Source organism: Carya illinoinensis, chromosome 4 (assembly GCF_018687715.1).
Source record: "Carya illinoinensis cultivar Pawnee chromosome 4, C.illinoinensisPawnee_v1, whole genome shotgun sequence".
In the NCBI taxonomy this organism is placed as follows: domain Eukaryota; kingdom Viridiplantae; phylum Streptophyta; class Magnoliopsida; order Fagales; family Juglandaceae; genus Carya; species Carya illinoinensis.
Window position 1 is genome coordinate 26,965,047 of NC_056755.1, and position 144,179 is coordinate 27,109,225.

At 38.9% G+C, this 144,179-nt stretch overlaps 1 protein-coding gene and 1 non-coding gene across 10 annotated transcripts; one reads left to right on the plus strand and one right to left on the minus strand.

Moving 5' to 3' along the window:
* The first annotated feature begins 2,197 nt into the window (after positions 1-2,197).
* Positions 2,198-2,301, plus strand: LOC122308621. Its single transcript, XR_006242140.1, has one exon. It is a non-coding gene; the product is annotated as a small nucleolar RNA R71 (small nucleolar RNA).
* Positions 2,302-26,470: 24,169 nt separating this feature from the next.
* Positions 26,471-68,918, minus strand: LOC122307656 (WD repeat-containing protein 26 homolog). 9 transcript variants are annotated; one of them, XM_043120685.1, is made up of 6 exons: positions 68,467-68,906; positions 64,576-65,468; positions 53,617-53,718; positions 42,453-43,082; positions 35,497-35,614; positions 26,717-26,843 (listed from the first exon to the last, which is right to left on the minus strand). In XM_043120685.1, the coding sequence occupies exons 2-5, from the start codon at positions 65,371-65,373 to the stop codon at positions 35,507-35,509; spliced, it is 1,638 nt and encodes a 545-aa protein (XP_042976619.1). In that variant the 5' UTR covers positions 65,374-65,468; positions 68,467-68,906; the 3' UTR covers positions 26,717-26,843; positions 35,497-35,506. The 9 variants fall into 9 exon arrangements, with proteins under 9 accessions (XP_042976612.1, XP_042976615.1, XP_042976617.1 ...); XM_043120678.1 differs by lacking the exon at positions 35,497-35,614 and having other exon boundaries at positions 26,471-26,843; positions 64,576-65,400; positions 68,765-68,918; XM_043120681.1 differs by lacking the exon at positions 35,497-35,614 and having other exon boundaries at positions 26,471-26,843; positions 68,765-68,918.
* Positions 68,919-144,179: the final 75,261 nt, after the last annotated feature.

Sequence of the window (144,179 nt, forward strand, 5' to 3'; positions counted from 1 at the left end):
TTCTCTCTTTTTCTTGAGGTTTCACTATTTCTTTCTTCCTCAATCTCACTCTCACTCTTTCTTTTTCGATCACTTTCACTTTTCTGCTTCATTTGATCGTCATGGACCTGTGTTAGAGTTAAATGAGCAAATTTGATTGTTTTTCAATCCTTTTCAAAACTGCACATGTTCCTTAACCCTTCATGGATCACTTTCCTATCATACTGCCATGTTTTCCCCAACAAAATATGGCAAGCATGCATACGCACTATATCACAAAGCACCACATCCTGGTATTTCTCAATTGCAAAAGAAACTAGCACTTGCTTATTTACCCTAACCTCCTCACAATCACTCAACCACAGCAACTTGTATCATCTAGGGGGTTTTAAGGTAGGTAAATTCAATTTCTCAATTAAAGTAGTGCCAGCCAAATTAATACAACTCTTCCCATCAATAATCATACTACATACCTTGTTGTTGATGTGGCATCTAGTATGAAAAATATTCTCTCTCTGTTACTCCATATCATCTATTTTAAATTGTATATTGAGGGTACGCCTAACAACAAGAGACTCACCATACTCTTCATTCTTATCATACCTTTTCTCAATAGTAGCCTTACGTCTCCTCCTATTTCTCACACCTTGTAGATTTCTAATCACTGCACCTCGTTGATCCATCCTATCCCCCACTTCGCCCAACACCAAATTTAACACTTCAAACTTTTGTTGCATGGATTGCAACACAAAGAATGAATTGTCTGCCACCCGCTTCGGTATTGAGTCACTACTATTTTTTTTTTTCACATTTTGATGTTGTTTATGGCTTTAATCCACTTATTTCTTTTGATTTAATGTCTTTACTTGTTGATGACACAAGTAGCTTGGATGGACTTTTCCAAATTCTTGAAAAAATTAGAGATAATTCATATCAAGTGGATCTTCAAGGTAAGTTTCATATTTCTGCTATTTTCAATGTTACTGATCTTTTTCGCTTTGATGCAGCTGAAAATTTGAGGTCGAATCCTTTTGAGGAGAGGGAGAAGATAGGCCCCAAGGTGGACCAAGCCTTAGAGATCTTTTGCAAGTTCCAGATGGGGTAATCACAAGATCGAGAGCTAAGAAGAGCAACGAAGCAATGCTAAAATTGGTGCAATCCACTTGGGATGTGTCTAGCAAGAGCCCATCATTCAAGATGGGCTTGAAGGATGAAGATTCAGTTTTGATTCTTTTGATACAAGCTATGGAAGAGGGCAACAACATGACTTAAAGGCTTTAGGCACTTGAAGGCTTTCAACTTTTTTAATTCTTTTAAATGACTTATTTTATTAGTTTAGAATAATTGAGTTTATTATGAGAAGGACTTAAGGGCTTGTTGGGAAAGTCATTATTTTGTTGGAACTAGGGTTTTCAAGAAGGTTACTGTAGCTCAGCAATGTAGCCACGACAGTATTCACCAAGGGTAGTTTTGAAAAGGGCTGGTTTTATTTTAGCATAGGGTTTTGTAAGGGTTTAGTTTAAATACTCTTTATTTCCTTATTTTGAAATATATGAAAGTTCATGAAATTGATGAATTTTATTCTTTGTTAGCTTGCCCCTGCACAAAATTTTGTAATGTCTCCTCAAGGGTTTCTTATGTGGAGGCACATAAGGAGTAGAAGAAGAAGGCTCTTGACGATTTTGATTTGAATTGGACTCATTCCTCCAACTAAAGTTGGGTTGATTTATCCATTCAGGATTTTATGTTTCTGAATAAGGGGAAAAATGGTCTTCTATAAGAATTCATGGTATTTGCTTGTTCGTGCAACATTTCTTTAAAAGCGGGGATTGTTGGACAATCCTAAGTTAGCTATCCACTAATCTCACATATGTCATAATTCTCTTCTTCTTTTTCAATGGCCTTAGCCGAATTTACCTTCCTAAGTTCCATGGCCTTGACTTTTTTTGTCAAACTTGTTATCCTAGCACTTATATCATCATTTCCTTTAAGGACATACATATCCTCTTGAGACATGGCATTGAGCTTGAACTTATTTGACCGATTAGAACAATCTGTGTTGTCCCAAGATTGGGCATTTTTCGCCAATTGGTAATAATAGTCACAACCATCATTAGGATCTTTATTTAAAAATTCACCATTACACATCATTTTTACAAACTGGCGCATTTGAGATATTAAACCTTAATAGAAAAAACTAATGGTACGCCAAGTTTCATAGCCATGATGTGGGCAAGTTAGCAATAATTCCTTAAAACGCTTCCAACACTGAAAAAATGTCTCATTTTCTTTTTGAAAAAAATTCATAATATTTCTGCGAAGAGTGTTGGTCTTGTGAGTAGGAAAAAACTTTTTCAAAAATTCTCATTGCATTTCTTGTCATGTGCCAATAGATTTTGGTCTCAAGGAATTCAGCCAATTTTTAGATTTTTCTTTTAAAGAGAATGAGAACAACTTTAATCTAACAACATCATCATTGACAGTTTGGTTTTGTAAAGTTGCACAAACCTCTTCAAATTATTTCAAATGCAAATAAGGACTTTCTGAGTCTAAGCCATGAAACTTGGGAAGTAATTGAATTACTCTCGATTTTAAATCAAAATTTTCCATATTCGTAGGAAAAATCATGCAAGATGGAGTATTTGTCCTTGTTGGCTACAAATACTCATTGGTGGATTATTTTAAGCTTGCTCATTTTCGAGTTCGTTATGAACACTATGATTGTCAGCCATGGTATCAGAATGATTTTTGGAATGACCAAACAACTCATCCAGCAATTCTTTTAAAATAATTTCTTTTTATCTCAATCTACCAGTTTGATCACGTTGCCACGAGATCATTCATCATAGAGGTTCAAGCACATAAAAAAACAAAAAGGTATGGACAAGTCTCAAAATTAATTAATGCATGCACTACCTAAAGTCTTCTATTCTAAAAACTAAATGCAAAACAAGCAAGAAAGTAAAATAAAAAAAAATGGAACGAGATTACCAAATGATATAAATATGAAGGCAATGCTACTCGATTCCTTTCTCGTCAAAATAACAAAAATTGTACTTACAAAAAAATACGAGAAAGTTAGAAAAAGATTACTATTAATTTTTTTCTTTTCTTGAAAAAAATATCTTATCACCCGTTGCAATTTTCGACAATGATGCCAAAAACTTATTGCGCCTAAACTTTGACTCAAACTAGTGAACCAAAAATTTGATGCAATTTTACCTGCAAGTATAGGTGTTGTAGTACCTAACAGGCTCAAATCCACAGGAATTGACTTCTGTGATGAAGAAAATAAAGTTAAACAAAGAAAATAAATTACTAAAATGAACATGCAATCAAATAGACAACAAAATTACTGAGATGAAGATTTTTAAACTAATAGAATAAAACTAAAATGATAAAATAAATTTATGTGGAGAACGACTAAGGTTTCGAGGATCCGTCTAATAAGTTAGAATATTGTTTCCGATCTATTTATTTCAATTGAACTAGAATAATGATTCCGTTTAATTGGAGGATTTAGCATTTAAGGTCAAGAAAAATAGTCATTAATGATTAAGTATGAACGATTGATGGTTAAAAAATTCACAAACTCATTCGAATATCCCAGGGATTTTTTCAAGCATTCACTATATTAAAAAATCACAATGAATCAAGATAAATATATAGATAATCAAAATATCCAATAATAAAATCATTCAATCGATCAAACTCACAATATAAATTCTAATGATGATTTGAAACAATGTCTAAATCATTAAACTTCACCTTTAATCTTAGTACAAAAATTTAGCCAACCATGTTCATCACAAGAGCCATGGATATTAAAGAAACATTCTCCATAGGAAACTAAAAATAAAATATACAATCTAGCACACGAAAATAATCTAGAGAAGAGAATAAAAATGGAGAAAGATAGAACCAAAAAATAAAAACTCCCTCAAAATGGAATCCACTACGTTGCATTCATTTCTCCGTCTAACATTCAAAGCTCCAGGCCTTCCAAAAGGGAGATCACGTCTCTGTCTAAGAACCTGAAAAATCCAAAGCCAAATGAAAATAAATCCCTCTAGTCCATCCCTCTCCTGTATTTTTCAGCTCAATGAAAAAGAATCCCAACGTCAAAACGAGAAAAGAAAATAGATCCTCTTTGTCTAGTCCGTCTGGTTCATCCCCCGCAAGCAGGGCAGAGAGCTAGAGAGAGAGTGAGTTCCCCTTATTTTCTTTTCCTTTTTTCATTTACGTTACTCCTGCCCAATACCGGAGCCTCCCTTCCATTAGTCCAACCCAGATGAAAATGAAAACCCCTGGAAACCAGTGACCCCAGAATATCTTTTTCATCCAGCGCTCTCCCAGAGCTCTCTATTTTTTTCTCTAAAAACAAAGCTCCGTACATCCAAAATGAAAAATGAAAGAAAAGAAACTATCCTTCCAGTCCGTGTTGCATCTCCCTCTCAAAACAGAGTAAGTTCTTTCTTTCCTCTCTCACTTCGTCCCGTTCACATAGAGAGGCACCCCAGCATGAGTTCCTTCTCTCCCTTTTTCTCTTTCTTTATCTTTGTTTTTTTTTTCTTTGTAAACCTGCTCTCCTTCGTTCCTATGAAGCTTTCCCATGCAGCCCAAAAACCAGAGCAGGCTCAAAACCCCTCGAAAGCATCCATTTCCGCTAAAGTCCAAAAAGGCTCCAAAACCAAAACTTCCCTCTAAGTCCTTAGCTCTCCTACTAGAGCCAAAAAAAGAAAAAACCGCTTCCGTCTTTCTCCACCAGACCAGAAAAGTCCCAACTTCGTGGTCGGTCCTTCAGTCCGTAAGACTCCCCCTTGCATAGGCTCCAACGGAAAGCCTTTTTTTATTTTTTATTTTTTCCGTATGTCCTTTCTTTTTCATCTCCAACTCAAGTCAAAGCTCTCTCCATAAAGTGCCAAAAAAATCCCCATCATTTCTACCTCTCAGTTCCCAAGCAAAGAATAGCCCCCTTTTCGTTTTCTCTCAAAAAACCAGCCAACCAAACTCCAAAAATGCAGCGTAGAGACACCCCTTTCATCAAAACGCAACTCTGCTGCTTCCCCCATGGAAAACCTACTACCTTCTTGCCAAAAAGCCATGTTGCGTGTGGTCCCGTTGTCTCTAAAAGCAAGGTGTTGCGTCCAAACGAGCATCTTATTTATTTAGAATCCTAAAATAACACGGTAGAAAAACCAAAATAAATTGGAAGGAAAGAAATATCATAAATGCATTGTGCATGTGAGGAAATGTTGTCCAATTAAATCATAGGTTATAAATTAAGCATAAATCATAATATTAATCAGTTTAAATCGCAACTTGGATTTATGCTTATTAACCATTTTTCCATCTAAAACTAATAATAATGTCATGCACTAATTAAAATGTATTGGTTCTAAACATATGAAATATGCAATATTTCAACTTAATCACATGACACAGGTTAGGTGTGATCGACATAGTTGGTCAAGTTGTGTCTTGCACAAAAGCCGATTGATTTTGGCTCTACTTGGGTGGCTTCTCAAGGTTCACCATGACGACTGGAGGGGCTCTTGGGGATTGGAGGAGGAGGCAGGTGGCATGTGGTGGTGGTTCAACTAAGTGTAGAAATACAACCAAACACCAACGATTCGGTTAGGCACTCAACTAGGCTTCAAATGGAATCCGTTGGATCAATTTGGTTTGGTTTTCTTGGAGCCAACCTAGTAAGCCTTTGAGTCCATGGATAGGCCATACAAATCTGGACATAAGGTCCATATATAATAACCAACTCCAAAGCCCACATCCAAGGCGTGTAGTTTTGGCCCAACCCTTAAAGCTAGGCGCGTTGTCTTTTATTTCATTCTTCCAATTGAAGCCCACATAAACCATATCATTGGTTTTTCTCAAGCCCAAGAAGTTCCACACACCCCTAAGGTTCCCATCTAACCATGATTAAGCTTCTAACTTGCGTTAAGGGTATTTATGAACTTACACATGATTAGTAATCTCTAAACTATGTTTTAAGCTTAATTTCCTTTTATTTATTATTATTATTATTATTATTATTATTATTCCTGACCATTCTTTTCTAGAGCTTATTATTTTTATTGTTGTTTTTCTTCATCCTTAAATTGAATTAGAAGATTAGCCTTGATCAAATACATGTCAATGGAAGCAAAGCTAGGTCAATGCCAAAGTCACCACCAATTGACACCTATGTGCACCTTCATGTGCATTGCACCAAATTTGCCCCTAGCCCATGCCTTTTAAACCATTTTCTCATTAGAAACCTCATCATTTACACCCCCACCTTAACCCTCCTTGTTTAGTTCTAACATTGGATGAATTGGCTCCAAAAGACCCAATCAAAGAAACCCAACCAATTCCATTACAAGCCTAGTTGAAACCAAACTGAGTGGCCTTGAGTTTTCAATTCCTCATTTCTTCACACCTCTCCACCAAGCGTTCTCTTGAGTCTTGAGAGCATTTCTCCCCCTTAGTGGGAAATGGAGTGAAAACAAGTGAAGTTCTTGAGAGTTCTTGAGTGAAGCTGTTTTAGGACTTCAAGGGCTGCAGTAATCTTGGCCTATCTTTTATTAAGTGTTATAATGACCTAATAGGCTTCCATTTAAGGCATGGGAATGAGGTTTTGATTGATTTTAATTAAGGTTTGGCATGCTAATGTCAAACCGGGTTAGATTTGATGTTTTGATGAAATAAATTACTTTGGGTCAAATTTTTAGCCACCGCATGACTTGATATGATTTTATATGATTCATAAATGGCTCTGAATCAATTTTTAAGGTTTAATTTCAAAGTTTGATGCATGCCATAATAAGCTTTAATTTTATTTTGTGTTGATCATCTAGCATGTATCTGCTTTAATTAGTTTATGCTTAACTTATGGTAGTTTTGATTATTTTACCTAAACTTGAATAATGTGAATTTAGAAAAGCCTTGTGATTGGAATTAAGAATGAAAATGCATGATTTGATTATGTTTCGAAACATCTCTTGATGAATAAAACTCGAAACATGATGCATGCTTAATGTATGGATTAGTGAAGATTAATAAGGTCTTAAAGCCATGTTGATGGGCACCAAGATAGACCCAGTCTTAAAGATCCATTGCAAGTTCTAGATGGGCCAACTACAAGATCAAGAGCCAAGAAGATCAAGGAGGCAATGCAAGGATTTGTGCAATCTACTTGGGACGAAGCTAGCAAGAGTCCAACACTCAAGATGGGCTTGAAGGAAAGAGAACTAGTTTTGATCCATTTGATACAAGTTATGGAGGAGAGCTACATGACTTAAAGGCCTTGGGCACTTGAAGGCTTTCAACTTATTTTAATTCATTTAAATGACTTATTTTATTAGTTTAGATTAGTTGAGTTTATTATGAGAAGGACTTAAGGGCATGTTGGGAAAGTGACGCCAAACAGAATAGCGATTATCCTGCAGGCTAGTTCCAACAGATGATTCACAGGAAAAAAATTGCCCAAAACCAAAGAGAAAAGTCTCTAGGGTTTAACTGAATATTATCAAATCAAGCAATCCCCAAAATCAGTCCACAAGCCGGACTGTTATAGCCAAAAATCGTGTTTATCCAAATTTTGCCTAAAATAGCAAAATCTCAGAAATCACTTCAAATTGAAATTCGAAATAAAATAAGCAATCTGCAAAAAATACCGCCCAAATCGGGTTTAAAATGACTTCCTAACTGAAAGCGAAATATTACCATAAATAGAAAAAAATAACTAAAACTAGTGATTTGGAGGGGAAAACAGCAGAATTTGAGGTCGAACAAAAGGCACATGGAGCGATGCTTGATGTGGACAGCATGCGCGCCGAAAGATCTTTCCAAATTGGGGTCTTATGTGCGATTCTGACACTAATAGCCAAAGTTATGGCCAAAAAACTGAAACGCACTCAAAACGGCCCCAATGAGAAACATATCACAATCAATTCCCGCCTTTGTGCTGATCTGCCAACTCATGGTATCTCAGCGCCATCAAGGTGCAATCTGACAGCTCAGTATCATCTATCTCGGATCTCCCTACATCAGAAAGTTATTATTTTGTTGAACTAGGGTTTCAAAGAGTTATTGTAGCGCAGTACTATTCATGGTACTGTAGTGAGCATTGTTCACTTGAGGGTATTTTTGAGAAGGGGGCCCTATTTTGGCCTAGGGTTATTTTTGTTGGGGAGTATTTAAACATCTTTGGCTACCCACTTCATGGTTAGACAATATTGTATTTTCATTGTGAGTTGAGTTTACTCCTCTTGTTCTTGATTGAATGTTGAACTTATCATTTTAGACAACATATGAAAGTTTATGAAATTGATAAATTTTATTCATTGTAAGTTGAGTTTATCTCCTCTTTTTCTTCATTGAACGTATGAACTTATCAAAGGTAAATCACAACCTTTGTGGCATTCATCCTTGTAATCTAAGTTGTTGAGATGAGTTAATCAACAGGTCTAGATTTTAATATAATCTAGGTTCATAAAAGGAGTTCTCATCGAGTCTAGATTCTCCACCCATAGACTTGATTTTGGCTTTCTTGGGTGAGTTTTTGAATTGATTGTGGGTTCAAGGGATTCCAATTCTGTAGGTTCACATCACATGTGTAAGTGTTGGTATGAATTAACATGATCTGATGCCTAAATCCTATTGTCCCTACGGTCATAATTAATATTGGCACTTGATTAATTTGAGTACACATGCATCCAGGAGAGGTTGTGATGGGCACCAAGATGGACCTAGTCTTAAAGATTCGTTGCAAGTTCTAGATAAGCCAATTACAAGATCAAGAACCAAGAAGATCAAGGAGGCAATGCAAAGATTGGTAATCCACTTGGGATGAAACTAGCAAGAGCCCAACACTCAAGGTGGGCTTGAAGGAAGGAGAACCAGTTTTGATCAATTTGATACAAGTTATGGAAGAGAGAAACAGAGCAACATGATTTGAAGGCATTCCATTTAGTTAATTCATTTAAAGGACTTATTTTATTAGTTTAGAATAATTGGGTTTATAATGAGAAGGACTTAAGGGCATGTTGAGAAAGTAATTATTTTGTTGAACTAGGGTTTCAAGTGTTACTGTAGCACGGTGAGTGAGCTATAATATTGTGGTTATTTTGCACTTAAATTCGAGTCAATCACACTTTTCTTACTAGTAATTGAATGGGTTTCTCCTCAATAAATAAATTCTAACTCAATTGATAACAACCTAATTTTATGATCTTAATCTCTAATTTATTATATGAAATTGAGGAAGTTAATCGTTGTGCACATGTGCAGGTGAGCCGTGCAGAAATTTCTACATGGAAGACACACTTTTGACGGACTCATGTGATTGAAAATGCAACATAGCAAAGGAACTCACACCATTTAGCATTACATGTAACCAATCACATGGAAAAGCAACTTGGACTCGCACAGAAAAGTGGACGCTGGTTTGTCTTCAAGTGCACATGCACATTGGACTTATCTTCAAACTGGACCCCATGGAAAAGCACTTTGGACTTACTCTACAAGCTAATCCTTCAACCTGCGTCAAAAGCAAACAAGTTTACACCACCACAAGTTTCTTGGCTTATCTTCAAACCGGACCCCACTTTGACTCTTCCTTTCAATGGATTTAATTCCAATCACACGGAAAAGTAACTTGACGTATGCCGGAGTCTACAAGCAAGCTGGTTTGTCTCAATTGCCGCATTCACATTTTGGCTTTTCATTACCACACCCAAGCACTAAACATGCAGTCAAGCAGCCCTCTAATGTGGTCAGTTATTGGCACGCAGCTGTGCTTTTTTTTTTTTTTTTTGTGTGAAAAGGGATGGACCCGCTTGACTCTTCTTCTCCTAAAAGCATAGCATGTAAATCACGGAATCCAAGTGGATTGCACAGCCTCTCTCAACCCAAATGGAAGCTACATCACTTTCAATTCAAGTCAAATAGAGTTGCTTTTCTCTTCACGCTGCTGCTCACCCCCTTACTTTATATTTCCAGTTCACATGAAATGTGAGGAAAGTCTTTAACCTCACATAAGTCTGTAAAAGCCATCTAATCACACTCTTGGCGTCAAACCAATGGACAGAAGCACAAGTCCTGCACCTCTGTACCTCTTTCCCTTCTTGGTCATACAGCCCTTGCTCCATGTGAAAATTAACTACCATACAACCCCGGCATCAAACGGAAATCACGCCAGCTCCAGCCTAGAACATAGATGAAATTTTAGACTTCTATTGGGAATCTTTGGGTCTTGAAAAAAATGAAAGGCAAAGAGCAGTTTTGCTCCATTGGGAAGACGCAGCAGGAGAGTCACGAATTTGAGCTCTGTTGGTCCACATCACAGAAAGGCAATGTTGTGGTTACCAGAAAAGTGAGAGAAAATGGAAGGGGGAGCATGCACTCGGTGGTTTTTACTGGAGAATTCATTATGGGCCCCAAGATGGACCAAGTCTTAAGGATCAACTACAAGATTAAGAGCCAAGAAAATCAAGGAAGCAATGCAAGGATTGGTGCAATCTAGTTGGGATGAAACTAACAAGAGCCCAACACTCAAGATGGGCTTAACGGAAGGAGAATCAATTTTGATTAATTTGATACAAGCTAAGAAAGAGAGCAACATAGCAACTTGACTTGAAGGCTTTCAACTTAGTTAATTCATTCAGAAGACTTATTTTATTAGTTTAGAATAATTGGGTTTATTATGAGAATGACTTAAGGGCATGTTGGAAAATCTTGAACCAGGGTTTGAAGGAGTTATTGTGCGCGGCACTATTCACAGTCTTGTAGCACCGAACTATTCACTTGAGGGTATTTTTGGAAAGGTGCCTTATTTTTGGCCTATGGTTACTTTTGTTGGGGAGTATTTAAACATCTTGTGGTTGCCCACTTCAGGTTAGACATTATTGAAATTGATGAATTTTATTTATTGTGAGTTGAGTTTATCTCCTCTTGTTCTTGATTGAACGTTTGAACTTATCAAAGGCAATTCACAACCTTTGTGGCATTCCTCCTTTGTAATTTGGGTTCTTGAGACGAGTTCTTTAACGAGTCTAGATTTTAATATAATCTAGGTTCTTGAAACGAGTTCTCAACGGGTCTAGATTCTCCATCCATTGAATTGAGTTTGGCCTTCTTGGGTTTGTTTTCCAATATTGTTGTTGGGTCTCAAAGCAAGTTGATTGGGGTTCACATCATTCGGTATTCAGAGCTCAGTTTCCAATCAGGTCTGATTCTATCTTTTTTTTATTGCATCTTTAATTCTACGGCTTCATTGTTCTAGGGTTGCAAAAAAAAAAAAGTGCAGAAATTCATTTTTCCTAGGGCTGCCAAATTACTCTATCATTTTGGTTTCATATTCATCATCGTAGGGTGGCTAAATTCCTTGTTTGAGGGCTGCCAAAATTTGCACCATCTAGGGTTTCTTGCACCTCTAAGTTTGTCAATTGCTTAGAGTGTCGTTTAATTGATTCTCTTCTATTCCTGTCAATTTCGTGTGTTTGAATTCAATTGTTTGATTTTTACAACTGAATATTGTTGTTTGTAATTGAATTGGTGAGAAAAGAAAAGAAAAGAAGAGAAAAGAAAAGAAAGGAAAAGAAAAAAAATTCTAAAAAAAAATCAAAAAAAAGAAGAGAGAGAGTAAAGGATTTTGGGTATAGTTGTTTGAAATACTTTGCCATATGAAATTGAGAGATTTGGCATTTTTTGAGCTTTGTTGTCAAAGGGGGCTGAATACATCTTTCTAGTTGGTATCTTGTTTTGTAATTACTCTTTCTCTTGTATCATTTCCTTGAGTCTTGTGTCATTTTATTCTTTCCGTGTTTTCTCTTGTTCTTGTTTCTTGGGCCTAATTACTAGTTGGGATAAAACAAGGTTGTATTGTCCTTGATTGAGTTCAATTTAGTTCTTAAAGAACTTGAGCGGGAAAACTCTTGACATAAAAGGCAAGGGAGTGTGAGATCATTATTGAGAAAAAGCCAATTAAGAGTGAAACACGAGTGGAGTGCCATTATTCGAGTGTAAACATGTAAGGGAGCGTGTGAGGTCTTTTTCCACTAACATTCTTTTTGTGCAGCGCATACGATGTCTCATAAAAGTGACTAATCGCCAAAGGAGAAGGTAGATAACTCCTTTGTGTTGCAGGCCATGCAGCAATAGCTTGATCGATTGAACATGGTGATAGGGGAAGTGAGGGATAGGATAGATTATCGTGATATACTGAGTAGAAATCTGCAAGGTGAGAGAGATAGGAGGGGACGTGAGCCTAGTATTAAGAATGGGTATGAGTATGAAGAGTATGGGGAGTCTCTTATTACCAGACATGCTCTCAATACACAAATCAAGGTAGATGAAGTAGAGTAGCAAAGAAAGAATATTTTTCATACTAGATGCCACATCAACAATAATGTATGTAATATGATCATTGACAGAGGGAGTTGTACTAATGTGGCTAGCACTACTCTAGTTGATAAATTGAATTTACCTACCTTGAAACACCCTAGACCATACAAGTTGCAGTGGTTGAATGATTGTGGGGAGGTTAGGGTAAATAAGCAAGTGTTAGTATCTTTTTTAATTGGAAAGTATCAGGATGAGGTGCTCTGTGATGTTGTGCCTATGCATGCTGGCCATATTTTGTTGGGGAGGCCGTGGCAGTGTGATAGGAGAGTGATCTATGATGGGTTCAAGAACATGTACAGTTTTGAAAAGGATGGAAAAATAATCAAACTTGCCCCTTTAACTCCAACACAAGTCCACGAGGACCAACTGAAAGTGAAAAGTGAGATTGATAAAAAAAGAGAGAGTAAAAGTGAGTTTGAGCGAAAAAGAAAGAGTGGGAGTGAGATTGAGGAGGAAAGCAATTGTGAAACCTCAAGAAAATGAGAGAATGAGTTGAAAAACAATTGTGAGACCGAGAGTTCAAAAAAAGATGTGGAAAAAGAGAGTGAAAGAAAAGAGACTGGAAAGGAAAAAGGGAGTGAAAGAAATGAGGGTGAGGTTGAAACCTCAAGAAAAAAAGAGAGTGAAAAGAAAGAGGAGAGTGAAGAAAGTGAGAGAAAAACAAAGAGAGAAGTGAGTTTTTATGCTAAGGTGAATTTTAATACTAACGAGCTTAACGAATCTTTGCCTAGTATTGTTATCTCTTTGTTGCAAGGATATGAGGTCGTGTTGCCTAGCGATGTTTTTAGGGGATTGTCACCTATCAAAGAGATATAGCATTACATTGATTTTGTGATAAGTGCGACAATCCCTACCCAACCTTTCTTTGAAGAACATGAGTTCTTGATACACTTGAAGGGACAAGGTAAGTTGGATAGAATGCATGCCAAGTGGGTTCAATTCATTGAAACCTTTCCTCATGTAATTCAGTACACACATGGTAAGAAAAATTTTGTGTTTGATGCTTTAGCAAGAAGGTATGTCCTTGTCATCATTTTAGATACAAAATTATTGAGACTCGAATATGATAAGAAATTGTATATTAATGATGATGGCTTGGCTAGTGTGTATAGAATATGTGAGAAAGCATCATTTGGTAAGTTCTATAGATTAGATTGGTACTTGTTTAAATATAATAGACTTTTTGTGCCTAATAGTTCTATGCGTGAGTTGCTTGTGCTTGGAGCACATGAAGGTGCTTTGATGGGCCATGTTGGTGTAAAAGGGACCTCAGAAGTGTTGCATGACCATTGGTGGGAGTATTGTTTCCCATTTATTGAGTTTGCATATAGTTGGAATGATCCCTTTGGTGTAAAGAAGAGTTTAGGCGTCTTGCATGAATACTTTTGGGATTATGATTTGCCATTCATTGAGATCATGTATAATTGGAGTGGTCATTTTGGTGTAAGCAAGACTTTAGATGTGTTTCATGAACGTTTATGGGAGTACTATGTTCCATTCATTGAATTGTTGCATAAACGTTTGCGAGAGTATCATTTGTCATTATTAGAGTTTGCATATAATAAGACCATGCATACTACTATTTCTCATTCATCTTTTGAAGTTTTTTTTGGCTTTAATCCACTTATTCCTTTTGATTTAATGCCTTTAGTTGTTGATGACAGAAGTAGCTTGGATGGACATTTCCAAATTCTTAATAAAATTAACAATACTTCATATCTAGTGGATCTTCCAGGTAGGTATCATGTGTTTGCTATTTTCAATGTTACTGATCTTTTTCCCTTTGATACAGGTGGAGATTCGAGGTTGAATCCTTTTGAGGAGAGGGGAAATGATGGGCCCCAAGGTGGACCAAGTCTTAAAGATCAACTACAAGATTAAGAGCCAAGAAAATCAAGAAAGCAATGTGACGCCGGACAAAATAGAGATTATCCTGCAGGCTAGTTCCAACAGATGATTCACAAGAGAAAAACCGCCCAAAACCAAAAAGAAAATTCTCTAGGGTTTAACTGAATATTATCAAATCAAGCAATTATGAAAATCAGTCCACAAGCCGGACTGTTATAGCCAAAAATCGTGTTTATCCGAATTTTGCCAAAAATAGCAAAATCTCAAAAATCACTCCAAATTGAAATTTAAAATAAAATAAAAAATCTGCAAAACATTCGGCCCAAATCGGGTTTAAAATCACTTCCTAACTGACAAGCGAAATATTACCATAAATAGTAAAAAATAACTAAAACTAGTGATTTGGATGGGAAAACAGCAGAATTTGAGATCGAAGAAAAGGCACATGGAGCGATGCCGACACCCGTAGCCAAAGTTATGACCAAAAGACTGAAATGCAATCAAAACGGCCCCAATTAGGAACATATCACAATCAATTCCCTCCTTTGCTCTGATCTGCCAACTCATGGTATCTCAGCGCCATCAAGGTGCAATCTGACAGCTCAGTATCATCTATCTCAGATCCCCCTGCATCAGTCGCCCTGGGTTGGAAAGAACTCGTCCTCGAGTTCAAAGTAGTGTCATCAGAATCCATAAAACAAGGACTTAGGTGCTTCACATTAATGACATCAGAAGTCTTCAAGTGACTGGGAAGGCGCAACCTGTAAGCATTTTCATTGATCTTCTGCACGACCTCACAAGGTCCAATCTTCAAATCCTTAAGCTTATTATACTCACCAAGAGGAAAACGATCACGAGTTAGTACAGCCCAAACAAAATCACCAACATCAAAAAGTACCTGACGACGATGACTGTCAACCCGAGTCTTGTACTTGGTATTGCTCTCATGAATGGTCTGTTTAACCTGCTCATGGATACCCCGAAGATGCTCTGCCATCTCATCTGCTTTAGGACTAAAACGTCCTATACGTGGAATAAGGGCTAAGTCCAGCACCCCGGATGGGTTTTGACCATAGACAATCTCAAATGGGCTTAAGCTTGTGGTTCTGTTTTTCGATCTGTTGTAGGCAAATTCTGCTTGAGGCAATGCCAAATCCCACTGCTTTGGCTTCTGCCAAACACCTCAAAAGGTTGCCCAAACTCCGGTTCACCACCTCGGTCTGGCCATCCTTCTGGGGTGGTAGGCGCTACTAAAATTCAACTGTGTTCCCAATTTCCCCCACAAGCTCTTCCAGAAATGACTGATGAACTTGGTATCATGATCTGAAGTGATGGACTAAGGAACACCATGTAAACGCACGATCTCCCTGAAATAAAGATGGGCAATCCGAACAGCATCCATAGTCTTCATGCAAGCTACAAAATGGGCCATCTTGGAAAACCTATCAACCACAACAAAGATAGAATCTAAGGCCCTTTGGGTGCGGGGTAAGCCCAATACAAAATCCATGCTGACATCGAACCAAGGAACTTTAGGAATAGGTAAGGGAGTGTACAAGCCCGCATTGGTGAGAACTCCCTTAGACCGCTGGCACACATAACAATGGTCCACATAATGGGCCACGTCACTAGTCAACTTGGGCCAATAAAAGTCAGAAGAGATAAGGGCCAAGGTCTTATCTCAGCCAAAGTGTCCCTCATTATGAAGCTCACTTATAATTTGCTACCTCAATGAACAATCTGGAATGCACAACTGTAATCCATGAAATAGATACCCATTATGCGAAACAAAATCATGACGGTGACCATCAGTTACCTCCTGAAATATCCTTCCAAAGGAAGGATCAGCTGCATACATATCTATGAACGTCTTAAAGCCTGCAATTTTGGTACTCATGGTGGTGAGGAGTAAGGTACGACAGCTTAGGGCATCTGCGACACGGTTCAAACTCCCTGCTTGGTGCCTCAACATAAAGGTGAACTCTTGCAAGTATGCCACCCACTTGGAATGCCATCTACTCAGCTTGTGTTGGCCATTGATGTACTTCAGGGCCTCATGATCGGTAAACAGAATAAACTCCTTCTGTACTAGGTAGTGACGCCAATGCTTCAGGGACTGAACTATGGCATAGAACTCTAGGTCATAAGTGGAACAATTTTTCTTGGATCCCAATAGCTTCTCACCGAAAAAAGCAACCGGATGACCTGCCTGACTCAGAACACCACCAATGCCAATGCCAATGCTAGATGCATCACAATTTACCTCGAACACTTTGTCAAAATCAGGGAGTGCCAAAACTGGTGCCTCGGTCATCTTCTACTTGACCAGTTGAAAACTGGCCTCTACCTCCTCAGACCACTGGAAATCATGCCCCTTGAGGCACTCTGTGATAGGGGCAATCACTGAAATTTCTAATGAACCGGCGGTAGAAAGATGCCAATCCATGGAAACTTTGAATGTCATGTAAGGTCCTTGGTCTGGGCCACTCTAAGACTGCATCTATCTTTGACTGATCTGCATGAATACCATCAGTAGAGACAACAAAACCAAGAAAAGTCACAGAAGTAGTGAAGAAAGAACACTTCTTCTGATTGACAAACAGGCACTCCGTTTTCAGCATCTCAAAAATAGCGCGGAGGTGATCGGAGTGTGAAGCCCACGTCGGACTATAAATGAGGATATCATCGAAGTAAATTACAACAAATTTCTCCATAAATCTCATGAACGTGCTGGGCGCTTTGGATAGCCCAAAAGGCATGACCATCCACTCATACAACCCTTGTGGCATCTTAAACGCCGTCTTCCACTCATCTCCAAGCCTTATTCCGATCTGGTGGTATTCGCTTTTAAGGTCAATTTTTGAGAAGACCTTAGAACCGGATACCTGATCCAACATATCATCCAGATGGGGAATTGGAAATTGGTACTTCACTGTAATTCTGTTGATCGCTCGGCTGTCAACATACATACGCCAAGAACCATCTTTCTTTGGCACTAGCAAGGCAAGGACTGCACATGGGCTCATACTCTCTCGGATATAGCCCCTCTCCAACAGCTCTACCACCTGTCGCTGTAACTCTTCAGCCTCCTTGGGACTGAGGCGATATGCTGGTCGATTTGGCAAACTTGACCCAGGAACAAGGTCAATTTGATGCTGAATATCCCTCATAGGTGGTAGCCCAGGAGGAAGATCCTCTGGCATCAAGTCAGAGAATTTTGCTAGCAGCCGCTGCACCTCTGCTGGTAAATCTGTATCCACGTCTACTGCACTATTCTCTCAAGGTAGTAAAGCATAGACCACACCTCCATGCTCAATCTCATCTAAAGCCTGGACATGGAAAGCAGGTTAGTATTATTGGCTACCGGGGTAGGAGTGAGTCCTTCCCGCCGGGGCGCCAACACAATCTTTTTTCCCTTGATGTTAAGGGAATACGTATTCTTCCATCCATCATGAATGACACTATGATCATACTGCCAAGATCGACCCAACAATACATGACATGCATCCATAGACACAACATCACACCAGGCATTATCGAAATATTTTCTACCAATTGAAAAAGACACGAGGCATCGCCTATCAACTGTTACCTCACTACCTTTATTTAGCCATGACAACTTGTATGGCTTAGGATGATGGTCCGTCTTCAACTACAATTTTTGGACAACCTCCTCAGACACTACATTCTCACAACTGCCACTGTCAATGATCATTTTGCAAACTTCATCTGCAACTATGCAGGTCATGTGAAAAATATTGGTTCTCAACCAATCATCCCTTGAATCACCCTTGGGAGTCAGTAGACTCTTGCGAATGACCAGAGTCTCATGACTATCTCCGTATAGCACATCATCAGTCTCATCATCGCCATACACGGGCTCGCCAATCTCCTTAGTCTTGTCTACCACGTTTTCCTCAATCAACAAATTTTTACCCTTTTGAATAGCCAGCTTCCTGCAATCAGTCGCCCAATGCCCCTATTCACCATAACAAAACATCTAATAGTAGGGTTAGAATTACCCTACGGTGGCTGCTGGACAGGACGGGAATCCTGAGGGCGAACTAGCCGACTGTTTTGATAGCTCCTGATCACTGGTCTCCTGTTTTGCTATTTTTCAACAGCAAGTGCATGCTGGTAGGCCTCTGAAACATTCCACAGTGAATGAAGGCTGAGGACATCTTGCAAGGGCTAGCGCAAACCCCCCAAATACCTTGCCACCCTCTGCTCCTTCGTCTCAGATAAATCGTTCCGGGCGACCAATTGGTAAAACTCCTCTATGTAATCATCGACTGATCGTGCGCCCTACCTCAACGCATGAAGTCGCTGAAACAAGGTTTGCGTGTAGCCGAAGGGAAGGAAGCGACCCTTCATCTTCTTCTTCATCTTCTCCCAATTAGTGATCTTGGCCTTGCCCTGTCTGTCTCGTGAACATCGCAACTGCTCCCACCACGCAGATGCTCTGCCCTTGAGTTTGATGGCGATCAGTTTCACTTTCACACGATCGAGCACTTCCTTATAATCGAAAATACGTTCCACTTCGTTAATCCAATCAATGAATCCCTCGACCTGGAACGTACCAGAAAACTTGGGCAAATCGACCCAAAACCGAGGTCTCCATGACGCTCCTCCTGACAACGGTGCACTCGGAATAGAGCACGATTGTGATATGGGTTTTCAAAAGTGGAATTAGAATCGTGATCAGAGGCCTCACGATCCTCGAAATCCTGTGCCACTAGGCGCTGGGTTAATTCTGCAACTTGCCTCCGCAAATCCTCAATCATCGCATCCTGAACTCTGCGATCACGGCGTTGGGCTTCCTCATTCAGAACCTGCCCACGACGACCACGACCACCAGCCATTAAAACTGATGAAATTTCCCAGGAAGATGTTGAAGCTCTGATGCCAACTGACGTCGGACAGAATAGCGATTATCCTGTAGGCTAGTTCCAACAGATGATTCACAGGAAACAAATTGCCCAAAACCAGAGAGAAAATTCTCTAGGGTTTAACTGAATATTATCAAATCAAGCAATTATGAAAATCAGTTCACAAGCCGAACTGTTATAGCCAAAAATCGTGTTTATCCGAATTTTACCAAAAATAGCAAAATCTCAAAAATACTCCAAATTGAAATTCAAAATAAAATCAGCATTGCAAAAAATTTGGCCCAAATCGAGTTTAAAATGACTTCCTAACTGACAAGAGAAATATTACCATAAATAGTAAAAAATAATTAAAACTAGTGATTCGGATGGAAAAACAGTAGAATTTGAGGTCGAAAAGAAGGCACATGGAGCGATGCTTGATGTGGATAGCGTGCGTGCCGAAAAGAGCTTTCCAAATTGGGGTCTTATAAGCGATTCCAACACCCGTAGTCAAAGTTATGGCCAAAAGACTGAAACGCTCTCAAAACGGCCCCAATTAGGAACGTATCACAATCAATTTCCACCTTTGCGCTGATCTACCAACTCATGGTATCTCAGTGCCATCAAGATGCAATCTGATAGCTCAGCATCATCTGTCTCGGATACCCCTGCATTAGTCGCCCTGGGTTGGAAAGAACTTGTCCTCGAGTTCAGAGTAGTGTCATCAGAATCCAAAAAACAAGGACTTAGGTGCTTCACATTAAAGACATCAGAAGTCTTCAAGTGACTGGGAAGGTGCAACCTATAAGCATTATCATTGATCTTCTGCATGACCTCACAAGGTCCAATCTTCCAATCCTTAAGCTTCTTATACTCACCAATAGGAAAACGATCACGAGTTAATACAGCCCAAACAAAATCACCAACATCAAAAAGTACCTGACGACGATGACTGTCAACCTGAGTCTTGTACTTGGTATTGCTCTCATGAATGGTCTGTTTCACCTGCTCATGGATACCCCGAAGATGCTCTGCCATCTCATCTGCTTTAGGACTAAAACATCCTATACGTGGAATAGGGGCTAAGTCCAGCACCCCGGATGGGTTTTAACCATAGACAATCTCAAATGGGCTTAAGCCTGTGGTTCTGTTTTTCGATCTCTTGTAGGCAAATTCTGCTTGAGGCAATGCCAAATCCCACTGCTTCAGCTTAGTTCCTGCCAAACACCTCAAAAGGTTGCCCAAACTCCGGTTCACCACCTCGGTCTGGCCATCCTCTGGGGGTGGTAGGCGCTACTAAAATTCAACTTTGTTCCTAGTTTCCCCCATAGGCTCTTCCAGAAATGACTGATGAACTTGGTATCACGATCTGAAGTGATGGACCGAGGAACACCATATAAACGCACAATCTCCCTGAAATAAAGATGGGCAATCCGGACAGCATCCATAGTCTTCCTGCAAGCTACAAAATGGGCCATCTTGGAAAACATGTCAACCACAACAAAGATAGAATTCGAGGCCCTTTGGGTGCGGGGTAAGCTCAATACAAAATCCATGCTGACATCAAACCAAGGAGCTTCTGGAACAAGTAAGGGAGTGTACAAGTATTTAAACATCTTGTGGTTGCCCACTTCAGGTTAGACATTATTGAGATTGATGAATTTTATTTATTGTGAGTTGAGTTTATCTCCTCTTGTTCTTGATTGAACGTTTGAACTTATCAAAGGTAAATCACAATTTTTGTGGCGTTCCTCCTTTGTAATCTGGGTTCTTGATACGAGCTCTTTAATGGGTCTAGATTTTTGTATAATCTAGGTTCTTGAAATGATTTCTCATCACGTCTAGATTCTCCATTCATTGACTTGTGTTTGACTTTCTTGGGTTTGTTTTCCAATATTGTTGTTGGGTCTCAAAGCAGGTCGATTGGGGTTCACATCAATTCATCAGACTCCAAAACCCACTTTCTTTTCTCCTTTCCATGTTTTTAGTTTTTACATTTCCCTTGCTTTGTGTTTGATTCAAACTTTTATTTACCTTTCATCTACATTAAATTGTTCTCATTCAGTTTAATTTTAGTTCAGTCGAATACTTTCAATAGCAATTGCGTTGAATTCATTTTCATTCGTATGTGATTTTTTTCTATAATTGCGAGTCATCTTCACGCCACTCTTACTTGATTTATGATGGTTGCTCGGGATCATTCGGACCTTTACGTTAGATTATCTTCATTGGAGTTGATTAGTCTAAGTAGTGTAATTTTTTCTGGTTTAGATTGAACTCTATTGGATGGAAAATAGTGGCTTTTAGGTTTGCACACATTATGTTTGATAAAATGTCCCTTAGAACATAAACTTTGTGAACTTCCTTTTATTGCTTGGAAACATTGGATTTGATGACATTGATGAATGTGGTTTAGCTTCTTAAGCGAGGATAATCATAATTTGATCAATGCATGTTCACTAATCCATTTAATATATGGAAGCGATTGAAGTAGCATCAAGGTGCATTAGAGCAAAAATTATTACATGCTAGCTAAATATTTCTTATTCTCCACTCGTGTTAACACTTTATTTTACTCACTTTTCTTGCATATTTTTAGCACTCATTCACCATCTCATGCAAAAAGGAAATGAGGGCATTTTTTATAATGTCCACAAAAAATCAATTCTCATTGTGAATATCATTATAGATAACCTTAGTTAATAATTTTATTTTAATTTCGATAGTGAATGAATTTGCATTTTAAACTAATCATTTCTTGAGGAAATGACTTAGGGACTTCCCTATTACTACTTGACAACTCTTATACTTGGAGTAATTCTTAAAACAATTTTTAAATTGAGTCATGTGGCACAGTAGCCGTGGATACTATTCACTCAGGAGCATTTTTTGAAGATGGGACTTTATTTTACCTAGGGTTTTGTGAGGTTTTAATTTAAATAGTCTTTGTTGCCTCATTTTAGACAACATATGAAAGTTTATGAAATTGATGAATTTTATTCAATAGTCTTCATTGAAGGTTTGAACTTATCAAAGGTAAATCATAACCTTTGTGGCGTTCCTCCTTGTAATAAAGATTTGATCTTCAAACCAAACCATCACATGATTTAGAAAGATGTCCTAAAACATATAAAAGCTTCTAATTCAAGATCACATGGTTAAACATTAACCAAAACATAAATTGAGCCAAGAACATCCACACTTTGGCCTATCTGAATATCTCTTTGCATAATATTTCATATATTTGAAACTAACATCAAATATCTTCAAAATAATATTCTAACATGTATATAAGAGGCTTAGGATCCTCCATTAAAATTATCAAAGCCATTGGAATAGGTTTAAACTACCAAAGATTTAAACTTTCTCAAAACAGAAACTGTTTTTCCTCTTCCAGTTTCTAAGTTTCTAGATCTAAGAAAATCTTTCATCAAAACCTTTAATCATGCAAAAAATCCTCAAAAAATAATCATATACACAGGTTAACAATAGTTCATAAAAATTTCGGACCAAGATCTATCCATTAGCTTGGTCAAAAATTTCAAAATACAACATATTCTCCAGTTTATCTCCCAGAATGATCTTTCTAGAGTTTAAACAATATTTGACTGACCAATGATCTTCAAATGGAACAAATGAGCTATCCACGTAAACTAGACTAAAAAAGAAACAACTTATATGAAGGAGACTTTATGATAAAATACTTATAAAAACTTCGAAATGGACGTGCAAAAGAACACCTAAAAGCTGTCCGAGAGAGTGTTTGGTGGTGTTCTTTCAATGAAAAGTGTAAAAGAAGATGATTTCGTGTGGAGTGAGCTGGAGATATTTATGTACAAGATATGGAAGAGGATGAGGCTAAAGTGAGGGTTGAGTGTTGCCCTCTCTTACCCAATAATATCCCCAAAAAATCAGTTCAAGATATTTTCTAAAGGTGGAGTGTAGACTTGGAAGAGTGAGGTGGCTCTTTGACTTTTCCCTTCTAGAACCTTCTAAGCCCTCTTGAAGACATCTGATCAGCCATGTGGGGGATGAAATTACTTGGCCAAAATCAATGCTAAGGTGCCCAATTTCGTGGGCCTTAATGGGCCTAAACCGAATGGGCCTCAATTTGGGATTTTAAGAGGGTTTAGATTGCTATCAAGTCCAAATTCAATTTCTCTTGATCCAAGTGTCTAATACTATACATCATGTGTGACTAAGATCTTTCCAAGTGTCTAATTAAAACTTTTCTAACTTAATTTGGACATTCCACACTGTGATTTTAAAACTATTGCACTTGGTGCGCTTATCAATGTTACTAATCACTCCGAAAAAGTGCATAATAAACTTGGTATCGAAAAATCCTAAATATTCATATGAAGCTATAGTGAAAATCGTTTATCAAAATCAGCCCCGAAGTGTCCCTAAAAATAAATTCACTGTTTCGAACAGGCATTTCGTCCGAAAATATAAAAATGAGTTATTGTACCATAAAATCTTAAATAATCCACCAAGTCTAATGGTACAAACCATAACGCATTCTGACACTTCTAACTATCTCCAATAATTAAAACACACTTCTGATACCATAGTGAGTGATAACACTAACTATGTAATTAGACTAAAACCTATACGATTAATAGATTCGTGAAAACTTATGGGGTCTTCACGAGGTTCCTAAAACCAATAGCTGTGACAACTTAGACTAATTAAGTCACGCATCATGATCCTAGACAACATACCCATTACTACCTTCATGCATCCTAGACCATACTCAATCCTCATTCCCATCCATACATATCACATGAATTCAAACCAACTCTGAGGCTTAAATATCGTGTAACCATGCTTAAGACAGATTACCCATTATATATGCTAAATCTGTCTAGTACACGTGTCTCACCAGATGAACATGTACCTTACCCTTTATCACCTAAGATCAACTTATAGTTTGTTGAATGCTCACTTATATAAACAAGCTCCATACTCCGATACCAACTTCTACTCAAACCCGGTCAGCAGGACCTTCCTACTTCCCGACCCCTTTACAAGTTCATCCCAACACTTACACGACAAGACCTATTCATTCTATGCCTCGGTCTCGTCGCGTAGCTCGAGACTAACCTCAAGCTACATCATGACACCCATCATTATAATAGGGTCACATCACAACTACTTCAGGATACTGTTCCATAGTTTTTGACGCCACACAATACACTCCGCTTCTCAACTATGTCATCCCAACCTTAGTGACACGCCACCTGGTGCCTCACGACATTGCACAAAGTACATTTCACGTGAACTCTCTTACATCCACACTACGCTATGCATCACTACAACGCAGCCCACATGGTGCATCACCGCATTACATGGAGTTCACTCCATGTGTACTCCCTTTACACTACACCACATCACAATCCACAACACTACACAACACACTACACAATTAAGCCCAATACTTCACTAAACAGCAAACCTCACAATACTAACAACACAGTCCACAATCTATTAACTAACATTTAATATAAATAACGAGGAATAAATGGTTATACCATTGACGAGATAGCCCGTATGTTGGTCACTATCAGTCACGGTCAAAGGCGTCGGAAGAGTCGTACGTGGCGGTTAAACTGCGTACGGTGGTTGTTTGGGCTATTAAAGGTGGCTACAAGTGTGGATCTGAGTGGGAAAATGTTTGGTTGTGGTCCTAGAGTGGTGGCACACGGTGGATGCATAGTGGTTCATGGAGGGGGTTTGGGCCTTGGGTCTCATGACATGGAAATTGAGAGGGAGGCTTGGTTGGTTGATGGCTAGCCATGGAGGGCTTGAGGGAGGTGCGGTGGAGCTGTGGTGGCGAATTGAAATGATATTCCTTGAAGTCTTACTAATTACTTGAAGAGAATAAAACCATTTAAATTAATTTAGAGTTTTCAACATAATTTAAATCTCATAATATTTTTAAATGACTAAAATCATTTAAATTAAATAATTTTTCACAATTATAATATTTTTTGAACTCTTCAAAAATATTATAATTGTGTTATTTAAAATCAGTCTAGTCCAATAACGTTGAAAATATCCTATATAAATATTTACAGGACATTTAAAATATTCGTAAGTTTTAAAATACTGGCCTTACTTTTAAAAATCACTTGATATCTTTAAAAACACGCCCTCAAGGCTCGACACGTAGAACGAGACTCGTAACTATAAAAGAAAGAACCAGTTTGTTACAGTTTGCCACCACTACTACCGACGACTAGTTTTGGGCCCTCTGTAGTGGCAAGGTTGGCAACCGTAGGGTGGCAAGTTTTCTATTTTTAATTACTGTTCAGGAAGATATTCTCTTTTTAATATTTTAGTGTTCAGAAAAAATCTGGGAGAGCTTTTACACAGTACAGTTCTTTTATGTTTGGGAAGAAGGCTCTTAAGAAATTAAAAAACCCCTCTGAATTAGAACTTTAATAAGGATTTGGGTTTTGGTTGCCAAACATGACCATCTCATATGAATTCTGAAATAACTGAACGTCAAATATTGGAACTTTCATCGCAAGGATGTGGTGGAAAAATGGTGGAAAAATAACAAAGTAAAGCGAAACATGAATAAGCAAGCATTGAGTGATAAATAACAGAAGTAGTGGGCATCATTTCTTTATTCAAGGCAAAGAGATAATAGGGGATTAGAAGGTTTAATGACCATTCCATTTAACAAATGGGGGGCATAATCAGCAATTTAATTACAAAAAGGTCATCTTAATCCATTAAAATTAGCAGGTTTAATGAACATCCCTTCTAATATTGGCGTATTGCAGCGACTTTCAAACGAGTTAAACAACCAACAGCATATGGACGACAGCAAAAACAAAAGGTCTTCTGTGATGCTAGAAAAACAGTCCAAGGGCTCGTTTAGACACTTAAAATATTTCAAAATACTGTAAATAATAGTAAAATAATTTTATTGAATTTTGAGAAAGAAGATTGAAAAGATTGAATATAAATATTATAAAATTAAAAAAATATTTGAATATAATTTGTGTTTTGAAATTTGAAAATAGCTATATTGAATTTTGTGTTTGGATAATGATTAGATGAATTTGAAATTAAAAAGTTTTGTGTTTGAGTAATGTTTGAAAAAGAAATTATAACAGGGTTTGAGAATATCTGAAAATATCTAACTGTCCATACAAGCCCTTAAAGCAACTTATGTGGTAACCTACATTCCATATAAATATCAACCAGCTAAAAAGCATAACAAGAATTTGAACTAAACAGAACTAAAAATCCAACAGCCCAGCAACAAAAGGGTCGTTACTGTTAATAAAATTGAAGCCTCACCCAACTGCTTAGCAATTAGATCAAAGTCACTTTCATCCATAATCAAGTACTCCATATATAAAAATGGTAGATTTATTTTCATAAACTTGTTGCAGAATTCACATGCTTGTTTGATAAAAATGTCTGCTTGCAGCGATAAGCAAGTATTTACACAAAAAAACAATGATCAGAGAAAATAACAAATTACAACCAATGACTTCCTTTCAGACTCCTTTCAGGTACCCCATTGCAATAGTGGACGCCATTACTATGTGTATCCTTGCGCTTCATTCTTAGCTCATTTAGGCCCCATATCCGTATTGTGTGGTCATCACTGGCTGATGCCAACATGTGGGGGTTCACGGGATTCCAGCTCACACAATTCACAGCTCCAGAATGGCCAGGCAATGCCTCTATCAGCTCACCTGACCCTCTGTGCCATATATAAACCTGCAAGCCCAATAAAATCAAATGATGAATGCTCCAAAAGAAATGGAAAACTGTACTCATGCAATTTATGGTGGCATCACATTAAAGAAATTAGAAAAAAAAAATAGAATGCCTAAAATCAAGAGTCAAGTATATACTATGAAGTGAAATGTTAGGAAAAAATACTATTAAAGAGTCAAGTATATACTATGAACTGTACTCATTCACGTCACACCAGAAATTTTAGGGCTTCTATTTGAGGAAAAATGGGTAACTTTAAAGTTTAAACCAGTGCTTATGATTTTAGAAAGCGCTTTCCACGGGCTGCCTAAAGGAAGTTTAAAGATGTTATAGGATTCCCTCTTTTGGACAAAACCAGATATGAGCCCCACAAGTTTTATAACTTTTTAAAGAAGCTAGCAGTCCAAATTACAGCCTACCAGCTGGTCCTAAAGCCAGTAGAAATAAAAGACCAACTTCTTTTTTTGATGACGTAAAAGACCAATTTCTTTAAGGAATAAGAATTCCAGTTCTGCCACCCACTTCAATTATATAAAGGATTTTACTTTCCTACTTAACATAAAATCTCCTACTAATTTCCTAGTTAAAAGTTAAAACCCCTCACTGCAACACCTCCAGAAGCTCCCAAACCCTAGATTTCTTAAATGAAAACATATAATTATTTAAAGCTTTGCCACCACTCATTTCAATAGCTGATGTCCTCTCGATTTCACATCAAGAACCAAGTAGAAATCATAATAGAAATTCGTTTTTTTATAGTCCAATTACAAAGGATGTATATAAGAAAAAGCACTTGATTAATAACTAGAAACAGAAAAAGAAATAAATGGAAATGGAGTCCATGAAAATTTATATGCTTCCCCGAGACACAAAGTAATGAAGAAGAGGCTTTTAAGTTTATTAATTGACCGTTTATGATGTTTCAAAATGATAGAAATTCGTTTTTTTATACTCCAATTACAAAGGATGTATATAAGAAAAAGCACTTGATTAATAACTAGAAACAGAAAAAGAAATAAAAGGAAATGGAGTCCATGAAAAATTTATATGCTTCCCCGAGACACAAAGTAATGAAGAAGAGGCTTTTAAGTTTATTAATTGACCGTTTATGATGTTTCAAAATGTTGGTTGTTCGTTCCTTACAACTACACCACACTAAGCTTAGGGGATTCACCTTCCACACTGTGAGTTATGAGATACCAAAGCCTCTCTAATTTGCAAGAAAATCAACCAACCTCTGGGCATTACCCACGCTAGCCCAACTCTACCAGGAGAAGTTGTTTCCTAGAGATCTGGCAAGCTCACAGTGAAGTAGAAAGTGATCTACCATTTCTCCACTTTTTGTACACATGCAACACTAATCCATCAAGATACTTCAGTGCTTTCTTAGGTTGTTCATAGTTAGGATCTACCCAAAGGAAGCTGTCCAAATAAAGAAAACTGTCTTTAGTGGCACCTTACTCCACCAAATACTTTCCCCAGGAAAGAAATTAGTGAGACCTTGTAGAATGAGATATAATGGATTGCCATTTCTTAGCGGGGCGCATCTTGTCGACACCTTCAACACTTCCTCCAGTACAGTACAATTAGTTGAAGAATTCTGTGAAGGCACTAACCTCCCAGTTATGAGCCACTATGAGGAAACTGACATTCCACTGTTGAGAAGCTACCGAAGACTTCTAATAAATAAACCATTGAAGCATCCTGCCCAAGGGCAATTGTATAGGCTATAACTAGGTGAAATTTACACCACCTATCCCGTTCCATAAAAAAGCACGTTGGAGATTCTAAATATGATTAGCCACACTAGAGGATAAGGGGAACAGGGATAAGAAATATATGGATGAATTGGATAGAGTGCCCTTAATTAAGGTAGTCTGGCCATATTAAACAAATACATCCTCCTCTACACCTATGCTCGGTCTTTTCAATCACACTTTTGAATAGACTTAGCCTTAAGGCAGTATCCCAAATGAAGGCCAAGGTATTCCATAGGTCAAGAAAACAAATGCATGATTGAATAATTTTATTGATACCACAAGGATTGCTAACCCTAACAAATAGGGTCAATGGTGTGTCAATAAGAAAATGGAACTCAATGCATATGTTGATATTTATGTATTTATGCATGTATGTGTGACACTTTTATCAAGAAGACTATTTTCAAAAAGGAAATCCTATGTTATTATGTTCTTTTCTATGTGATGTGGTTACTTATTGAGTAGTATGCATTTGTTTTTATGGTTTAACCATCCAAAGTGAAAAGAATATAGCAACATAATCAGGCTTAGCTTGTGGGTTCAGACCGAGTATTAGAGTTTTTCGGAAATTTTCAATTCATGTTTTTTGTAATGACAAATTTGAGGGAAAGCACAAGACTTGGGCTTTTCATTTTGACATTTAAGATTCTTTTATTATGTGAGGCCCCCAACCTCTGCTTGGGATTTGGAGGTGATTGAAACATCGGGACATGCAATACTAGGTTACATACCCCTTGTTTATGACAGTAATCATGCAATGCCCTAGCATGTTTATAGCAATATGAATAAGTCGCAGTGGAAAAAGTCTAAGTAAATCATGGTACCAAAAAACTATTTATCCCAAATAATCACGTCTTCTAAAATACCATACATTTGTTCAGTTCAAGCTTAACCCATCATTCAAAATCACGAAGACAATTTCATTCATTTTCATCAACCATTTCCCTAATATTTGCCATCAGGTGCAGAAAGAGTTCTATGTGGAAAATGATCAGTTCTAGTCTGTAATAAAAAATGAGATCGTCTTCAACAATCTTTGACCAAAAGGGCTTGCGCTTCCCCATCCTGCTCGACCACTTCCTAACCTGTTACACAAATTCTACTATTTCGGGATGGGAATGATAGTGAGACTACCATGGTGAGATTCCTTAAAATCTCAGTAAATTATATCCCGAACATACACAAAGATAACATGAACATGATTAGAGTAAACACGAACATGTATGCATGAATATGAACTTGCATTTCATGAATTTGTATGGATACCTCAAGGTTTCTTTCCAAAATTTAGCAACTTGTAACATCATAACATTCATGAAACATTCCTTTCCAAACGTATGGATACCTCAAGATTCCCCGTAAACTGTGCGCACCTACTAATTATCTTCACCACACAACACCACACAACCAGTGACACCATCTATGGCTTCATCTCAAGAATACTTAGGCAGCGCAAAACGACCTTCACCATGAGTACTATAGCACATCCACCAGCTATAATGCTCTTAGCTTTGCTCCGGGACCGTTACTATCCCATTTGAAGTCGTTGATTGTTCTTCATTAACCCAGGGCATACCACTCCATCTTTAATTACTTCAGAGTGGACATGAGGGTTCTACTAGGATAACCCTCCATCCTAGAATTGGGGTCATGACAAAAATTTATTTCCAATGCGTAACACAATGATTGTAACATGTGACATGTGAACAACTAACTAGAACACGTATCATACACATGTCATTTGAATGTATTAAAATAAGTAGAATATATGAATCATTTACACACAAGCATACCCATATTATCCAAAAGTAAAGTTAGAGCCTAACTTACAAACTTTTCACCTAAAAAGAAAGTTGCCGTGCTGCAAAAAGTGATACTTAATGCTAGGACTACTTCGAATGTCACATAAAGGAATATCAAATTCCTAAAATCCTTTAACAAGACACCTAAACTTTCAATATTTACAAAACCAATCCCAAAACTTATGAACTTAACAACATCATGGGACTTCTATGCTAATCTCATTTTTAACCTTAAAACATTGATATTCACGCTTCTTGTCAAAAACATAGACCAAACCCGAAACCTTGAATCACTAACATGCATATAGACCTATTCGGGCATCAAGAAATCATCATGGCTGAAACATCACACAATTTTATTTCCTAAAACAGGTCTTAGAAGCACATTCATTCTCTTGATTCAAACTCTTCATATTCAGACTGCAAGAGAACATTATACTAGTGCATGCATAGAAACAAAACCCACTTTAAACCCAAAACTCAACCATATCAATCTCACTTTTTTTTGGTGCCCTTAACACAAAGATCATTCATATTATTATTAGTACAAATCATAAGCACAATCAATACCCCTTTCTTTAAGATGCTAACCCTTCACAAGCACTTAATCCAAAACACACTGAGGAGAACCATATACATATGCAACCATGAAACTTGAAACCAAAACATGCTTTTAACCACTCTACTCCTTTGGCTTACAACCTCATGCTTCTTGATAGTTTTTCTTAGACATTCGAGACCATACTTTCCATTTACAAACAGGATCTAAGTCTTCAAACATCTTATAATGCATGAGAACTCTCGTTCCATGAAGATTAACTCAAGAGATCCACGTACAACAACAAGGCTCCAAATCAGAACATTCATGGACTTAGGTGACATTCTAACTTCTATTCTTCAAGTCTTTCATATGAATCGTGCACATTAAATAATAACTCCATACACGTCCAAACAAGTATCCAAACACATTACAAATCACAAAACCCAACTCCTTACTAGCTCAAACCAAAACCAATAAATCCATCATTAGTGACAACCACCAACTTAACCCAACCATGATTACCATTAAGCCATCCTTCCTTAGAGACACAAGATTCTCACACAAGCACTAACATAACCTTCTAATGCTTATAGAAAAAAAAGGTAAGAGATTACTCACAAGGTTGGAGAACTCAACTTCACGAAGAAGCCTTATCACGCAACTCACAAACTACTCACTCTTTGTTTGGGACAAGTGGGAATGTTTGGCTTGGTGTCCTACTACAAGTGTGGTTATTTTAGAAGAAAAGAAAGAAGATGGCAATCCGCACTTAGGCCTCTCGGTTTCCAGGTGGTGAAGTGAGAAAAATAACTCAAGTCTTCAAGCTATAAAACCGCCCATCACCTCTCTTGCTTCACCTCTTTGTTGCCCAATCATAAACCTCCAAAATCCCTCATGTAACGCCCCAATGGAAGGCTCAATCCACATGACCTATACTTCGAAAGGACTAATCAATGATAACAATTGGAGCCCATTTGGAACATTATAAAGAGCAAGAATTTCTGCTTCCCAAGCAATGTGGGATCTCATATACCACCTACCCTTATTAGAATGGGATATCACACCTCAAGATTAAACTAATATCCAAGAGTTATAGAGGTGCAGTCCAGCCCTGTCTGCAAAAGACAGCAAGAAATGATGGTGAAAGGCTGAGTGGGGGTGCTCGGGTTCCCCAAGTGTTTCTTCCTCCAAGTTACTCTCTTAACTTGCCAATAATTTGTGTGGGTGCCTAATAATTATGTGCTCAGAAATCTACCAAGTAATAACCAGATATTGCATGAATTCCATTGGTGGAAGTGCACGGCATCAGCAGAAAATAAAAGACATGGGTGTGGTTGCTTGTAAGGGGCTCAGCATAGGCCTCCATTGCCTCAATTCCTTTGTGTGATTTCCAACCAATGCAGCCAATAAAAGATGCTGAAATCCCATTAATTAAACTGACTAGAAATGATTAAAAGGTCATACCAAAAGAACAAATGTGAGTCACCTGGAGAGTGGCGGCAACACAGCTGAAAAGGTGAGGAAGGTTGCTTGCACTTTTCGGCCAAGCTTCTAGCCGTTTGCCTCTCAATTTTCCAGATTTCTTACAAGCATCAAAAAGATCTGAAACCTCATCATTATACTGACTAAAAAAGATTAAAAAGTTGGCCAAAGTCAGTGAATTTTATTGGTGAAGAGGGGTGGCACACTAGGCTATGGCATGGGGAACAAAATCTGAAAAGTGTTCTTGTAAAGAATCTTTTCACCAAGTGTAAAGTGAAATGATGCAAGGAAGCAAGAGGTAACTTAGCCATGGATTTAGGACAGCCAATGACCTTTGTCCAGGTGGCCATGGAAGGTAGGGACCCAAAAATGAGGTAGCAAAATGCATTTGCAATTGGAGGGAAAATTCCAGACTCAGGAGTGCAAACAAATGCTTGGACAGCAGGTTGAGATCTGGCCAGCCATGGGTCATTTGTAAGTTGGATATTGAAAAGGCTCACGATCTTTTCAATTGAGACATCATCTTCTAAAAGATTGTATCTCCTCAGTTCATTTTCAGTATTGGCGAACGCACCCCATAGGTTTCATTAGTAATTCCAGAGGCATTCAGCAAGTAGATCCTTTGTGCACTTTACTTTTGTTATTGTCATGGAGGCTCTTGGTAGAATGACATCGGATATGGAGCATAGGGGATTATTGTTGGGTTTTCCTGTGGGTTTGAGTGATGGATCCAGCCCCAACATAACTCGCCATTTGCTGACGACGCACTTCTATCCTAAAAAGAAAGTTTTAGGATGTGTGAAAAATGTTTTATTGGCGTTTTTCAAAGATAGAATGTTTATAGCTCTTTTCATTGTATGATGTGCTACTTAGTATTTGATTCAATTTGCTTTTATATTTTAAAATGTCTTTGTGTTGATTACATAGGCCATTAGGCATTTATTTAGAATAATTATATGACATATGGTTTTCCTTAAGTTTGGATATGTTGAATTTATTATATTTATTATTTTGAGGTAAATGAAGTGATAGATAGTATGATTTATAGAACTTTTATTACTTGGTGCGAAGGAAAGTATAGAAGTAACATTCTTAACCTTATCAGGAATAGATGTTACACTGCAACAAAATTTCCAGCTCATTACCAACCTCTGCATACTCCATTAGTGAGAGGGCAGAATATTAAAGAGGTGTATTAAAACATAATTTATGTGTAATAACCCAACCCAAATATTATTAAGGATAGAATGTGAATAATTTTATGTTTTATTATCATTATAAACATTCTATTATTGTTATTATTACTATTATATTTTTATCAAATTTTAAATCATTAATAAGTTGTTCATTTTAATTTGGATTGTTTTTATTATTATTATTAAAAATTAGGTGAAACGGGACTGAAATCTCTGTTTTTACAAAATCTCATATCTCAGAAGGTTTTGTCATTAGAGACCTTATAGAAATTAAGATACTGTCTGTCACAAAGAAATTTGTGTGTGGGGAAGCCCCAAACAAATGAGTAGTTTGGCTTGTAATTTGGGTTTTCTTTGTATTTATCGGTCACAGCTATAACTTTGGATTCATTGAATGAAATGAAGTCTATTTTCCATAAAAAAAAAAAATCAAGTTAAACGGTTTAGACGTCCGTTACTCTTCCCCTTCTCTCGGATGATTCTTTGGTGAGTGATCCGTTACATCGGCTGTGACTGAAGGAATTGGAACATGTTGGGCACATGGAACAAAAGAAATGGCCACTGTTTCGTCAATAGGGAATGCTCTCCGGATGGTTTTAGGGTTTTTTTTTCTTTCATGCATTGTTGCTTTGGCCTTCTATTGTATTGAATGGAATGAGTTTTAATGACTTTTATGCTACTTTCCGTAGTGCGTAGTTTTTGTAATTAGGCTCTTTCTTGTATACTTCCTGTGTACTCAAGATTTGCCTATTTACGTGGATTAATAAATTCTCTTTTACCTATAAAAAAAAAAAAAACCTCCCTCTCCTTCATAAATCTTCCCAAAAACTGAGGCAGCTTATCGTTATCCTCACAGCAAGCACTCCTCGGCACCACAAGGCAGTCCACCATGAAAACCCACTACCAGCAGAGAACCCAACATAAGCACGGCCCCTATACCTCCGCAAACCACCGTAAACAAATCAGAGCACCGAGAGATCACCACGCATGGCAGTGCAGTTGCCTTTCAGCCTATGCACGGCAACCCAACGGCCTGTCACTCTCTGTTTGGCGATACCAAGAACAGAGCATTCCACCATCACTCAACCACCACGAGAGGAAGCTAGCTCGGCCCTGCACCGCCTTACACCATTGCGACTCCTTCCCTTTCCACAGCAAGCTGCTGCTAGAGCCTCCCACATCCTGCTGCTACTCCAAGCCAAAGTACTATTAAACCACAACAGCCACCTTGAGCCATCGAACACCAAAAGAAACATGCGCGTGAAGCCAAGGTAACCACCCCCATATCATTGGAAACCACCTAGAAAGCCCTCAGATCCACCGGACACAACTTTCCCTCGGCGAGTCTCCGTTGCAAACCATCATCTCCTTTTCCCATCACTTTTCTTCCCTATCGGCATAGAAACCATCATCTCCTACTAAATTATAACTTAAAATATGTTTTAGTTTTAAATTATATTAGTATTCAATAATTTTGAATGAAATAAAGTATTTATTAAATATTCTCCATGGTATGTATTAACTAAGTAGAATATTTTTTTGATAAGTAGAAGGAGGATAACTAAGTAGAATATTACGATACATTTTTCTATAAATGTTAGTAACAATTTGTATTTTGTATAGGTAAAGAACTATGAAGATTCAGGAAACAATGCAATGAGGTACCACGCATGTCATGATTTATGCAAGCCATTCATCATACCACACGATTATGTTAATTTTCCACATCAAGTTCAGATTGAGCATTTTACAATTATTTATATTAGTATATATGTCATGCATCCGTTGAATAAGATACGTAAGCTTTCTTAACTTCAAGTGCGAGATAAGATCAGATCAATTTAATCAAACGGCCATTCAAATGTATGGTACCAATATAGTTTCAGGATGAATGTGCAAGCCACGGATTCAAGCATGGTCCACTATGGTATGCTATAATACTACTCAATGGCTCCTTTTGCAACCGCATGATCTGGGGCTGGTGCACAACCTTGCACACAAGGTTAAGTATGTTGGCCAGTCAGATTAGTCAAATAAGTCAGATCAGTCAACGAATTCCAATAAATCAAGACAAGTCATGCATAGCATAAATATGAGTATGAATAGTCATGATTTTTAATTATCAGCAAATGAAGAAATTTATGAAAACCCTTACGTTTATTATGTTTACGTTATGATGAGTTTCTTATTGAGTCTTGTACTTATTTTAATTTTATTTCATGTTTTTTACCACTCAGGTGAGGATGATGATGATTACGAGCAGGTAAGGCTGGCTTAGATGAAGCTGATTTAGTTTCAGGCCTCTTATATTTATTTAATTAAGTTTTGTAATCTCTTGCCTGGCTATTTTTACATAAGCACGTGACATTTCTAACCTTAGGGAACGGGTGTTACATTATGTTTTAATACATAAATGCTAAGCCAACATAAATTATGTTTGACTTTTTGATGCAGACAATGAATGAGACCTTCCAAAATATAGATGGAAGGTATATATTTCCAAACAGAAGTAAATGAATCATGGGTAATTTTTCCCAATAGTTGATGGTTCTAACTTCAAGAGCTGCTAAAGTTACCATACATATAGCAGTGCCTTGAATTGCTTGTCGATAACAATTATAACCTAGCAATCTAGGCAATTTGCCTAGTAACATAAAATCATTAAAATCATGTTTTCTCCTACTTAGACAGAGGCATTATTTTATTTTTATAAGTAAAAATATTTTATAAATCAAAATGAGTAACCAAGTACACTGAACGTATACAAGAAAACACCTAGCTCATAATAAAGCGCCCCTAATGATCCAAAAAAGACCGAAAAAAACAACCCAAAATACACTTATCCCAAAACTACCCAAAATACCCAAAAAAACACACTAAACCTCAACCCCTTGTTTCCCGTATAACTAATACCCAAGCCAAACCCCAACCCCAATCCCTTTTGTTTCCCGTCTTCACATTGCCCCCCCTATAGACTTCCCTCTAACTGAGCTACCTCCCTTAGTGTCATAGTTAATTGCCCCTAGAAACATGTTGTAACTCCCTGTTTTTCTTGAAACTTTTGGTTTCAAGCGCATGGCTTGCCTCGATCACGGTGATTAGTTCATTGAACTGGTCTTCGCATCCTCCATGTGAAATCCCCACCAAAGGCAGAATCTCGTTAACTTTAAGCAGAATCCAATCCACTATCGAAGGAAAAGAGACCAGGGGAGAAACATTATCCTCAGACATATTAACCAACTGCATTCCCAATTCTAGACTTTCTTCCACACAAGGCACCAACGACAAGTCCCATACCTCCTCATCACCTCCATTGTTTCTTTCCATCCCCATTAGAGCTTCTAGGGTGACAGCAAGTCCCTTCACCTCAGGCGACCCTATACATGCAACTTCAGCGGATCCTATCTCCTTCACCATTTTCGGGCAAGGGTGTAACACCGCCTAACGGTTTATCCTGTGTTACCTGAGGCGAATGACATTCCATTACTGCATTCTCTACACCAACACCCGACGTAGACCCCACTTCAAAATAACCTAGATTTCCTTTTGACCTACCACGCTCTCCTGGATCAAGTTATAGGGACAGGATCGAATCCGATCTTCCGTTCTCCTTTATCTGAATTTAAAGGAATCGGGCCTATCTTAGTCTTAACAAGCCTATTGCCTTCAATTGAAAACGTGTCTATTTTTTTAGACAAGAAAGCTATCGCTGTCTTCAACTCGACAAGTTGGGTTTCCATATCCTTTAGAGAATTTTGCATCGCTTCAAGCTGGTTTTGACCCATCTTTAGAGCTGCCTCATACAATCGCTTTGCCACAATGGATATGCTTGGGTCTTTGGTGTTCTCATTCTTCTTTTCCTTTCTTGACCCCTCATCATAGAGCAAATTCGTGACTGTGTAATTCCGCTACAAACTTCTCCCAACCTTGTCCTTCATGCCCTTCAGAAATTACAACACTACTCCGCCAACCTCCTCCACCATATTCGGTGACAATTAGATACCAACCATGCTTGTTGGAGCATCGTTGGGCCATGAATTCTCTATTACCTTCGCTCAAGTGTTTTGTATAATCTGAATTTCTCCCCGCCTTAAATGCTGCTCCCACCATAGCAATCAACCATTTTATACCATTCCGACCCATTACTACAGATCTCCAAACCCTTCTGCCCCTCTCCGCTATTTTTAATGAAGACCTCCAAGTTTCTGACAAAAACTCAAAAGCCTTTGATTCTACCCAAAAACACACCATTGACCCATACTGATTCAACTTCACAAGCAGGGGCTTTCCAAGTTGTAAGGGGGCTTCATTCTATTGAAAAAGGCTACGGGATACAAACCAATCACTAGAAGAAAACAGTGACTGCGAAATGCCCTTCGAGAGGTTGCTGGAAGCCAACAAGGATGCCGCTCCTGACAGATCTTGAAAAATAGAAATCCAACAAAAAAAAAAAAAAACAGTCACTGGAGTAAATCCAACGTTGGTGGCCAGTGAAGAGGTTGCCGGGACCAATCGCACTTTTCTGTGAGAAGAGATGCCGGTGGCTCCACTGAGAAAGCTAGTACAAGGCAGGCAGAGGCGAGGCAGAAAAAAAACCCAGGTCATCGGAAGGATATCCAGCGCCGGGTACCCTTTAGTAACATCACCATTGTCCGCCGGTCCTATTTGTGCCGGATGTGTGTTGTCACTCACAGGACAGGCGGCGGCGGCTCCTCTCTCTCTCTCTCTCTCTCTCTCTCTCTCTCTCTCTATCGCGGACGTCAAACTGGCTTACTATATAGATGCATCTGTCAACGGACAACAGTCCACACTTCTTTCCTTATTTCAGCCCACAATTATTTCCTTATTTCTCCATTCATCATTCTGAACAGTTAGTATACATTATTTGACAGATTATAGTTTACATGTATAGGCCTAGAATCATGCAGGAACTTATTTGCTTTCCATATATAGCATTCTTGTAAAGTCTATATAGAATATACAGAACTCAAGGCCAAACTATTCAGCAGTTTTCATACACTTTGACATGGTATCAAGAGCCTAAGGTTCTTGTCTCTCTCGAATTTTTTTTTGGGTCTCGGTTTCTCTCTTGTGGTGCCCCGACGTCACAGCCTCTCGGTGTTCTGCTTTCTGGTTTGGTGTTTTTCGGCTGGGTCTGTTTCAATCTTGGGGATTTCGGCTGTGTTTGTCGCTGTTTTTTGGTTCTATGCTTGCTTTCGGCGCCTTCTGTTGCATCTCTTGGGTTCAGTTCTTGTTTCCGTGCACTCTCTTGTTACTTTCTGGCTTTCGGCACAAGTTTCTGGTTTGGCTTCACTTTCGCTGTTGGCAGTTCTGTTCTGGTCTGGGCATTCTCGGTCTCTTCTCAGACTTTTGGTACAATTTTCTTCTGGTTTAGGTGATTTTCAGCACCTTTGTTTTGGTTTGGATATTTTTGGCAGTCTATATCTTCATGGCACTCACAGCCACACTCTTGTGGATTTTTTTTTTTTTTTTGGCTTTTGTGATATTGTCATTACCAGTCCCTCAACTCATTTTATTTCGATTTATTTTCTGCTACTTTGCCTTGTCTTAGGTTCCATTTATTTAGCATGGACTCCACACCTGTGTATGCCAAGTTTACGAGCAACAATTATTCTACGTGGACATTTCAGTTTGAGCTTTTCCTTAAGGGAAAAGAACGGCACAGATTGTGCACCCAATCCTGATAAATCCAAGGATTCAGCGTCTTCTCCTTTATGGGTTGTGCTTGATGCTCGGATTATGTCTTGGCTTATTGGCTCGGTTGAGCCACATATTGTCACCCACTTACAGCCTCATCGCACTGCTCAATCCATGTGAACTTACTTAAAGAAAGTATATCATCAAGAACGGTGCCCGTGGTTTTCAGTTAGAGCATGCGATTGCCATGTTTCAACATGACAATTGTTCCATCCAAGACTATTATTCGACATTCTTGACTCTATGGAACGAATATTAAGATCTAGTTATCATGGTTGTTCCTGTTGCCTCTCTTTCCATTATTCAATGTCTTCACAAGACTAGTCGTCATGATTTGTTTTTTATGAAACTCCACCTCGAGTATGAATCTGTTCGCTCCTCTGCTAAATCGCTCTCTTGTTCCTTCTCTTGATGTTTGCTTTGGTGAGTTACTTCGTGAAGAACAACGGCTTAGTATACTCAGGCTACTCTGGAGCAATCTCATGGTAGTTCAGGGTCCGCTCCTGTGGCTTATGCTGCTCAACGACGAGGACCGTCTGCGCATTCTAGCACCTTGCAGTGTTTTTGCTGCAAGGATTTTGGGCATATTACTGCTAATTATTCCAAAAAGCACTGCTCTTATTACAAGAAAAAGGGTCACATTATCAAAAAATGTCGTATCCGCCCCCAGAATCGTCAGGCCCAAGCATTTCAGACTTCTGTTATTGTACCCTCCACAATCATTTCTACAACTCCTGGCTCTTCTTCAGGTGACTCCTCAGTTCCTACACCTCTTGCAATGAATTACTGCACTCCCGACATGGTGCAACAGATGCTAATTTCAGCATTATCAGCAATGGGGTTCCAAGGTAATAATTTTACTAAACTCTGGTACGTGGATTCGGGTGCCTCTAATCACATGACGAATACTCCCATTGCCTTATGTCATGTTTGGCCCTACATTGCTCAATCTGCTATTCAGACTACCAATGGCAGTTCTTTGCCAATAGCTGCTATTGAAGATGCCTCTTATAAGTTCACTGATGTGTTTCTTGCTCCTCAACTTTCTACGAATCTTATTTCTGTTGGTCAATTAGTTGATAATAATTGTGCTGTTAATTTTTCTGGTAATGGTTGTATTGGGCAAGACTAGGTAACGAGGGTGCCGATCATGAAGGGACCTAAAGTGGGGCGCTTGTTTCCACTACTTTTGCCTGTTCCAGCTTTTTCTCATGTTTCTTCTATTAAGTATTTTACTTGTTATGTTTCTGATCTTAATATGGTGTAGTATCGTCGTTTAGCCCATCCCAATACTCAGATTTTATCTCATGTATTGAACTCTGGTTTACTTGGTAATGAAGAACGTTCTTCTTTATCTCTTGAGTGTGCTTCTTGCAAACTTGGTAAAGGCAAAATTCTTCACTTCCCTTTGCATGCCAGTAGAGCATCTCACTGCTTTGATCTTATCCATAGTGATGTTTGGGGACCTTCCCCGATTAGTTCCCATGAAAAATTTAAATACTATGTGACTTTCATTGATGATCATAGCAAATTTACTTGGGTCTACTTTCTTCGCTCAAAATCTGAAGTTTTCTTTCACTGAGTTTTTCGCGTATGTTGACAATCAATTTTCTACTTCTATTAAGACATTACACACAGATTCCGGCAATGAATATTTGTCTACTGAGTTTCAAGCATTCTTGGCTTCTAATGTATTATTCATCAACGTTCATGTCCCACTACTCCTAAACAGAATGGAGTAGCCGAACGCAAAAATCGTCATCTCCTAGATGTGGTACGTACTTTTTTGTTAGAATCCTCAGTTCCATCCATGTTTTGGGTAGAGGCTCTGAAAACTGCTAGTCACTTGATTAATTGTTTACCTTCTCAAGTCCTACACATGGAGTCTCCCAATTTCCGCTTATTTGCTAAGCAACCTAGTTATCCTGTGCCCTTTGTGCCCTCCGCTTCTACTGTGATTCTCCCCTCCTTTGAGCAGCAGTTCTCTGATCTTCATCCAGTCACTTTTAGTTTTAAACTAGGTGTTGTGTATACAAGATGCTCCCGCCCACAATCTCTTCAGGTGGTTCACCCATTATCTGAACCTACCATGCTCTAGATTCAGTCAGTTACAACACCTCCAAAGCCTCTATACCCCCGGATGGGTATGGATTTCCCTCTTACAGTTCTAGCAATTTTATTTCAGCTCTTACTGCTGCATTGTCCCATTTTGATATTCCCACATGCTACTCACATGCTGCCAAGCATGATTGTTGGCGCCAAGCTATGTAGGAAGAAATTGCCACTCTAGAGGCCAATCACACTTGGGACATTGAACCATGTCCTCCCACCATTGTCCCAGGTCCACACTTCTTTCCTTATTTCAGCCCACAATTATTTCCTTATTTCTCCATTCATTATTCTGTATAGTTAGCATACATTATTTGACAGATTATAGTTTACATGTATCGGCCTAGAATCATGCGGGAATTTATTAGCTTTCCATGTATAGCATTCTTGTAAAGTCTATATATAATATACAAAACTCAAGGCCAAACTATTCGGCTATTTTCATACACTTCGACAGCATCTCCCAAGGAATTGGATACAATGAGTTTTCATCATATGGGTTGAGCACGAATCAATACCATGTATAATGATCAAATTGAGATCACCATGCATCCAAAGAGATAATCCACTTGAAAATAGATTGATATTTTAGAAAAAGTCATTAATATGAATTCTACCATACTATCTAGAATTCACATTTTGAATTTTTTCCTAAGCTGTACATCTGAAGCAGACAGATAATTGCATCTAGCAATTTAGTTATTATTTAGTAGTAGTAAATACTCACAAGAGGTGACATAGAAAAGCAACTACAAGCTACATTTTTAATTTCTTCTCACCAATAATGATTTTGGACATCACAAATTATTATACGAACGTGCAAAATAGCAGGCTCAATTTGGATATAATATCCGCAAAAACATACATAATACATACAAAGCATTCTCTCGGTTGGAATAGGAGCAGTTAAACGCAATGAATTTTCTACAGAATAGAACTTTTCCATAAAAACCAAGAAGCATAGTCCAAAAAAACTTGAAAGAAAAAATAAAAACCCGTACCTGAGAATCCTCACTGCCGCTGGCAATAAAAGCTTGGGCAAGTCCACCAAAGCAAGATCTGATCACAAACCGGGTGCGTTTGTGACCTTTGTACTTGGCAACAAGCTTGAGGTCACCATCAATGTTCCAGAGATGGATTTCTTGGTCCAGAAGATTAACCAGCAAAAACCTATTATCCCTTGATAGTGAAAACGTGGTTACTGTTTGATCCTCTTCAATTAATCTTTCGGTGTTTGCTTCCCTGTTAAGTAGGAGTATTGCATTTTCTCTACAAATACTTATAATTTGTTTTCCATCATTCGTTATTTCCAAATCAGATATCCTAAGAGTTCGTTGCCCTTTCCAACACTGCAGCTCTCTCCCATCTAATTGCCACATGCAAATACTCTTGTCATTGACACCAGAGAATATCCATTTGCCATCTGGAAACCATCCACAGGACACAAGGCCAATGCCAGCTTTCTCATAAACATGTAGGCACTCACCAGAAGAAACATCCCAGCGCCTGATAACCTCCTCCAGTCCACAGGTAAGGAGTTCGTGATCATCAGGACTCCATGAAGCAGCGCAGACAGGTTTCTGGTGGCCAAATAATCTATGCTTTAAAGACACTCCACCATTGACATCAACCTGTACAAACCAGGAAAAAAACAAAACTGTACTAAAAAGAAAAGTGAAAGAATAATGTGTTGATATGAAATATATGCATTGATTTAAGATCACAAAGGCATGTTCAAAAAGCCGCAGGAACCCAATTATAAGACAGCCTAACCAGATATCTTGATAATAAGAACTTGACCGACAATAAATGTATTACGATAAGGTTGTTAATTATGAGATCAGACTTCTTTATTATTTTTATGACAAGGAATCCTGGAGACTGTAAAACGCAACATGCCTTTTACCTAGTTAAACCTAGGACCTGTGAATTATGAGATCAGACTTAAAACAGACCCAGAATTATATCTAACCCTATATCCGTGAAGGTGAGGGCACTAGGCACAGTCAAGGCAGACTCTGTCTAGCACCTAGGCCCAAAGCACTGAATGAAATAATGCGCACATTTTTTTTTATAAGTAAAAAGAATTTATTAAACCACATAATTAGGCAAGGCCCAAGTATATAGAAAGTATACAGGAGATGAACCAAATTATAAGCTAAGTGCTGTAAAAAACAGCATAAAAGTCATTAAAACTCGTCCCATTCAATACAATAGCTGAAGCCCAAAACAACAATATATGAAAGAAAAAGTCCCTAAACCCTTCCGATAAGCGTTCCCTATTGTCGAAACAGCAACCGTTCCTCTCGTTCCTCCATACAGGGCCAACCTGTCTCATATATTTAATAAAGTGATGCTAGATGCACTGAAGCTTCTACTGATTTTTTTTCAAACATTTTTTAAACCCCTTTAAAAAAATTTTCAAAAAAATAAATCAGTCATTACAAAACACTATAAATAAAAAATAAATAAATAAATAAATAATATTTAAAAAAAAAAAAATCGGTACGAAATGTGTGTACAAAATTTTGTTGGCACTATCATTTCTCTATTTAATATGGCCCGAGTCTTGCTTTGCCTTCCCTCAAATTTGGTTCACATCTTGAAGTACACTGGAGTGGCCCACAGCCCAAGCCCACCACCTAATTCTCCCCAACGCACCATATAAGGCACTCCATTCTCTCCTACAATGCATCTAACTTTTTTTAATGTCTGTAAGAGTACAATACACGCCTTCCTCTGCCAAGGCGACAACACACCTGCCACCACCATCTTGCCCCTGTAAGCCTACTGTACCAGCGGCACAACCAGCCCTCCCAAAACCAGCAGCTCCACTTAGGCTTTATGACATGTCAGACCATCCTCTGACCTGTTATGTGCATGGGACGGCACCCATGCCTGCGACTTTTGGAGAACCTCCCTGTACGAACGTGTGAGGTTGGTTCATAGCCACCATCGCCACCACCGGTAGCATATGAACATGTCCACCCTCTCTTTCAGCCTCCCTCAGTGCATCCCCCAACTTCCTCCAACCTTTTCTGTCCTTCTCCTCTGGAATGAAGATGAAATTCTATCGACACCCTCCTCCATACTCCACTAATGCCATGTAATAGCCGCAGGAGTTAGAACATCTCTGCGTGATGAAACCTCTATCTCCCTCCTGATGAACAGCATAAAACTCCCTTCTTTCATCCTTAAAACAATCCACCAAAGCACTATGGCCAACCCTAGGCTCATTCCTTTCACAACTCTCCAGCTCCTCTCAGTAATGTCCAAATATCCCTCATCCCTTGTTACCTCTAATACTTTTGATTCGATTACTACCAGTTTCGGGAAACCAATATTCCACTCCAAACCACCAGTAAATTCTCACCATCAAACACCCTCAGCCACCATTGAACATTCAGTGTACCAACAGAAGCCTCTTATCACGAAATTCTTTCATAGAATGGCTAATTCACATCGCAGAAATAATGCCATAGAAGTCCTCCAGGTTGACGATAATGTGATTTGTGATAAGGAAGAGATAAAAGAGCATATTGCGAATTTTTATGAGAAACTTTTTCGGGAAGATTACTCTTGGAGGCCCAAGTTAGAGGGGCTGGTTTTTGATTCCATAGATAATCAAACTGCTACTTGGCTGGAGAGGCCCTTTGAGGAAGACGAAGTGCTAGATGTGGTTAGGGGCATGTCAAAGGATAAAGCTCCGGGTCCTGATGGTTTCTCCATGGCTTTTTTCCAAGCTTGTTGGGATATTTTGAAGGATGATGTTATGAAAGTCTTTGAAGAATTTTACTCCTTCAGCAAATTCGAAAAGAGCTTTAATACTACTTTTTTAGCCCTTATCCCTAAGAAGGCAGGTGCTGTTGAAATAAGGGATTTTCGACCAATCAGCTTGGTCAACGGGGTTTATAAGATCCTCTCTAAGGTGTTAGCCAATCGCCTCAGCATGGTTATGGATAAAATTATCACAAAGCCTCAAAATGCGTTCGTGAAGGGAAGACAAATTCTTGATTCGGTTCTTATTGCTCATGAGTGTTTGGAAAACAGAATAAGGACAGGTCAATCTGGAATCTTAGTCAAATTAGACATGGAAAAAGCTTTTGACCATGTAAATTGGGATTTTCTTCTTTATTTGCTTAAAAAATTTGGTTTTGGGGAGAAATGGTGTTCTTGGATAACTCATTGTATTTCGACGACCAAGTTTTCTATTTTGGTGAATGGCTGTCCGGCTGGTTTTTTCAGTAGTTCTCGCGGCTTAAGGCAAGGAGATCCCTTGTCTCCTTTTCTCTTTGTCTTAGTCATTGACGCTTTGAGTCGTATGATTGAGTCGGCAATTGATGGAGGTCATATGGCGGGTTTTAAGGTGGGTGATGCTGCTAGGGGCTGCATTACTGTTTCTCATCTTCTCTTCGCAGATGACACTTTACTTTTCTGTGAAGCTAACCAGGATCATCTTCGGGCCTTGAGAGCTTTATTGCTATGTTTTGAAGCTGTTTCTGGACTTAGAGTAAACCTAAATAAATCTGAAATCGTTCCAGTGGGTTCAGTCAGCAATATATATGATTTGGCTAATATTATGGGCTGCAAAGTTACTTCTCTACCTATGAAATACCTTGGTTTACCTTTGGGGGCTCCCCATAATTCTGTCTCCATTTGGGATGGGGTGATAGAAAAGATTGAAAGGAGATTAGCTGGCTGGAAAAAGATCTATTTATCCAAAGGGGGCAGAGTTACATTAATTAAAAGCACCTTGTCTAATTTACCTACTTATTTCCTCTCTCTTTTTCCTATTCCAATGAGAGTGGTAAATCTTATTGAGAGGATCTTTAGAAATTTCTTATGGGATGGAAAAGGGGGGGAAAGAAAACTTCACTTGGTGAATTGGAAGACGGTTACTACTCCGGTGTCTTGTGGAGGTTTGGGTGTGCGGAATCTGAAAATTTTTAATAAAGCTCTTCTTGGGAAGTGGCTTTGGAGGTATAACAATGAGGATACTGCTTTGTGGAAACAGATTGTTGATGCTAAATATGGAAGGATTTGGGGGAACTGGTGTACTAATGAAATAAAAGGGGTTTTTGGGGTGGGTCTATGGAAGTCTATTCGTATGGGATGGGGGGACTTTGTCAGAAACACTAAACTCAAAGTGGGGACGGGATCCAACATCTCTTTTTGGCATGATGTATGGTGTGGTAATCTAGCTCTTAAATTAGCATTCCCTCGCCTATTCAGGATTGCTACATGTAAAGGGGCTGCTGTGGCGGATTCTTACTTGTTCACTAATAACATGCTAAACTGGAATGTGGATTTTTCTAGAGCCTTACAGGACTGGGAAGTGAGTGAAGCTGCCGATTTCTATGCTATCCTTTATGCTTCTAAAATTGATCAGACCAGGGATGATATGCTGCAGTGGACTCATGATTCTAAAAGCAGTTTTTCTGTGAAATCCTATTACAAGATCTTAACTAGCCTTGGCAATATAACTTTTCCCTGGAAATGTATTTGGAAAGCTAAAGTGCCCAGTAAAGTTGCGTTTTTTGGCTGGTTGGTGTCGCTTGAGAAAGTTTTAACTACCGACAATTTGAGGAAAAGGGGCTTTTATGTGTTGGACTGGTGCACCATGTGTAAAAATGATGGTGAATCTGTCAACCACTTGTTTCTTCATTGTGAAATGGCTACGGCTTTGTGGAATGAGTTATTCGTCAAACTAGGCATCGTTTGGGTCATGCCCTTTCAAGTGGTGGATTTTTTGGTTTGCTGGCAAGGAGCAGCTGGAAGTAGGCGAAGTGTAGAGGAGTGGAGAATGATCCCGCTGTGCTTATTCTGGTGTCTATGGCTTGAGAGAAATGGGAGGTGTTTTGAAGATCGAGAACGCACAAGGATGGAACTTAGGGACTTTTTCTTCAACACTTTAAACTTTTGGGCGAATAATCTTTTAAGGGATATCAACTTCTGTAATGTTTTTCTTTAGTTCTGTTTCTGCTTTAGATTGTACTTAGGTTTATTCTCTTGTATACTACCCGTGTACTTGGGCAATGCCTATTTACTATGAATAAAATCCATATTACCTATCAAAAAAAAAGAAGCCTCTTATCTCTCTCTATTTAAGTATAAATGTGATCATTGTGGTGGTATTAATCATGTTATGCCACATTTTTGGGTGAAGTACGGCTACTCAGATTATGTGCATCAAGTCATTGAAGAAACTACTAAGTCACAACCTACTTCTACTTCCTATAGGCATATACCTTTCGATTCTGATTCCCATCTTGCACTCACCACTCAATTTGATGAGCTTAATGTCTGAGCATTACATTTCCTTCCTCCACTACTACATTAAATGATTCAGTAATGTTACATGTGTAGCCAATTCATCCATGTCTTGGATCGTTTACTATGGTGCTAGCATACATACGATTGGTATATCATTTCTCCTCATTTCATTCCTATTGAATACCAAATTGTTGTGGTTGATGGTCATTCTCAGCCTATTGGTGAAAAAGGTTTCCTTCATCCTACCAATTTTTTATCCTTACCATCTTGTCTTTGCTTTTTTGATGAATAAGAAATTATCATCTTCTCTTTTTGTTCTAGATTCTCCCTTTAATTGTTTTGGTAGTCAATTAACTACAAGTCTGTGAAATTCGTTTTCCTCCCACTTCTTTCAAGATCTCAGGACCAAGAAGAAGATTCATTTGGTAAATGAAGATGACTTACATTATCTAGATCTAGATCTTGATGGCTCTCTTTCTCTCATTCATTGATTTTGAGTATTGCCCTATCTCCCTTCTAGTAGCACCTTCATTTGGGCCACCCGTCCTTGACCAAACTCAAGTTAGTATTACATTGAGCCATGCGTCCGGTCTACAGTGCGGAGCATGTCAATTAGGGGAACATCTTTGCAGTTCCTTTGTGAGTAATAGTTATAGTTATCAGTCAGTCTTTTAATGTAGTCCACACAGACATATGGGGTTGTTCCCACATTTCAGTTTTAAATTGATTTATTTATTTTGCCATTTTGTTGACAAATCCTTCTCGAATGATAAGGTCATTTTAAATGAAAGAAAAAAATCTGAGTTACGCAAAGTTTTCTAAATTATAACATGAAACTCTTGTTCCATCTAGTATGAAGTATTTTTGTGATGATTGTGATATTATTCATCAGACCTAGTGCTCACACTTCTCAACAAAATGGTGTCGTTGAGCCCAAACATGTCATTTGTTAAATGTTGCTTGTGATGTTTTAATATGCGAATACTTAAAACATTTTTGGGGGTAACACTGTTCATAATGAATGGAAAAATTGTCTTGATGGTCAACAGATTCACAGCATAATAATGTGCCCTGCTTTCTCAGATTGTCCAGAGTCAAATTTTTTCCATAGAAAGCCATCCAACCAAAAAAGAGCAACTTTGAATGGCACCTTACTCCTCCAAATGCACTTCCATGTGAAAGGATTATGGATTTGACTAGGGTTGAAATCAGTCCCCTGGACCAAAATTTTCGGTCCATCATTTTTCCCGGACCAAACATCCAGTCGGTCCATTTGGTCCAGTCGGGTCGGTCCAGACCAATTCCTTTCTTTTTTCCCAAATAAATTGATCAAAAAATTTATTTAAATTACTAAATTAAAATTAAGTGAATTATTAATTTATATTATGTAACTAACTCATTAAAAAAATATTTTATATGGTTAATGTTAATAAATTAAATGAAAATTACATCATTAACTTTTATAATTACTATATAACAATAATATATTAAATTATTAAATATATTTTTAAAATATATATAGGAGTTCGGTCTGGTCCCGTCCAAATTTATAAACCCCGGGACTAGACCGAATGGTTTAATTCCATATTTTTTAGGACTGAGATCAACTGGACTAGAGTTCGGTCTGGTCGGTTGTTATAATATCATTTTTTATTATTATTTTTGTTTTGAAATTTGAAAAAGTTGAATTGATTGTTATATTTTGTGTGGGAGTTAGGGAAAATTGTAATGATTAGATGAGATGGTTTGTATAACCAAATGTGGCCTAAAATGACTAAGGGAATGTTCAGGTAATGAGATGAGATGAGAGTTATGTGAATAGTAGTGAAATAGTTTGAATTAAAATGTTTTATTGGGTTTTAGGAAATCAGAGAGAAAAGGTTGAATACAAATACTATAAAATTAAATATTGCTAGAATATAATTTTTTAACATAATTTTTATTAGAAATTTGAAAAAGTTATATTGTTTTTTGTTTGGAAATTTGGAAAGGTTGCAATAATTAGATAATGATTAGATGAAAAAATTGAAGATTTGAAATTGAAAAGTGTTTGTGGTTGAGTGATGTCTAGGAAGAAAATTATGAAAAGTTTTGAGATGAGATGATAAGATGGGATCATCTCACTTCCTAAGCAAGCCCAAAAATAATTCCCCTAGCCCTTCCTAAAAGTTTTCCACAATCCACACAATGTGCACATCTCACTACGTTGCAGCACCAAGCCCCACAACCACTCTTGTATTTGGAGTTAATAATAGCCCTCCATAATGACTCTCCTTCCTCATGGTACCACCAAAGCCATTTCCTAAGAAGTGTCTTATTAAAAATCCTCAAACTTTCGAACCCCCAATCCTCCACTTGGAATCTGGGAGTAGACCTTTTCCCAATTCACTAGATGGAACTTGGCTTGCTCCACAATTCCTCCCATCAAGAAAGCAGAAAAAAAAACTTCTTAATCCGGTTAGCCACACTCCAGGCAAAGAAAATAATGATAGAAAATATGTAGGAAGGTTAGAAAGTGTTCTTGATCAGAATGATTCTTTCCCCTTTTGACAATTTTATTATTTTCCGTCCTATCAACCTTTTCTCAATCTTGTAAATGGCACCACTCTAAATCGTCTTCGACTTATAAGCAGACCCCTGGGAAAGATAAAAGTATTTCATTAAAAGGGAACATATCTTGCATCCCAGGAAATTGGCCAAGCCTTTTAGATTATGCACAAGACCCACTAGGACCATTTCGGATTTTGAAAGATACCCCTTTAGGTCAGAGATAGCTTCAAAGCAAAGCAGAGAAGCCCTTGATGAACAAATGTGGCCTTGTTCCGATTCACAATAACTCAATGTATCATCTACAAAAAGGAGGGAGGCTTGGGAGAAAATCCTTACCTGCAGCGTCCTCCAACATCGACTAAGAGCATCCATGACAATAAAAAAGAGGAAAAGACAGCGGATCCCCTTGACTCAATCCACTAGAGCTATTAAAAATACTAACAACCATTCACCAAATACGAGAATCATGTAATGGATACACAATGAATGATCTGGATGCACCACCTTTCCCCAAAAGCACACCTCCCATGTGATAGAAAAGAAAAAAATCCTAGTTCACATGGTCTTAATCCTTCTCCATATCCAACTTGCATGGAATGCCCGCCACTCTAGCTTTGATTCTATTCTCCAAACATTCATTAGCAACAAGCACCAAATCCAAAATTTATCTCCCCTTGACGAAGGCATTTCTAGGCTTTGAGATAATCTTCTCTCCGTGCTCACGGGGTTGGCAAGAATTTGGATATGATATTGTACACCCCATTCACAAGGCTAATGGGGCGATGATCCTTCACATACGAGGCCCCAAACCTCTTTGGGATGAGAACAATGAAGGCTTTTCTCAAACTTCTTGAAAGAATAAAATTCATGAAAAATCTTCCTAACATCCTCCATAAGAACGTCCCAACAAGCCAAAAAGAATGCCACGGAGAAGCCATCTATTTCCATGAGCTTTATCTTTAGTCATCCCTCGTATCACCTAACAAACCTCATCCTCTTCGAATGGCCTTTCTATCCAATTTTCACTTGTAAGATGAGTGGACGTGAAAGTTAAACCATCAGGTTTAGGCCTCCAAGCGAATTGCTCCGTAAGGAGTCTTTCATAATAGTGAACAATATGATCATTGATCTCAAAGTGGTCCAGAAGAATAGATTCATTAGTGTGGACCATCTCAATGGCATTGTTCCTCTTTTGTGAATTACCACACAATGAAAACATTAGTAGAAATATCCCCCTTCCTTAAGCCAAAGAGCCCGAGATTTTTGCCTCCACAACATCTCCTCCATCAAGACCACTTCTCAAGTTTGGCAGCCACACAACTCTTCCTCAACATCTCATCCAAAAGAATCCCAAACTCCTCCCTACCATCTAAAGCCTACAACTCCTCAAGTAGGGACTCTTTCTAACAATTAACATTCCCAAAAACTTCCACATTCCAATTCTTCAAGTCATTCTTCAAAGCTTTAAGCTTTCTAGCCAATATGAACTTTGGGGAACTGAAAATTTGATAAGATGACCACCGCTATCTCACCATGTCCACTAGTCCATCAACTTCTAACCATGTAAAATATCTAACATGTCCACAAACAGATTTCCAACAAGAAGCTCTGCAAGAGCCATCGGGTAGAGAGGAATTGTCATTCAGGAGAAAATTGTTTAGTGCACCCTACCAGATTAGAACAAATTGTTGAAAGGGGTTCTTTTGGGGCTTCCCCAGCTATGAGAGGCTCTTGAAGCTAACTGCCAAAATTCAAAAGCCAAATTCTGAAAGTCAATTATTTCATAGATAGCGGCTTAAACTTAACCATAACCTTTAACCTTTAATAGACAAAAGCAAGAAACTAAAAGCTTTGCTTAATACATTGATTTTCAAAGTTCAAGTGGAACCATTAAATCTGAATTGCGAAAGTAAATGCATCAGTGTCTTGATTTCAAACTGCAAGGATACGGCAGTGAAGTTTTCAGCGCCGTCCAACAGAATTAGTAGTGTTTCTTCTCAATAAATGAACACCAGGGCATCTTTGCAACAAATCAAGCTACAGTAGTCTCAATCTCGGGCAAAAAAAAAAAATTGCAGTAAGTATGATTTGGAACTATTAGAAGGGCTGCGTTTGGATGTTAAGCTGAGTTGAGCTGAGCTCAGTTCTTTATGAATAGTAGTGAGTTGAGATGGTGAAGTAAGCTTTTTGGGGCCCATCTAATATGAATATAGATGAGTTTGGATGTTAAGATGAGTTTAATACTATTTATGGGAAGTTGAAAAAGGTTGTAGATCTCACGTGTAAAGAGGTGTTGAGTTGAAAAAGGTTATTGGTCCCACATGTAAGGAAGTTTTGAGTTGAGATGAATTTAATAATTTGAGAGTTGTGTGTTTGGATGTTAGATTCAGCTTAAAATTAGACTGAACTAAATTGATCTTAGTGCATTCCAACAACCGAACTAGCCCTAAATTTGAATTAGTAGTTGTGATCACATCTAGGAAACATTTTCTTACTCTTGTTTAGGATTTGCTAAAGTTGTAACTCCACTTTTTGGAGTTAATAAATCAAATTTCAGACAATGCTAGTGCCTTTTTTCTCTGTAGTTTCCGCTATTAAATACTTTTATTCTAAAAATCATATGATCATATCAAGAAAGTCTATGCCTTTTTTCTCCTAACTTGTAATTAGGTGTTTTCTGTTGTATACTTCATGTGTACTTAGCTATGCCTATATACTTGTTTTAATAAAAGTTCACCATACTTTATCGAAAAGGGAGTCCAAGTGGGAGGTGGTTTCTTGAAGGAATTAGGTTGCAGGAAGACTCTTGCGGCAGGTGAAATGGGTATTTCAAGGTTTGTTTCTATGACCAGAAAATAACATTCAGTCCACAAAGTGCTAGGAACAACCACCCAAACCCTAGCCCTAACTATATGAAATGCCAATTTCACTAAAATTTAACGTCCAAAACCGTAGCACTATCTGAAAATCTATCAAGTTACTTTCCAGCAATTTTTTCTAAGTGTGTTACTTTCCAGAAATTCTGCAATATTTTTTAATGGGCAGAAATTCTGCAATATTTTTCATAGCCCTGGAACTTCCGGAGGATAGATACACAACAAAATGATTGCTGACTGATCACTTCAAGAAAAATAGTAGAATTCTGACATTTTGCTGCAGGTAGATATACAAACAATCATAGAAGCACAAAGAAAGCTATTAACTTTAACAAATTTAGACTCACAAAAAGAGTTCATCATACAGTCAAATCTAAATCAATTGAATGAATGAAAGGAGGAGAGAACAACATAGAAGGGGCATTAGAAACAGTATGGAGCATTTGCAGGTCAATATCAAGCTTACCTCCCATATGATTGCTGAACGATCATTTGATGATGAAGCCAAATATTTCCCATTATGTGAAAACTGCAAGAACCAGACTTCATCCTTGTGTTCTTGTAATATCTATTCAAATATGAATAAAAAGAATGATTTAAGTGAAAGAACGAATGAAGTGGAAACTAAATTCACAATAGCAACTATAAAAGAAGCAAAGACATAATAAGCCTAAGTTTAGTAAGACTGTTCACAATAGAAACAAAGCAACTAAGCTAGGAAAGAAAACTCAATAACTAAAATTTATAGAAACTAACCAAAAAATGGGTCACTGAAGATGTAGGCTTAACTGGAATCAACACCCTTATTACATTCCTGAAAGGACATTACTTATACAGAAGACATTCATGGTCTTTTCGCACGCACAAAGGAACTTCTCTTGTTTCACTTTTGTTCTCAAGGGCATACAAAGAGAAAGATACAGATAGATAAAAGTAGACGTACTTATGAATTTTTCTAAACATCAAGTGCAATTCCCACCATCAAATGATGTAAAATGTATCCAAAGACTATAAACGTTTTAGAATAAATGAACCAGGATGTTATTGTTAATTGGGATGCAGGACAACTTAAGGAAGGATAAGCTTATGGTACACCTTGAAAAGTATTAGTGAAGGGAGGTGCTCGATGGAGTCTATGGCAGAGTCTGGGGCTGAAAGTCACTTCGATTCCTGAAACCACAAGGCTGATACCTATGTTCTGGTTTGAGGTTTCAGTGCTGGCCTTATAGTAAATAAGTATACTATGATCATCAAATTAGAGCTGTACTTTAAGTAATTAAGAACGAGGGCTGCTTGTTGATGGATTAAGAAAACACAGTGGTACTGTGATTTAAAGAGAAAAGTATGAGAGGAAATAAATGTCAAGAATCCAGAAGAAAACCACACCCAGAACTAAACATAAACCCCTCATTTATTTCTTCTCACAAATGTCATCCAAATGTGAGAGAGAGAGAGAGAAAGAGAGAGAGAGAGAGAGAGAGAACCCAATAGTATTTAGGCAGGGCGAATGCCTCCAGATTTGATATAAAAGGGCAAAAGAAGCACACATTCAACATGCCTTAGATTGGCAAGTCTATACAAGTGTATAACCAGAGCTTCTACATATCTCTTTAAGCTTTCAGGAATTTTAGGATTATCTCCACTTAATTAAAATAAACAGTAAATCTCAATTCAGAATATCCAACTAGAAAGCACAACCATCACATGTAGTCAGTACTGTAGTCTTGTTTAATTTGCATTTCCAACCGGTTAACAAGAAAATGGATCCAACACATAGAGGTAACCACTTGCATAAGCTACTATCATAGTTTATGTTAAAGACGATAGGACTCTATAAGTTAAAACCAATAATATAGACGGTTTAATGGAAAGATTAAAACAAAAAAAAAAAAAAAAGCAGGAAAAGCTACTTTGAAGTGATATTTTGTCTGCTTCAGGCATGGGGTAAATAAATTTTGTTCAGTGCAGTGGAGTGTGGGTTTGTCCACTCTAAACTAAGGGAGCATGTTGAGCTAAACTGTGTTCATTAACTATATCTACTTTCAACCAAACCTATAACTGACGCCCACACCAAAGTCCGAGAACTATCCCTGTCAGAAGTGAAAAATCCGATTATCATCTCTTGAAATAAGAAACAATTTCAATGACTTCATCAATACTAGGTTCCAAAATGATGATAAAATAACCAGCACCATCTTCCAAAATAGTATTCCCTTAATTACGGCCTTGACATTTTATTCTACCATGTCCATAAATGCAACCTAATGAATGAAATTTTCAAGTTTTTGACACATCCCTTAGTCATGAAATTCTTGAAGTTTGTGCCAAATTAACTGTGACCAAGAGTTTGATTTCCTCTGGGTTGGTCATGAGCCTCGCCTAAAAGTATTGTATCTCAAATTCTTATTTTAAATTTAGGAGAAGATTTCAAAATCGGGTCAAATATTTTAAAATCGTCCACGTAATTTTTTTAAAGTCCAAATTTATTTTAAATGAGGTATTTTAAGTGTTATTGAACCAAACTAAATTTTTGAATCTTCAATTTTGGAGCCCCAAAAATAAAATATTTTTTAATAATTAATTTTATTTAAATTATTTTATATCATCTTGGACATTATTTTGAAAAGCTCTAAATATATTCCTATGTTTAAATGAGACCTTGTGAATGGGAGGATTTTTCTTCTCTGTCGCTCCAAACATTTCAATTGCTGGTATGGTTTTAGTCCTCTCTTTTCCTCTCTTTCAATCCCTTTTTATTTCGGCTCAACTCTCCATTTTTGTGTGCCAAACCCTTAGAATTCACTTTGTGATTGTCAGCCACCTCCTCAAGCTTACAACAACGCAAGCAGCCATAGATTACACGATCCCAGTAAATTTTCCTTCCACATTTCTGGTTTTCTCTTTGGTCCATTTATTTCAGTTTGCTTCTAACCTCCTTACCATTCTTTGTACAGATTAGAACTATGTTTTCCTTTTCTTTGGCTTGCTTCTTGATCATGGTAGTAGCATAAATTAGATAATAGTTACCGCAATTCATTCATTTCCACCATTGAGATGCTTAGGCACGTAAAACACAACCAGCTAGCCTTGGATGTGCTCCTTTTTATTTTCAGTTCATGTCATCTTCTAGTTGTGTTACGTAGTATTACAAGCTTTTGAAGAAAAAAGTTTCTTTCCCAAAAGTTTCTCTACAACCAAACACTCCAATGTGGTCTGATGGGATTCAGCAGTGAGATCACAACGGAGCAATAAGTTGTAGGGGTGGTAAAGTAGGATGGGGTGCAGAAAAAACTAGTTATAGAATCAAAAGCCTTTGTTTGGGTAAAGGATCGAAGCTCCTTGCTCATAATAGAGAGAAGTTGGAAGATAGTGAAGGAAGTGAGACTTGGGATGGTATCAGTGCAATGGTTTGCAAAAGCTTTGTAGGAGTGTTTGAAGGGGGGAACAAAGGATTTTTATACTATATCAAGGGAGGGTGCCAGAAGTTCCATTGCACAGAGGTGCTCAAATGCTAATGGTCGATTCATGGCATTAGTAGAGTACGGTGGGGGTGGAAGGTGAAATTTTATACTCATACCGGAAGATATGGAGGGGAAGGGACGGAAGAGAATGGTAGGTGCATTGTTGAGGGAGGTCATATCCACTTTTTTTTTTGTTGGGGGGGGGGGGGGGGGGGGGGATATCTTGTTTCATAACACCAATGGACCATCACAGAGACCGTCAGGGGTGGGGACCCAAACACAGAGTCTGTCATACAGGGAGGCCCTAGTGCAGATGACGGAGTAGGTTTCCAAGAGCAATATATTCGTGCCGGCGGTAGTACAAAATAGCAAGCCACCATGCGACACATCAAGGTCAAGGGACCGAAATGGTCCTTCACACCACTGGTACAGTATGTGCACACTTGAAGGGTGGCGGTGCCAGGCCTATTGTCACTTTGGCATGTACAAAACCTTGAAAGACATGCAATCTCAACTGGAAAGTGGCTGCTCTATACACTGCATTGATTAGGATACGGTTTTGGGCCTGGGCTATGCAACTAAAAGTTGTTTTGGGCCTAATAAGTGTATGGATGTGGGCAGTTACCCTGGGTTTCAACCCGTGGGACTGAATAAGGACCCAATGGACCTGGGACAATCCGCTGGGCTCAGCCCATAGGGCCATCTAAAGGGAGTGGAATGGCAGGTAATATTGTGGGCCGATCATCTGGGCTTCAGCCAGTGGGGGGAGATAGAGTGAAGGACAAGTTTGGTATTCAGCCCGTGTGGAGAGTTAGAGGCAGGGGCGTGACTAGGCCTTCCACCAATGGGAGTCAGCTGACCTCACCAAAAAAGGTCCCGACAAACATGGCTCTGGCCATAGAACCTTCGATGGTGGCCTAGACGACAAACTTGATATAGGGGGGAGTAAACAGCAGTAGAACTAGAACTGGATCTTGTTGATGCCGTCCCGTCGAACGTCGGATCCTAGTAAAAAACAAGGACAGACAAGGCCGATAGATAGAAAGGGAGAGTCCTCACTCAAGATCTAGGTGGTTTCCCCTCTGGCGAAGGTTGCACAGCATCTTGATGTGGCACCTGTGTTGTTTACAAAAGCTGAGAGTATTGATGAAGTCACAGTGGGGCCATCTCAGACATTGGTGCCCATAATTGACCCCTTTTGAGTGGTATGGTAGATTCAACTATGCTGAGGAAGAGATGGGGTGCCGTTGAAGTCACAATGGACACCTAGGGACGAGATAGATATGGTTGGGGAGCCCGTACCCCTCAATTGTTTTCTACCAGGTCAATATAGCATCTTCGATTGGGTTTTACACAAGGTGAAGGAAATCCAACATTGTGTGGGAATTGAATGTGAGGGTTTTGATGAACAATTCATGGCTTTGCTTACAGCCGTTGAAGTTGGACATGTTCAGCAAAAGAAATCAGGTTCTTAAAAACAGAGGGAGCTCAAGAGATTAACACATTAACTTGGTCTCTAAACTATGAGAGCAGTTCAAGCAAAGAAAGATCCAAAGGGAAGGGGATAGTATCGTCTTTATGAAGCCCAAAATTATTTCTTGGAATGTCCGAGGGCTTAACAAGGCCAATAAGCATCTTCAAGTAAGAAACTTACTTCGTGAGTGGAAGGCAAACATTGTGTGTTTACAAGAAACTAAGCTAAAATATATTACAAGAAGAATTACTCGAAGTTTATGGAGCTGTACATATGTAGATTGGGCTTATTTAGCATCTAACTGGGCGTCAGGAGGTATATTAGTTATGTGGGATAGAAGGGTGGTAGAGAAAAATGAAGGAATTCATTCGACAATACACAGTGGCATGTTCTTTTAAGAATGTGGAAGACAATTTTTTGTGGGTGTTTGCTGGTATTTACGGGCCGAATTCACATAGCAATAGAAGACTTCTATGGGGCGAAATAGGGGGAGTTCATAGTTGGTGGGATATACCATGTTGCATAGGTGGTGATTTTAATGTTACAAGGTTCCCCCATGTGAACGGTCAGAAGAAAGTAGGTTGCAACCTACAATGATGGAATTCTCTTAGTGTATTTTCAACTTGGGATTCATGGATTTTCCTCATTGGCAAAGCATACACGTGGTCCAATCACATATATGGTCTAGACGGGACAGATTTTTAGTCTCATTGGAGTGGGAAAGTCATTATCTAGACCTATGTCAAAAAAGGCTACCTCGCCTTTGTTCGGATCACTTTCCTATATTGTCGGATTGTGATGGTATTCAAGGAGGACGTCAATATTTTAAATTCAAAAATGTGGCTGGAAGCCGAAGGATTTGTGGACAAGGTTGGACAATGGTGGTCCTCATATCAGATTCATGACATTCCTAGTTTCAGTTTTGCAAGTAAGCTGAAAGCTTTGAAACAAGATCTAAAACTTTGGAATGCTCAATCCTTTGGTGATGTCGGTGACCATAAGAAGTCTATGTTGGAGGAGATACAAGAGTTAGAAAGGATACAAGAGAGTCAGGTTCTTTCCATGGACGAGTTATCTCTATAGGTAGAGTTAGTATCAGAATTAGCAAGGGTTATCTTATTGAAGATTTCTTGGCATCAAAAGTCAAGAGCACTGTGGTTAAAAGGAGATCGAAGTACGAAGTTCTTCCATAGAGTGGCCAACTCTCATGGGAGAACTAATGTCATTGAGACACTGAATATAGATAGTGTGGCTTGCATGGAGGCTCCTTTGATTCAAGAGCATTTTGCTGATTTTTTCGAAAACTTGTTTACTGAACATGTGGGATGGCGGCCAAAACTCGATGGACTAGCCTTTGTGTGATGACCCCTTTTTACGTATATTTTCACTGAAGGTGTGTTTTTAATTTAATTAATATATTCGCTCTTTTATTTTAAATTATTGTATTTTAAATTGGTTTTTATTTTATTTGATGTGGTATTTAATTTATTTTAGTCGTTTTATGTTTTTGAAATTGTTTTCGGTAGATCAGTTTTAGGATTCCGGAGTGAGGATTGCACCTCATTTTCTTTCTCCTTCTTTTCTTTTTCCCTTTTTTCTTTTTTCTTTTCTTTTTCTTTCCCTTTTTCCTTTTTCTTTCTTTTCTTCTTTTTCTTTTTCCTTCTTCTCCTCCCGTGCGCCCGATTCTCTCTCTTCCTCTCCCCTTCGCCGTTCAGCCCAACCACCCAGACCTGCCGCCGCCGGCCGTCGTGGTCGACACCACCCCCACCAAAAGATTCCCCTCCGGCCGGTGATCACTCCCACCAAAAATCTCCTCCATCCGACCGGCCGATCACCACCTAGAGCACCTCTAAGCCGCACGGCTTTTTGCCGTTTCCGGCGCCGTCGCTCCACCTCTGGCCACCACCTCTTCACAGCTTCTTCCCCTACCTCTTGCCGACCTAACCCACCCAATTTCAACCTCGATCCATTGCCGGAGCAGCTCCCACGAGCTCAACTCCGTTCAGCCCCTTTTTGGCCTTCCACCGCCGTTTCCACCACCACCCACGGCCAAAGCCCACTTCCTTTAGCTTCATAAATATCTCAAGGCCATTCCCTATCAATTTCATGTTTTGGTTTATCCCCGTTCGAAAGTAGGTAATTTATTACCCACGACCACAGTGTAAAATACACTGTTACATTGCTTTTTCTCCGCCGTTTGCAACACCGCGAGCTTTCGAAAAATATCGTATAACGCTGTAAGTATTTTCCAAACTCTACTTTTAGATTTAAATATATTTTGCTCTTACAATAATTATTTATCTAGTTGGTTGGTTGGTTTGTTGAATTGTGATTGGTTGGTTGGTTTGTGCCTTAAGTTGTGCATTTCAATGTGCATTCACGTGCATTTTATTTAATTGAGAAAAATCTTGTTTTGTTGGCGTAAATGGATTTTCGTGTGCGTGTGTATCACGACCCCAAGCCGGGATGGGGTATTATCTCGGTGGAGCTCCTCTGGTCACTCGGGAGTGGATAATACTGAGTGACATCCCCTGGGTTGTAGCAGGGCGACGACCGGATCGCACAATACGGTAACGCTGTCGTGTCGACTCCGTGGTCCCTAGAGTGGCGGGGACTAGAGGATGGTCTGGCCAGGGACGCGCTGGGCGCAAGTACTGGGCATCACTCGTTTAGGTGTCACACACATAGTCGTTACCTGCGGTGTGGCACAGAGCCAGAGTGTGCAGATGATCCCTAGGGGAGATCATGGTGCATGCAATAATTGGATTGGTTTTATGGTTTTGGTTATGGGTTATTTTCTGGGAAAATGGTGGTTTCTGTTTTGGGCCATTATCTGGGATAATGGTGAGGATTGATTTTAATGGTAATGTTTTTGGGCCAAAAATGGGATTTTGGCGTGCGTGGAAAAAATATGGTTTTTATGGGACATGTGCATTCGCATTCTCTCATGCTTTTTGTGGAGTTTAATATGTTTTTATCTAGTGGTGTTTGGATCTCACTTACCTGCGGCACCATTTTTGGTACCGTAGATTTTGGTGCAGAGATCGAGGAGGAGGAGGCTGAGCCCGAGGAGGCGGCTCCGCCGGAGTATTGAGTGGAAGTTTATGCCTTGTTGTTGGATTTGAACTATATTTGTATCTTGTAATATTTTATTATATATGTTTTGAACAGCTTTGTATTAAACTAAGAAAAATTCTGGTACTTAGTTATGACTTCCGTTATCCGTTGCGCGTTTATTTTTGCACATTTGTTGTTTATACACACTTGGCACTTGTCGTTAGGGTGGTAACCCGTATTGTCATCATCCGGACGTCTCGATTTCCCTGTGTCCGTATGTGGGGATTTGGGGGCGTCACACTTTGAGTCCATAGAGCCGCAAAATGCTTCTTGGTTTGAGAGACCCTTTAAGGAGATGGAGGTTCATGGCGTGGGGAGGAAGATGGTTATAACTAGAGCACGTGGTCTTGAAGGATTCTCTATGGGATTTTTCCAAACATGTTGGGACATGGTGAAGGAGGATTTAATGAAGAAGGTGTTTTAGGATTTTTTTTTTTTTTTTTTTTTTTGTTGGAAAATTTGAAACAAACATGCTACTTTTATTGCACTTATTTCTAAGAATATTTGGGCAATGGAATTGAAAGATTATCAGCCTACTAGTCTTGTGAATGGGGTGCATAAGATCTTATCCAAGGTGCTTGCAAACCGCCTTTGGGAGGTGTTGGGAAACATCATTTTGAAACCCCAATATACATTTGTAAGGGGTAGGCAAATTCTGGACTCAATTCTCATCGCCAATGAATGCCTAGACAATAGATTAAAATCTGGATATGGAGAAGGTTTATGATTATGTGAATTCGGAATTCTTAATATACTTGCTTGGGAGGTGTGGATTTGGGGAGAGATGGTGCTCATAGATTAGATGGTGCATCTCAACAGTCCAGTTGGCTTCGTTGATAGCTTGCAAGACCTAAGACAAGGGGATCCTTTGTCCCCACTTTTGTTTGTCATTGTTATGGAGGCGCTTAGCAGAATGATCTCAACCTTAGCTAGTGGTTTTGCGGCTGGATTCTCGGTTGGTGACCCCAATAGGAGTATTCTTAACATTTTTCACTTATTGTTTGCATATGACACACTGATTATTGTGAGGCAGAACAAAACCAGATGCAAGCATTGAAGGCTCTCTTACTCTGTTTTGAAGCGACATCAAGTCTAAAAGTGAACATCGACAAATCAAAGTTGGTGCCAGTTGGTAATGTGCGCAACATTCGGCAATTGGCTAACATTCTTGGATGTAAGGTTTCCTCTCTTCTCATGAATTTCCTCAGTCTTCCATTGGGAGTAGCATCAAGGGCTCAATCGATTTATGATACAATGATTGAGAAGATTAAACGTAGATTGGCTGGTTGAAAGCGATTGTACTCATCAAAAGGTGGTAGGATCATCTTAATCAAAAGCACTTTGTCTAATTTACCAACATATTTATTATCTTTATTCCCAATTCTAGCAAGGGTGGCAACTTGAATTGAGAAACTACATCGTGATTTCCTTTGGAGTGGTATAGGGGATGAATTTAAATTCTACTTGGTCAAGTGGGATAAGATATACTCCTCAACCTCTTCTGGTGGGTTGGGAATCAGAAATCTAAGGATCTTTAATAGGACATTACTTGGGAATTGGTGTGGAGATAATGCCCTTAAGGACTCATTCCCCTCAATTTTGCAGGATTGCATGTGAAAAAGAAGCCTCAGTGACTGATGTTATGGTGATATTTGGGGATCAAGTCCAATGGAATGTGAAGTTTAGTAGGGCTGCCCAAGATTGGGAAGTTGGTAGCTTTGAAGATTTTTTTCGTCTTCTATACTCCATGAGACCAAGAATTCAAGGAGCTAACAGGTTGTGGAGGATACCCGTAGGTAAAGGCACATTCTCAATTCGTTCTTTCTATAAGTCTCACATAATCACAAGACATTCAATTCCCATGGAGGAGGATTAGGCAAAATAGGGTGCCTCCTAAGGTGGCATTGTTTGCTTGGTCAACTTCTTTGGATAAGATTTTAACTTACAGAAATGCGGGGTGATCATAGTAGACTGGCGTTGTAAGTGCATGAAAAGTGGTGAGACTGTGGATCATCTTCTTCTGCATTGTGAGATTGCTAGAGCAATATGGGATGATGTGTTCTGCAGGTTAGAGCTAGCTTGGGTTATGCCCGCCACAGTGGTTGCATTTTTGGCTAGTTAGACAAATCTAAGAGGTGCTCCACAAATCACAGTTGTGTGGAAAATTGTGCCTATATATATATATATCCTATGGTGCTTATGGCAAGAGCAAAATGATCGGAAGTTCGAAGACAAGGAACGCTGTCTAGAGGAACTTAGATCACTCTTTGTTTAAACATTATTTTTACAGGCCATAGCTGTAGATTTTAACGGCCTTGGTTTTCATGACTTTCTTGTTTTCTTTTCTTCTTCCTAGATAGGTGTTACCTCGTGTATACCATCTTGTGTACTTGGACTATACCTATTCTTATTAATACAATCGTTTACTTATAAAAAATAAAAAATAAAAAACCATAGTATTAGAACACTTCAAAGCATTCTCTATTAGTTAGAACCCTCCTTTCGTCTTCACCATTTTAGCCATCCCAGCCAAACCAAGAACTTCAAGCAATAGAGATTAAGGCCTTGTTTGATTACACAAATCATCTAATCTCATCTAATCATTACAACTTTTCCAAACTCCCATACAAAATACAATAAACAATTTTACTTTTTCAAATCCCAAAACAAAAATAATATTATAAAATTATATTCTAATAATATTTTATTCAACTTTCATCTCATCTCATCTGTGTAACCAAATGAGGCCTAAAATTTCCTGTTTTGGCAGTTACAGCATTTTCAGATATGATATAACTGTCACTTTCTTTATTCATGTCTTGCCTTTTTGGTTTATTTAGAAGTATGTTTATTTGAGGAAGGAGTTCGATGTCATGAGAACACCTCAAACAAGAAGCAACTAGAAATTCTGCATCAACCCAAAAAAAAATAGCAAGAAAAAAAAAATATATATATATATATCCTTTTTTAATAAGTAAAAAATATTTATATCCTTTAAAAAATGCTTCAATCAATACCTATAAAAAAATAAAGGCTTCAAGCAATAACCCCAATATGGAGAAAACCCCACAGAATAAGTACTCAACCTGAGTAAAAGGCTTCAATTGCTAAACATGATGAGAAAATTATAGTTGTGACCAATACTAATGGTAGACACTTGCAGAAACATAAGTTTTCCTTATCCATAATATATGCATTAGAAAGAAGATAAAGACCTATACCATACCACTAAAACTGTTCACCACTGATAAACAGATTACAACCACAAAAAGAAGCTTCCAGTGCATCGTGTTACAGTAAAAGGAGAATAAATGTGGAAACGCGTAAACTATTTTTGAAGCTTACAAACATTATCAGAAAGGTATTCTCTAACCTGCAATGTTTGGGAGGGAATCTGATCTCTTCCACACAGATGATCAGTGTACAATGACATTTCATTATCCAAAGAGTTGTGGAAAATGCAAGCATTTCGTTGCAAAAGAAGCGCCTGTTCAACTAAATGTTCCAACCTGTCTTCAGGAATCATAACTGTCGGGGAAAGCAGTTTCCGCAACTCCAGCAGTAGCTTTGAACGAGACTTTGACCTCACAGTGTCTTGACTGCAAGACCCAACTAGATTACACTGTGAAGGAGCAATTATGCAGGAAGAAAGTTCACGAACTCTACTCTTGTTAATGCATAGAGGTGCAATCTCAGTCCTCAACGTCTTCAATGCATCCATGACCTTTTCTGCATCCAAAAGTTCAAAAAACTTCTGCTCCAGAATCTGAAGAGAGGCTGATAAAACAATCCTTTCATCTGATAGTCCAATTTTGAGCAATGTAGAAACACTTCCATCCCAATTTCCATCAAGTATTTGCTGCATAAACACATTTATCACAGAGGAGTGTAATCGTATTCCAGACTCTTCCTCTAGGTGCGCACAACTCTTCTTATAGCCAAGAGAGTACAACGCGTTGGCTATTATACGAACGAATTCCACTCTTTTAATAATTCCTTTTGAACCAACAACCTCTTTGTCCCCTTCAGATGCTAGGGGTCGAGCCATCAAATCACTCGAAGAAGCAGATACAGGCTCTATAAAAGATGAACCGTTTGAAAGACCTCTCAATTCTTCAAAAGACACTTTCGTGCGTTTTGTGGCTGGTTCTTCATCCTCAACGCCTCCCATGAAATGTGCACCTCAGCCCATATATTACTACAACCAGAAAGACAATAAAGAATCTAATTTGAAACCCATCACCAGTAAATCAAATGAATAACTCCCTGGATAAATTTTTCAAACTATCAGTTATAAATTCCAAAGCTGAATGTAACAATACAGAAAGCAACAGCAAAGGCTCTAATCATTATCACCAAAAATGAATCAATAAACTTTAGACATATCATATATAATAGAAACTTTGGAAAGTACATTCCTCTACCCTTCTGTGTTTCTAAAGATCAAAGCATTGAAAGTTTGGATGTACACAATTACCACAATTCTATGTGGGTTTCACAGGTTGTTTGGATATCATCCCACCAGCGTATAATTTTCTTTTTTATAAGTAATAAGGGATTTTATTGACAAGTAAATAGGCATAGCCCAAGTACACAGAAAGTACACTAGAGAGAACACCTAAATACAAGCTAAGAGCTAGAATAAGCTAAGAGCAAATCATGAAGGTTATCTCCATTTAATACAAGAAGCTTAGCCCAAGTACACAAAGTGCTATAGAAAAACTCTCAAAGCATCACTCATTCCTTTCCAACCAAAACCACCACATCAAACACGAAGGAATCATCTTCCATATCGCAACAATACGATGGCTCCCTTTAAATCCTTGCCAACATGCTAAAAGATCCACCACTTGCTTGGGCATCACCCAAGCAAAACCTGTCCTACCAAAAATCTCATCCATAAAAGTCTTAGCCACCTCACAATGTAGAAATAAATGGTCAACATATCCACCATTTTTTTTACACAAGCAGCACCAATCCGCAACAACAAAAAAAACCCATGCTTTCTCAAATTATTCGTGGTCAAGATTTTTCCAAGAGATGCCAACCAACAAAAAAATGCAACCTTACTAGGAACCTTACATCTCCAAATGCTCTTCCAAGGGAATTTGTTGGCACAAAAGTTAATGCCTTATAAAAGGAGCAAACTGAAAATCTGGAATTTCCAGCATGTATCCGCTGCAGACTGTCTTCCCTTCCCTGCACAATCTTCATGTGGTGTAATCTTCCAAAAAAATCAGAAACAATGTTCACTTCCCAGTCATGCATATCTCTGATGAAATTTACATTCCATTGGAGATTATTGATTAACAAAATAAAGGGGTCAGCCACTGCAGCTTCTTGATCACTAGCAATTCTGAATAGAGAAGGATAAACATTCTTGAGAGCCATATCCCCACACTAAGCATCATGCCAAAAACTAATCCTTGTACCATAACCCACCTTATATTTAATATGATTGACAAATTCCCCCCAACCAACCCGAATGAACTTCCACAAACCTACCCCATACACTCTTCTAACTTCCCTAGAACACCAACTCCCCCACAACCTTCCTGTATTTGACATCAATAATATTTCTCTAAAATGCATCCCTCTCAAGGTGATATCGCCATAGCCATTTCCCAAGTAAAGCTTTGTTGAAAAGCCTCAAATTTTGAATCCCCAAACCTCCACAAGAAACTGGTGAGCATACCTTCCAACTAACCAAGTGAAACTTTCTTTCCTCTCCAAGACCACCCCACAAAAATATTTGGAAAATCCTCCCAATTTTATTAGCCACCCTTGCAAGCAAAGGGGAAAGAGAAAGGAAACACATGGGAAGCTTATAATGTTACAACTAGAGACTGTTGGAATCATTATAGAGCGCAAAAATTTCTCATTCCCAAGCAATGTAGGATCGCAAAAACCACCTACTTATACTCAATGTGGGAGGTATTACAAACCCCCCCCCCCCCCCCCCCCCCGGGCAGGCGGGCCCTAAATTATTGACGTCCTCGTCAAGCCATTTCATCACAGGTGTTACAACTCTAGTCCCACAAGTCTAGTTGGGATTGTCTCTAATACCATTTATAATGACCCAAAGAAATTTCAAGCTACATTTAGGCCTATACTCCAACACAAACTAGTCAACATGGGATCCCTCCTTTAGAGTTATTAGAACTGTTCTCTCTCAAGCAATGTGGGATCCAATTCACCACCTTCCTATACTCCATTCAGTGTATTACATTACATTTCTAATAGAACTCTTAACATATACAGTTTTACCACTACATTGCAAAATTCTAAAAGATCAGGCGATATTCATTTTTTCGTAAGTGAAAAGATTTGAAGATATTTATACACACCATAAGTATATATAATCCATGAAATCATTACATATTCAAAGCAGGATGTTTTTTTATTTCTTGTGGTCTGCTTATACTTGCATACTTCTACAGTTACTCCGTGTTCAAAAAATTAATTCCAGTTTAGGTGGCAGCATTTCCAAAACTTGCTGAATTTTGTAACCTTTGTTTTTGCCAGAGGCAAATGGACGGAGGGGAACCATATCTACACAACAATTTAATTTTCGTTGAAAAGTCTGACCCAATTATGCAAGTTACAGGTAAGGGTCAACCAATTGTTCAAACACCAATTTAAGCCGTGTTCTATCTCATAGAGAGCATAAGTTTAATGAAATATCATTTTACAAGCTCAATCACGTTGGCTCGCAAAACAAACTCTATAATCAATGAAAGAAATTTACATTACATGACTTCAACAATACATTTTATCAAGTGAACTCAAGGATTTTAGGGGCATTTAACACAAATTCTCATTTGGATAAATCTAAATTCTGTATGTTTACCCGTAAAATGGGCCATAAAATTGATGATCCACGTTCCAATAAATTAAAACACATATTTATAAAAGAACAAAACGAGTTTAAGCAAACGCATTGCACTAAATTAAAATGTACTTGACCACACAGGAAGAAAATAGTTACAGTTAATGTCTTCCTGAGATCCGAATAGTTCCCAAGAAAGGGAAAGAGACTAAATAGATCGCAATATACATGCTTCATAGCAATATTAATTAAAACCCACTACAAAAATATCAATAGAAAGGGAAAGGGAAATCCTACCTTACGACGCAATCAAACCCCATAAGAATAAGTAATCTACTATAAATTTAAGCAATAAACAAAATCCCAAAACAAGCTCATGCATTAAGAAAAGAGAAAAAAATCCAAGAACGAATGGAAGAGTACAAATTACCCAACTTTAGATGTAATTATGCAGTAAGATAGCAAAACTTCAATACCCAGAAAGAGATTTAGTGTGGGAGCCAATTTGGATGAACAGAAAATGAACCCAGGACAAAAAAACCGATTGATTATCAGTTAAGATTAGAGGTAACACCAAAGGATCGAACGCCCAAAACAAAGGACTTTCTTTTTCTTACTTGTCGGCACATAACAGTAATAAAAGAGGGGGGCAAGCGCAGGATTGGAGTGGAGACCGAAAATTTGTGAAAGATGCGTACAGAAAGTAGAATTTACAGCTAAAAGGTATTCGTACCCCTTCAGAAAGAAGGTGTTTGGATTCTTTGGAACCTTTGCAGGTAGAAGGAACACACCGAGTTGTCTTTGAGCAGAGGTAACCAACTAAGTGGGGTTGAGGGTAGAGAGAGAGAGATGGGTTTGTGAGTATTACTTCTAGTGGGGCTGTCCATGGGCTTGCCATAACCTGAAACTCGGTGGCTGGGTAGTTCGATTGGTCCAAATTTGGGCGGTCGAGTCCAACTTCAGTGTTTAAAAATAAAAATAAAAACAAAAACAAAAGCAAAAAAGAGAACACAGACAAAATAAGATCAGATTAATATCATGGTTTTGATACTTGAAATCTACAGTTTTAAGGCCCAGTTTGAATCTCAAACTCATCTCAATTTATCTCATTTAATTATTATAATTTTTTTAAATTTCAACACAAAATATAATAAAAATTGAAATTTTTTTAAATTTTAAAATAATAATAATATTAAAAAATAATATTCGAACTTTATTTTATTTAATTTTTAACTTTCATCTCAACTCAATTCACTATCCAAACGCACCCTTGATATTTAGATCCATAATTTGTCAATTTTATATTTTTTATAATAACAACAATTTATCTACATTTTCTTATGTGTACCAATCGTTGCCCTTGTCAAGCATCAACCCTTACCATATTTCATCTAATTAAACTCAGACACGTGTCCCTTTTGATAGCTAATGTGCACTGTGTAAAAAAAAATTTCCGAGCTATTGATGTCATCATATTATAAAAGCATTCCACCTCATATTGCCACTGGCTTAATTAGGCCAAAAGAAAAGGATGTGTAAATCAAATAACACGACATATGGGTTTTTCCCTCCAAATTGAAATGCATATCCAAACAGACACTGAAGGGTCAAGAACCAAAACACCACCCTTTTTAAATCATTTTTTGTCACATATGTTTGAGTAAATAGGTATATCACAAATTGTTAAAAGAAACCACAATTCTATAAAGTATTAAACAGATGTAATAACCCAGGCTTAGCCAAGTCTTCACTCATATTTCGTTATCAAGCTATGCAAGGTGGCAGAGGATACTTAGGAAAAACTTTGGATTTGATGCATTGGGAATCTAAGCCCACAAGGGAGGCCTACAAGGCCCATAGATTTCACCCATCACATTGGTTTAGGGTTTGGAAACCCTAGTGGACCTTAGGGCACACGCCCAACTCATCGCTTAGTGTCACTTGCCATCCACTTGTGTCCTACACAAGGTGCAATGAACCTGGACATAGTATAGGAAAAAGGGGGTGAGAGACTTTAGGGTTTGGAAACCCAAAAGCCCCACACGCCTATCGAGAGTTGTTCACCTACTTTCTGCCACTTGTCACGCATACAGAAGATCGTGTTTGAGAAAAACACCTGACTTGACACTTGTTACTAACCTAGAGGGCTTCTAGAAGAAGGAAATGATGAGACACATTGGGAAGACCAAGGATCTCACTTGGCCAGTTCACCCTCACCAAACCACTCATGCCTATATGCTACTTGTCAAGGTTGTGTGGGTTCCAAGAGGATCCCATTGGGAAATGGCGCCAAGGGGAGTTCAAGGGCAAGGGCACGACCCACTAGAGGATGGAGTTTCAATTTCAAGGGAGTGATGCCAAGTGTCACTCATGCATGACCTTCTAGAAGAGGGAAATGATTGAGAAATGGGAGGGTTGCATTGGGATAGAGGGAAATCCTTTTCCCTAGGTTTTGGCCAACACATGTACTCCCTCACACCTGCCACTTGTCACTCACTTAGAGGGAGAATCATGAGGAAAATTAAGGGTTGCTTAGGGAATATGCACTCCACGCCACCCAAGAGCCTAGAGAAAAGGAAGAGTCATCTAGGGAAGGCACACACACACCCACCAAGGTTCTAGAAGAAAGATCTTCGTCGGATTTGGGGAAGGAAGAGAGGAAGTGGGTAGCTAGGGCCAAGACTCTCACACACGGCTCTTGCCACTTGGCAAACATGCACACAACCACTCTCCAAGAAAGATCTAGGGTTTGGTTAAAGGATCCATACACCCACAAGGTTCATTGAACCTAGCCCACAGGTGAATCACATCTAAGGGCTTTTTGGAGAATTGATGGAAGACACAATATTTGTCCCATTTTCATAAGGATGCCCTTGAGGTTCCCAATGTGTTGGAAGTGATAAAGGAGAGGGGAGGACTTTTCGGTTTGAGCAAAAGAAGGTGACACATGGCACCCTCACACAAGCCAACTTTTGAGTTTCTCTATGCCATAGGAAGATGAGACTTGGAGGACTATAAAAAAGAAGAAGGACAACACCCAAGGGTCTTTTCTTTTGGGCTATTTCGGTTTTGTTTTGCATGTGCTATCTCTCCATTCTCTCTTTCTCTCACACGACCACCCAAGAAAAACTTGTCTCTTCACTTTCTCTCCAACCAAACACCTTTCCTACTACTTATTTCTGTATGTTACGAGCAAGGAGAGGAGCCAAGATACCAAGAGAGGAGCCACACGATACAACCCTAACTCGCACTATACACACACCTACGCACGTGTACAAAACACAAGCGTGTTGAATCTCAAAGGCTCTGATTCAAGAGAAGCCCACCACCACACACACACGAACACTTGATCCTGTTTTCATAAAGAGTTTCTTTCCAAGAAATTAGTCTTCATCTCGTTCTTATGAATCTTGGCCATGATGCACATCACACCTATGCCATGCACTTACGAGCCACTAGGCCGAATGCTTAATATACCATCATGAGTAAGAAACCCTAGCAACTTCACACACACTTTAGTGATTCTAATTAGTTAAACGAATTATTTACAGTTTACTTGATCGTACTACATTGCTTTGGACTTTTGTAAGTAGACTTTCAACCTACTCTTAGATACTATGTGCATATGATGTGTGAACTTGCATTGCTTGTTATTTGACTGAATGAAATCTCTCATCATGTTATATATTCGATTTTACTTAAATATGTGTTTCCATGTTACTTGTTGTATATTATCATGTTGATTGTTATTTGATTTTATCATGAAATCTCTTGTGATACCATGTCTTGTATTCGAATCTATTTGATCATGTTACCATGTTATTTGATGATGTATTACCAAATATGTTAGAAGACCTAAACTCATGTTACTGATCAAAAATCATGTTTACAAGTGCTTATATGTTTCAGCCAAGCGTAGTATATGATGTTATGAATCTGTTTTACCCTTTGTAAATTGTTGAATGCCATTGTTCGTATGAGTAAGTTAAGTATTTGCATGTTCTAATATTTTCAAGTCGCAACACAGAATATTTATTGTTTGTGTATGATTACATGATATATGATTGCGTGAATCTCGCTTACATGATTACAGGATTCATGAAAAGAACAAAGTATCATAAGTCCATGTTACATGTATTGGGTTTGTGCACTGTTCTCAAGAAAAGAGTAAGTAAACAAATTGTCACGATCTAAAATGCTAAGATGGGGGAATGCCCTTGTACTCCTCTATCTACTCTGGAGTGTTTAAAATGGAGTGGTAGTCCCTAAGTAGACAAATCACAGTCGACAGATCTCGAATGGATCCTTTTGAGAAGGATACTAGAGCAGGGTTGCATTTAAAGCTAGTGGGTGCCATACGATGAAGGCGAAAGAATTTGAGTTGTCGTAATAAGTATGTTAAAGAATTTGACGTAGTCACCACAGTCAAGTGGGCCATTGAATGATGTGGTAATTAGTGGGGAACACACGGTGCATAGGGGAGCCATGAGGTATACAACAATATGTTTTATGAAATGAATAAGGCTATGAGCTCCAAAACATAATATGTGAATGACTAAGAACTCGAGGTTAAATGATATATTATATGTTTAAGAACCAAAGATGAACAGATGGAAAAGACGTTTTCTTGAAATGGTCAAAAAGGTTTCTAGTAAAAGTTATTTTGGAAAAAGTCAAGTTTTCCATCGGAGTACATGTCCATGCTCTTATATGCTTATGTTGCTTGTTTACTTACTGGATTTCTTGAAATCTTACTGTGGTAGTTTCAAGTACCATTCCCAACCTAGAAAGGTAGAAGTCACCACAGGACTGCAAGAGAATGACCATGAAAAAATGCAACAGGCCAACTCCCTGGATAGTCAAGGAGACCCCAAAGAGCTATGAGAGCTCATCAAAGCCATCCTTAGTAGATAGGTTGGAAGCCACCAACCAATTCATTATTGAAGTGTTGCAACTCTTTTAGGAGCTGAGGAGAATTTTTGAACAAGGACAAGGTCGAGTAGGGATGGCCTTGTTAGAGTGTATTTTGGAAACGAATCAATTAAAACTTTTGATAGTCCCTTGTTTTGGGAGACTTTTGAAAACAATGTGTATTTTGGAGTATTATGATGAAGTTTAAAACTTTTGGGATTCTTACACTTCAGTACCATGTTATTACATTACCACCAGTATTATGTGGTTAAGAAAATTTCTCCGCTACGATTTATTGTATACTGCTAGATTATTAGATGTATTGCATCTTATATGTTAGGTACGGAGGGTATGTAACCTTGAGTTGCATGTTTCAATACTTCAGTCACCTTCCAACCCCAAGTAAGAGAGCTAGGGGCACCACGACAGATATGTCTTGACATGAAACTTGAGATGTAATTCTAAAAGCCCAAGACACTCAAGACAATTAATAGTCAAGAACCATATCTCCTTGTCCTAAAATTGTTTCCTCACATATGGTCAAACTCTAGCTACAATAGATACTAGAAATCATTTGCTCCAAGCATTTGCACCGATCCCTATTGCCCCATTCCATTCAGTTTGTGTCAAATCGGCATTGATATTGTGAAATCGAAGTGCTATGATCAAGTCTCTACTCTTAATGCCATGAGTGCAGAGAACGAACACCAACTAGTCATGTGAGCAACTACTCATTTTCCTCTCGATTGGTCACGAATCTTAACTATACATTCTAAATCTCAAATATTTGTTTATAAAATTTAGAGGATAATGTTTAAATTGAGCCAAGTATTTTAAGATCCTCCAAATATTTTAAAAGTTAAAAATTATTTTAATGGGGCAATTTTAGTGTTATTGGACCAAGCCTAATTTTTTTAAAGTAAGCCTATTTAATTTTTGGAGCCCCAAAGATAATAAAGTTTGGAAAATCATTTTATTTAAATGATTTTCTTTCTTTAGAAATATTTTTTAATATCATCATTTTACTTTATGTTAAAAAACTTTACTTATTTAGATGATTTTATTTCTCTTAGAAATATTTAGTAAATTTCATTATTTTATTTTATGATGAAAAATATTATTTTGGGATTTAGAAAACAAAAATAAACTTTTAGATATAGTTTCATTTCATTTTTATTTTCATTTCTCTACTTCTCTTGTTTAGTTATTGCCATTCTCTTCATGTTTAATCTCCACCGTTGGAACTAGGTTTGAATCCCAAAATGTAGGGCCTAAATTAATTTCCCAAAAACCCTAATTCCCCTCCCTCTTTTCCTCTCTTTTGTAGCAAGGCTGCCACCGGGCCCCCCCTAAAAGCTGACAAGTCCACTGTCATGTGTCCCAACGCCTCCCTTTGTTTCTCTCTTTCTCTCTCTTAGCCATGGCCTTCGTGAGTTCTAGTGTTGCTACATCTCCTCTCAAGCCATTGGCATCCAGTCACCACTGAAAGCCAAGCCACTGTCTTATACCAACCAACCCTAAAATGCCTCCTCCCTCAACCCTCTTGTTTCTCTATTTTTCTCTTTGTAGACGACCTTGTGCTGCCATGCACCACCTTAACCCCTTCTTGTCGTGACCATGGCCACCATAACTCGGCCACCTTCCTCTCATCTCCTAATCCGTAAGCCAACTCCAACCCCTCATTTCCCCTCTACCTCCATCATTTTTGCACTGTCACATTGCAAGGCCCATGTGTAACGCTCCCAAATTTCGTTTGGGATTAGATGAACATTTGAAGTGTTAAGACATGTAAGATCCTTTGCAAGTTCTAGATTGACTAATTACAGGTCAAGAGTTAGAAAGATCAATGAAGCTATACAAGTATGTGCGCAATTCACTTGGGACGAATCTAACAAGAGCCCAACACTCAAGATGAGCCTGAGAGAAGGAAATCCAGTTTTGATTCACGTGATACAAGCTATGGAAGACATGACTTAGAGTTATTGTTTGGGCCTATTGTTATTGAAGGCTTTCAACTTGTTTAATTCATTTAAAGGACTTACTTTATTAGTCTAAAATAATTAGACTTGAGGATGCTTGGTGTGACGCCCCCAAATCCCCATGCACGGACACGGGGAAATCGAGACATTCGGATGGTGACATCACGGGTCACCACCCTATCGTCGAGTGCCAAGTGTGTGTAAAAACAACAAATGTGCAAAAGAAAATGTAGCGGATAACGAAAGTCATATAACTAAGTACCAAAATTTTTCTTAGTTTAAAACAAAACTGTTCAAAACATACATATTAAAATATTACAAACTACAAATATAGTTCAAATCCAACAACAAAGCATAAACTTCAACTCAACACTCTGGCGGAGCCGCATCCTTGGGCTCAACCTCCTCCTTTTCGAACTCTGTACCAAAATCTACGGTACCAAAAATGTTGCCGCAGGTAAGTAAAATTCAAACACTACTAGATAAAAACATAATAACTCAAACAACATGCATGAAAGAATGCAATGCACATGTCCCATAAAACCATATTTTTTCCATACATGCCAAAAATTCCATTTGGCCCCAAAAACACATTATTTTCCAAATCTCGCCAAAAGACTCATTGGGCTCATAACCAACTCAATCCATTAACCAATTAATCCGTATGCACCCTGACCTCCCCTAGGGGTCATCCGCACACCCTGGCTCCTGTGCCACACTGCGGGTAATGACCACGCGTATGACACCTAAACGAGCGATGCCTAGTTCTGCGCCCCACGCGTTCGTAGCCAAGCATCCTCTAGTCCTCGCCAGCGAAGGGCCACGGAGTCGGTGCGTAGAGCGTTACCATCCCGCCCACTCCCGTTGTCGCCCAGCAACAACTCAGGGGACATTAGTCAATATATTACACTCCCGAGTGAACAGAGGAGCTCCACCGAGATAATAACCCATCCCAGCTTGGGTCGTGAGACACACGCACCCGAAAATCCATTTACGCCAATAAAACAAGATTTTCTCAATTTAAATAAAATGCACGTCCATGCACCATGTAAAATGCAACCACAAGGCACAAACCAACCAACCAATCACAAATTAACAAATCAAGCAACTCCGTCCTCAATCCATCCGACCCCCGAACTCCTCGGACTCAGTCAAGAATCAACCAACTAACCAGATAATTTATTGTAAGAGCATAATATATTTAAATCTAAAAGTAGAGTTTGGAAAATACTTATAGCGCTATACGGTATTTTTCAAAAGCTCGCGGCGTTGCAAACGACGGAGGAAAAGCAACGTAACAGTGTAATTTACACTGTGGCCGTGGGTAATAAATTACCCACTTTCGAACGGGGACAAACCAAGGCACGAAATTGATAGGGAATGGTCTTGAAATGTTTATGAAGGTAAAGGAAGTGAGTTTTGGCCGTGGGTGGCGGTGAAAACGGCGGTGGAAGCGGAAAAAGGCCAAATCGGAGTTGAGCTCGTGGGAGCTGCTCCAGCAACGGATCGAGGTCGGAAATGGGTGGGTTAGGACGGCAAGAGGTAGGGGAAGAAGCTGTGAAGAGATGGTGACCGAAGGTGGTTCGATGGCACCGGAATCAGTGAAAATCTGTGTGGCTTGGAGGAGCTCGTGGCGGCTAATGGTGGCTTGGATGGAGGTGAAACTTGGTGGGGATGTTCACCGGTGGAAGGGGAAGAAAACTGGGTGGGTGGTGTAGGCCACGCCGCCGGCGAGCGATGGTTCTGGGCTGAGAAAGCAACTGACGACAAAGAGGAAAAACAGGACTGGTGCCGTGACTTCTAGCCGTGCGTGGCGGCTAACGGCTGGTCGGATGGCCCTGAAAATTGGTGGGGATGATCTCTGATGGGAGGGGAAGCTTTTGGTGGGGGTGGTGCACTACACGGCGGCGAACCGGGCGGTCAAAGGGCCGGCGACGGGAAGCGAAAAAGGAGCTGGGCATGCGCGGGAGAGAAGAGAGGAAAAGAAGAAGAAGAAAAAAAAAGAAGAAGGAAAGAAAAGGAAAAAGAGGAAAAAGGAAAAAAGGAAAAAGAAAAAAAGGTAAAAGAAAAGAAATGAGGTCCAATTCTCACTCCAGAAACCAAAAACTGATCCACCGAAAACGATATTAAAAACCGTAAAACGACTAAAATAAATTAAACACCACATCAAATAAATTAAAACCAATTAACATACAATAATTTAAAATAAAAGAACTAATATATTAATTAAATTAAAAACACACATTCAGTGAAAATATACGTAAAAATGGGTCATCACATCCTCCCCCCTTAAAAACAAATTTCGTCCTCGAAATTTGCAAGATCAAACACCAGCACCAAAAAGATACAGGATACAACTCTGAACATAATTGAGAGATACATATCATTAACAACTCCCAACAAACCCAGTGGTTATTATCTTCACACCATAAATTGCTAATATCGACAACGTCTCTGCTTTACCGTCCGAATTTTCATCCTATTCCAACCTTGGTAACCTAATAGCCACTTCTAAAGTTAACCATCCATAAACCAAATTGCACGACCAAAAGATTAATCTCCCATTAAAACTTCGAATCACTACTAATTCTTCAAAATCAACACAAAATTTGAACTTCTAAGAATCTCCAAAAATCATGCTTTCACGCACTCTGATAACTCACCAAAATACATAAAGGCTATATCCTTAAAAATTAATATCATGAAGTACAAGCTCAATCCACACCTAATCACAAGAAAACCTTTACCACATTTCCATAGAGAATCATATACTTCCAAAAACCACAAATCTCCTCATTCCTCAGTTGGCCATCGCTACCCTAAATGAAAACCAACATTCCGCAAAAATACATCCATTGATTGATGACGGAAACCAGTACTAATCAACCTCCAGGCCCCAATTTGAAAACACAAAACATCATCCCAAAATACACGTCTCTTCTAAAGATAAGGAACATCTCCAAAAGGCCCAAGTCCCTCCCGGCCAACCAACGAGAGCGCCTATAACCTCTATCCGATATCCCACACTTCAAGCTCATTACCTATATTTTGAATAACATCTAATCTTGCAATAACTAACTCACTATAAACTACCATTGACTTCACCTAGACATAATCGAAACGCTCTTGGTAACTCACCCACCTACTTGTACTCTCAAAAACTTTAGTTTTAGAACAACTAATTCCTTCAATAGCACTTCACAAATAAATCTCAAGACAGGCCATACTGTTTAAATCTTCAATCCATCAAAACTATTAAACAACACTCATGGATCCTACTGCTTCATTACTTCATACATATGATTATGCTACCCACCGTTGATGCACAAGTTTCAACTTCCAAGATTTATTACTTCATACACCACACATGGTGACCTAACGATCTCCTTTCAAGTTAAATAACCATATCCCCAATTCTCCCAACTAGATACTTGATCTTCAAAGAAAAGTATAGCCTCACCAATTTAAATTCCTATGACTTCAAGTTGCAATTAATTCTCAAGATAAACATAACAGTCGTTTCAAACCATCATCCCAATGGGTAACCCGCTTCAACTGCACATTCCGTTCAACTTACCAAACAACTCACAGCCAAAATCTCTTGAATTTAATATTACCACACAGATTCCTCTTCAACTCCTACCAAGCCAAAAATAGATGAGACTACGACCAGCACTCCCCGAAATCCATACGCACTTACCATTACTACTCATCGATCTCATGTACTCTTAGCCAACACCACAAATCATTCAAACATACAAGTGATCCATTGTCACATCTCCATCACCTGGACTTATATCCTCAACTCAACCAGAATCATTCTTGAATCTACTCAACTTATATCCTTAAATCAGCAACTAGCCATTGCTTAAAGTTTGGTACCGAGAATGACCTTAAACCTACTAAGAATCCATTCCCAAAAGTCTACGGATCATATAGCCTCAAATTCAATCATATTCAATACCAACACAAAATCTACTATTTCCAACACCCTGATGGACCTATATCTTTCGAGTCGATAGAATCATTTCCTAAAATTTGCCACTACAACCTTGGGTTAACAATAATTATTTTCTAAACTAGCTCGATATCTTCAATCCTCAAAGAAATCTACTCTAGAAAAATTCTCATATCAATAACTCAACTCCAATCAACCCCATTTTAATGGTTACAAACTAATCACTCACTAGAGTAGATCAAGCTACAGCACTAAGTCTGTAAAACTAATAACTCAATTCTTATTATAAATCAATCCTTCAACTCTGCAATTCTAAAACCTTAAATCAAATAAGAATCATCTTCCGGAACTTCTAAGATCAAGGAACTTACATCCCATAAAAGAAAAAAAATCGACTCCCAAATCTTTCAAATTCTAAAACATTACTAGATAATAAATCATTTTCTGAAATTCTCAAGATTGGTGGCTTTAATCCAAAACATTCACCATAAAAGCTTGTAAAATCTAAAGCCCCAATTGCCACCAAATTATTCATCCGAATCACGAAATCTAAAACTCAAAATTTAATTATTCCCCCCCAAAGCTTATCGAACCTAACACCTTAATTACCATAAACTTATTTTCCTAAAATCTATAAGGCTCCAAACTTTAAAACTTTGTTGAAATTTCATAAAATCTAATATCAAAATTTGTTGAACTTACAACCTACTACGCTATAGACCATTTCATAAACTCCACGGAACCAAAGAACTCAATTATTCTACTTCCCTAAAAGATCACCCCGATCATGCCATTCTCTCCAAGCCTCGATAATATATATATAAAAAAATAATAATAAACCACACCAGGCATTCATCACGAAAGATTAGATTAGACCCATACCTGCCATGACTCCAGCATTCTGAGTCTCCATAACCTCGCCTCCAACGGTACCAAGAGTCACTGCGTACATTTGAGCCTAACCTAAATGCCTCTGGTTAGTTCTACCACTGCCTCGTAGCTCCACGACTTTCTTGAACTCGACTAGGGCACTCACGAGCAAAATGCCTCGTCTGACTGCATTCAAAACATTGATTACTACCCAGACGACACTCGCCTCTGTGAGCTCTATTACATTTGCCACAAACTAGAACTCGGCCCGCCATACGCACACCGGGGGCTGCCAACAATCGGATTCCTGTCCTCTGCATAAACTTTTGTGGCGATCCAGAACTGCTTCCTTCACCATCAATGTTTAGCCTCTTCTGACCTAGAGGGGTGTCCACACTTAAACTAACCTCACGCTCTGCTAGAGTGGCCAAATCAACTAATTCTTGAAAAGTGGATACTCGGTGGCTGACCACCATTCGGCGTATAACAGGACGTAGACCCTCCTGGAAATGCTCGGCTTGCATCTCCTCCGAGGCGATGAGGTGGGAAGCAAATCGCCTAAGTTCTATAAATCTCCGGGCATACTGTTCCACGGTCATGCTCCCTTGGACCAAGCTTAAGAATTCTTTTGCCTTTTGCCGCCTCACGGAAGCGGGAAAGAAGCGATCATTAAACTCTTTCTTGAAGCGCTGCCAGGTCACAGCGGTGAAAGACCCCAATTCTGATTCCAGCATTACTCTCTTGGTATCCCACCACTCAGAAGTAGTACCTTACAACATATAGCTGGCATAGAGTACTTGTTGCGCCTCAGTGCAACCACACACCTCAAAAGTCCTTTCCAAGTCTCTGATCCACTTTCCAGCTTGAAGTAGATCCTCTTCCCCAGTGAAGTGTGGAGTTCTATGTGCCAGAAAGCGCTCATAGGTGCATCCAGCTTGCACCATGCCACTAGGCCCTCCTGGGTATAGCCAAGGCCCTCACTGATGTGGCCAAAGACCTCCTTATTGTGGCCAAAGCCCTCCTTGTTGAGGCCTAAAATTCTGTTGCATGAACTCAGTCATTTGCCGTAGCGCTTGGGCTATGGCATCATCTCTCGGCGTATCGTCCTGAGGCTCTTGAGTAAACTTTCTTGGCCTAACCATTTTCCTGCCACCACAACCTTTGACCCCCTTTAAGAAAAACAAATAAAACCAACATAAAACAAAAAACCAAAACCAAACCACACAACAAGAACCAAAAAGAAATCAACATGCAATAACATAACTAAATAAATAAATACAAGCAAACTAGCTCAAATAAATTCAAAACAAATAAAACAAATCAAATAACAACTTTACTTAAAATAAATTTTAAAACACAACTTTAAAAACATTCTGGTACTACGTATGAGACATGTGGTTTTACCCAGAGCCAAACTGCTCTGATACCACCTGTGACGCCCCCAAATCCCCACACACGGACACGAAAAAATCGAGACGTCCGGATGGTGACATCACGGGTCACCACTCTATGGTCGAGTGCCAAGTGTGTGTGAAAGCAACAAATGTGCAAAAGAAAACGCAGCGGATAATGAAAGTCATATAACTAAGTACCATAATTTTTTTTAGTTTAATACAAATCTGTTCAAAACATACATATTAAAATATTACAAACTACAAATATAGTTCAAATCCAACAACAAAGCATAAACTTCAACTCAGCACTCCGGCGGAACCGCATCCTCGGGCTCAGCCTCCTCCTTCTCTTCGAACTCTGCACCAAAATCTATGGTACAAAAAATGGTGCCGTAGGTAAGTAAAATCCAAACACCACTAGATAAAAACATATTAACTCAAACAACATGCATGAAAGAATGCAATGCACATGTCCCATAAAACCATATTTTTTCCACGCACGCCAAAAATCCCATTTGGCCCTAAAAACATATTATTTTCCAAATCTCGCCAAAAGACTCATTTGGCTCATAACCAACTCAATCCATTAACCAATTAATCCATATGCACCCTGACCTCCTCTAGGGGTCATCCGCACGCCCTGGCTCCTGTGCCACACTGCGGGTAATGACCACGCGTATGACACCTAAACAAGCGATGCCCAGTTCTGCACCCCACGCATTCATGGCCAAGCATCCTCTAGCCCTCGCCAGCAAAGGGCCATGGAGTCGGTGCGTAGAGCGTTACCATCCTGCCCGCTCCCGTTGTCGCCCAGTAACAACTCAGGGGACATCACTTAGTATATTACGCTCCGAGTAAACAGAGGAGCTCCACCGAGATAATAACCCATCCCAGCTTGGGCTCGTGAGACACACGCACTCAAAAATCCATTTACGCTAATAAAACAGGATTTTCTCAATTTAAATAAAATGCATGTGCATGCACCATGTAAAATGCAACCACAAGGTACAAACTAACCAACCAATCACAAATCAACAAATCAAGCAACTCAGTCCTCAATCCATTTGACCCTTGAACTCCTCGGACTCAGTCCGGAATCAACCAACCAACCAGATAATTTATTGTAAGAGCATAATATATTTAAATCTAAAAGTAGACTTTGGAAAATACTTACAGCGCAATACGATATTTTTTGAAAGCTCGCAGCGTTGCAAACGGCGGAGGAAAAGCAACGTAATAGTGTAATTTACACTGCGGCCGTGGGTAATAAATTACCCACTTTCAAATGGGAACAAACCAAGGCACGAAATTGATAGGGAATGGTATTGAGATGTTTATGAAGCTAAAGTAAGTGAGTTTTGACCGTGGGTGGCGATGGAAACGACGGTGGAAGCGAAAAAAGGACAAATCAGAGTTGAGCTTGTGGGAGCTACTCCGGCAACGGATCGAGGCCGGAAATGGGTGGGTTAGGAGGACAAGAGGTGGGGGAAGAAGCTGTGAAGAGATGGTGGCTGAAGGTGGTGTGACGGTGCTGAAATCGGTGAAAATCCGTGTGGCTTGGAAGAGCTCGTGGCGGCTAACGGTGGCTCGGATGGAGGTGAAACTTGGTGGGGATGTTCACCGGTGGAAGGGGAAGAAAACTGGGTGGCCTACGCCACCGGCGAGTGGTGGTTCTGGGCTGAGAAAGCAACCGGCGACAGAGAGGAAAAACAGGGCTGGTGCCGTGACTTCTAGCCGTGCGTGGTGGCTAACGGCTGGTCGGATGGCCCTATAAATTGGTGGGGATGATCTCGGATGGGAGGGGAAGCTTTTGGTGGGGGTGGTGCACTACACAACGGTCGGACGGCGGCGAATCGTGCGGTCAAAGGGCAGGCGACGGGAAGCGGAAAAGGAGCTGGGCATGCGCAGGAGAGAAGAGAGGAAAAGAAGAAGAAGAAAAAAAAGAAGAAGAAGGAAAGAAAAGGAAAAAAAGGAAAAAGGAAAAAAGGAAAAAGAAAAAAAAGAGAAAAGAAAAGAAATGAGGTCTAATCCTCACTCTTGAAACCAAAAACTGATCTGCCGAAAATGATTTTAAAAACTGTAAAACGACTAAAATAAATTAAACACCACATCAAATAAATTAAAACCAATTAAAATACAAGAATTTAAAATAAAAGAACTAATATATTAATTAAATTAAAAACACACCTTCAGTGAAAATACACGTAAAAATGGGTCATCACACTTGGCCCACATATGTCTTATGTTTTATTAACTAAGGTCCTAAGGGAAACTTTTTGATGTAAACTTAAGGGGGCGCCGGCCACATGTTTAGTTTAGAAAGTTTAATTTTTCAACTAGGGTTTCTTTTAGAAGGGTCTTGTAGTTTTCGGCCAAGGATAATTTTGGAAAGAGTTTCAATTTTAGATTTGGGTTTAATTCTTAGAGGAACTACTGTAGCCGCACCACCCAGGGTTATTTTGGGAAAGAATGTTTTAAATTTTAGTCTAGGGTTTATTTTGTTGGGAAAGGGTATTTAAACCCCTTGTAGTCATATTTTACAACGTTTATGAAATTTGATGAATTATTTTCATTATGAGTTGAGTTTATCTCATCTTGCTTTTGAATAAACTTTTGAACTTATCAAAAGTAAATCATAACATTTGTAGCGTTCCTCCTTGTAATCTAGGTTCTTGAGACAGGTTCTTCAACTGGTCTAGATTCTCTATAATATAAGTTTTTGAAATGAGTTCCTCAACAGGTCTATGTTTTTATATTGACTTGATTTTGGCTTTCTTGGGTGAGTCTTCAAATTGATTATGGGTTCAAGGGATTCCATTTCCAAGAGTTCATATAATTTGGTATTTAGAGCATGGTTGCCAATCAGATCTGATTCTATCTTTTAATTCTTGCATCTTTAAATCTAATTCTAGGGCTTTATTTTTCTAGGGTTGCAAAAAAGTGAAAAAAAAAAGAAAAGAAAAAGAAAAAACAAACAAGGGGCTGCCGAAATTTCATCTTATTAGGGCTGCCATGTTCTTCTTCATCTAGGGTTTCTTGCATCTCTAAGTTTGTCAATTGTTTGGAGTACCGTTTCATTGATTTTTTTCTACTTCCTTGTCAATTTTTGTACGTTTGAATTCAATTGTTTGATTTTCACAATTGAATATTGTTGCTTGTGATTGAATTAATGAGAAAAGAAAAGAGAAGAAATGAAAGATTTGAAAACAAAAAAAGAAAAGAAAAAAGAAATAACGAAATTTGTTGATTGAGCCTTATCATCAAAGAGGCTAAATATTTCATTCTAGTTGATATCTTATTTTGCAATACTCTTTCCCTCGTTCAAATTCATTGAGTCTTGTGTCATTTTATTATTTCCTTGTTTCTTGGACCTAATTGTATTGTTTTGATTTTGTTTAACTAGTTCTTAAATAACTTGAGCGAGAAAATTATTGAGAGGTAAAATGCAAGAGAGTGTGAGATTATTATCGGAAAAAAATCAATTAAGAGTAAAACATGAGTGTAGTGCCATTATTTGAGTATAAACACATAAAAAAGTGTGTGAGGTTTTCCACTAACATTCTTTTTGTGTAGTGCATTAAAATGTCTCACAAAAGTGACTCATTACTAAATGGGATGGCAGATAATTTATTCTTTGTGTTGCAAGCCATGTACAACAGTTTGAGGGGTTGCATTTGATATTAGAGGAAGTGAGGGATATGATGGATCAACAAGATGAGGTGATTAGAAATCTACATGGTGGGAGAGATAGGAGGAGACGAGAGAGCCTACAATGGAATATGAGTATGAGAATGAATGAGATGGTAAGGACGATGAAGACTTAACATCTAAAGTTGGGATGGGTAGACATAGAGGAGGTAGGTGTGGAAGAGGAGTTAAGGGAAATCCCAGGAGTCAAGATGGGATAGATAGGGACCTTGGGAGCATCAAAATGAAAATAACATCATTCCAAGGTAGAAATGATCCTAAAACATATTTAGAGTGGGAGAAAAAAAAATAGAGTTGATGTTTGATTGCCATAATTACTCAGAGGAGAAGAAGGTGAAGTTAGCAGTAATTGAGTTCACTAATTATGCAATTTTTTGGTTGGATCAATTAGTGACCAATAGGAGGAAGAATCATGAGAGACCTATAGAGACATGGGGTGAGTTGAAAGCTCTCATGGGGCGGATATTTGTACCTAGCCACTACTATATAGACCTCTACCAAAAATTATAAAACCTACATAGGGGTCTAGGAGTGTAGAGGATTTTGATAAGGAGATGGAAGTAGCTATGATATGGGCTAATGTTGAGGAGGATTGGGAGGCCACTATGGCTAGATTTTTGATGTGCTTTGAATAGGGAGACAGCCAATGTGGTTGAGTTGTAGCATTATGTGGAGATAAAGGATAAGGTACACATGGCTATGAAGGTGGAGAGGCAGTTAAAAAGAAAGGGGACAGCAAGATACACTTCAGTTTCTAGCACTCCTTGGAAACCAAAGTGAGATAAAGATCATTGAGCTGTAGCAAAGGAGAATACCGAACCACCTAAGGGAAGAGATAAGGGAGCTAGCACGAACAAACCAAAGGTAGAATCCCAAACTTTAAGAAATAGAGATATTAAATGTTTTAAATATTTGGGTTTAGGGCACATCGTATCTCAATGTCCAAACAAGCGGGTGATTATCATGCGTGACAATGGGGAGGTGATGACTGAGAGTGAGGGTGACAATAGAGATAGAGCATTACATTGATTTTGTGCCAAATGTCACAATCCCTACTCAACCTTTTCTCGAAGAACTTGAGTCATTGACACACTTGAAAGGACAAGGTAAGTTGACTAGAATGCATGCCACATGTGAGGAATGTATTGAGACTTTTCCTCATATAATTAAATACACACAAGGTAAGGAGAATTTTGTGGTTAATGCATTATCAAAAAGGTATGTCCTTATCTTTATTTTAAATGCAAAATTATTGAGATTTGAATATGATAAGAAATTGTATGTTAATGATGATGACTTTGCTAGTGTGTATGGAGTATGTGAGAAAGCATCGTTTGGTAAGTGATATAGACTAGATTGGTATTTGTTTAGAGAAAATAGACTTTGTGAGTCTACTAGTCTTATGCGTGAGTTGTTTGTGCATGAATATGGTTTGTTGGGACATTTTGGTGTAAAGAAGACTTTAGGCAATCTGCATGAACATTTTTTGGAGTATTGTTGGCCATTCATTGAGTTTGCATATAATCGAAGTGTTCATTCTACTACTAATTTTTCACCTTTTGAAATTGATTATGACTTTTATCCACTTATTCTTTTAGATTTAATGTCTCTACTTGTTGATGGCAGGAGTAGCTTGGATGGACAAAAGAAGGCCTAATTCAAAATGGATCTTTTAGGTGAGTATAAGGTTTTTACTACTCTCAATGTTATTGATCGTTTTTTCTTTGATGCAGGTGTAGATTCAAGGTTGAATTCTTTTGAGGAGAGGGGGAATGATGAGCACTAAGATGGACTTAGTTTTAAAGATCCTTTGCAAGTTCCAGATGAGCCAATTACAAGGTCAAGAGATAGGAAGATCAAGGAAGCTATACAAACATGGGTGCAATTCACTTGGGACGAGTCTAACAAGAGCCCAACACTCAATATGGGCTTGAGAGAAGGAGATCCAGTTTTGATTCACATGATACAAACTATGGAAGACATGACTTAGAGTTATTGTTTGGGCCTATTGTTATTGAAGGCTGTCAACTTGTTTAATTCATTTAAAGGATGTCAACTTGTTTAATTCATTTAAAGGATGTCAACTTGTTTAATTCATTTAAAGGATTTATTTTATTAGTCTAGAATAATTGAGTTTGAGGATGCTTGGCCCACATATGTCTTATGTTTTATTAACTAGGGTTTTAGGGAAACCTTTTTAGGTAAACTTAAGGGGGGTGCTGGTCACATGTTTAGTTTAGGAAGTTTAATTTTCTTTTGGGAGGGTCTTGTAATTTTAGGCAGATGGTAATTTTGGAAAGAGGTTCATTTTTAGATTAGGGTTTAATTCTTAGAGGAACTACTGTAGCCGCATCACCTATGGGTATTTTAGGAAAGAATGTTTTAAATTTTAGTCTAGGGTTTATTTTGTTGGGAAAGGGTATTTAAACCCATTGTAGCCACATTTTACAGAGTCTATAAAATTTGATGAATTATTTTCATTATGAGTTAAGTTTATCTCCTCTTATTCTTGAATGAACTTTTGAACTTATCAAAGGTAAATCACAATCTTTGTGGCATTCCTCTTTGTAATACGGGTTCTTGATACAGGTTCTTCAACGGATTTAGATTCTCTATAATCTAGTTTCTTGAAACGAGTTCTTCAACGGGTCTAAGTTTTTACATTGACTTGATTTTGGCTTTCTTGGGTGAGTCTTCAAATTGATTGTAAGTTCAAGGAATTCCATTCCCTTGGGTTCATATCAGATACTTAAACATTTAGTATGATTCTATCATGAGTATTTTAAATCACGTATCCTAACAATCAAAATAATTACACTAGGAGTACGTAGTAATACTCTGACAATCAGAATGATTACATTACGAGTATTTTAAATGAGATACCCTAACAATCAGAATGGTTACACCAAAAGTATTTGCATAACTGAACTTGAACTAAATTCTAACAATCAAATTGATTTTGCCAAAAGTACTTCATGTGAATTACAAATGGAGATACTCAGACAATCATAATGATTACATGGCAAGTATTCTATACATAACTAACTTGAACATAACTCGAAAGATGACTTACTTGAGATAGAAACATTTCGTAACATAGCATACTTACAACAATGAGTATTACATGACATGACATAAATGTAACAGATGGCATACGTAACATGACATACTTGCAATGTATAGTAATACGTGATAGAATATCTTGCATAACAGACGAATAATTCAAGACAGAATAAATTCTATATAACAGATGAATATGTAATAACTTGGCATGGCATATATAATAATATATATACATACACTATAGTTTCTTTACTTATCATATATACACAGTAAACTGTTAGGAAGTTAAAAGCTAACTTATCTCGATTTTTGCATTTTATAAGTAATTTCAAGTGCGATCACAAGAAACTGAAAATAATAATTTCTAAATATTAGAAATTAATCACTAACAATTAGAAATAAGGAAAAATATTAACTTAGAGTACGATTACCATTTTACCCTCTACATGTGAAAAAATGACCATTTATCTCTAACTTAAGGATTTTGCATCCTAATTTCAAAAATAACCAAAATTTACATACATCATGTAAATTTTTTTCTAACCTCAAATATCAAATCAGAAAAAATTAATACTAAAAAAAACCCTAAAGGCTCTATAGGGGCCAAAACTTGCATAGGCTTTTTCCCTTTATTTTTGTTGCAATTCTTCCAATTTCAAAACTCATTATCAAACCAAATTTTTGCAACAAAAATCTTTCTATCCTAAGTTTAAAAACATACTTAAAATACCCACTAAAATATGCTAATAATCAACACCAAATTTTTTAGAAATAGGATTCAAACATTTTAATTAAAAAGGCAAACCATTGAATCAAATGATTTGATATATTTCAAAGCATCTCCAAGAATTTCAAAAATCTAAATATTTCTTCTAATATATTCATAACATTATCCTAAAAATAATCATATTTTGAATCATCAATAAAAGTCATCAAAATCACTAAAACAATACTTGGAATTTTCTGTGACAACCCGCTTTTACGTGTATTTTCACTGAAGGGTTGTTTTTAATTTAATTAATATATTGGTTTATTTATTTTAAATTATTTTATTTTAATTAGTTTTTAATTTATTTGATGCGGTATTTAATTTATTTAGTCGTTTTACGGTTTTTAATGTCGTTTTCAGAAGATCTGTTTTAGTTTCCGAAGTAAAGACTGAACCTCATTTCTTTTCCCTCATCTTTTCTTTTTCTCTTTTCTTTTTCTTCTTCTTTCTCTTTTTCCCTTTTCCTTATTTTTCTTTTTCTTTTTCTTTCTTTTTCCCCTTTCTCTCCCGCGCGATTCCCCCTCCCCCGTGCGTCTCTCTCTCTCTCTCTCCTCTCCTTCACACCGAACACATCATCTGCCCAGACCTGCCGCCGCCGGCCACCGTGCATCACACCATCACCACCAATCTCTTCCCCTCCCTCCGGTGAACCACCCCACAAATTTTCACCGCCAACGGAGCCGCCGTTTAGCCGGAAAACCACCATCAAGCCACCTGGTTTTTGCTTCGATCTGCCGCTGTTGCTCCACCTCCGGCCACCACCTTTTCACCATTTCATCACCGACTCCTTGCCATCCTAACCCACCCATTTCTGGCCTCATTCCGTCGCTGGAACAGCTCCCACGAGCTAGTTTTCGATTTGGGTATTTCAGCGCTTCAACCACCATTTTCGCCGCCACCCACGGCCAAACTCCACTTCCTTTCACTTCATAAATATCCTTAGACCATTCCCTATCAATCCTGAGCTTTGGTTTGGGTATTTTACAACCCACAGCCACAGTGAAATTTCACTGTTACGTTGCTTTTCTTCCGTCGTTTGCAACGCCACAAGCCTTCAAAAAATACCATATAGCGCTGTAAGTATCTTCTGAACCCTACTTTTAGATTTAAATATATTGTACTCTTTACAATAATTATTTTCTGTTGGTTGGCTGATTCCGGATTGAGTCTGGGGAGTTCGGGGGTCGGATGGATGGAGGACGGAGTTGCTTGATTTATTGATTTATGGTTGGTTGGTTGTTTTGTGCATTGAAATTGCATTTACATGGTGCATGCACGTGCGTTTTATTTAATTTGAGAAAATCCTGTTTTATTGGCGTAAGTGGATTATCGGGTGCGTGTGTCTCACGAGCCCAAGCCGGGATGGGTTATTATCCCGGTGGAACTCCTCTGGTCACTCGGGAGCGTAATATACTGAGTGACGTCCCCTGGATTGTCGCTAGGCGACGACGGGAGCGGGGGCTAGCAGATGCTTGGCTACGAACGCGCCGGGCATGGAACTGGGCATCGCTCTACGCACCGACTCCATGTCCCTTCGCTGGCGAGAGCTAGAGGATGCTTGGCTACGAACACGCGGGGCGGGGAACTGGGCATCGCTCGTTTAGGTGTCACACGTGTGGTTGTTACCTGCGGTGTGGCACAGGAGCCAGGGTGTGCGGATGACCCCTAGGCGAGGTCATGGTGCATACAGATTAATTGGTTAATGGTTTGAGTTTGATGTGGGCTAAATGTGACTTTTGGCGTGATATTTGGGAAGTTTATGTTTTTGGGCCAAATGAGATTTTTGGCGTCTGTGGAAAAATATGATTTTATGGGTTTTGAGCATTGGCATCCTTTCATGCATATTGTTTGAGTTTTATATGTTTTTATCTAGTGGTGTTTGGATTTTACTTACCTGTGGCACCATTTTTGGTACCGTAGATTTTGGTACAGAGTTCGAGGAAGAGGAGGAGGCCGAGCCCGAGGATGCAGCTCCGCCTGGGTGTTGAAGTTAAAGTTTAAGCTTTGTTGTTTGGTTTAAAAACAATATTTGTGCTTTGTAATATTTTATTATGTATGTTTTAAACAGCTTTATATTAAATTAAGAAAAAAATTCTGGTACTTAGTTATTGACCTTGCTTTTCACTGCGTGTTTTTTCGTGCACATTTGTTGCTTATACACATACTTGACACATGTCGTTAGGGTGGTGACCCGTGATGTCACCATCCGGACGTCTCAACTTCCCCATGTCCGTGCGTGGGGATTTGGGGGCTTCACATTTTCAGTTTATTTCTAAGTTCTAAAAACAGATTTTTGTTTCTAACTTGTTTTGATCAACCTTTTGGTCCATGACTTATAACGATGTGATCTTCAAACAAAAAAATCACATGGTTTAAAAAGGTATCCTAAACAAATATAAGCTTCAAATTCAAGATCGCATGGTTAAAATCAACCAAAACATAAATATAGCCAAGAACATGATACTTTGGCCTATCTAAATATCTCTGTACATAAAATTTCATATCTTTAAAAATAACAACAAATATTTTCAAAATAATATTCTAATATGTATATAAGAGGCTTAGGATCCTTAAATAAAATTACCAAAGCCATTGGAATACATTTAAACCATCAAAAATCTTTCTCAAAATAGAAACTATTTTTCCTCTTCTAGTGTCTAAGTTTCTAGATTTAGGAAAATTTTTCATCAAAACTTTTAATCATGCAAAAAAGTCTCAACCAATAATTAGATACACATGTTAAAAATACTCCATAAAAATTTTGGACCAAAATCTATCCATTAGCTTGGTCAAAAACTCCAAAATATAACATACTCTCTAGTTTATAGCTTAGAATGACCTTTATGGGGTATATTTGACTAATCAAATGATATTAAAATGGAACAAATAAGGTATCCACATAAATTAGATTAAAAAAGGAACAACTTTTATGAATGAAACTTTGTGAGAAAACACTTACACAAGCTTTGAAATAGGCATGCAAAAGAACTCCAAAAAGGTGTCCGAGAGAGTATTTTGTTTTCTTTCTAAGGAATGTGGAAAAAAGAGGTGAGATGAGTCTAAAATGGGTTGCACGACTTCTTGGACAAGTGAGTGATGAAGAGAGAGGGCTGAGACTGAGCATAAGTGTTGCTCTTTACAACCCAAAAAAAGTAGACAAAACTATCCCAAGATATTATTTCCTCATGGTGGAGTGTTGAGTTAAAAGAGCGAGGTGGACCTTTTAGCTTATCCCTTATAGAACCTTCTAGGCTCCTTTTTGAAAGATTTGGTCAGTCAAGTAGGGGTACAAAACTTAGTTAAGAAGTAATGCTAATGTGGCCAAATTCGTGGGCCTTAATCAAATGAGCCTTAATTTAGGGTTTTAAGAGGGTTTGGTTTGCTATCAAGTCCAAAACCAATTTATCTTGGCCCAATCAAATATCCAAGATTTGAAAAGTTGGATAATGATATTCTAACATAAAATTGAAGGATTAATAGCATGTGGAAGTAATTTGATCAAGCGATTAACACAATACTAGAAACCGATCCAGTTAGGATTTTGAGGTCAACTTAGGATTTGGATAAAACTGTTTAGGATTTCAGTTTCAACCATGCTATTGGATTTTTAGTTAGATCCCAACCATATAGGATTTTACTAGGGTATAAATCCTCTTTGGTTTGGCATAATTTAATTGGTCAGATGGAATTGGGTTCTGGCTTAGGTGACATGATCTTACACCTTGATTCCTTCAAATCCATCAAACGTTCCTCATAGTGCCAAATGTCTAATATTACTCAGTATGTGTGGCTAAGATCTTACTAAGTGTCCAAATAAAATTTCTTTAACCTAATTTGGACATTTCACACTGTAATTTTGAAAACATTGCACTTGGTGTAACTATCAAGATTACTATTCACTCCAAAAAAGTGCATAATAATCTTAGTACTAAAGTCCTGAATATTCATATGAATCTACAGTGAAAATTGTTTACCAAAATTCAACACCGAAGTGTTCCTAAAAATAAATTCACAGTTTCGAATAAACGTTTCTTTCGAAAATATGAAAATAGGTTATTGTGCCATAAAATCCTAAATAATTAACTGAGTTTAATGGCATAGACCATATAATGCATTCTGACAGTTCTAACTACTTCAAATAATTAAAATCACATTTCTGGGACCATAGTGAGTGGTAACACTGACTATGTCGACAGACTAAAGCTTATGCGATCGGTTTATTCGTGAAAACTTATGGGATTTTCACGATGTTCCTAAAGCCAATAGAAATTCTATTATTGAATTTCTAGCAGGCTGTTCCACCATGGCTCAACCATACTCAGCCATGAACCACCTCATCGACAGTGCCATTCACCTATTTAAGCCAACCCAAGAGCAGTTGAGCTCCTCCTTGCACCTTTGTTTCTCAATCAACCGATGAAGAACTCCTCAGCTCAGCCTTGAACCACCATAAGCCATCCCGAGTCCTCACCTTCTCTTTAGCTCCTCCACAAGGCAGCAACCACAGAAAGTAGCAGAAAATAGTAGCAACAAGCAACAACTACAACCCTTTAAATTTTTTGTATAATCCTATTCCGTTTATCTTTCCTAGATTACTATGTTTATGTAATTGGATGCGAGTTATGTGTGTGGAAGCTTGAAGGACCATTGTATGATGGTATTGTGGTTGGATAGGTTTTGTACATCGTATGTATTGTGTGAATGAAGCTTATAAAGTTAGTGATTGTGTTTGAGTTGGTGTATAATTGATATGGATAGAATTATGTATATTGAATGTGTTGGTTATGCTGAACTAAGAAGAATTTATGTGTTTCGTAGGTATTGAGCTAGAATTGTAGGTGAAGTATAAAGATTTTGGAGTATGGGATTTGTGTATCTGTTCAATGTGGAGTTTACATGGACTAGGGATTTAGTGTTTGTGAAGTGATGGGAATTAATGGGAAGTTTGTGATGTGGTTGTATTAGTTTGTCATATATTGAGTTAAGTGATATTGATATATGGATTGAGTATGAGTAGATGTATGGATTTTAATAGAATTTTCAGTTTTGTTTTTAGAGTGATCTTCCTTGCATTTCATGCTTGTGTGAAATATATATGATGTATAAGTATAAGATGGTAGCATTTTGGAGATGTATGAATGATATTGAATAGATTAAAAGTTGTATAAGGACAATCTTGTCTTGAAAAATTGGATAGATTTTTGTACATTAATATGTTGGTTATGATAATTATATGGAAGTGATGTATGGATCGGGAATTGTTAAGGAATGTGTGTTTGGGTGGATGAAACTTATTGATTGAATATGGTAATTATGAAGGTTGAGATTATGTGGAGCCATGAATGAAGCATATTAATCTTTGTGGATTGTAATTGTTGGATTGATGTACATGGGCAACAAGTATCTTAGTAGTATATTTTATAAATCTAAGTTGTGCATATGGAAGATTGGAGTGGGATGATGTGAATTAGCACTAATTATTTAAGTGATATATGTTGGTGGTTTTGTGGAGTCATGATTTGTGACTTACAAAGATTTGTAATTGTCTTGTGTAGATGTATAAATGATATGGACAGATTTTATGCTTGGAATGTATAAGTTTCAATAAACTATGGATAATTGATGTGGTGATTGGAAACTTGTCATGGAGTATCTGTGTTTGTGTTGGATGATTACTTGGGAAGTATGTATGTATTCCCAAGAGGCTTATAAAGTAAGTAAAGTGTTTATGAAGGTAGGATGGATTGAATATATGTGTGTTGTATTCATTGTTAATAGGCTTATTGATTGAGAATAGTGTTTGTGAAGATTGGGATATTGGGGAGCCATGTGATGGTGTTGTTCGTTGTTTTTTTGGGTTTAAATGGATAATGGATTTAATTTATATGTGCGTATTGATTTAGTTGAAGAGTTGGTTAGATTTAGGGGTGAGCATCGGCTGGTCCGGACCGGCAAAACCGACCGGACCGGCACTGTTTGGACCGGACCGGACCGGACCCAATGTTTGGACCGGACCCAATTCGGTCCGGTCCCGGTCCGGGAGTTTTTCACCCCGGACCGGACCGAATAGAAATTAAAAAAAAAATATATTATTTATATATATTATTTATATAATAATTGTATATAATTAATTATATAATTATATATGGTATAAAAAAAATATTAAAAGTCTAATATAGACTATAGTTATACTAATATAGTTATACTAAATCACTATAACTAATACTTCAACAATAGCTATAGTGACATAAAGTAATAGTCTACTATTAATACTAATATACTATTATATAATTTATATAGTTATACTAATCACTATAATTAATACTATGTATAGCTATATAGTATATTTATCACTTTAATTAATATAATTTAAATATCACTATACTTATATTTAATGAATATATAAAAATCATTATAGTTAATACTTATATAGTTATACTAAAGCACTGATTTACCATAACTAATATTACTAATATATAGCTATATTAATGGTCTAATACTATTATAATTTATATAGTTATACTATGTGATGACCCGCTTTCGCTTGTATTTTCGCTGAAATGGTTGTTTTTATTTTAATTAATATATTAGCTTATTTATTTTAAATTATTGTATTTTAAAATTAGTTTTTAATTTAATTGATGTTGTGTTTTATTTCTTTTAGTTGTTTACTGTTTTTAATATCTTTGCGGCGGTTTAGTGTTGTTTTCCCGGAATGAGGATTAGACCTCATCTTCTTTCCCTGCACCTCTTTTCTTTTTCCTTTTCTTTTTTCCTTTTTCTCTTTTTTCTTCTTTTTTTTTTCCTTTCTTTTTCTCTTTTTTCTTTCTTTTCTTTTTCCTCTCCTCCCCGCGTCGACCCCCCCGTCTCTCTCTCTCTTCTCTCTCTCTCTCTCTCACACCGGAGCCCTTTCAGCCTCGAACCGCCGCCGTCCGGCCACCGTGCGGCTCACCGCCCACACCGGTCGACTCCTCTCCCTCCGGCGCACCTCCCCACCAAAACCCACCCCCATCCGGCCGGCCGTTTGGCCGGAAAAGCCCTTCAAAGCCTGCACAGTTTTTGCTCCGATCCACCGCCGTCGCTCCACCTCCGGCCACCATTTCTTCACCACTTCATCACCGGTCCCTTGCCGTCCTAACCCACCTATTTCCGGCCTCCAACGACCACCGGAACAGCTCCCACGAGCTAGCTTTCCTTTTTGAGAAATCCGGCCTCTTTCCGGCGTTTTCGCCGCCACCCACGGCCAACCACCACTTCCAATAGCTTCACAATCATCCCTAGACCATTCCCTATCGATCCCAAGCCCTAGTTTGTCCCCGTTCAAAAGTGGGTATTTCACAACCCACGGCCACAGTGAATTTTCACTGTAACGTTGCTTTTTCTCCGCCGTTTGCAACGCCGGGTGTTTTCTAAAATTATCGTATAGCGCTGTAAGTATTTCCCAAACCCTATTTTCAGATTTAAATATATATCGCTCATTCAATTTATTTTATCTGCTGGTTGGTTGATTCCGGACTGAGTCCGAGGAGTTCGGAGGTCGGATGGATGGAGGACGGAGTTGCTTGATTTATTGTTTTATGGTTGGTTGTTTATTTTGTATATTGATAATTGCATTTGCATGGGGCATGCATGTGTATTTTATTTTATTTGAGAAATCCTGTTTTGCTGGCGTGATTGGATTTTCGGGTGCGTGTGTCTCACGAGCCCAAGCCGGGATGGGTTATTATCTCGGTGGAGCTCCTCTGGTCACTCGGGAGTGGATAACACTGAGTGACGTCCCCTGAGTTGTCGCTAGGCGACGACGGGAGCGGGGCTAGAGGATGGCCCGGCCAGGTACGCGCGGGGCGCGAGTCTGGGCATCGCTCTACGCACCAACTCCGTGGCCCTTCGCTGGCGAGGGCTAGAGGATGGCCCGGCCAGGTATGCGCGGGGCGCGAGTCTGGGCATCGCTCGTTCAGGTGTCACATGCGTAGTCGTTACCTGCGGTGTGACACAGAGCCAGGGTGTGCGGATGATCCCTAGGGGAGATCATGGTGCATACAAAACCAGATTGTTTTTATGGTTTTCGGATGTGGGCCATTTTCTGGGAAAATGGCGAGTTTTGGTTTTGAGGCTTTTGATCCATTTTCTGGGAAAATGGTGGTTTGGGCCATTATCTGGGATCGCGTGGTTTTTAAGGATATGTTTTTATGGGCCAAATGGGTTTTTTGGCGTGCGTGGTAAAAATGTGGTTTTGCGGGACATGTGCATTGGCTTTTCTTGCAATGATGTTGCTTGAGTTCTATGTGTTTTTATCTGGTGGTGTTTGGGTTTTACTTACCTGCGGCACCATTTTTGGTTCCGTAGCTTTTGGTGCAGAGTTCGAGGATGAGGAGGAGGAGGCTGAGCCCGAGGATGCGGCTCCGCCGGGTTGCTGATGTTATGCTTTGTATTTGATATTATATTATATGCGTGTTTTGTAATATTTTATTTATGTACGTTTTGGATTAGTTTTGTATTAAACAAGAAAAATTCTGGTACTTAGTTATTGACTTGCTTTTCGCTGCGTTTTTCTCGTGCACTTTGTTGCCTTTTGCACACACTTGGCACACGTCGTTAGGGTGGTGACCCGTGATGTCATCATCCGGACGTCTCGATTTCCCCGTGTCCGTGCATGGGGATTTGGGGGCGTCACAGGTGGTATCAGAGCCGTTTGGCTCTGGGTGAAACCACATGTCCCGTAGGTAGTACCAGAATGCTTTTAAGGTTGTGTTTTAATTATGTTAACTGCAGTTATTTTATTTGTTTTATTTGTTTGAGTTTGTTTATTTGTTTTTATTTATTTAGTTATGTTTTTGCAAGTTGTTTCTTTTGTTTTGGTGTGATGTGGTGTTGGTCTTTAGTTCTGTTTTGTTGGTTGTTGGTTTTATTTGTTTTTGTTTTCTGAAAGGGGGTCAAAGGTTGTGGTGGTAGGAAAATGGGAAGGCCAAAGAAATCTACTCAGGAGTCACGGGACAATACATCAAGAGATGACTCCATAGCTCAAGCCATACAGCAGATGACGGAGTTTATGCAGTAAAATTATAGGCCACAACAGACAGGGCCTTGGCCACAACCAGGGGGACCTTGGCCACAACAAGGGGGTCCCTGGCCGCCACAAGGAGGGCCTTGTCCGCAACAAGAAGGATTTTGGCCGCAACCAGGAGGTCCTTGGCCATATCAGGGAGGGCCTTGGCCTTACCCGGGAGGATCTAGCAGCATGGTGCAAGCCGGGTGCACCTATGAGCGCTTCCTGGTGCATAGGACTCCACACTTCACTGGAGAAGAGGATCCGCTTCGAGCTGGGAAGTGGATCAAGGACCTGGAGAGAACATTTGAGGTGTGTGGATGCACCGAGGCGCAACAGGTACTCTACGCCAGCTATCTCTTGCAAGGCACGGCGTCTGATTGGTGGGATACCAAGAGGATGATGCTGGAATCAAAATTGGGATCTTTCGCTGCGGTGACCTGGCAGCGCTTCAAGAAGGAGTTTAATGACCGCTTCTTTCCCGCATCGGTAAGAAAGCAAAAGGCGAGAGAGTTCTCAGATTTGGTCCAAGGGGGCGCGACAGTGGAACAGTACGCCCGGAGATTCATAGAACTTGAGCGATTTGCTCCTCACCTTATCGCCACAGAGGAGATGCGAGCTGATCGTTTTTAGGAGGGACTGCGCCCTGATATACGCCGTATGGTGGTCAGCCATTGGATATCCACTTTTCAGGAATTAGTGGATGTGGCCACCCTAGTGGAACGAGAAAACAATCTGAGTATGGGCTCCCCTCCAGGACATAAGAGGCGAAGTTTTTCTGGTGAAGGAAGCAGCTCGGGTTCACCTCAGAAATTTGTTCAGCGGACCGGGACTCGACCGTAAGCATCCTCAAGTGTTCGCATGGGAGGACGTGTGCCTGTTTGCGGAGTTTGTAATAGAGCCCATGTGGGTGAGTGCCCTTCTGGTGGGGCTCGATGTTATAATTGTGGCCAGTAGGGTCACTTTGCCCGAGAATGTCCAAGAACAGTTCAAGGAAGCCGTGGAGGTAGACGCGGTGGAAGAACAAACCCGAGACAAACAGTGCAAGCCCGGGTTTATGCTGTCACACTCGGAGAGGTGGATGATGAGGCGCCAGCGACCCATGATGCTGGAGTAATCACAAGTATGGATTAATTTAATTTTAAGTTGGATTTAATTTTTGGTGTATTTGGTTTATTCTTTGCTTTTTGGATTTCATGGGTTGATGTGTTTGGTTCAGGAAGAGTCCGTTTGTATGAGTTTTATGCTTGTACTTTGTTTGATTCTGGTGCGTCGCAGTCATTTGTATCTTCCACGTTTGCGCGGGTGTATAATTTGGTTACGGAACCGTTGCCGAAGTCTATGGTAGTGGCTCTACCCGATGGTGAAATGGTGTGGTGTTCCAAGGTTGCTTTGGGATGCTTGTTAAATTTTGAGGGGAGATTCTTGGATGCTGATTTGGTGATGTTCAAGCTGTTGGGTTTTGATATCATCCTCGAAATGGATTGGCTATACCGATATTCTGCTAGTATTAATTGCAGAAGTCGGATAATTAGCTTTCAGCTTCCAGATGGTGATTGTTTAGAATTTGCAGGGAGTAAGTTAAAAGAAAAGCCGATAATTATATCGGCGATTCAAGCAAGAAGAGAGATTGCTTGGGGAGCGGATGCATTCTTGGTTCAGATGGTGTCCACGCAGTCTGAGAAGAAGTCGTTGGCAGACATTCCAGTTGTGGAAGAATTCCCCGATGTGTTTGTGGATGACTTGCCAGGACTACCCCCTGTGCCGGAGATGGAGTTTGTTATAGACTTGGAACCTGGAGCGGCTCCTGTGCATAAAGCTCCTTATCGCATGGCACCGGCTGAATTAAAAGAGTTGAAGACTCAGTTGCAAGAGCTGGTAGAGAAGGGATTTATTCAGCCTAGTACTTCACCGTGGGGTGCACCAGTTTTGTTTGTTAAAAAGAAAGATGGAACCCTCCGTATGTGCATAGATTATCGGGAATTGAATAAGGTGACCATCAAAAATAAATATCCTCTCCCGCGGATAGATGATTTATTTGATCAGCTTCAAGGAGCAGCCGTGTTCTCTAAAATTGATTTGAGGTCGAGATACTACCAGCTGAGGATCAGAGACAAGCATGTGCCTAAAACTGCTTTCAGGTCGAGATATGGACACTACGAATTTAAGGTGATGCCGTTTGGGTTAGTTAATGCCCCTGCTGCTTTCATGGATTTAATGAATCGAGTATTTCGACCTTATCTGGATTCTTTTGTGGTGGTATTTATTGATGATATACTGATTTATTCCCGAGATGTTGAAGAGCATGTGTATCATCTTCGTCTGGTACTTGGGAAATTGAGAGAACACCAACTGTACGCCAAGCTCAGTAATTGTGAATTCTGGTTGGAAGAAGTTAAATTTCTTGGGCATGTAATTTCCCGAGACGGAGTGGCTGTTGATCCTAGTAAGGTAGAAGTCATTTTGTCATGGCAGCACCCGACTACAGTGCACAAGATCCGGAGTTTCTTGGGGCTGGCCGGGTATTACCGAAGATTTGTGAGGGTTTTGCTCGCCTATCCGGACCTCTCACAGCTTTGACTCGGAAGAATACATAATTTGTTTGGTCAGAGAAATGTGAGAGAAGCTTCCAGGAATTAAAGAACCGGTTGACGACGGCACCAGTGTTAGCGCTCCCAGAACCGCATAAGCCATTCGTAGTCTTCAGTGATGCGTCTAAGTTTGGTTTGGGTTGTGTCCTTATGCAGGAAGGACGGGTTGTTGCCTATGCATCTCGTCAGCTAAAGGACCATGAGAAGAATTATCCAACGCACGATCTAGAATTGGCTGCGATTGTTTTTGCCCTCAAGATTTGGCGGCACTTCTTATATGGGGAAGCTTGCGAGGTATTTACTGATCACAAGAGCTTGAAGCATTTGCTTTCCCAGAAAAATCTGAATATGAGGTAGAGGCGATGGCTGGAGCTAATCAGTGACTATCAGTGTGAGATCAAGTACCATCCGGGGAAGGCTAATATAGTTGCTGATGCTTTGAGCTGGAAGTCGCACTTAGAAGATGAAGCCAAGCCGTCAGAATTGGATTCGTTGCTTTGTGGGATGAGAAGGCTCCTTATAGAGAGTTCGCAGCAAGAAGAGGTTTTATCTTCAGTTCTTGATATTCGGGTAACTGATTTTTGAAGAATTGAAGACTCTCCAAAGGACGGATCCGAAGCTGCTGAACATCAGAAAAAGAGTCAGAAAATCTCGAGGGCCGTTGCATTATAGCATGGATAATGATGGGATACTTCGGTTCCGAGATCGCAGAGTGGTCCCCAAGGACTCAGATTCCAAAGAACGGATCATGGCAGAAGCTCATGCGACCCCTTATTCAGTTCATCCTGGCAGTACAAAGATGTATCGGGACTTGAGGAAAAATTACTGGTGGGATGGAATGAAGAAGGGTATTGCCTTATATGTTGAGAGATGCCACACATGCCGTCAAGTGAAGGCCGAGCATCAAAGACCTGCAGGTATGCTCCAACCCCTCCCTGTTCCTGAGTGGAAATGGGATGACGTCACGATGGACTTTGTAGTGGGTTTGCCGAGAACGCCTAGTGGGAAAAATTCTGTTTGGGTGATTGTTGACCGATTAACGAAGAGTGCTCATTTTCTGCCTGTTAATAACACCGACTCTTTGGGTAAGTTGACCCGCTTGTATGTCAAGGAGATAGTGCGGCTACACGGCATACCAAAGAGTATAGTGTCGAGGTTCACGTCGCAGTTCTGGAAGAGTTTGCAGGCAGCTTTGGGTACTAAGTTGAAGTTCAGTACTGCATATCACCCGCAGACAGACGGCCAGTCAGAGCGCACGATTTAGACCCTTGAAGACATGTTGCGAGCATGTGTCATGAAATTTCAAGGGAGTTGGGAAAACCATTTGCCGCTCATCGAGTTTGCATATAATAACAGCTTCCATGAAGCTCCCTATGAAGCTCTTTATGGGAGAAAGTGCAGGTCGCCCTTGTGTTGGGATGAAGTCGGGGAGAGTAGGATAATTGGACCCGAAATAATTCAAGAAATGCAAAGCCAAGTCCGGATCATCAGAGATAAAATGGCGGCAGCTCAGAGTCGCCAGAAAAGCTACGCTGATACCAGGAGGAGAGAGTTGTCTTTTGAAGTTGGTGATTGGGTTTATCTCAAAGTCTCTCCCATGAGAGGTGTTAAGCGTTTTGGTAAGAAGAGGAAGTTGGATCCGAGGTATGTCGGCCCTTTTCAGATTCTGGAGAAGGTAGGGTCTGTCGCCTATAGAGTTGCTTTGCCAGATTATTTTGGGGATGTTCATGATGTCTTCCACGTATCATCCCTGAAGAAGAGCTTTGGACAGCAAGAGCCACGCCTTGTCGACCCAGCGGGTATTCAGTTGCAACCGGATCTCACTTATGAGGTTGTTCCGTCGCAGATCATGGATTGGAAGGAGCAACAGTTGAGGTCTAAGACGATACCTTTGGTTAAAGTGGCTTGGGGAGATCCGTTAGCTCAAGACTTCTCTTGGGAGCGAGTAGCGGACATGAGGGAGCAGTACCCATACTTGTTTGAATAAGGAAGGTATGTATCTTAATCTTGGTCACAGTGGGTTTATGTGCGTTTATGTGGCTTTCTTTAGGTTGGTGATTGATCTTGCAAATTTCGAGGATGAAATTTGTTTTAAGGGGGGGAGGATGTGATGACCCGCTTTCGCTTGTATTTTCGCTAAAATGATTGTTTTTATTTTAATTAATATATTAGCTTATTTATTTTAAATTATTGTATTTTAAAATTAGTTTTTAATTTAATTGATGTTGTGTTTTATTTCTTTTAGTTGTTTACTGTTTTTAATATCTTTGCGGCGGTTTAGTGTTGTTTTCCTGGAATGAGGATTAGACCTCATCTTCTTTCCCTGCACCTCTTTTCTTTTTCCTTTTCTTTTTTCCTTTTTCTCTTTTTTCTTTTTTCTTTTTCCTTTCTTTTTCTCTTTTTTCTTTCTTTTCTTTTTCCTCTCCTCCCCGCGTCGACCTCCCCGTCTTTCTCTCTCTTCTCTCTCTCTCTCTCTCTCTCTCTCTCTCTCTCTCTCTCTCTCTCTCTCTCTCACGCCGGAGCCCTTTCAGCCTCGAACCGCCACCGTTCGGCCACCATGCGGCTCACTGCCCACACCGGTCGACTCCTCTCCCTCCGGCGCACCTCCCCACCAAAACCCACCCCCATCCGGCTGGCCGTTTGGCCGGAAAAGCCATTCAAAGCCTGCACAATTTTTGTTCCGATCCGCCACCGTCGCTCCACCTCTGGCCACCATTTCTTCACCACTTCATCATCGGTCCCTTGCCGTCCTAACCCACCTATTTCCGGCCTCCAACGACCATCGGAACAGCTCCCACGAGCTAGCTTTCCTTTTTTAGAAATCCGGCCTCTTTCCGGCGTTTTTGCCGCCACCCACGGCCAACCACCACTTCCAATAGCTTCACAATCATCCCTAGACCATTCCCTATCGATCCCAAGCCCTGGTTTGTCCCCGTTCAAAAGTGGGTATTTCACAACCCACGGCCACAGTGAATTTTCACTGTAACATTGCTTTTTCTCCGCCGTTTGCAACGCCGGGTGTTTTCTAAAATTACCGTATAGCGCTGTAAGTATTTCCCAAACCCTATTTTCAGATTTAAATATATATCGCTCATTCAATTTATTTTATCTGCTGGTTGGTTGATTCCGGACTGAGTCCGAGGAGTTCGAAGGTCGGATGGATGGAGGACGGAGTTGCTTGATTTATTGTTTTATGGTTGGTTGTTTATTTTGTGTATTGATAATTGCATTTGCATGGGGCATGCACGTGTATTTTATTTTATTTGAGAAATCTTGTTTTGCTGGCGTGATTGGATTTTCGGGTGCGTGTGTCTCACGAGCCCAAGCCGGGATGGGTTATTATCTCGGTGGAGCTCCTCTGGTCACTCGGGAGTGGATAATACTGAGTGACGTCCCCTGAGTTGTCGTTGGGCGACGACGGGAGCGGGGCTAGAGGATGGCCCGGCCAGGTACGCGCGGGGCGCGAGTCTGGGCATCGCTCTACTCACCGACTCCGTGGCCCTTCGCTGGCGAGGGCTAGAGGATGGCCCAGCCAGGTACGCGCGGGGCGCGAGTCTGGGCATCGCTCGTTCAGGTGTCACATGCGTAGTCGTTACCTGCAGTGTGGCACAGAGCCAGGGTATGCGGATGATCCCTAGGGGAGATCATGGTGCATACAAAACCAGATTGTTTTTATGGTTTTCGGATGTGGGCCATTTTCTGGGAAAATGGCGAGTTTTGGTTTTGAGGCTTTTGATCCATTTTCTGGGAAAATGGTGGTTTGGGCCATTATCTGGGATAATGGCGAGGCGTGGTTTTTAAGGATATGTTTTTATGGGCCAAATGGGTTTTTTGGCGTGCGTGGTAAAAATGTGGTTTTGCGGGACATGTGCATTGGCTTTTCTTGCATCTATGTTGCTTGAGTTCTATGTGTTTTTATCTGGTGGTGTTTGGGTTTTACTTACCAGCGGCACCATTTTTGGCTCCGTAGCTTTTGGTGCAGAGTTCGAGGATGAGGAGAAGGAGACTGAGGCCGAGGATGCGGCTCCGCCGGGTTGCTGATGTTATGCTTTGTATTTGATATTATATTATATGCGTGTTTTGTAATATTTTATTTATGTACGTTTTGGATTAGTTTTGTATTAAACAAGAAAAATTCTGGTACTTAGTTATTGACTTGCTTTTCGCTGCGTTTTTCTCGTGCACTTTGTTGCCTTTTGCACACACTTGGCACACGTCGTTAGGGTGGTGACCCGTGATGTCATCATCCGGACGTCTCGATTTTCCCGTGTCCGTGCGTGGGGATTTGGGGGCGTCACATACTAATCATAATAAGTTAATAACTAAATCACTAGAAATATAACTATATATATTTAGTATGAATATATTATTATATTATTTAATATATAACTATAATATATAGTACTAGTATATATTAATATTATAAGAGTTATAGTATAAATATAATATATAAATTATAATATACTAAATCACCATAACAGTAACTAATACTAATATATAGTTATACTAATAGCCTACTATTATATAATTATACTAATCACTATAATTAAAACTAATATATAGCTATACGGAACCAAAACAGGAAGACGTAAGCAGCTGCATAGTTAAGTCTCCTCTCTAGTTTTTCTCTCAAGACCCTCTCTTGGGAGAATTATAGAGGTGGTGTTTTGTCCCTGAGGTGGTGTTTTCCAGTCTCGGTGGTGTTAGTTTTATTATGGATGGTTTGCAAAATCAGTGGTCTAATCTGCGGCTGAGTGAGGAGGAGGATGCATCAATTGTGTTGGAGGATGTGGATGTTTCAGTGGTGAAGAGTAAGGGTGATCTGAGTTTGATAGGGAAAATATGGTGTGACAGACAATTGGGGAAGCAAGTGGTGGAGTCGACTATGGCAAGGATATGGAGGCTTAGCAAACCTGCTGTCATGAAAGAAGTAGGCAGGAATGTGTTTGTGCTGAGTTTTGCAACTCATGCTGATAAGGAAAGAATTGAAGCAGGAAGGCCATGGTTCTTTGATGGCCAATTGTTTGTAATTATCCTTTTTGATGGCATTACTCCAGTGCAGGCTTTGAAGTTTGATGCGGCACCATTCTGGGTGCAATTCCATAATCTTCCTTTATTTGGTATGAATAAGGAGTATGGGGTCAAGTTGGGTGGATCTATTGGCAGTGTTATAGATGTGGATGTTGATCATGATGAGGTAGGATGGGGTAGTTGCCTTAGAGTAAAGATTATGATTGATTTGAAAAAACCTTTGGCTCGAGGTAGGACCTGCACAGTGCAGGGTACTAAAGTGTGGTGTCCTATTCAGTATGAGAAACTTCCTAGATTTTGTTTCACTTGTGGCCGAGTCATACATGAAAATTCCATTTGTCAACTGGAACCTCAAGCTACTCCTCAGTTTGGTGCTTGGCTGCGGGCAGAGTCAAGTTTCAAGAGAAAATGGGAGTCATTACAGGAGCATAACATCAAAGGAGGTGCCATGAACAATGGGGTGATGCAGGAGCAGAATAAGGTGGTGGATGGTGGTGCAGTGGTGGCGGGTGGTGCAGTGGTGGCTGAGGCTACAACAGGTAACGGAAGTTCTTATTCATTGCACCATAATGAGGGCAGCATTTATGCAGGAATAAAGGAAGGTATGAAGACATCAGTTACTGAATGTAACAGTCAGCAGGAGGTTTCTGATGTTATAACGCCTGCTGTGACTTTTGAATCTGAGTTAATTACTGAAGATCATATACATAAAGTATGTGATAATGGGCTTTCCAATGGGCTTGTTGGGGCTGATATTAGGCTGTCTGATGCAACTGGAGGGGAGTGTGCAAAGCCTGGCCAACTATCTCAAGACCACCTGAATGTGGCCCAATGTGATCAAGCTCAACCACTGTAGAGAAGATGTACCAGAAGCATTTGGAAGAAAAGAGCCAGGGCAGCCTCTCATGCATCTACTGAGCAGTTGCCAATCCAACCTGAAGAAGATGCCAAGAGGAAGAGATCATTGGTAGAGGTTGATGATGATGAAGTACTTGCAAGTGGAAATAAAAGAGGTAAGTACACAGCTCTATCCAATGTTGTTGAGCAAGATTTTCTTTCTAGAAGAGGCAACAAACAATTGGGATCGGCAGAGGCTGTTCAACAGCCCTGCCGAGATCAATGAGTATCATAAGTTGGAATTCCCGTGGGCTTGGGAACCCATTGGGAATTCAAGTTTTATCTGACTTGGTCAGAAAAGAAGCCCCTGAGATTTTATTTTTACAAGAGACTAGAATGCATTCTCGAGCTATGGAAAGATTGAAGTTTAAATTGGGTTTTTTTGGTTGTTTAGCTATAAGTAGTGAAGGGAGAAGTGGAGGCATAGCTTTATTTTGGAAGAAGAAATATAGTGTCAAAATTCAAAGCTTTTCAAAGTGCCATATTCAGGATTTTATGGTCAACCAGAAGTGAGTAGAAGGCATGAGTCATGGTCTTTGTTGAGGTCTCTAAAAGTTCATCCTGATATAGGTTGGATTATTTTGGGAGATTTCAATGAGATTATGTGTAATGCTGAGAAAAGTGGTGGTAGAGCCAAACCAGAAAGGCAATTACAGGCCTTTAGAGATGTGGTTGAGGAGTGTCAAGTGCATGATATGGGGTTTAGAGGCAGTCCTTTTACATGGTGTAATGGGAGGGAAGAGGGACAGACAATTAGTGAGAGGCTGGATAGATGTTTTTCAAACTTGAAATGGCACTCTTATTATCCAATGGCTGTGGTCATTCATGGCATAGTGGCTTATTCAGACCATAAGCCTATTATTCTAAAGCTGTCAGATGAGGTGCAAGAGGGACCAAGAAGGAAATTGTTTCATTTTGAGGCAATGTGGATTGAAGATTCTGGATGTAAGCAAGTGATAGATGGTGCTTGGAAAGCTGTTGAAGGGAGAAAGGAACTCAGTACAGTTATGAAGAAGATTGAATATTGCAGTGAAAAACTGTCAATTTGGAATCGAGCAAGCTTTGGCAATGTGCAAAGAAGTTTAAGGTTGGCTCAAGAAAAACTCAAAATGGCTCACCAAATTGACCCTTTATCACTGAATCGACAACATATCCAACAAGCAAGAAAAGAGGTCCAACAATGGCTACAAAGAAGTGAAATAATGTGGAAACAGAGATCTAAGGTTCTGTGGTTGGCTGAAGGAGACATGAATTCTAAATTTTTTCATCATAAAGCATCCCAAAGGAAAAAGAAGAATTTTATTAAAGGGGTAAAAGATCAAACTGGAAGGTGGCAAGTTAATGAGGCCAGGGATAGAGTTATTAATGAGTATTTTCAGAATCTTTTTGCAGCAGCTGAGGAAATAGGCAATATGGATTTCTTGCAAGATCTAAATGGGAGAGTTGATGCTCAGATGGCAGAACAACTTGATGTACCTTTCACAGCTGAGGAAGTCAAGAGAGCATTAGATGAAATGCATCCTACCAAAGCTCCTGGTCCCGATGGAATGGCCTCTATCTTTTATTAGAAATTCTGGTCTATAGTTGGGACTGATGTCACTAATGCAGTGCTTAAAGCTCTTAACACTGGTTCTTTCCCTTTGGAGATTAATCATACTTATATCACACTGATACCTAAGAAGAAACTACCAGAACTTGTTTCTGACTATAGGCCCATCAGTTTGTGTAATGTCATTTATAAGTTAATCTCCAAGGTATTAGCCAATAGACTAAAGTCAGTGTTGCCTACTATTATTTCTCCATCACAGACAGCTTTTGTACCAGGAAGACTAATTACAGATAATGTTCTTGTGGCATATGAAATGGTACATTTTTTAAGAAGGAAGAGGAGTGGTAAAGATGGGTTCATGTCTCTAAAGCTGGATATGAGCAAGGCCTATGATCGAATCGAATGGAAGTATCTTGAGGAGGTGATGAGACAGATGGGTTTCAGCCAAAAATGGATTCAATTGTTGATGTTTTGTGTTACAACAGTCTCTTTTTCTGTCCTTGTTAATGGAGAACCTAAAAGACCAATTCAACCAACTCGTGGATTAAGACAAGGGGATCCCATTTCCCCATATCTATTCCTACTATGTACTGAGGGACTCATAACATTGTTGAACAAGGCAAATGTGCAACATCAGATTGAAGGCTTTCAAGTATGTAGAGGTGCTCCTAAGCTAAATCACCTACTGTTTGCAGATGATAGCATTCTTTTCTGCAGAGCTAATATGCAATCTTGTTTAGTTTTGCAACATAGACTTGATATCTATGAGAAAGCATCTGGACAGAAGGTCAATAGAGAGAAGACTTCAATGGTTTTCAGTCATAATGTACTTTCAGGCCCGAGAAGGGAGATCATGCAATTTTGGGGGGTTAATCACTTTCAGCAATATGAGAAATATCTTGGATTGCCACCTATGATTGGTAGAGGAAAGTACCAAGCTTTTTCATTGTTGAAGCATCGAGTATGGTCTAAACTACAAGGGTGGAAGGAAAAACTTTTATCACAAGGAGGGAAAGAAGTGTTGCTGAAAGCTGTAGCTCTATCTATACCTACTTATACTATGAGCTACTTTAAGTTGCCTAAGTCCCTATCTTGAAAGCTTAATGGCAAGTTTTTGGTGGGGTCAGAAGCAAGATGAAAGAAAATTGAGTTGGATTAGTTGGAAGAGGATGTGTGAGTCAAAGATGGAAGGAGGTATGGGGTTTAGAAGTATTCAACTTTTTAATAAGGCCCTACTAGCAAAGCAAGGGTGGAGGATTATGCATGAAGAATCTTCCCTTTTACATAAGATTTTTAAAGCAAGATATTTCCCAACATCTAGTTTTTTTGACTCAAGATTGGGTGTGAATCCTTCTTATGTATGGAGAGGCATTTGGGATACTAAGAATGGTTTGCTCAAAGGGTGTAGATGGAGGGTTGGCAATGGTTTATCCATTAATATTTGGTCTGATTATTGGTTACCAAAACAAAAGTTGCTATCCATGGTGGTTGATATTCCTCCTGATGCTGGTTTACAGACAGTTTCTTCCTTGATGATGCCAGAACAGAATAGCTGGGATGTTGAGAGAGTGAGAAGTGTTTTGCCACCAAGAGAAGCTGCTGAAGTGTTATGCATTCGATTGCCTATGGATAATATACCTGATATGCTTATATGGGAGCATGAGACAAGTGGGATTTTCAGTGTTAAAAGTGCATATGAATTTTTCAAAACCATGGAGCATAATGGAGATGTGGCTGAAAGTTCAAGAGCAGAAGATGGAAAACTATTATGGAAGCATTTATGGAAGATGCATGTCCCTCAAAGAGTTAAGGTGTTTGCATGGAGAATGTGCAAGAACATTCTTCCAACCTTTCAAAACCTGAAGTTTCGAAAAGTGATACAAGAAGCTACTTGTTACTGCTGCCAAACAGAAGAAGAAGATCTGCTTCATGCACTGATTTATTGTCCTGCTGTTGTTGATTGTTGGTCACAGGTATTCCCTTCTCTAATTCAAGTAACTGAAAGGAAGCAACTTATGGATTTAGTCACTGCTGTAATCAGGAGAAGAAGACCAGGAGAGTTAGAGAAGTTTTTCCTACTTGCATGGGGACTTTGGTATAGAAGAAATCAGAGTCTATATGAGGGCAACATTCTATCAATTCAGCAAGTGATGGAGCATGCCTTTACCTTATACCAGGAACATAAAGCAGCAGTAGAGGCCACGAAGATCAAGCAAAAGTATAAGTGTCAATGGCAGCCTCCTCCAGAGGGTGTCTTGAAGTTAAACATTGATGGTGCTCTTTTTAGTGATCAATGCAAAGCTGGTATAGGGGCTGTGTTGCGTGACAAGGAAGGGAAGGTTATATTTGCGGCAAGCAAATCTGAACCTGCTATAGCTGATCCTATGGAAATTGAACTTCTTGCTATGTTAAGGGGTTTGCAATTATGTGTGTCCCTTGGCATTACATCTCTTCAAGTGGAATTAGATTCTTTATTAGCAGTTCAAGAGCTGGAGAAGGAAGGGTATTCTACTACCTTATGGGGTGGATTAATTCAGGAGGTTAAATCTTTGCTTCAAAGGTATCCAAATTGGTCAATTCAACATAAGGGAAGAGAAGCTAATGGAGTTGCTCATTGCTTGGCTCGGTTTGCATGGAATTTAGATGACATTTGTATTTGGTGGAACTCAATTCCAGATTGTATTTCCCAAGCTATTTGGGTTGATTCATCTTTGTAATGCTTGAGTTTGATGAATAAAAGTTATACTTTCCTATCAAAAAAAATATATAGCTATACAATATACTTATATAGTTGTACTAATACAATTAGTCTATTATATACTTTAAAACTCAATTCTAATCTAGGCTATATAGTTATAACTAATACTAATATTTATATTAATACTAATGATGTAGAGTATAGTTATACTAACTAATTGATTCAACGTAACTAATATTACTAATATAATATAGCCAAATTGAATTATTAATAGTCTAATACTAATACAATTATATAGTTATACTAATCATAAATTCATAATAACTAAATCATTATAAGTCTATAACTATATATATTTAGTATCAATGTGTTACTATATTCTTTAATGTATAACTATTAACTATAATATATAGTACTAGTATAACCGATCAAAAATATATATATAAAATACTAGTATATATATAATATATTAATGTATTAACATATTATAAAAGTTATAGAATAAATTATAATATATCATATATTTGTAAATTTATAATAGTATTAGTATAGTTAGCTTAATATATAATATGTTAGTATTAAATCACTATAACTACATAGAGTATTAGTAATAAGAGTATTACTATTATTTAATATAGTATTACATATAGTATTACTATCATTACATATAGTTATTAGTTATAGTATTAGTGCTAGTATAGTTATTAATACTAGTATAGTTATTAGTACTAATAGACTAATAGTATTTTTTTTTTTTGATAGAAAATGCTTCACTGCATATATTCATAGGCGAAGTTACAACTGTGACTTAACAAACTGGAAAACCAGACCATAAGCCAACTAACGCATCTGCTCAGGAGCTCCCCCGTCAACAAATTTCTTTGTGACGGACATTGTCTAAAAACTTCTACACCTCCTCTTTTGACAGCAGTCAAAAGAGAAAGCTCTCTGATGAACAGAGATAAACCACCTCTCTTCCGAAGAAGAGAGGTACACCACACTCTTTCCTCCCACGGAGGAAGAGTACCAAACCTACATTCCTCCAAAAGAGGAGTAGGACAAAACCCACATTCCTTTTAAGAAGGAGTGGGACTCTAGGCAATATATAAAATATAAAACTAAAACACATTAAAACAAATACAGAGCAACATAAAAACATTAACGGGCTGTGCATAACAGAAGGCCCAGCCCAGGCCCATGACCCGACATCCCGGGGGCCCAACCCGCTAACAACAGGGCGCCTAAGGATCGGACTAGGGTTTCTTCGCTACGTCCGCCGCCCCCTCTTCCTTCTCTGTTCCTGTGCAGCGCTGCTGCTGCCTATCACCACAAGGCACGGGAAGACCCCCGATGCCTAGATAAGCCCCTGCAAAACAGTCGGCCAGAAACAGATACATTAAACCAGCAGCCCCATCGTACGAGACCCAAAACACTCTGTTACGAGAACAGAGAATCAAGCCTCTCGCCGTCGAGCCACCCCGCCGTATCCTCGCCCCACCAAAGCCCAAGCCGTCAGCCTTGCTTCAACACGAATAGGCTAGCTTCTCACCCGTCCAAATCCTCCCATCTGTTTCATCCGCGCTGTACGTCTCCACTGCAAAGCGCCACCTCACAGGATTGCTCACGCCTCCTCTGCTAAGCGGCACCTCGCTGGGTTGGTCGGGACCCTTACCGGTGATCCTCGCACCAGGAAAGACACTGAAAACAGGGGAGAAGAGCTAACCACCACAAACGCAAGAGCCGAATGAGAAAACCAAAAACGGGCCAAAAACAGCAGACGAAAAGAAAAAATAGAAAACAGAGGATAAAAAACTAAAACTAAAACTAAAGGGAGGAGGGAGGGGGGAGGGTGGGAGCCGAGGCTCCCACCTCCCTCAACGGCGAAGAAACGGTCTGTTTACATAATAGTATTAGTTATTAGTATTACATATAGTTACATATATAGTTATCACTATTACTATTATTACATATAGTTATTAGTTATAGTATAGTTATTATTACATATATTTATTAGTTATAGTATAGTTATTATTACATATATTTATTAGTTATAGTATTATTATTGATAGACTAATAGTATTAGCATATTACTAATATATATATAATAGTATACTATATGTATATATATTAAATATATTACAATATAATTACATAAATATTAAAAAAAATGTCATTAAATATTAGCATATTACATAAATATATAGTTATCACTATTACTATTATTACATATAGTTATTAGTTATAGTATAGTTATTATTACATATATTTATTAGTTATAGTATTATTACTAATAGACTAATAGTATTAGCATATTACTAATATATAAATAATACTATATGTATATATATTAAATATATTACAATATAATTACATAAATATTAAAAAAAATGTCAATAGATTAAAAAAAAAAAAAAGTCAACCTTGGACCGAATGGACCGACCGGACCGGTTCTGATGGAGTTCGGTCCGGTCCAGGGTGGGAAAACCCTGGACCGAATAGGTCCGGTCCGGTCCACAAAACCTCCTCGGACCGGACCGAACTCACCCCTAGTTAGATTTTACTTAAATACAATGGTTTATAGATTGGAATTTATATGAGGACCATGATGTCTAAGAATTTGACAAATTTGAATATATTGGGTGTATTATGTATGGACAATGGTGGTGAAGCGTGGTGATTTATGGGTTTCTAAATATTAGAGGGTTTCTAAATATTAGACATATATATTCAATGTGTTAGTTGGGATTTGCAATGGAGTTTATTGTATGCAATGAATATATTTTAAATGTTTAAACTTTGGCTTCATTGATGTTGATGCTGAAGCATGGAAGTTGCAAAATCCTGGATTTTTGCTAAGTTCCCGTTTGTAATTCTTTTGGATATTATTTATTTATTTGGCTATTGGCTAAGTGTTGGAAGAGTTCATTAGGCCACTTTCTATTTTTGTTAAATTTGGATCTTAGAGTGTAAAGTTAGAGAGCCCACAAGAGGGAAATAGAAGAAATAGGCCCTTGGAATTTGGTCCTTAAGGATAGGGGTGTCAAATCATGTTAACAATTTGTGTTCATGTCGTGTTAAAGCATGTATATTATATATTATATAGGTAAACCCTAACCCGTGCCCAGGACACTTCAAATTTTCAAAACATACAATAAGAGCAAGCATGAGGTTGGAACCTTCAAAATATTATTGATTTGTTCCTAAAGGTTCTCAAAAACTTGTTGAGCCACATTTTAAGAGATTTCTCATAAGCTAGTCGTTGCTGAGTCCATAAGGAGGCAATTTTGTAGTCAGCATGTGTTAGTAGAAAATGTTCAAAATGATGGTCAGTTTCATTGTCATGAAGTACATCTAGGTGATGATTTACACATTGAAACTCTGCATTGGAAAAAATTTGGACGTATAAATATAAGTGCATGATTATCCTATATTCAGAGGACACCCCTTTATCTCTCCCCCTTTACATAGGAAGACAGCATATGTACACAATTCTTCTCCTAGTTTCTTTTTATCTTCCTGTGGCATTTGGAGTTTTTCCCTTTTGTTGGATCTAGTCATTTCTAATTAGAACTATGTTGTGAAGGATAAAAATGAGTGACTGAATGAAGCTTTGGAACCCAAGAATATGCCAAAACAGAGAAAAAATGCAATACCATTTCAGAGAATCAATACGTAGACACAGCATGTGGAGACCATACCATTTCAGAGAAAAAATTTCAATACACCACAAATGTATACCATTTCATCCTCAAGAACTAAAAAAAGAAAAAGAAAAAGGGATCGCATTTACACAAACAGATGCTACCAGTAGTGGCAGATTCGTGGAGGAAGAAGAACCTTCCGGATGATTTGTGGAGCAAGCCGATATGCTGAAATTAATTTGACCTTGCAATGCAAAAGAGGAGATAAAATCAAAATCTGTTTGGAGAAGGGGGATGCATAACGACGGCTTCAATAGAGAAGAGGGAGAGAAGAGTGAGGAAGAGAGAGGAAGAGAGACTTACCTTGCTGAGCATGGGGATGACAACAACCGCTGAAGAGATTTGGGGTTGTTGGTTGAAGGACGGCGACGGGTTGAAGAAGACCCAAGCTTCGGGAGAGAAAGAAAAGAAAGAAGAAAAGAAAGAGAGGAAATTGATCTGCAACGAAAAATCAAGGGAAATGACAGGGGCAGTAGTAGAAAATAAATAAAAAATTATTTGGTCTTTGTACAGGGTCTCGCCAGACATGGAGAGGTCTTTAGATTTACTGTATCAATTATGTCAAACTTTCTATCTATAGCTAGGCCGTTGCAGATAAATTTCTACAAAATTGTAATCATTTTGAAATTGCATTTGGCAATGGCGAGGCCATTGCCAATGCTCTAAGAATTTAAAAGATGAAAAGCTATTTTATTAGAAAGTCTATGTTGCATATGTCAAGGTTTTACGCCAAAGTGCATGTCCACGCATTTGTTTGTGGTTTTCTTTTATATGCTTGTGATATCTATGGTATGTTGATTGTTTATTTGTTGAGATTTTTTGAAATCTCATTGTGGTAGTTTCTACTACCATTCCCCTCTTGGGATGGTAGAAGTTGTAACAAGTGCACGAAACCCCGATGACGAAGTGGAAGAGGGTAGCACCCCTCCTGATAAAATAGTGCCCAGAATGGAAGTGAGCTCTTTCATGCCCTCCATCCCAAAAAGTTAGAGACCATTGATCAGACTATTTTTGAAGTACTTAAACTTGTTGATTTAAAACGACTTAGGAACCATGGCAAGAACCGGTTCTTAGAAAAGAAAGCAAAACTTGAGAGGCCATAAAGACTTAAATCTTTTGAGGAATAGAAAATCTTTTGGAATGGTCCCATGTTTTTGGAAAATTTTGAAAACATAACTCTTTTGAAAGTGCATATGCTATATAAAGCTTTTGGGATATTTGCACTTATTGGTACCATGTGTCTTATTTATTTTTTCCACCATGGTTAAGTAGATAAAAAAGTATTTTTTCTGCTGTGATTTTATTGCATACTACTAGAATGTTAGATGCATTGCATCTTGACTATCATGTACGGGGATATGTAGCCTTGTGTTACATGTCCCGACACATTTAGTGACTGTCAAATCCCAAGTGATGTATGGGGGCGTCGCAAAAGCCGTTTATAATTTTGCTATTACGCTTGAGTTTGGATTATGCCACATAATTGAATTGTATTGAGATGCTTGAGGTGAATATATGAAGTTGGGATGGAGATGGATTATTTTGAAGTGTTGGGTGTAAAGTTATGTATGCCTGTAGGTTGCCATTTGACAAGCACATAGATGGACTCTATGAAATGAAAAAGGCATGGAGTCTAGGTAAGTACTATGTTCATACTCTTCTAGAGTTTTCTAAAGATATGAAATGAAAAAGAAATGTTTTTATTTATGAAAATGAAATAAAATGCTTTTATGAGAAAAATGTTCTTTCATGAAATGAAATGAAAAAGAAATGTTTTCATAGAATGAAAGGAAGCTTTATGAATCTATGCTAAGATATTAATGTTTAAGTATATGTATGTAATGGTCTTCTTTGGTAGCCCAATTTTATGCACCCCAAGAATAGTTCTATGAAAACAAATGAAGATGTTTATGCTTTATGTTATGAAATGATGTTTTATGAAATGAAATAGACTGATGAATGAAAAGAAGGAAAATCAAAGGACTTAAAGGAATGAAAGGAAGTAACTGAGAAGAAATGAATGTTTTAATGTATGAAGCTAAGTAGTGGCTATGACTGAATGAATGGATGATGGTACCAATGGATTGGGCAGATTGCAATGTCGGTAACACCCCGCCTAATTACCCATTAGGATTAACCTTTAATCGCCCTTATTATAAGCTTATAATTTTGTGCCTTGTATTTTCTATATATAAGAATTATTATTATATTATATTATTTTTATTGTTATTGGAGATAGTTAAACTTATTTAGACTATGGTGCTTAGTGTCATTAATGGTTAAGCTTGAGGGTTAATGTTAAATGGTTTAGTAAGCAAACCCATATTGATTCACTTAAGGCCCTTAGAACCTTTAGAATCTTATGGGCCAAGATTTAGAAGTCTTAAACCAAGCCTTATAAGAGTTTAAGTCTTGATTGGCCCAAGTATGGGGAAGGCATAAGGCCTTTTGGGCCTAATTTGTTGTTAGTTTTACCCACGACCCATTTATGATAAGGCAAGCTTTCAAAGCCCCATATTTGTGGATCTTGAGGCCTCTCATAATTCCTTAAAATTTGGAACCAAGGCCTCCCATCAATTCACATTCAAAGCTCATGCAACTCCCACTTATGGCCTTTTAAGCCCAACAAGGCCCAAAGCCTTGTCTTGCATTTTTATACTTCTACTTGAAGCCCACATATACCATACTATTAGTTTCCTCAAGCCCATATGGTACCCCTTGCCCCTTAAGACTCCTAGTTGTTCATAATCAAGCTTCTAACTTGAGTTAATGATATTAGTCAACTTACCCATGATTAGTGATCTTTAAACCATATTTTGAGCTTAATTTTTTTTCTTAATCTTTTTAGCCTTTTTGATCTGAAATTTTATTGTTTTATTATTCAATTGCATCATTCTTAGATCATATTAGAACCCTAGATAAACCTCTACACATGTCATTAAGAGTAATGACATATCAAAACCCTAAAACCACACCACTTGGCACATATGGTTTTAAGAACCAAACCATATCATTCTAAAACCACATCATTCTAAAAGGATTGTATGAGGTTCTTAGATCATATGATATGTGTGCCCTTGTGTGCAATGGACTAAACAGTCTCTAGCCCAAACTTTGTGTGCCCTTTTCTCAAGGGCATTATGTTCCTTAATCACCTTATATCATCCCTTTAGAACCAAACAAAGCTTTGGATGAAATTGGTTTTAAGAACCAAACCAAAAACCCAAAGCTGAATGCACCTAAACATTAGTTGGATGGAAACCGAATGCTTTGCATTTTGGTTTGGTTTTCTGCTCTCAAATGACCTACAACCTCATGCCACGTCCATCACCATCCAATCCCCAAGAGACCCTCAAATTTATTATGAGAATTTGACCAAGTTTTTCCCACAAATTATTACACCAAACCGATGGCATCAACCCACCACCATTCGGTAGCACCATTCCCTTCACCTCTTCCCTTTGATCTGCCACTTTATGATCACTTGGCAGCCAACCAAGCACCACTCCCTTACCTAAAAATCTACCAAATGAAGACTTCAGACTTGCAAAACAAAACAAGAAGATGAGACAAAATTGATGAAGAAAACTTCCCAGATTTGAAGATCCCTCACTTGACGGCATCATGGCATGGTATCATGCTTGATTTTATTTTTTTTCTTCTCTTCCTTCTACACCAAGACCTACCCTTCACTCTCAGGGTCATTGTAGCACCTAATTGATGAGATCATCGTGGTTTTAGGGCACTATTCAGTCTGCACAAGTGACACAATGTTGGAACCTTGCACTCATCACCACCACCACCCACTCCACCAATCATAAGCCACCCTTCCCAGCCATGACCGGCGCCCCTCCCCCATTGCTTCCTATAAAACTCCCCTCTACTCCCTCATTTCCTTCACACCTCATCTCCAAGCTCCTTTTGAGCATTGAGAGCCTTCTTCTTTCTAAGAGTTTAGAGCGAATTCAAAAGGTGTGTGCTTGGGTGTCTTGGGAGTTCTTGAGAAATCTTGTGTTAGGAGCTTAGAGGGCCAAGAAAATTGTAAATTGTCTTATCCTAGATCTTATTTTTCATGTCAAGTCTTGCTTTTAAGTGTTGAAGTGAATTTTGGTTGAGTTTAGAAAAGGTTACCATGCTTAATTAAATGTTTAAATTGCTTTAAGTGAAGAATTTAGCTATGAAATTTCTTAGCATATTTTGATATGATTTATTAATGTCTTGGAATGATCATTGAAGGTTTGATTTTGAGATTAGAAGCATGCCATGATAGGTTTTAATGCTATCTTGTGTTGATCATCAAAGCATGCATGGATTTTAATTAAGTTTGTGATTAAGGCATGAAGTCTTGATTTTTTTTCACCTAGGCTTGATAATTGAGCATTTAGAAAAACTTGTGATTGTGATAAGAATGAAAATACATATTTTGGGTGAATTATGAATCGTGCCTCTGTGATTTAGGCTAATAGCATCATACTTGATTAATTGATGATTAATGAAGATTAAGGTTTTTAGCCATGATTAATTGTTGGGATGAACTTTCTCACCCAATATTTAGCCTTTATCATATCATTAAATACTGTAGTGATTATTTGTGATTAAATAAAATTGTATATGCATGCATTCATATGGATCAATAGTTGAAAGTACACTTAGGTATCAACTAGAGTGCATGCCACAGTTGTGTATGTTTGAGCTAATTCCACTTTGAATTCTATAATTCTAAGGGTGTATATGGTTTTAGAATATGAAAAATATGAAGTCCATGAAGTTTGGTTAAATTTGAGGTTTGTTTGCAAATAGTGAAAAATTAAGGCCATAGTGGGAAATTTTGAGAATTTGGGGATTTTTTGTAAATACCCATTTTTGAAACCTTTTGATTATGAACATCTCCCATAGTAGTTCAAATTCTAACTTAGTATGAATTTTGTTTCAGCCACTATGATATTTCCAAACTCGGGAAGTTTGTAAGTTTGCTTATAACTTACACGTTTATAAGTGATTTATGATTTATTGATAAATGCTACATTTATGTTATAATTATCATTTTGAGCATGAAACATCATGTTATATGATATATTGAGTACATACCTACATGACATGTGACATTTTTACTATTTTTAGCATATTGCATATAAATGTCTTTTTCTTTATTTTTATTTAATTTTTAGATGGGAAAATAATATTTCATTCATAAACAACCACAAATTACATCAAAGATTCAGACCAAATGATCTGTGAAATACATTTCTGGAAATGAATCCCACCAAACCACTAAATCATCTAGACGTAAGGAAAATCTTGCCAACTTGTGAGTTGTTCATTAGCTAATCGCCCTTTAGCATATTGCATATAAATGTCATTTTCACACGAAAAGCTTGCTACATATGCATATGTCATGTACTATATTTTTCAAACATAGCATGGAAATAATTTTTGTCATGACCCCAAATGCTAGGATGGGGAATTATCCTAGTGGAAGTCCTGTATCCACTTTGAAGTGTTCAAAAATGGAGTGGTAACCCCTGGGTTAATGAAAAACAGTCAACGGACTTTGAATGGGTTCTTTTTAAATAATGCTGGAGTGAAGTCAAATGTTAAGACACCTAAGTCTGGTGGGTGTACATGTTATTACCTTATGATGTTATGTTATGTTGCCAATGCATTGAGAAGGAGTTTGCAGATAACGTAGTTTCAACGTACATTGTACTATGGTTACCAGCAGGTACTCACAGTGTACATGGGGAACTGTGATGATATCATATATAATGATGTTATGATTAAGTATGAATTACTATAAATGATGAAAAATTATGATACTTTTATCAGTTGAAGTGAAAAATGTTCTTTGTAAGAAAATGTATCTCAGTTTTTCTGAAAATGTATCTCAGTTTTTCGAAAAATGTTAAGGAATCTGGATGAGAGACATACACTAATTTTTCTGCACTACATGCATTTCATATTTGTCATTCATCATGCATAATTGATTTTTGTGCATGTTGGTTGTCTAACTTACTGAGATTTCAAGTAAATCTCACCCTTTGTAGACCTACTATCATTCAACTCGGAATGATAGAAGTTATGTCAGGACCTGACTAGGACTGACTAGATGGACCAGTGGATCCAAGTGATTGAGGAGGAGCTAGATCTTCTTGATGTTTATAGCCATAACCCTTTGTGCTCTAGAACGCAAGAAGCAGTTGATTTAACTTTGGAGACTCCTTATGATGAATAAATGTACTAAGATAATGCTATTGTTTGATTTGAACTTATGATGGTTACAAAGGACATTGGAATGTTTTAGTTATAATGACATAAGTTTTATTTAGTCACCCTTAATCAGCTATGGATATTTGGTCACGTTCCATTGTGTTACATGTCTCGACATTCTAAATCTCTATTCATCCCAAGCTAAGGTTGGGGGCATCACAGGGTGGTATCAATGCAATTACGTCTTTGGGTAAACCCACATGTCCTTAGGATTAATATGCTAGAGTATAGGTCTTTAATCTTTAGACTGCATAGGCTTGATTCTTGTAGTAGGAACTGGATCTAATACATGTGCCTCACAGGATTTGAAAAATTGGAGTAGAATGGCATGTGAAAGAAGGGAAAGAAACCCAAAAGCGTCCAATACTCATATGGACTAGGATCGCTGTTTGGATCAAGGAAATGATATAACGAACGTAATTTGTCGGATGACGGAAACAATGAAGCAGCAACAAGAGATGATCTTGAGGCAAAACCAACAACGCTCGCAGGTTGAAAGTCAAGAAAGGTGAGGTTGATCATACTAGAAATTTCTGATATATAGATACCCTAGTTTCATGGGAATCGAAGGACCTATGAAGGCCAACAAGTGGCTACTAGATCTTGACAGGAACTTCAAGATCAGTGGCTGTACAAAAGAACAAAAAGTACAATGTGCAGGGTATCTGCTACAAGGAGTAGTCGATATCTGGTGGGATACCAAAAGACAATTGTTGATAAGGGAATTAAGCAATATTGCTGCCTTAACTCCCAGGTTCAATAAGGAATTTGACAACCGATTCTTCCTTGAGTCAATGAAGACCTATAAGGCTCAAGAGTCTACCATTGTGGTATAAGACAATCTCTCAATCAAACAATACCTGCAAAATTCATGGAGTTGGGAAGGTTGGATACGCATCTGATTGCCCCTGAAAAGATGCAAGCCTAGAAGGTTCAAGGAAGCCTACAACACCAGATTCAGAGTTATGTAGCCAAGTTTCGCATCAACAACTTCCAGGAGTTGGTTAACATGGCCGCAATAACAGAAGTGAAACAAGGAAGTGTGGTAGCCCAGATAAACCTAGAGTGAAAAAGGGCTTCTTCTTTCCCTGTAAAGGAAATAATGCCAAAAAAGGATTACACAAGGAGCCAACAAGGGCAAGGGCATTATGCCAACTCCACCTACTACCTGTAAAAAGTATGGAAAGATTCACGGTGGAGAATGTTGGGTAGGTTTAGGAGTATGTTTCAGATATGGTAATGCCCTCAGAATACACAAGGTGGAAAGAAAGATCCTAACAATCGACCCAATCAGAGGCCACTTGTCCAAGCTCGTGCATAATCTATCACCCCTAGAGAAATAAACAAGGAGATTCCCAAAGATGAAGTGACGGGAGTCATCACTAGAATTTTCTTTAAATTCTTTAGAAATTTGCTTTTATAAAATAGCTGCTTAGTACATAGTAGTTGATTACACCTTAGGTAAATCACGTTATACGAATATATGGCTTGCACTTTGTTTGACTCCTTTGCAACGAGGTCTTTTGTGTCTACGGCATTTGTACGCACGTGTAACCTGCCAACTCAAATGTTACCTCAAGCTATAGTAGTGTCAATTCCTTATGGGAGTATGATCATCTGTACCCGCATGTTGAAAAATTGCCCCTTATGCCTAGGAGGGAGATTGATGAAAGCCGACTTGATCATCTTCAACCTATTAGGATTCAACATTATACTAGGAATGGACTTGTTATTCAAACACTTGGTAGGATAGATTGCCAGAAGAAGGAGATAATTTTCAAATCACCCATAGATGGGCAAATCAGTCATACGAGATGGACTGTGAAAGCCACCCCCTCTCTAATTTCGGCTTTACAAGCAAGGAAGTACATGGCTAGTGGTGCCATGACTTACCTAGCATTTATGATGGAAGATTATGGTGGTAGTAAGGAGATTCAGAGGATACCTATAGTTGAAGAATATCCCAAGGTTTTTGCTGACAACCAACCAGGATTACCTGCCTAATAGGGAAATGAGATTCATTATAGCGCTAGAACCTGCTACAACCCCTATACATAAAGCACCTAATCATCTGGCCCCTTTAGAACTAAAGGAGCTGAAGAAGCAAATAGAAGAACTATAGGAAAAGGCATTCATTTGGCCTAGCTCACCACCATGGGGTGCGCCAGTTCTATTTGTAAAGAAGAAGGATGGGTCTTTGAGGATGTGCATTAATTATAGGGAATTGAATAGAGTCATGGTTAAGAACAAGTACCCGTTACCACGTATCAATGACACGTTAGATCAATTACTAGGAGCATCAGGGTTCTCGAGGATAGACTTTAAGTCTGGTTACCATTAGATGAATGAGAAATGCAAGAATGAAACTTATGTTCATATATTTTTACAATATGAAAATACTTACTGAGTACTTGACTCATTTTATTTTTATATGTGCCCCACCCAGGAATGAAATAAGGATGAAGCTTTGACGAATCGCTCTTTTTCCTCCCGATTGGTCACGAGTATCGCCTTTGCATTTTATATCTCAAATTTGTGTTTTAAATTTAGTAGATGATTTTTAAATGGAGCCCATTGTTTTAAAGTCTTCAAAATATTTTCATGAGTCCAAAACTTATTTTAAATGGGGTATTTTTAGTATTATTGAACCAAGCCCATATTTCAAGTAAGTCCTTTTTATATTTTGGAGCTTTGGAAATACTATAGTTTTAGTAGAGCATTTTATTTATTTAGGAAAATTATTTAATATTTATTATTTCATTTTATGTTAAAAACTCTATATATTTAGATAGATTTATTTCTCTTAGAAATATTTATTAAACTCATCATTTTATTTTATAATGAAAAGCATTATTGTTGTGATCAATATATCAAAAGTTGTATTGACATTTGGTCTAATTCCCTTTTCTTTCTACTTTCTTTATGTCTTTCTTTCCTACTTATAAGTATTTAATCTCCACTGTTGGATCCAGGTTAGGAACCTCTAGATGTAGGGCCTCGATTAATTCCCCCAAAAGCCATAATTCCCTCATTTTCCTCTCTTCTCTCTCTCACCTCCCACTAGCTTCATCCCCTTCTCTCTCCGATCTCTACCTCTCTTCGTTTCCCTTGCACAACTTAATGTCACTGCCATTGACAAGTCAATGTGAGGCTCGATCTATGATTTCCCATCAACCATGAGACCCAACAAAGGCCCCCAACACCACCACCCCTCATGGTAGCACACCCCCATTCTCCCTCATCATTTCCATAGCTATGGTAGCACCACCCATTGAAGCCCAGCCCCATCACACCCTTAACCACCTTATTACACCCACAGTCATGACAATATGTATGACGACCAAGATTTTACTAAGCTTTTTATTTATTTTATTATGTATTGTTAATTTGGGCTAAGAGAGGAGGAACAACCCATTAATGAATTTGGATGGAATAGAAGGCATTTGAGGCCTTGAGGAAGGCCCAAGCCCAATTGGAATTCTGCCTTGTAGTAAAAATTAGGGTTTAGAACCCATGGAATTAGGGCACACGACTACCCTAGGGGAAAATTTCTTTCTTGCCATGTGTTATACATGCAAGAAGGCTTTCTTGTGATGTGATAGTGTGATGACACTTGTCACTAAGGGGGAGAGTTTCTAGAAGGAAGGTGAAGAGGCATGGAAGTTGGAACTTAGTGGAAGCTGAAGGGGCATGCACGACAATCGTAGAGGAGAACGATTTGGTTTTTCCATGTGTCATACATGCAAAAAGGGATGGTAAGAGTCTTGTCTTGGCAAAGGGCACGATCTTGTTGGGAAGAAGGGTCTTACATGCTTACAAGGGTTTCTAGAAGGACCTCATAGAAGATCCCTTGAGTTGGATGGCTAGGGCAAGGAAATTGGTCCATTTTCCCACCCTTGTGACCAATCACACAATGTCCAAGACATTGGTGGAAGAAAATCTCCTTGGGAAGAGAAGGATATTTCGGCCACCATGCACACACACACTCCCCACATGCCACTTGGCACATGTGCACACATGTTGGAGATGGAGAAAGATTCTAACTAGATGAAAGACCATTTTTCCATGAGGTTTATTGAACCAAGACATAAGATGAAGGGCAAAAATGGAATGGAGGTTTCAATTTTGGAGAAGGAAGAACCACTTGTCCAAAAGTTCTCGTGTTCCCAACACAATCAAATGATGGGGAAGGGAAAGGGGCTTAAGGGTGACATGCCACTTGGCATCCATGCAAATGAGCTTAGCTTGTACAAAAAGCCTCTTATGTCTATACAAAGGGGAGGGTGCTGAAAAACACATTCTTTTAGTCACTTGGAGGATTTCTTTTGTGAAGCATTCGGTCACCACCTTTCTCTCTACTTTCCATCACTTTCTCACCATCCAAACACCATTCAAGTTACTCTCTTTTCTTTCATAAACCATTGTGAGGAAAAGCAAAGCTAGGAGATACTTCAAAGAAGAGAATCACATAAGGTATGAAGCCAAAAACCACCTTTCCATTTCATCACACACACTATCATGAGAGGTGAAGTTTCAGTTTTTAGCAAGTTCATCATGAACTCATGCTCTCTCTCACACACACTTGAGCTAGAGGAAATTAGCTCATGTTTGGTGAAGTTTCCCATATGAGCTCACACATATACACACATGGTTTTAGGGTTTATTTTAAACTAGGGTTTTAGTTCATGCAAGTTTTAGATTGGAGGAGTGGAGGTCTGAAATATTGGGAGCTTTTTCCTTAGACTAGATGTCATGAGTTTACATGTACACACACGGGTTAGGGTTTAAATAACCGAACTTAATTATTTTTGTATATCTATTTTCAGCTTGCTTATTTATAAATTGTGGATTTTTGTAAGTAAATTTCTAACTTGTACTTGATATTTTATATATATGCAATGTGAACTTACTTGTTTGGTTGCACAATTATGCTTGATGTAATGATATTCTTCCGTGTGTTATAATTGGATCCATTGTGTGAGTGTTCAACTTATGATTAAAGTGAATATTGTGTTAGCTTACATCATGAAAATGGAATGAAAGGCCATAGCTAAGTTTTTTAGATTTTACATGATTTATAATATGCTCGTGGAGGTTATTGTATGACTGAATCTCTTATAATATGTTATTCAAGAAAATTATTGCTTTTCCATGAATACCCTCACTCATACATTTTGGCCATATATGATGTTTCATTATTGTTATTTTATGTCACGAAAATGAAGTGTATGGCCATATTTAGGGTTTCAGTTTTTGCATGATTTTTAAAATGTTCATAAAGATGGTTGCATTACCTAATCTTTTAAAGGATTAAGCTCAAAGAAATGATTGTTTTTCCTAAGCATGCTCACTTATATGTTTCAGCTATACATGAGGATTTATGGAAAAAGTTTTTTTAAACACATTAAAGATTCTAAGTTCATGAAAATGGATGTAACATGTGTTTAAAACTAAGAGGTTTCGGCCATGACCATGGATGAAGGGTTAACATGTTGTAATTGAAGTTTTGAAGGCATGAAATTAATTCTTTTGTGTGATAACCCCTTTTTACGTGTGTTTTCACTGAAGGGTTGTTTTTAATTTAATTAATATATTGGTTATTTATTTTAAATTAATGTATTTTAATTGGTTTTAATTTATTTTATGTTGGGTTTAATTTATTTTAATCGTTTTACGGTTTTAAAATCGTTTTCAGCGGATCTGTTTTTGGTTTTCGGAGTGAGGATTGTACCTCATTTCTTTTCTTTTCTCTTTTTCTTTTTCCCTTTTTCCTTTTCTTTCTCTCCTTTTCTTTCTTTTCTTTCTTTTTCTTCTTCTTTCTTCCCCGTTTCCTCTCTTCCGCGCGCTGCCCCTTCTTTTTCCCCTTACCGTCGCTGCCACTTCGGCTGCCCATTGCGCCGCCGTCCGGGGGCCGTGTTGTACACCACCCCCACCATTCTCTTCCCCTCCCACCAGAGATCATCTCCATCAATTTTTAGAGCCATCGGACCAGCCGTTAGCCGCCACGAGCCCCTGGAAGTCACGACACCTGCCTATTTTTCTCTCCTATCACCGGTTGCTTTCGCAGCCCAGAACCGCCACTCACCGGTGGCATGGCCTACACCACCCACCCAATTTTCTTCCCCTCTCACCGGTGAACATCCCCACCAAGTTTCACCTCCATCCGAGCCACCGTTAGCCACCACGAGCTCCTCCAAGCCATAATGTTTTTCACCGATTCCGGCACCATCGCACCACCTCCGGCCACCATCTCTTCACAACTTCTTCCCCTATCTCTTGCCGACCTAAACCACCAATTTTCGGCCTTGATCCGTTGCTGGAGCAGCTCCCACGAGCTCAACCCTGTTCAGCCCATTTTTGGCCTTTGACTGCCATTTCCACCACCACCCACGGCCAAAACTCATTTCCCTTAGCTTCATAAATATCTCAAGGCCATTCCCAATCAATCTCGAGCTTTGGTTTGTCCCCGTTCAAAAATGGGTAATTTATTACCCACGGCCACAGTGTAAATTACACTATTACGTTGCTTTTCTTCCGCCGTTTGCAACGCCGCGAGCTTTCGAAAAATACCATATAGTGCTGTAAGTATTTTCTAAACTCTACTTTTAGATTTAAATATATTTTGCTCATATAATAAATATTTGCTGTTGGTTGGCTGATTCCGGACTGAGTCCGAGGAGTTCGGGGGTTGGATGGATTGAGGACGAAGTTGCTTGATGTGTTGATTTGGATTGGTTGGTTGTTTTATGCCTTTTAGTTGCATTTATATTGCATTTATGTGCATTTGATTTTAAGTGAGAAAATCATGTTTTGTTGGCGTAAATGGTTTCGAGTGTGTGAGTCTCACGAGCCCAAGCCGAGATGGGTTATTATCTCGGTGGAGCTCCTCTGGTCACTCGGGAGTGGATAATACTGAGTGACATCCCCTGGGTTGTCGCAGGGCGACGACCGGATCGCACGATATGGTAACGCTGTCGTGTCGACTCCGTGGTCCCTAGAGTGGCGGGGACTAGAGGATGGCCTGGCTAGGTACGCGCTGGGCGTGAGTCTGGGCATCGCTCGTTTAGGTGTCACACGCGTAGTCGTTACCTACGGTGTGGCACAGAGCCAGGGTGTGTGGATGATCCCTAGGGGAGATCATGGTGCATGCATAATTGGATCGTTTTTATGGTTTTCGGATGTGGGCCCATTTTCTAGGAAAATGGCAAGGTTTGGTTTTGAGGCTTTTGATCCATTTTCTGGGGTTTGGGCCATTATCTGGGATAATGGTGAGGATGTGTTGAGGCTTTTGATCCATTTTCTGGGAAAATGGTGGTAGCGGTTTTGGGCCATTATCTGGGATAATGGCGAGGAATGGTTTTAATGGTTATGTTTTTGGGCCAAATGGGTTTTTGGTGTGCGTGGAAAAATTATGATTTTATGGGGCATGTGCATTGCATTCTTTCATGCATATTGTTGAGTTTAATATGTTTTTATCTAGTGGCATTTGGATTTTACTTACCTGCGGCACCATTTTTAGTTCCGTAGATTTTGGTGCAGGTTTCGAGGAAGAGGAGGAGGCTGAGCCCAAGGATGCGTCTCCGCCGGGGTTCCGAGTTAAAGTTGAAGCTTTGTTGTTTAGTTTAAAACTATATTTGTGTTTTGTAATATTTTATTACGTATGTTTTAAACAACTTTGTATTAAACTAAGAAAAATTCTGGTACTTAGTTATTGACTTTGCTATCCGCTGCGTGTTTCTCGTGCACATTCGTTGCTTATAAACACACTTGGCACACGTCAATAGGGTGGTGACCCGTGATGTCATCATCTGGACGTCTCGATTTTCCCGTGTTCGTGCATAGGGATTTGGGGGCATCACATTTTGCATGCTTGTGTTGATGTGATTATTGCATGATGAATGTGGAGTTTTGGATGTTCACTTCTTGTTTGTTAATCGAATGCCCTAGAATTTATGATCTAAAACATGGTCGCATGTTCTAATATTTTCAAGCCGTAACACAAAATGTACATGGATGTGCAAGATTATTTACTCTATAGTCATGATTGAGTTTCGACATTCGCATGTGTCCCATGAAAGCACAAAGTTTCATAGATCATGTTACATACATTGGGTTTTTGTGAAACTTTTCAAAAAGAAAAAGAATATTTTAAAGCTTTTATCACGACCCCAAAGGCTAGGACTGGAAAATTCTCTAGTGGAACTCCTATGTCCACTCATGAGTGTCTAAAATGGAGTGGTAACCCCCTGGGTCGATGAATAAAATAGTAAGCGGACTAGAATGGTTCCTAAAAGAAAAGGATACTGGAGTGGAGTTGCTCCTAAAGCTAGTGGGTGCCCTATAGTGAAGGTGAAAAGTGAACTATCATGATAAGAATGATTAAAAGTAAGACGCAGTCACCTTAGTTAAAGTAGGCCAATGGCTGATGTGTTAACTAGCGGGGAACACACAATGCATAGGGGAGCCATGAGGTATCACTTTATTTGTTAAAGTCAAAGATTAAGGCCTTAAGCTCCGAGACATGCTATGTTATGATACATGGACAAGAACTTGAGCTCACATGTATGTTTCATGAACAATAATGAAATGATGAAAATATGTTTTATGAAAAGAAAAAGGTGATGAAATTTCTGATGCACATGGTATCTTCAAAAGTCAAATGCATAAGTAAAGGTTCATGTCCATGCATTCATCTTGAGTTTGCTCACATATGCTTATGATATTTGTTATATGTTATTTGTTCACTTACTAGATTTCTTGAAATCTCACTGTGGTAGTTTCCACTACCATTCCCCCTCCCACCCAGAATGGTAGAAGTTGTGACAGGAACACCCAAGAAGATAGTCATGGAGAAATGTAAGAAACAAGCTCTCTAGATCCCTAAGGAGACTCCTAAGAGATGTGAGGTCTCTTTGGAGCCGTCTATTTTGGAGAGGTTGGAAGCTGGTGACCAATTCATTACTAAAGTGTTGCAGCTTTTTGAATAGTTGAGGAGGATTATGAATCAGGACAAGGCCAAATAGGGTCGGCCTCACTAAAGGACTTTTGTTATGGGACCCTTTTTAGGACAAATGGCTTATTTTGATGACACTTGATGTGACGGTCCAATGTTTTGGGAGTTTCTTTTGGAACAATTAAATATTTTGATGGCTATTATGAAAAAATTTCTGTTGAGATTTATATGCTTCAGTACCATGAGATATGTCTTATTTTAATTGAACTGAGTAGAATTTCTATTGCGGGCTCTTCAGGATTGTCAGAAAGCTTTGCATATGCTATTTGCTTGGAACCTTATTCAAGGTAATTCTTTATGGGCCAATTTTTTCAAAGCAAAATATGTGGGATCAAAGCCTTGGTGCCTAATTTAGGCCTCAAAAGGGTCTAGGTTTTGGAGAATGGTTGCAAATTGTATTCCATTGTTGTTGAATAATTCGAAATGGAAGATTAGAGAAGGAGATATTTTTTTCTGGTATGATAAATGGAGGGAGAATGGCCCGCTAATAAATGAGATGTCCCCAATGGGTTCACCTTTGCTTAAAATAAAAGACTATCGGTTATCGGACAGTTGGGATGTAGATATGTTAGAAACATTAGTAGGGGGACAAGGTGGATGATATTTTAATCTCATTATCAAGGCCTGATTCTAGAAAGGATGTTCTGATTTGGACTCCCATGGAGATAGGTAAGTTTACTACGAAATCTACCTGGAACTGTATCCGTGTTAGGGGATCTTCCCTTGATTGGCATACTTGGATTTGGCATAAATGTCTTCCGTTAAAAATGTCTATACATTTTTGGAGGGCTTGGCATATGGCTTTGAGTGTGGGTAATAGATTGCAATGTATTGGTATTCCTCTTGCTTCCAAATGTGATTGTTGTACTGTAGGTCATATTGAAGATATGAATCATGTGATCTTTGAGGGTGATTTCCCTAAAAAAATATGGTCCCTTTTTGGCACGATATTTGGTATTCCTATTGGAAGAGGTTGGAAACAGAATGCAGGGACTTGGTTCAGGCGGGCTAGTTCATCTACACAGGTGGGATTTATTGTGGGTATTCTGCCCATCATTGTTACTTGGCGTTTATGGAGGAGAAGATGTCTAGCTCGGATGGAAGGTATTTTGGAGTCCCACAACACTATTGTCCATTCTATTTGTGTATGGCTTGGTTCCCTTTGTTAGGTGGCTAAACGGCCTAAACGGTTGTCCCACTAAGATGGTATGATTCTTGAGACCCTAAGGATAAACCGGTTGTCCCTAAATTCCATTCTTGTAGAGCAGTATGGTGAGTTAAACCACCGTCGAGGTGGCATAAATTAAACACGGATGGTAGCAGCCTTGGCAATCCAGGTTCTTGTGGTATTGGCGGGATCATTCGTAATGAATTAGGATGACATGTTCAGGCTTATGCCTCACATGTTGGTTTTGGTTCCAATAATAAAGCAGAACTAATGGCGCTTCTTCAAGGTTTGAGAGTTTGCAAAGCTTTAAATATCACTAAGGTAATAGTAGAGATGGATTCGAAGGTGGTTATCTCTTGGTGGCTGAGAGGGAGATGTGATGTATTGTACTTAGAGGATTTTTGAGAGGAAATTATTGGACTAACCCGAACTATGCAATGCCATTTTCAACATGTTTTACGTGAAGGTAATAGAGTGACGGATTGGTTAGCCAAATTTGGGGCTTCAGGAGCGGAGTTGGTGTTTTATAATAATTGTAGTATGCCTCGGTTTTTGTGAGGTTTGATTCATTTGGATAGTTTAGGCTTTCCATCTTTAAGATGTTAGGTCTGGTTTTTTCCTGGGTCCTTCTTGTCTAATAGGGTTGTTTTTGTTTAGTATTTTGTTTATGGTTCTTTTAGTTTTTCCTTCGTATGTGTTTTTGTTTCTACGGTATTCCTCCGCCAAAAGTGAGGGTTTATTTTAATAAATATGGGAGGGGGTCACTCTTGGACATGTGACCTTCTGCTCTTCTTAAAAAAAAAAAAAAGTAGAATTTCTGTTGTGATATATTGCATACTATTAGATCAATTGGTGTAACAGCCTAGTAGAAATTCAATGGTAGAATTTCTATAGACTTTAGGAAGCTTGTGAAAACTCTGTAGGTTTTCACGAATCGACTAATCGCAAAGGTTTTAGTCTGTCAACATAGTCAGTGTTAGAATACGTTATGGTCCACGCCACTAGACTCAGTTGAATATTTAGAATTTTATGGCGCAATAACTCATTTTCATAATTTTGGACGAAACGCCTATTCGAAACTGTAAAATTATTTTTAGTGGCACTTCGGGGTTGAGTTTTGGTAAACGATTTTCACTGTAGGTTAATATGAATATTTAGGATTTTTCAATACTAAGTTTATTATGTATTTTTTGGAGTGAATAGTCCTCGATAAGCGTACTAGTGTAGTGTTTTCAAGATCACAATGTGGAATGTCTAAATTAGGTTAGAGAAGTTTTATTTGGACACTTGGCAAGATCTTAGCCACACATAGTGAATAGTATTAGACATTTGGCACAAAGAGGAACCATTAGATGGATTTGTGAAGGAAATCAAGGTGTGAGATCATGCCACCTAAGCAAAATGTTTTTCATTTGATCAACCAAATTGAGCCAGATCAAAGAGGGTTTCAATCCTAGAGAAACCCTAAATGGTTGGAATCCAATTGAGACACCAAAATCTTGGTTGAAACTGAAACCCTAAACGGTTTCCCCAAACCCTAAAATTGGCCTTCAAACCCTTTTTGATCTAATTTCTAGAATTGTATTTAATTACTTGATTAAATCACTTCCACATGCTATTAATTTCTGAAATTCTTGCTATGACATCATTATCAAACCTTTTAACCCTTGAAAATTTGATTGGGCCAAGAAAAATTAGATCTGGGCTTGATAGCATCTCAAACCCTAACCAAACCCCCTTTAAACCCCAATTGAAGTCCACTTGGTTGAGCCCATCAAGGCCCACGAATTTGGCCACCTTGGCAAAGCTTCTTGAAGAAGTTTCCTCCCCCACATGGTAGAACATCCACTACCCTTGGCTGCACCCAATAGTGCCTTGATGTGAAGGAGAATCCACCTCATCAACCTCCATTCCTCACAGCTTTTGCAGGCAGTCCTTTGCCCCTCACTAGTCTCCACTTTATGTCACATAACCACCTCTAATCAAGGGTCATTCAAGTCCAAATCTTCCCCCTCCAGAAGTCTTGAGTCGTGCAAGACACACTTCCTTCCCTTTCATCACTTCTTCACCCTGTTCTTAGAGAGAAACCAGAGCTCTCTCGGGCAGATTTCTGAGTCTTTTTGCATGGAGATTTTAGACCATTTGTAATTATTTTCACATGATGAATCCTTCATAAAAGTTGTTCCTCTTTAAGTATAGTTTCAGTAGATATATTATTAATATCATTCCATGGACATTTGTCAGTTAAAAGTATTTTTAACCATGGAAGGGTCATTCTGGGCGTGAAACTGGATAGTATGTTATGTTTTGGAGTTTTTGACCAAGCTAATGGACATATCTTGGTCCGAAATTTTTATGGAGTGTTTTTAGAATATGCTTATGAGTTTCCATTGAGGTTTTGTTGCATGAATAAAACTTTTGATGGCAGATTTTCTTATATCTAGAAACTTGAAAAATGGAAGTGGAAAAACAGTTTTTGTTTGGAGAAAATTTGAATATTTTGTGGTTTGATCTTACTCTAAAGGCTTTGATATTTTTATATGATGATCCTAATTCTCTTATTTTCATGTTAGGATGATAGTTTGAAGATATTTAGTATTAGTTTCAAAGATATGATTTTTCTATACAAGAGGATCTCGGTTAGGCCTAATATTTGATGTTTTTGGATTAGATCCATGTTTTAACGATTTTTATCCATGTGATTTTAAGTGTGATGGTTGGATATTCTTATGAAATATTTTTAAACCATGTGATTCTTTATTTCAAAGATCTCACATTCTTAAGCCATTGATCAAGAGATTTATCAAAGTTAGTTGAGGAAAAAGTTTCTGTTTTTGGACGAAGTGTAAAACCAAAAACTCCAAGTGTTATTTAGTGATTTTGGTGACTTTAGTTTGATGATTTAAAGCACGGTTGATCTTAGGATGATTTTATGAATATGTTAGAAGTAAGATTTGATTTTGTTTGGAATTCTTGGATATGTTTTGATTTGGGGTCAAAGCTTGTGATTCAAGTGTTTGGATCTTTTTACAAAAAGTTTGGTGTTGATTATTAGTTTTTTCTAAATGGATGTTTTAAGTATGGTTTTGAACTTAGGATATGAAGATTTTTGTTGCAAAATTTTGGTTTAAGCAGAAGTTTTGTAGTTGGCAGGAATTGCAACAAAAATCAAGAGAAATGGCATATGGATATTTCGGCCATAGTGTGTTTTCCTTAGTTGTGATTTGTTTTAAATTTTTCCGAGTTGATATTTGAGTTTAGGACAAAATTTACATGAGAAATATAAATTTTGGAAAATTTTGGAGTTAGGATGTGAAATCCTTAAGTTAGGGGCAAAATGGTCATTTTTCCACATGTAGAGGGTAAAATGGTAATTTTACTCTAATTTGTCTCTTTTACACATTTCTAATTGTTAGTAATTAAATTTTTAACTTTTAGAATACCCTCTTAAAGTTTCTCTTGTTTCGCGCTTTATTATCATAAAACACGACGATCGATGTAAGTTAGCTTCTAACTTACTATCAGTTTACTGTGAATGTATGATCGAGTATATTCTGCTGTTATGTTATGTTATGTTCACGTACATGTTATGTTCATGTTTACGTTAAGTTTCAAGTTCATGCTCATATCATGTTTTGTTCACGTTTATGCTAAGTTCAAACTCATGTTCATGTTATGTTATGTTCATGTTCACGTTATGTTTCAAGTTCACGTTCATGTTATGTTATATTCATGTACAGGTTATGTTCAAGTTCACATTCATGTTATGTTATGTTCACGTTCACATTATGTCTCAAGTTCATGTTTTTGTCATGTTATGCTCAGGTTTATATTAAGTTCAAGTTCATGTTTATGTTATGTATGTCCACGTTCATGCTATGTTTCAAGTCCATGTTATGTTTAAAGTTCAAGTTCTTGTTATGTTGCTAGTCCATGTTATGTTTTAAGTTCAAGTTCATGTCATGTCAAGTCAAGTTTGGTTCACGTTTTTATTTAGGGTATGTCAGTTATGCCATGTTATATGTCAAGTTATGTTATGCTTACTTACGACTTTAATTATGCATTATGCTTTTACTACCATGCATGCATCATTAACCTGTGTGAAAGTTTCCTGTTAACTTGTTGAGATTTGTAATCAAATCTCACCGTGGTAGTCCTAACTACCATTCCCCTTGAATGATAGGCGATGTATCAGATTCGAAATAGGGAACAGACACCGATAGGCTAGAGGAGGTTGACTAGATGCCGCAGATGCGATGCAGAGCTTTCAACTTCTATAGTTAGTTCTTTTTTGGACAGTATTCTAGCCTCGTTTGCTGAGTTACGTGAGTTACTCGACGAATTGGCTCACTAGTATATTTTGGTAATGTAAATATGGAGTCTAGTCTCCCATATTTTGAGATTACAGTCTTCTGAGACTCATACTGTAATCGTGAATATTTATTTTGTTAAGTATGCATGGATTATGCTTTAATTATTTGGGATGTTATAAGTTTGGTGCATAGTATTAAAAAAAAATTATTCGCTGTGAATATTGCATAATGTTAGATGCATGTTAGGAGCATTGCATCCTATATGTCATGAACGGGGGCAGGTAACCTTGTGTTGCATGTCCCGACGCTTTAGATGTCCATCCGATCACAAACGGAAATCTGAGGGCATCACAATTGGTGCATTACATCTTAACTATCATGTACGAGGGGTATGTAGTCTTGTGTTACATGTCTTAAAACTTTAGTCACCGTTCAATCCCAAGCAAGGGCTGGGGTGTCACAGTATCTTCCAAGCCATAAACCTAGCCCCTCCACACATAGCTCACTGCCCAGCCACCTCTCAGCCCCTGCCCAACCATAAACAACCATCACCGTGAGTATCATAGCCACTGCAAACACTGTGTTCGCCCCCACCATTACTGTCATTGCCACCACCATTAGACCATTATGGACCAGAAGGTAGCAAGCTGCCCGAGCTCATCACTGTTGCCTCTAGCCTATTGCACCATTGCCCGGCTCAGCCTCGATTGAAGGTATAAATCTCTATCTCTTTATTGCAAGAAATATTGTGAAAGGTGTTGTGTGGTGCATTGTGAATTGTGAATATGTTGTGTTGTGAACTGTGATTTGTGGTAGGTGTAGTTGTGATTTGGCTGTGAAGTGTGAAGTTTGTGGCGTGGTTGTGTTTTGTGAAGTGCTGGGATGGTTGTGTAGTTGTAAAGTGTGTTATGTGGTTGTGAACTGAAAATGTGAAGTTGGTGTTGTAGTTGGTTATATGGTAGTATGTTATGAAGTGTGATAGAAGTTGTGATGTGATGGTGTTGTGTGCAGTGATATGATCACTATGTAGTTTGTGAAGGGGCCGGATGCCATGTGATGTGATGGGATCATTGTGCAGTTTGGAAGTGCTTGTGAACTGTGTGAAATGATTGGATGTGGTGTAGTTATGATGTGGTTGTATGTCGTGTTAAGTGTTGGGATAAATTATGTAGTTTGGATGTGTTGTGTACAATGATATGTTGGTTGGATTGTATTAGCTAGTAGGAAGCTTGTAAAAGCAAGTGGGTGTTTGGTTAGACTAAGACTATATGTTGATCTTAGGTGATAAAGAGGGAAAGGTACATGTGTAAACTGGTTGGACGCATGTGCCAGACAGATTTACCATATGTAATGGATAGTCTATCTTAAGTATGAGGACACGATGTTTAGGCCTCAAGGTTGGCTTGAAGTTGTATATTATGCTTGGTTTAGATGATGATGATATGTTGATTAGATTATGCATGAATGGAGGAAGAGATATATGTATTGACTAGAGTTGAGATATATGACTTGGTTGGTTCAAGTTATGAATCGGATTGGATGGTTTGGAAGGTAGAGAAAATGATGAAGGTGATAGTGTGTCTTAACCTTTAAAGTGAATTATGGAGGTTCACTTTAAAGGATGAGAACATAAAGTAGAATGCTATGTATTGGGAAGGTGACCTCAAGTGGGTCACAAGCTACGACCTTTACACTTAAGAAAAAGTGATAAAGGAAAGCATAGTGATGGATTTGTATAATAGAGTATGTCTAAGTGAAGGAAGTTTAAGTAAAGGGCATTATTATCTAAGTTCTAAGTTTAAGTTACATATGCACTTGAAAAGTGAATGATGTAAAGTTATGTATGCATGTAGGTTGCCATCTCACACACACATGAATGGACTACATGAAATGAAAATAGCATGGAGTCTAGGTAAGTATTATGTTTATATTATTTTAGTGTTTTCTAATGATATGAAAATGAAAATGAAATGTTTCTCTTTATGATACTTTATGAGTTGAAATGAAAGGATGTTTTATGGAAGTATGCTATGTATTATTATTTAAAGGGATACGTATATAAAGGCCTTCTTTGGCAACCCCTATTTCTGCACCCAAAGTAATAGTTGTATATGAATGGATGTAATATGTAATAGCTATTGTCCTTACTTTTCATGAAATGAACTATTGAGGTTTATGCTTGATGCTAAGAAATGATGTTTAAATGAAATGAGGTTATGAAATGAATTTTAAATGATGCTATAAAATGATGTCTAATGGATGCTATGAAATGGTGTTTAAATGATGATATTCGTGCTTATACTTTATATGCTCTTTATGGAATGAAATGGAAATGGATTGATGAAAGGAATGTATGAAAAGGAAATGATTGAAAGAAATGACTGAACGAAAGGAAAGGAAAGGAAATGAATGAATTTTTTAATATATAAAAATACGTAACGACCATGACTGAATGAATGAAAAATGGTACTAATGGATTGAGCAGATTGCAATGCCAGATAAGTAGTACTGGTAATGCATGCACCCAGTGCTACCCCCTGACTAAATGGGATTCCCAACGTGACGCCCCCAAATCCCCTCGCACGAACACGGGAAAATCGAGACGTCTGAATGATGACATCACAGGTCATCACCCTATCGACGTGTGCCAAGTGTGTGTATAAGCGACGAATGTGCACGAGAAATATGCAGCGAAAAGCAAGTCAATGACTAAGTACCAGAATTTTTCTTGTTTAATACAAAGCTGTTCAAAACATACAAAATTAAATATTACAAGACACAAACATAATTTTAAACCAGATACAAAACATAACATCAGCATCCCGGCGGAGCTGCATCCTCAGGCTCAGCCTCCTCATCCTCGATCTTTGCACCAAAATCTACGGCACCAAAAATGGTGCCGTAGGTAAGTAAAATCCAAACACCACCAGATAAAAACATATAGAACTCAAACAATATGCATGAAGTGATGCCAATGCACAAAACCCATAAAATCCTATTTTTTCACACACGCCAAAAATCCCATTTGGCCCAAAAACAAATCCTTTCCAAATATCACGCCAAAAGTCACATTTGGCCCATATCAAACTCAAACTGTTTACCAATTAAACCGTATGCACCATGACCTCCCCTAGGGGTCATCCGCACACCCTGGCTCCAGTGCCACACCGCAGGTAACGACCACGCATGTGATACCTAAACGAGCGATGCCCGGTTCCGCGCCCGGCGCGTTCGTAGCCAAGCATCCTCTAGCCCCCACTCCCGTCGTCGTCCAGCAACAACTCAGGGGATGTCACTCAGTTTATTACGCTCCCGAGTGACCAGAGGAGCTCCACCAGGATAATACCCCATCCCGGCTTGGGGTCGTGACACACACGCACCCGAAAATCCACTTACGCTAATAAAATAGGATTTTCTCAAATTTAAATAAAGCGCACGTGCATGCACCATGTAAATGTGATATCAATGCACAAAAAGATCAACCAACCATAAATCAATAAAACAAGCAACTCCGTCCTTCATCCATCCGACCCCCGAACTCCTCAGACTCAGTCCGGAATCAGCCAACCAACAAAAAATATTTTATTGAATGAGCAAAATATATTTAAATCTAAAAGTAGGGTTTGGAAAATACTTACAGCACTATATGGTATTTTTAGAAAGCTCGCGGCGTTGCAAACGGTGGAAGGAAAGCAACGTAATAGTGAAATTTCACTGTGGCCGTGGGTTGTAAAATACCCACTTTTGAACAGGGACAAACCAAGGCTCGGGATTGATAGGGAATGGCCTTGAAATATTTATGAAGCTAAGGGAAATGAGTTTTGGTCGTGGGTGGTGATGGAAATGGCGGTCGAAGACCAAAAAGGGGCTGAATGGAGTTGAGCTCATGTGAGCTGCTCCGGCAACGGATCAAGGCCGGAAATGGGTGGTTTAGGTTGGCAAGAGGTAGGGGAAGAAGCTGTGAAGAGATGGTGGCCGGAGGTGGTGCGATGGCGCCGGAATCGGTGAGAAACCGTATGGCTTGGAGGAGCTCGTGGTGGCTAACGGTGGCTCGGATGGAGGTGAAACTTGGTGGGGATGTTCACCGGTGAGAGGAGAAGAAAACTGGGTGGGTGGTGTAGTCCACGCCATCGGCGAGCGGCGGTTCTGGGCTACGAAAGCAACCGGCGATAGGGGCAAAACAGAGCAGGTGCAGTGACTTCCGGGGGCTCGCCGTGGCTAACGCCTGGTCCGATGGCTCTAAAAATTGGTGGGTATGATCTCTGGTGGAAGGGGAAGAGAATGGTGGTGGTGGTCCACTAAATGGTGGCTGGACGGCGGAGAACTGAGCAGTCAAAGGGGCGGCGACGGGAAGGAGAAAAAGAAGCTGTTCGGCGTACGCGGGAGAGAAAGGAGAAGAAAGAAGAAGAAAAGAAAGAAAAAGAAAGAAAAAGAAGGAAAAGGGAAAAAGAAAAAGGAAAAAGAGAAAAGAAAAAGAAAAGATGAGGGAAAAGAAATGAGGTCCAGTCCTCACTGCGAAAACCAAAACTGATCCGCCGAAAAGGATTTTAAAAACCGTAAAACGACTAAATAAATTAAACACCGAATCAAATAAATAAAAACCAATTAAAATACATTAATTTAAAATAAATAAAATAATATATTAATTAAATTAAAAACAACACTTCAGTGAAAATAGACGTAAAAGCGGGTCATCACATCCTCCCCCCCTTAAAACAAATTTCGTCCTCGAAATTTGCAAGATCAACCACCAACTTAAAACAAGCCACATAAAATCACATAAACCATCTGTGACCAAGATTAAGAAATGTACCGTCTTTACTCAAACAAGTATGGGTATTGTTCCCTCATGTCCGCTACTCGCTCCCAAGAGAAGTCTTGAGCTAACGGATCTCCCCATGCCACCTTAACCAAAGGTATCGTCTTGGACTTCAACTGTTGGTCCTTCCAATCCATGATCTGTGACGGAACAACCTCATAAGTGAGATCTGGTTGCAACTGAATACTCTCTGGGTCGACAAAGCGTGGCTCTTGTTGTCCAAAGCTCTTCTTCAAGGATGATACGTGGAAGACATCATGAATATCCCCAAAATACTCTGGCAAAGCAACTCTATAGGCGACAGACCCTACCTTCTCCATCTGAAAAGGGCCGACATACCTCGGATCCAGTTTCCTCTTCTTACCAAAACGCTTAACACCTCTCATGGCAGAGACTTTGAGATAAACCCAATCACCTTCTTCAAAAGATAACTCTCTCCTCCTGGTATCAGCGTAGCTTTTCTGGTGACTCTGAGCTGCCGCCATTTTATCCCTGATGATCCGAACTTGGCTTTGCATCTCTTGAATTATTTTGAGTCCAATTATCCTACTCTCTCCGATTTCATCCCAACACAAGGGCGATCTACACTTCCTCCCGTAAAGAGCTTCATAGGGAGCCATCTGAATGGTCGCATGGAAGCTATTATTATATGCAAACTCTATGAGCGGCAAATGGTTTTCCCAACTCCCTTGAAATTCCATGACACATGCTCGCAACATGTCTTCAAGCGTCTGAATGGTGCGTCTGATTGGCCGTCTGTCTGCGAGTGATATGCAGTACTGAACTTCAACTTAGTACCCAATGCTGCCTGCAAACTCTTCCAGAATTGAGACGTGAACCTTGGATCTCGATCAGACACTATACTCTTTGGTATGCCGTGCAACCGCACTATCTCTTTCATATACAAGCGTGTCAACTTACCAAAGGAATCGGTGTTATTAACAGGCAAGAAATGAGCACTCGTCGTTAACCGGTCAACAATCACCCAAACAGAATTTTTCCCACTAGGCGTTCTCGGCAAACCCACTACAAAGTCCATCGTGATGTCATCCCATTTCCACCCAGGAATAGGGAGGGGTTGGAGCATACCTGCGGGTCTTTGATGCTCTGCCTTGACTTGACGGCATGTGTGGCATTTCTCAACATACAAGGCAATATCCCTCTTCATTCCATCCCACCAATAATTTTTCTTCAAGTCCCGGTACATCTTTGTACTGCCGGGATGAACTGAATAAGGGGCCGCATGAGCTTCTGCCATGATCCGCTCCTTGAATTCTGAATCTTTGGGGACCACTCTGCGATCTCAGAACCGAAGTATTCCATCTTTATCCATACTATAGTGCAACGGCCCTCGAGATTTTCTGACTCTTTTTCTGATATTCAGCAACTTCGGATCCTTCCTTTGAAGAATCTTCAATTCCTCAAAATCAGTTACCCGAATGTCAAGAACTGAAGATAGAACCTCTTCTTGCTGTGAACTTTCAATAAGGAGCCTTCTCATCCCACAAAGCAAAGAATCCAATTCTGACGGCTCGGCTTCATCTTCCAAGTGCGATTTTTGGCTCAAAGCATTAGCAACTATATTTGCCTTCCCTGGATGATACTTGATCTCACACTGGTAGTCACTGATTAACTCCAGCCATCGCCTCTGTCTCATGTTCAGATTTTTCTGGGAAAATAAGTGCTTCAGGCTCTTATGATCGGTGTATACTTCACAAGCTTCCCCATACAAAAAGTGCCGCCAGATCTTGAGAGCAAAAACAATCGCAGCCAATTCCAAATCGTGCGTCAGATAATTCTTCTCATGGTCCTTAAGCTGACGAGATGCATAAGCAACAACCCGTCCTTCCTGCATAAGGACACAACCCAATCCAAATTTAGACGCATCGCTAAAGACTACGAATGGCTTATGCGGTTCTAGAAGCACTAACACCGGTGCCGTCGTCAACCTGCTCTTCAATTCTTGGAAGCTTCTCTCACACTTATCTGACCAAACAAAGTCTGCATTCTTCCGAGTCAAAGCTGTGAGAGGTCCGGATAGGCGAGCAAATCCCTCCATAAATCTTCGATAATATCCAGCAAGTCCCAAGAAACTTCGGATCTCGTGCACTGTAGTCGGACGCTGCCATGACAAAATGGCTTCCACCTTACTAGGATCAACAGCCACTCCGTCTCGGGAAATCACATGCCCAAGAAATCTGTCTTCCTCCAACCAAAATTCACACTTGCTGAGCTTGGCGTACAACTGGTGTTCTCTCAATTTCCCAAGTACCAGACGAAGATGATACACATGCTCTTCAACATCTCGGGAATAAATCAGAATATCATCAATGAATACCACCACAAAGGAATGCTGATAAGGTCGAAATACTCGATTCATTAAATCCATAAAAGCAGCAGGGGCATTAGCTAACCCAAACGGCATCACCTTAAATTCATAATGCCCATATCTCGACCTGAAAGCAGTTTTGGGCACATCCTTGTCTCTGATCCTCAGCTCGTAGTATCCCGACCTCAAATCAATCTTCGTGAACACGGCTGCTCCTTGAAGCTGATCAAATAAATCATCTATCCGCGGGAGAGGATATTTATTTTTGATGGTCACCTTATTTAATTCCCGATAATCGATGCACATACGAAGGGTTTCATCTTTCTTTTTAACGAACAACACTGGTGCACCCCACGGCAAAGTACTAGGCTGAATAAATCCCTTATCTACCAGCTCTTGCAACTGAGTCTTCAACTCTTTTAATTCAGCCGATGCCATGCGATAAGGAGCTTTATGTACAGGAGCCGCTCCAGGTTCCAAGTCTATAACAAACTCCATTTCTCGGACAGGGGGTAGTCCAGGCAAGTAATCCACAAACACATCGGAGAATTCTTCCACAACTGGAATGTCTACCAAAGACTTCTTCTCTGACGGCGTGGACACCATCTGGACTAAGAAGGCTTCTGCTCCCCATGCAATCTCTCTTCTTGCTTGAATTGCCGATATAATTACCGGCTTTTCTTTTAACTTACTCCCCCGCAAATTCCAAACAATCACCATCTGGAAGTTGAAAGGTAATTACCCGACTTCTGCAATTAATACTCGTAGAATAACGGTATAGCCAATCCATCCCGAGAATGATATCAAAACCCAACAGCTTAAAGACCACCAAATCAGCATCCAAGAACCTTCCATCAAAATTTAACGGGCATCCCAAAGCAACCTTGGAACACCACACCATTTCACCATCGGGTAAAGCCACTACCAATGACTTTGGTAAAGGTTCCGTGACCAAATTACACATCCGCGCAAACGTGGAAGATACAAATGACTGTGAAGCACCCTAATCAAACAAAGTGCAAGCATTAAACTCATATAAACGGACTCTTCCTGAACCAAACACATTAACCCATGAAATCCAAAAACAAAGGAGAAACCAAATACACAAAAATTAAATCCAACATAAAATTAAATTAAATCCATACCTGTAATTACTCCAGCATCATGGGTCGCTGGCGCCTCATCATCCACATCTCCGGGTGTGACAGCATAAACCCGGGCTTGCACTACTTGTCTTGGATTTGTTCTTCCTCCGTGTCTACCTCCACGGCTTCCTTGAACTCTGACGGGGCACTCACGAGCAATATGGCCCACTTGGCCACATCGGTAACACTGGGGTCCACCACTCAGCCGACACTTGCCCTCATGAGCTCTATTACATGCTCCACAAATTGGCACCCGTCCTCCCATACGAACACCTGAGGACGCTTGAGGTCGAGTTCCAGTTCGTTGAATAAATTTCTGAGGTGAACCTGAGCTGCTTCCTTCACCAGAAAAACTCCGCCTCTTATGACCCGGAGGGGAGCCCATACACAGATTATTCTCTCGCTTTATAAGGGTGGCGACATCCACTAAGTCCTGAAAAGTGATATCTGGTGACTGACCACCATACAGCGTATATCAGGGTGTAGTCCCTCCTGGAAACGCTCAGCTCGCATCTCCTCTGTGGCGATGAGGTGGGGAGCAAACAGCCCAAGTTCTATAAATCTTCAGGCGTACTATTCCATTGTCGTGCTCCCTTGAACCAAATTTGAGAACTCTCTTGCCTTTTGCTTCCTTACAGATGCGGGAAAGAAGCGGTCATTAAATTCTTTCTTGAAGCGCTGCCAGGTCATAGCGGCGAAATATCCCAATTCTGCTTCGAGCATCACCCTCTTGGTATCCCACCAATCAGAAGCGGTGCCTTGCAACAGATAGCTGGCGTAGAGTACCTGTTGCGCCTCGGTGCAACCACACACCTCAAAAGTTCTTTCCAAGTCCTTGATCCACTTTCCAGCTTGAAGTGGATCCTTTTCTCCAGTGAAGTGTGGAGTCCTATGCGCCAGAAAGCGCTCATAGGTGCATCCAGCTTGCA

Coding starts and splice junctions, on each gene's coding strand:
- LOC122307656 (XM_043120678.1), bottom strand. CDS start 65,373: ATGGGAGGCGTTGAGGATGAAGAACCAGCCACAAAACGCACGAAAGTG. Junction 43,083..53,616: donor GTTCAGCAATCATATGGGAG/GTAAGCTTGATA, acceptor TGGTTTGTACAG/GTTGATGTCAATGGTGGAGT. Junction 26,844..42,452: donor GCGGCAGTGAGGATTCTCAG/GTACGGGTTTTT, acceptor TTGGGCTTGCAG/GTTTATATATGGCACAGAGG.